This window comes from Salvelinus fontinalis, chromosome 13 (genome assembly GCF_029448725.1).
Source record: "Salvelinus fontinalis isolate EN_2023a chromosome 13, ASM2944872v1, whole genome shotgun sequence".
In the NCBI taxonomy this organism is placed as follows: domain Eukaryota; kingdom Metazoa; phylum Chordata; class Actinopteri; order Salmoniformes; family Salmonidae; genus Salvelinus; species Salvelinus fontinalis.
Genome location: NC_074677.1, coordinates 44185538 through 44307433, shown reverse-complemented (window position 1 = coordinate 44307433; position 121896 = coordinate 44185538). Strand labels below are relative to the sequence as shown.

Sequence of the window (121896 nt, the reverse complement as noted above, 5' to 3'; positions counted from 1 at the left end):
TATTATTTTTTGTTTCACAATAAAAAATATTTTGCATCTTCAAAGTGGTAGGCATGTGTAAGTTAAATGATACAAACCAACAAAATAGGAAAAATGCCAAGGGGGTGAATACTAATGCAAGCCACTGTAACTCCATATCAAACATTTTATATGTAATGAAAGTGTGTGAATGAATGTGTATTCAACTCAAGATATCCCTCTCAAGGCCACATGTCAAATGTATCATAATCTTGCTACAATAAAACAGTTTGAATGGCAAACCAGGTTTCCATCCAAAAGTTTAATTATTGTTCTTTGAATGTTCTCTTTTGCTTGTATGGAGGTAGTGGTGAACGTTCTGGGAACGTTCTCTGAAGGTTAACAAGTTAGGAGGTAAAGGTAATGACGTATGACGTAAAGGTAATGGCGGACTGAAGGGATTTATGTAGAGCACCTCAAGATAAAACATAATATTCGAAATATCTGCTAAATTAGACTAAAATATTAGCACTACTTAATCTGGTGAGTGATAACCTTCAATCTGGACAATAACACAAAACAAATCCTAAAACTAGAGACATTTATCGACAAATATTACGAAAACAGGCAACAACCAAACATGACGGAGAGTAAGACAGGGGAACCGATTACAAAACGAAAACGTGACGCTTCTACAGACACTGATGACTTAATATTCTCACCACCGGGAATGGTAAAGGTCGAAACCGATCTGTTAAAATCAATAAATGACAAACTGGGTATACTTGAATTAGTTAGTAAGGATATAAAAGAGTTGAAGGCAAGCCTAGAGATGAGTGATGAAAAAGCTGCGACATTGGAGAAGCAAACACACGCGCTAAAAGGGACAGTCAATAAGATTGAAACCGAAATGAATGGAATTAAAAAGGAGAACACCGTTCTGAAAGAAACCTTACTGGACATACAAACTAGATCCATGAGAGAGAATTTGGTACTTACAGGTATCCAAGAAAAAGAAGGAGAAGTTCCTGAATCTATAGTTAGAGAGTTCCTCCTTACAGAGCTTCAGATTCCACGCGAAGTTATCGACAAAATCCAACTTGAACGCGTTCACCGCTTCGGACAGAGAGGGCAGAGGTACGAACTCCCAATCGTTGCCAAATTTGCTTCATTTAAAGATAAAATAATGGTTAAAAGCCTGGGTAAAAGACTTGCTGGGACCAAAATTGGCATGAATGATCAGTTTCCGAAGGAAATTGCAGAACGGCGCAATGTTCTGTATCCAATTTTCAAAGAAAATAGATTAAAAGCGAAACGAGTAGCTCTCGTCGTTGATAAACTATATATTGATAACCAGTTGTTCAGAGACACAAAGACTACTCCATGGTTATTTAAAAAATTACAAAGTTCTCATAGACAGGGAAATAAACACAATTCAAGCCCGGTTACTGATTGTAACAATACAATAAAAAATATAGCTTTTCTATAAATCTTCACATATAACTAATTGAACACACAAGCACTAATTCAACATAGTGAAGATAAAAACTAAGTAAACAGAAGGCACAGTATGTGTGGATGGTATGGTTTGTGTTTATTTTTTATTTTATTTGTTATGTTTGGAAAGTTGAGTGAGTGAGTAGTGAAATGGTTGCATATCCCAGAGCCAATGTATTGCTGTGAGCCGGGTATGAGAGGGCTTTCAATGTTGTTCAGATGATGGTGTCACGCCCTGGCCTTAGTATTCTTTGTTTTCTTTATTATTTTAGTTAGGTCAGGGTGTGACATGGGGAATGTTTGTGTTTTGTTGGTTTTGGGTGTTTCTATGGTAAAGGGGTTGTTGGGTGTAGTATATGGGTTTGTGTTGAGTACATGTGTCTAGCGTTGTCTATGTATGTTTAGTTGTCTAGGAGAGTCTATGGTTGCCTGAATGAGTTCCCAATTAGAGACAGCTGATTTCGGTTGTCTCTGATTGGGAGCCTTATTTAGGGTAGCCATAGGCTTTCATTTTGTTGTGAGTAGTTGTCTATGTGATACGTTTGTAGCCTGTGTGTGCACATCGTTGTTTAGCTTCACGATCGTTTTCTTGTTTTGTTTAGTTCGTAAGTGTGTTTGTTTCGTTTGCCTTCTTCTTCAATAAAAAGGAGATGGCTTATTTTCCTAAAGCTGCGTTTTGGTCCGTCAATCCTCCACACGATCGTGACAGAACTACTCACCAATACAGGACCAAGCGGCATGGAAAGCGGCAACAGGACCCACCTACACAGGATTCGTGGACAAGGGAGGAGATACTGGATGGTAAGGGGCCGTGGGCACAACCGGGAGAATATCGCCTTCCTCGTGAAGAGCTGGAGGCAGCTAAAGCCGAGAGGAGGCGATATGAGGAGGCAGCACGGAGACAAGGCTGGAAGCCCGTGAGTACAACCCAAAAATTTCTTGGGGGGGGCCTTAAAGGGAGTGTGGCGAAGTCAGGTAGGAAACCTGCGCCTACTCCCTGTACTTACCGTGGAGAGCGAGAGTACGGGCAGACACCGTGTTACGCAGTAGAGCGCACGGTGTCTCCTGTACGCGTGCATAGCCCGGTTCGGTACATTTCAGCTCCACGTATCGGCCGGGCTAGACTGAGCGTTGAGCCGTATGTCATGAAGCCGGCCCAACGCATCTGGTCACCAGTGCGTCTCCTCGGGCCGGCGTACATGGCACCAGCCTTACGCATGGTGTCCCCGGTTCGCCTACATAGGCCGGTGCGGGTTATTCCACCTCCCCGCACTGGTCAGGCGACGGGGAGCATACAACCAGGTAAGGTTGGGCAGGCTCGGCGCTCAAGGGAGCCAGTACGCCTGCACGGTCCGGTATTTCCGGCGCCACCTCCCCGCTCCAACTCAGTACCACCAGTGCCTCCTCCACGCACTAGCTATATGGTGCGTGTCTCCAGCCCTTTACCACCAGTGCCTAAACCACGCACCAAGCCTCCTGTGTGTCCCCAGAGTCCTGTGCGTCCTGTTGCTGCTCCCCGCACTAGCCCTGAGATGCGTGTCCCCAGCCCGGTGCCACCAGTCCCGGCACCACGCACCAGGCCTACAGTGCGCCTCAGCCGGCAGGAGTCTGCCGTCTGCACAGCGATGCCTGAACTGCCCGTCTGCCAAGCGCCATCTGAGCCATCCGTCTCCCCAGCGCCATCTGAGCCATCCGTCTCCCCAGCGCCATCTGAGCCATCCGTCTCCCCAGCGCCATCTGAGCCATCCGTCTCCCCAGCGCCGTCTGAGCCATCCGTCTGCCATGAGCCTGCAAAGCCGCCCGTCTGCCATGAGCCTGCAAAGCCGCCCGTCTGCCATGAGCCTACAGAGCCGTCCGCCAGACAGGAGCCGCTAGAGTCGCCCGCCAGACAGGAGCCGCTAGAGCCGCCCGCCAGACAGGATCTGCCAGAGCCGCCCGCCAGACAGGATCTGCCAGAGCCGCCAACCAGGCAGGATCTGCCAGAGCCGCCAACCAGACAGGATCTGCCAGAGCCGCCAACCAGACAGGATCTGCCAGAGCCGCCAACCAGACAGGATCTGCCAGAGCCGTCAGCCAGCCATGAGCAGCCAGATCCGTCAGCCAGCCATGAGCAGCCAGATCCGTCAGCCAGCCATGAGCAGCCAGATCCGTCAGCTAGCCATGAGCAGCCAGATCCGTCAGCTAGCCATGAGCAGCCAGATCCGTCAGCTAGCCATGAGCAGCCAGATCCGTCAGCTAGCCATGAGCAGCCAGATACGTCAGCTAGCCATGAGCAGCCAGATCCGTCAGCCAGCCATGAGCAGCCAGATACGTCAGTCAGCCATGAGCAGCCAGATCCGTCAGTTAGCCATGAGCAGCCAGATCCGTCAGCTAGCCATGAGCAGCCAGATCCGTCAGCTAGCCATGAGCAGCCAGATCCGTCAGCTAGCCATGAGCAGCCAGATCCGTCAGCTAGCCATGAGCAGCCAGATCCGTCAGCTAGCTATGAGCAGCCAGATCCGTCAGCCAGCCATGAGCAGCCAGATCCGTCAGCCAGCCATGGGCCGTCCCTCAGTCCGGAGCTGCAGTCCCTCAGTCCGGAGCTGCAGTCCCTCAGTCCGGAGCTGCAGTCCCTCAGTCCGGAGCTGCCGTCCCTCAGTCCGGAGCTGCCGTTCCTCAGTCCGGAGCTGCCGTTCCTCAGTCCGGAGCTGCCGTTCCTCAGTCCGGAGCTGCCCCTTATCCTGGTGCTGCCCCTTATCCTGGTGCTGTCCCTTACCCTGGTACTGCCCCTTAGTTCGGAGCTGCCCCTGACCCTGGTACTGCCCCTTACCCTGGTACTGCCCCTTAGTTCGGAGCTGCCCCTTAGTCCGGAACTGCCCCTTAATGCAGTGGGGTTAATGTGGAGGGGGGTCATTTGGAGGAAGCTAAGGAGGCGGTTAGGGACTGTGGTGACGTTCTCTGATGGTTCTGAGAATGTTCTCTGAAGGTTACCAATGTTCCCTAAAGGTTCAAACTGATTTCTTTTTAATGTTCTTTGAACGTTCTCTTTTCATTTTATGAAGGTAGCGGGAATGTTCTCTGAACGTTGCCAATGTTCACTAAAGGTGTGCAGGGATAGTTTTCTTAATGTTCCTTGAACTTTTCTCATAAGGAGGCATGAAGTAAACAAAATATATTTAACATTTTACTTAGAATCCCAGGATTCCCAGGATTAGCCACTAGGTAGCCTAGTGGTTAGTGTTGGGCCAGCAACCGAAAGGTTGCTAGATCAAATCCCCAAGCTGACAAGGTAAAAATCTGTCATTCTTCCCCTGAACAAGGCAGTTAACACACTGTTCTTAGGCTGTCATTGTAAATAAGAATTTGTTCTTAACTGACTTGCCTAGTTAATTAAAAGATATTAACACTTCTTATATTTATTTTCGGCAATACCAATTACCCCACTGAAGACTTTTTAAAAATGACTTCATATCGGCAAATAAAACTCATAGAATAAAAAGTAACGTTTTAAGTCTTCCAAGACTTCAAAATAACTGATATTGCAGAAGAAGGAGAGAACGTTGGAACATCACCAACAAAATGACACTTAATCCAGTATAAACTAATGTATAAAAAAATCACTAATTCTACACCACGATGGTGGTGTCTAGAGCTGTGGCGTTCATGAAATTTCGTCATCCGGTAATAACTGTCGGTCTCATGGTAATTGACCGTTAATTAACACATTTGTAATCTCCTGGTATTCTGTGGCATTATTTTATAGTATGAATAATACCATTGAACAAAGCTGAATAAAATATAAAAGGACATTTTCTCTGTCACGGCCGACGAAAGAACTGGACCGCAGCGTGGTGTGCGTACATATTCCTTTTTATTAGAATGATGCCGACAAAACAATAAACAATACAGAAATGACCGTAAAGCTTAAGGGCTATAGTGCCACAAACAAAGACAACTTCCCACACAGAAAGGAGGGAAAAGGGCTACCTAAGTATGGTTCCCAATCAGAGATAACAACGGACGGCTGTCCCTGATTGAGAACCATACCCGGCCAAAACAAAGAAATACAAAAACATAGAAAATAGAACATAGAATGCCCACCCAAATCACACCCTGACCAAACCCAAAATAGAGACATAAAAAGCTCTCTAAAATCAGGGCGTGACATTCTCTGTCACGTTCCTGACCTGTTTTCCCTTGTATTGTATTTATTTAGTATGGTCAGGGCGTGAGTTGGGGTGGGTTGTCTATGTGTGTTTTTCTATGTTGGTATTTTGTGTTCGGCCTGGTATGATTCTCAATCAGAGGCAGCTGTCAATCGTTGTCCCTGATTGAGAATCATACTTAGGCAGCCGAGGTTTCACGTGTGGTTTGTGGGTGTTTGTTCCTGTGTTAGTGTTTCGCCACACGGGACTGTTACGGTATGTTCGTTTATTGTTTTGTATCGTGTATTGTTTTTGTGTTCATTAAATTCATTAAATGGAAATTTACCACTCTGCAAATTGGTCCTCCGATCCTTCTCGCCTCTCCTCGTCCGATGAGGAGGACGACTTACACTGCCGTTACAGAAACACCCACCACCAAAGGACCAAGCAGAGTGGGAAAGGACAGCAGCAGCAGCGGAGAAAGACACAAGACTCATGGACTTGGGAGGAGATCCTGGACGGAAAGGGACCCTGGGCAGAGCCAGAGGAGTGTCGCCGTCCTAAGGCAGAGTTGGAGGCAGCGAAGGCAGAGAGGCGCTGGTATGAGGAGGCAGCGCGGCGACGCGGTTGGAAGCCCGAAAGTCAGACCCAAATATTTCTTGGGGGGATGCACACGCGGAGTGTGGCTAAGCCGGGTAGGAGACCTGAGCCAACTCCCCGTGCTTACCGTGGAGTGAGAGGGCGTCGTACTGGTCAGACACCGTGTTATGCGGTGGAGCGCATGGTGTCCCCAGTACGCGTGCTTAGCCCAGTGCGGGCTATTCCACCTCGCCGCACTGGCCAGGCTAGGTTGGGCATCGAGCCGGGTGCCATGAAGCCGGCCCAACGCATGTGCGTCTCCTCGGGCCGGCGTACATGGCACCAGCCTTACAAATGGTGTCCCCGGTTCGCCAGCATAGTCCAGTGTGGGCTATGCTGTCCCGAGCCGTCAGAGCCGCCCGTCTGTCCCGAGCCGCTAGAGCCGTCCGTCAGTCAGGAGCCGCTAGAGCCGTCCGTCAGTCAGGAGCCGCTAGAGCCGTCCGTCAGTCAGGAGCTGCCAGAGCCGCCAGCCAGCCAGGAGCTGCCAGAGCCGCCAGCCAGCCAGGAGCTGCCAGAGCCGCCAGCCAGCCAGGAGCTGCCAGAGCCGCCAGCCAGCCAGGAGCTGCCAGAGCCGCCAGCCAGCCAGGAGCTGCCAGAGCCGCCAGCCAGCCAGGAGCTGCCAGAGCCGCCAGCCAGCCAGGAGCTGCCAGAGCCGCCAGCCAGCCAGGAGCTGCCAGAGCCGCCAGCCAGCCAGGAGCTGCCAGAGTCAGTCAGCCAGGACCTGCCAGAGCCGTCAGTCAGCCAGGACCTGCCAGAGCCGTCAGTCAGCCAGGACCTGCCAGAGCCGTCAGTCAGCCAGGACCTGCCAGAGCCGTCAGTCAGCCAGGACCTGCCAGAGCCGTCAGTCAGCCAGGACCTGCCAGAGCCGTCAGTCAGCCAGGACCTGCCAGAGCCGTCAGTCAGCCAGGACCTGCCAGAGCCGTCAGTCAGCCAGGACCTGCCAGAGCCGTCAGTCAGCCAGGACCTGCCAGAGCCAGCCAGCCAGGAGCTGCCAGAGCCAGCCAGCCAGGAGCTGCCAGAGCCAGTCAGCCAGGAGCTGCCAGAGCCAGCCAGCTAGGACCTGTCAGTCAGCCAGGACCTGCCAGAGCCAGCCAGCCAGGACCTGCCGGAGCTGTCAGAGCTGTCAGTCAGCCAGGACCTGCCAGAGCCAACCAGCCAGGACCTGCCGGAGCGGTCAGTCAGCCAGGACCTGCCGGAGCGGTCAGTCAGCCAGGACCTGCCGGAGCTGTCAGTCAGCCAGGACCTGCCGGAGCTGTCAGTCAGCCAGGACCTGCCGGAGCTGTCAGTCAGCCAGGATCTGCCAGAGCTGCCTGTCAAGCCGGCGATGCCGGAATTGCCTTTTACGCCGGCGCTGCCGGAGTCGTCTTTCACTCCGGTGCTGCCGGAGTATCCTGTCCATTCGGGACCCATGGCTAGGGTCCCCAGGCCAAGGTCAGCGGCGAGGATCGCCAGAGCCGCCAGCCAGTCAGGAGCTGCCAGAGCCGCCAGCCAGTCAGGAGCTGCCAGAGCCGCCAGCCAGTCAGGAGCTGCCAGAGCCGCCAGCCAGTCATGAGCCGCCTTCCAGTCATGAGCCGCCAGCCAGTCATGAGCCGCCTTCCAGTCATGAGCCGCCTTCCAGTCATGAGCCGCCTTCCAGTCATGAGCCGCCTTCCAGTCATGAGCCGCCTTCCAGTCATGAGCCGCCTTCCAGTCATGAGCCGCCTTCCAGTCATGAGCCGCCCTCCAGTCCGGAGCCGCCCCCCAGTCCGGAGCCGCCCCTCAGTCCGGAGCCGCCCCTCAGTCCGGAGCCGCCCCTCTGTCCGGAGCTACCTCTCTGTCCTGAGCTACCTCTCTGTCCTGAGCTACCTCTCTGTCCTGAGCTACCTCTCTGTCCTGAGCTACCTCTCTGTCCTGAGCTACCTCTCTGTCCTGAGCTATCTCCTCTATCTAGGGGGGGCCTTGGTGAAGGTTCCTAGACCAAGGTCGGGGGCGAGGGTCGCCACTCAAAGGACGCTAAGGAGGGGGACAAAGACAGTGGTAGAGTGGTGTCCTCGTCCTGCGCCGGAGCCACCACCGCGGACAGATGCCCACCCAGACCCTCCTCTTGAGTTTTAGGGGTGCGTTCGGAGTCCGCACCTCAGGAGGGGGGTACTGTAACGCCCTGACCAGAGTTCTTATGTGTTTTGCTTGTTTAGTGTTGGTCAGGACGTGAGCTGGGTGGGAATTCTATGTTGTGTGTCTAGTTTGTCTGTTTCTGTGTCCAGCCTAATATGGTTCTCAATCAGAGGCAGCTGTCAATCGTTGTCCCTGATTGAGAATCATATATAGGAGGCTTGTTTTGTGTTGGGATTTTGTGGGTGATTGTTTCCTGTCTCTGTGTTTGTGTTCTGCACCAGATAGGTCTGTCTCGGTTTTCACATTTGTTATTTTGTATTTTGTATAGTGTTCACGTATTCGTCTCTTTGTTTATTAAATATGTTGAACACTAGCCGCGCTGCATTTTGGTCCTCTCCTTCACCAATGGAAGAAGACCGTTACAGAAGCATCCACTTTGTGTTGGCGTAATGCACCCTAAACAAATCCATACCCTGTGCGGCCAGTGGCCGTTGTGTGTTTCTGCCTGAGTGCTGTGTTCTCCATCACGTGATCGGGTCTTTCTTACAGGCTACAAGTGAAGACAGACACATTGGGGACGCAACTGCGCGCGTCCTTATCTAATTCCGAGGTGCATAGTGAAGATATTGGAAGAATTGTCCACATTTACTTTTCATCAGCCAACAATATGTGTAGGCCTAACGAACAGCAAAAGCACTAGCCTATGTCAATCTATTATCCCCCATAGTGCAAAGGTCAATCAATCTATTCTATTATGTGCGAGAGATAAATATTCCAAACATGGGCTGGGACAGTTGTGGGATGCGGTAAATCCCAAATGAATACAACCAGTAGCATAAAAAAAACTATTTGACACAATGTGGCTGACACAACAGATCAGAACGTTTAGCTTAAAATGTTGATAAATTATTAGGCTATTTCTTCACATTATAAACACAGCAATGAGCACATGTTAGTAGGCGATAAGCGCAAATGTTCCACTAGCGGAAAACACCATTGTCAAAAGTGACCGCAAATGCAATTGTGACCCGATTCAGGAATCTAGGCGTATTGGTGCAAGTCACGATTTCACAGCAGAGCCATTTGAACATTTTTTTTTTTTTTTTAATCAAAATGCATTTTTTGGGGCAGAAATGCCTTCTCGAACATGTGAACTTTCATGTGCCTTAATAACAAACCTGTACGCCATCTGTAAATACAAATAAAACTGTTAAATTACGAGCCTGGTTGGTTTAGCCACAGAAAAGCTGGCAACCTTCCCACAACACATGATTGGCTTAGATAATGAGTGGACTGGACATGCCGAGTTTGGATTGGTCTGCCATATAGAGGGCTTCTGTCTATTTGAGCTGGTCAGTCTGTGTTGGTAATCCTGTCGAACGCTGCTTTTTTAATAATGTATTGTGTAGTGGAGCTGCATAAGTGTTGCTGTCCACTTTCTGGCGGATCAAGTTTTGAAATCAGTGGAATTAGAGTATGATAACTAAAGAGATGGAGAAAACACCTGTCTCTGGATTACATCGTCAAACTAAGGGCAACCGTGGTATGGCATTCCTAACAGGGAGACATGTCCATCATGCATGACGTATACAGGTAAGATAGTCTGCGTTAGCTAGCTAAAGTTACATGATCAGATATTACACATTTCTAATTTTGACAAAGTGGTTTCATTTCAAGCTAAAGTGTACTGTTAGCTAGCTAGCCAACGTTACCTGGCTGGCTCCCTAGCTGACGTTATTATTTGTTTCCCAGAGCCGTTTGCTTTTCTAGTTAGAGCCTAATGTTAGCTAGTTAACACTGGATCTGGTTGGTTAGCTCCCAGCACTGTGGCATTGTTGGCACTTTGTTCATTGTTGTTTAACTAGCTAACGTTAGCTGGCTGACTCGTTAGCTAACGTTACGTGACGTGTTAGATCTTAAACGTTGGTTACCTAGCTAGGTTCATTGTTTAGCTAGCTAGCTGTATGTCTTAAGCTAAAAGTAATCTTAACTAGCTAGATAATTTTAGCTGGCTGGATACCTAGCGGACGTTATTATTCGTTTCCCAGAGCTGTTTGCTCTTCTAGTTAGAGCCTAATGTTAGGCATTGTTGGAACTTTGTTCATTGTTGTTTAACTAGCTTACATTAGCTGGCTGGCTCGTTAGCTAACGTTACGTGAGGTGTGTACAACACCCGTTGAATATAGCCGGTGTCAGTACTCATCTCCAAAAAAGCGTAAGGAAATTGTTGTCAGCAGAGCTGGTTAGGCTGTTTTCATGTTATCCAGAGGTAAACAAATCATCGGTCAGAGCGTCAAGTGTGCGCTCCGAGAGCGAAACGAGATGGGTGGGGCTAAAGCTTATAGGGTGTGAACGATGCTGAATGGGTGTAGACAAAGAAGATTCTCAAAAGTGACTTTACAAGTTGATCAACTTTCAAAGCAGAATTACTTTCCCATTGTTCCTCAAATGCAGTGTATGATATATCATTTTGAAGCTCTGAGTCTCTACTTTTATCCAATGTAAAAAACACCATTTCACATTTTGCTACATAAGACCGAATCCAGGTGGTGCGTCACAATTATGCATGTAATGCTTTTATTATAAAGGTGCATTTTTATGGTGAAAATGATCTTCCCCAAACTTGAAACTCACACGCTGCTTATGTATGCCAGTTAGGCTCTACACCCCTTTTAAAATGGATTAATGTTCTTCATTTTAAGAAGTTATTTGGCCTCTTTAGTTGTGATACAAACCTTATTAAAATACATAGGCCTATGGGCTAGGCTACATGAGGTGTGTGACTAAGATTAGAAAAAGTCGCAAAAAGAAGGCATTGTTTCTTATGTTGGGCATCATTCACAACTGATAGGCTAATATTGTCACTCATCAGACTATTCTTGATTTTTTTCTTGTCTTTGGCTACTTTGAAGAATCTCAAATCTCAAATATATTTTGATTTGTTTAACACTCTTTTGGTTACTACATTATTCCATATATGTTATTTCATAGTTTTAATGTCTTCACTATTATTCTACAATGTAGAAAAAAATTAAGAAAAACCCTTGAATGAGTGGGTGTGTCCAAACCTTTGACTGGTGCTGTATACTAAATAATATACGTGTGAAATTTGTTTAGATAAGCGGACTAATAGCTGTAAGAGCAATCCATTTTCGTGAACAGGGTGTTGTACCTAATAAACTGTCCGGTGAGTGTCTATTGTAGTAGTGAAGTAAACCTGCTCACCTTAAACTAGTAAAAAACCTGACACAATGGAGCTGCGAATGAGACAAAGGACCGGAAACCGATGAATCACTTAGTAAATGTATTGTTTTCTCAGCACTTTCAATTCTGTGAAAGAACGTTCTGTGAAAGTTATTTTTCTAAGAACCAAAGGAGAACCTTTAGGGACGTTACAGGAGCGTTCTGTGCTAGCTGGGAATGACCATCATATCAAATTTGGAGTCATGCAATGACATGTGTGGGCCTCCTACTACGACTCGGGAAAGCATACAATTTGAGGCTACAGAGTGGTGAAAGTACAAAGTGATGAGCTTGATGCTCCTTTCCAATAAATATCGAGGGTCTTATGCTGGTGACATGATGATCGATGCTTGGCTGCTGTTTAATAAATAAAAATAATCTCACTCTTTTGTCCGTAGTAATCTCATCATGTAGGCTATACGCGTACTGTATTATGTGAGCTGTTGGCTAGTGTGAACGTGCCAATACCAGAGTGGGCACACTCACTACATAAGTCCATTTTCTTGGTAACAAAACCATCAGTAGAGTTGAAAATGCAATGGAAACCCATTTAACTTGTATTTTTATTCGGTACACAGGAATTTTACAGAAAAAGTATTTTGTATGTGCACTACGTTATTTGATGGAAACACATCGCTGGTGGGAAAATATGCTGTTTTTATACTGATTGTTAAATATTTGCATGAAAATCTGTCACCGATTAGATGGAAACCTAGTTACAGACAAGTTACCTCAATTGGCTGAAAGTAAATAAATACCTAGTATGCTCCTGTCCCTGTCTAGGTGTCTTCATGTTTATCATATGATGATATTAAATTACTACCAGAGGGAAACATAACACTACTGAGTAGAGGGAGTCCAGTTCATCCAGGCTGTATCACATCCGGCCATGATTGGGAGTCCCATAGGGCGGCGCACAATTAGTCCCGCTTCGTCCAGGTTTGGCCGGGGTAGGCCGGCATTATAAATAAGAATTTATTCTTAACTGACTTGCCTAGTTACATTTAAAAAAATCACACCAAGCCAAAATAGTGCTCAGGCGTAAACACAATGATCCTGTTGGTGGTGATAAAGGGGTGCTCTGTGGCATGTGGGGCTTTTGAGTCACACCCTTAGCTTTATTCAAGTCCATAATAAGAATCCGTTTGGCAGCAGTCTCTCATGACAGACACACAGTGCAGCTGGCCAGCACACACACAAAATGTAGTTCTGGGCTCCAAGCTTAGTTTGGCAGTGGTCCATTCTTCAACACTGGTGGGCACTGCAGGAGCTAGTGAGGCTCTGCTAGGCCCAATAGATTATCAGTTGGCAGAGAGAGTCAAAGTCAAATATCAATGGTTGACTGTGTGCCGTCATTGGTGGTGGTGCTGCCTTTCCTCTCCTTCCTCATCGCTCTGAGAGGACACGGAGTAGCCACACCCCTCCTCCTCCTGCTGCGACCTGTCTTCACAAACAGACAAACAGGACCGGTAGCAACACCAAGTCACACACTCGCAAATTAAACAAATTGCTTTGTTGAAGCCTCTGTAGAACTCAAAGGGACACATTCATTTTCAAATCAATTCAAATATATTTAAAAGGCCTTGACTGTCACGATCGTGTGGAGGATTGATGGACCAAAACGCAGCTTTAGGAAAATAAGCCATCTTCTTTTATTTTTAAAGATGACGAAAAATAAACACGAAACACTTAATACAAACTAACAAAACAACAAACGATCGTGAAGCTAATAAACGTCGTGCACATACAACAGGCTACAAACGTTCTGACATAGACAATTACCCACAACCAATGAGAGCCTATGGCTACCCTAAATAAGGCTCCCAATCAGAGACAACCGAAATCAGCTGTCTCTAATTGGGAACTCATTCAGGTAACCATAGACTCTCCTAGACAACTAAACATACATAGACAACACTAGACACATGTACTCCACACAAACCCATATACTATACCCAACAACCCCTTTACCATAAAAAACACCCAAAACCAACAAAACACAAACATTCCCCATGTCACACCCTGACCTAACTAAAATAATAAAGAAAACAAAGAATACTAAGGCCAGGGCGTGACATTGACACAAACTTACCACAAACATCATCAATTTCAAACACCGGTAGCCTACACAATAGTAATGACAAAATCGTCTCAAAACACTCTCACCTGTCCTTAGATCTCCTGATAGAGCAGAGGAGGTATTAGGACGAAGGCTCGTGATGACTGACAGTCCATCCACCTCCGATGATCCCTCCCCTTCCTCCATGTGATTGGTCTCGCTATCCTGCCCATGCCAATCACTAAGAGCCGTTTGAAAGCTCCTTGCCAGACAAGCGGTGATGTCTTTAGCTCTCTCAGCACTGGTGCACCAGAATACTCTGCACTGTAACTGCAGTTGCTGGCCTTGCTGCTTACAGATGTACAGGAACACATTGGGGTGCTTGGTGTCGGCCGCGCAGAACGCAATGTCTCTCAGATAGGTCTTAGCGAGCTGTCTCCCCGTGGCAATCTCCTTCACCTCTATGTAACGCCGCCGCAACACCAGAGCATGCTCCTTGCACCGTTTCTCAGGGGCCTCCGGGGCCCACTGCTGGAGCAGCAGGCCTATGGCCCCCTGGGCCTGCTCCAGATCCAGGGAGTAGATTTTCTCAGTGCCCAGGTAGAGCACCTTGTAGAGGGGATCCCCGTGGGAGAGGGTAGCGATGCGGTTGGGCTGGAGGTGGAACCGGCGGCGGAACACGGCGGGAGACTTCCTCAGAGCCTGGAGGAGCTGGAAGGAGGGGTTACTCTGAGACATGGCTAGAGGTCAAAAGTCAGGACCAGGGTGCGTTCAGACTTCAGAACCTTTGATTGTTGTTGTTCTCCCAGAATCCTCTGTTATTAATCCCGGTAGAAAGTTATTCACTCATTGCACCTGGGGGTAAAGAAATTAAGTTAGAAAAAAAATGAATTACTTGAGGGAAAAAGTTGTAGTTATTAGTAGCTTAAAGGGTCGGATTCCCGGATACAGATCAAGCTAAATCCTGGACCAAAAAGCAATTTCAATGGAGAGGGTTTTTAGGCTTTTGCTAAACATAATCTGTGTCTAGGAATCTGGCCCAAAATGTTCTTCCATTGTTTTATGAAAATACGATATCTTCAGTACATCATGTACTTCCTCCCTCTCTTTTCTTAACTTACATTAATGATGGCTTTTAATGTAAGTTCCACAGTTCAAACTGAGGAAATATCTATGGTGCTACACCTCCACACTTTGGGAGGCTTTGGCTGTATTCATGTTGTACATTTGATTATCTCAAACAAACATGAATGTACAGTATATTTATACAGTTGCACTATTTCAGCCATCTTTTAGCTCTATGTATTTACATCAGCAAAACTATGTGGAAATAGGTAAAGAATACGATCAATCTGGAAGTACAGTAGTTATTGCAATACAATTATCAACTTCTAGGGTTTTAAAAAGAAAACAATAACACTGCAAGAGGCTCAATATTGGGCAAGTAAAACTGGCATTTTTAAGTATATTTTCTTTATAACTGTGGGCCTATATACGGCTATTTGCCTTAACTTCATGCATTTTATATCATTTATTATAATTTATCCAAAACAGTAGAGTAATGGGCATACAGTCCCATTTCACGAGCTCATTCTCTGCTCCTAAGAGGTTTCTTTGCATGGTTCAAATTCGAAAACAACTCCCATGCTGCCGCCGCAACACAATCCTTATCTGGACTTTCTGGTGGTGTCCAGCAAGAGTGTTTACGTGTGATTGTAGAAGCCCAAAATTAGCAAAACAAGATCAATTTGCCTTATGTATAATGACTAAAGCCATATTGAAGTAAGAGGTGGAAGTGCTAAACAGTTGACTCTAATGTTTCACAAATTTATACAGATCTATTGGTTTATTTCAGCATTTCCCTTACTTTGTGTCGCACTCCTGTCACTTACCCTACAATGGTTAAAAAAGTAAAAAGAAAAGGTAGCCTACTTTCGATGTATCCGAAAGAATGTCATGAAGTCCATTAACTTTGCAATAATTCTTCACAGTAAAATATCTATTCTTGCCTGCATGTTTTTGTTGCGAAAGGGCTGCATCATTGCACCGTGAAGTCTCCTACAGTGGTAGATAAGTTATGTGAAGGGGCCACTTGATCGTGTGAGAGAGAAGGGGATAAGGGGGCGGGAGTTAAGGCAACTATTCAGACAACTTTACTTTTTCCACATTTTGTTATGTTACAGCCTTATTCTAACATGGATTAAATGGTTTATTTTCACCTCATCAATCTCCACAAAATATCCCATAACGACAAAGCAAAAACAGGTTTTAAAGACATTTTTTAAATTTTTAAAATTTTTTAAAAGTAAAAAGTAAAAACTCCCCAAATACAGGTGTGCCAAGCTTGTAGCATTATGCCCCAAAAGACTTGAGGCTGTAATTGCTGCCAAAGGCCCTTCAACAAAGTACTGAGTAAATGTGATATCTCAGTTTTTTATTATGTTTTTCTTGCAAAAATATTTCTTTAAAACGTGTTTTTGCTTTGTCGTTATGGGATATTGTGTGTAGATTGATGAGGGGAAAATAAACCATTTAATCCATATCAGAATAAGGCTGTAACATAACAAAATGTGGAAAAAGTAAAGTTGTCTGAATACTTTCCGAATGACTGTCGAAGTGCATTTAGTGAGAACCTATTTAATGGGAACCTATTTTAGAAACTCGTTATAAACATTATTACAGCCTTTGCTGATTTGGGGAAAACAGTAATTACATGCATACAGATACTATAGGTCAATTATAAAACTGATACCAGCAAGGGTCAGTGTGTATTATTCCCCATATATAAAAAAGAAGTAAATACTTCAGTTTTTTTGCACTACATAGAGGTTGCCTTACCTCCCGCCCCCTTATCCCCTTCTCTCTCACAAGATCAAGTGGCCCCTTCACACAACTTATCTACCGCTGTAGGAGACTTCACAGTACACTGATGCAGCCCTTTCGCACCAAAAACATGCAGGCAAGAATAGATATTTTACTGTGAAGAATTATTGCAAAGTTAATGGACTTCATGACATTCTTTCGGATACATCGAAAGTAGGCTACCTTTTCTTTTTACTTTTTTAACCATTGTAGGGTAAGTGACAGGAGTGTGACACAAAGTAAGGGAAATGCTGAAATAAACCAATAGATCTGTATAAATTTGTGAAACATTAGAGTCAACTGTTTAGCACTTCTACCTCTTACTTCAATATGGCTTTAGTCATTATACATAAGGCAAATTGATCTTGTTTTGCTAATTTTGGGCTTCTACAATCACACGTAAACACTCTTGCTGGACACCACCAGAAAGTCCAGATAAGGATTGTGTTGCGGCGGCAGCATGGGGGCTGTTTTCGAATTTGAACCATGCAAAGAAACCTCATAGGAGCAGAGAATGAGCTCGTGAAATGGGACTGTATGCCCATTACTCTACTGTTTTGGATAAATGATAATAAATGATATAAAATGCATGAAGTTAAGGCAAATAGCCGTATATAGGCCCACAGTTATAAAGAAAATATACTTAAAAATGCCAGTTTTACTTGCCCAATATTGAGCCTCTTGCAGTGTTATTGTTTTCTTTTTAAAACCCTAGAAGTTGATAATTGTATTGCAATAACTACTGTACTTCCAGATTGATCGTATTCTTTACCTATTTCCACATAGTTTTGCTGATGTAAATACATAGAGCTAAAAGATGGCTGAAATAGTGCAACTGTATAAATATACTGTACATTCATGTTTGTTTGAGATAATCAAATGTACAACATGAATACAGCCAAAGCCTCCCAAAGTGTGGAGGTGTAGCACCATAGATATTTCCTCAGTTTGAACTGTGGAACTTACATTAAAAGCCATCATTAATGTAAGTTAAGAAAAGAGAGGGAGGAAGTACATGATGTACTGAAGATATCGAATCTTCATTCTGCTAAAACATTGGAAGAACATTTTGGGCCAGATTTCTGGACACAGATTATGTTTAGCAAAAGCCTAAAAACCCTCTCCATTGAAATTGCTTTTTGGTCCAGGATTTAGCTTGATCTGTATCCGGGAATCCGACCCTTTAAGCTACTAATAACTACAACTTTTTCCCTCAAGTAATTCATTTTTTTTCTAACTTAATTTCTTCACCCCCAGGTGCAATGAGTGAATAACTTTCTACCGGGATTAATAACAGAGGATTCTGGGAGAACAACAACAATCAAAGGTTCTGAAGTCTGAACGCACCCTGGTCCTGACTTTTGACCTCTAGCCATGTCTCAGAGTAACCCCTCCTTCCAGCTCCTCCAGGCTCTGAGGAAGTCTCCCGCCGTGTTCCGCCGCCGGTTCCACCTCCAGCCCAACCGCATCGCTACCCTCTCCCACGGGGATCCCCTCTACAAGGTGCTCTACCTGGGCACTGAGAAAATCTACTCCCTCGATCTGGAGCAGGCCCAGGGGGCCATAGGCCTGCTGCTCCAGCAGTGGGCCCCAGAGGCCCCTGAGAAACGGTGCAAGGAGCATGCTCTGGTGTTGCGGCGGCGTTACATAGAGGTGAAGGAGATTGCCACGGGGAGACAGCTCGCTAAGACCTATCTGAGAGACATTGCGTTCTGCGCGGCTGACACCAAGCACCCCAATGTGTTCCTGTACATCTGTAAGCAGCAAGGCCAGCAACTGCAGTTACAGTGCAGGGTATTCTGGTGCACCAGTGCTGAGAGAGCTAAGGACATCACCGCTTGTCTGGCAAGGAGCTTTCAAACGGCTCTTAGTGATTGGGATGGGCAGGGAAGCGAGACCAATCACATGGAGGAAGGGGAGGGATCATCGGAGGTGGATGGACTGTCAGTCATCACGAGCCTTCATCCTAATACCTCCTCTGCTCTATCAGGAGATCTAAGGACAGGTGAGAGTGTTTTGAGACTATTTTGTCATTACTATTGTGTAGGCTACCGGTGTTTGAAATTGATGATGTTTGTGGCAAGTTTGTGTCAAGGCCTTTTAAATATATTTGAATTGATTTGAAAATGAATGTGTCCCTTTGAGTTCTACAGAGGCTTCAACAAAGCAATTTGTTTAATTTGCGAGTGTGTGACTTGGTGTTGCTACCGGTCCTGTTTGTCTGTTTGTGAAGACAGGTCGCAGGAGGAGGAGGAGGGGTGTGGCTACTCCGTGTCCTCTCAGAGCGATGAGAAAGGAGAGGACAGGCAGCACCACCACCAATGACGGCACACAGTCAACCATTGATATTTGACTTTGACTCTCTCTGCCAACTGATAATCTATTGGGCCTAGCAGAGCCTCACTAGCTCCTGCAGTGCCCACCAGTGTTGAAGAATGGACCACTGCCAAACTAAGCTTGGAGTGTGTATTTCTGTATTACCAAATGAGGAAAGACAAACTTCACACACCAGTCCGAGTTATACTTAAACTATATCTTTAATAACAAGAGCTTTGCATTAGCACTTGACTTTCAACGATTCGCCATTTCTAATGAACCGTTGAGTGTCAACACAATGGCTACTGAGATCTTTTATAGCAAAGATCCACCCCCCTTTGACATGACAAACCACAGATATTTAGGAACTGCTCACAAAGAAAGACTTTTACTTGTGAGAGGAGTATCCCATAGCCAGGTAGCATTCGCTATAAATTATCGTTCAGTTTGGTCCCTAAGACGAGGTTCTAATCTCGTTCCTGGTACTTCATACTACAAAAACACCAACTCATCCGATGGCATATATCAATTGTGAATCTATGATCGTATGCTATCCATTTGTTTTTTGTATGCTGTTCTTTGTATTCCATTTTAATATTTGATCATTAACCAATGATATTAGGCCACTCTTGGCCATGACTACAGACACCTGTGTGTCTTTTGACACTATATAAACGAGTCATCCCGCAGTGTTCGTGATTATACCCTGATGAAGACAGCTTGCCTGTCGAAACGTTGGATATTACATTTTTGCATCTGAGCTCTAGAGTGTGCGGCTCTCCTTTATTTTCAAGTTCATATATCAATTGTCAACTCTAGATACTCCCATTTCAAGTAAACCCCCTCTTGACCCCACTCCTGGACAAGTTCACTGAGGGGAGTGAGCCTCTAGGTCCTACACTATCCCAGGATAAGTGTAAGATCAGAGAGGACATACAATGTTTCCAGACACTGCCATACACCTCCACCCAATGGCAAAAGGAGGGAGTGACTGGCACACAGACATTGTGTAGACAAGTAATTGGTTCCCCATGAATCACGCCATCCCTTCACATGGTTTAAGAATAGGTAAAGACACATTCACATATGAAGACAATGTTCCATTCTGTCCTCTTCCCTTTCTGATATTCTGCATAGCACCAAGGACATGTGAAAGACAAGCCTGACCTCTCCCCTCTCTGGGCCCCAAGTGACTGAGCCCTAGCTGAGGGAAAAGTCCAACTGCCAACACTAGAGTCCAAAGGGATACATTCTAATGACAAGTATCTCACATAAGCATATTATGCAAATAAAACATATTAATTATCTGTTACCCAACTAATTCTGATTCATCCGCCACAGGAGCCCAGATTTACATTTTGTGTGTGTACTAACCAGCTGCACTGTGTGTCTGTCATGAGAGACTGCTGCCAAACCGATTCTTATTATGGACTTGAATAAAGCTAAGGGTGTGACTCAAAAGTCCCAAATGCCACAGAGCACCCCTTTATCACCACCAACAGGATCATTGTGTTTACGCCTGAGCACTATTTTGGCTTGGTGTGATTTTTTCAAATTTAACTAGGCAAGTCAGTTAAGAACAAATTCTTATTTACAATGCTGGCCTACCCCGGCCAAACCTGGACGAAGCGGGACTAATTGTGCGCCGCCCTATGGGACTCCCAATCATGGCCGGATGTGATACAGCCTGGATGAACTGGACTCCCTCTACTCAGTAGTGTTATGTTTCCCTCTGGTAGTAATTTAACATCATCATATGATAAACATGAAGACACCTAGACAGGGACAGGAGCATACTAGGTATTTATTTATTTTCAGCCTATTGAGGTAACTTGTCTGTAACTAGGTTTCCATCTAATCGGTGACAGATTTTCATGCAAATATTTAACAATCAGTATAAAAACAGCATATTTTCCCACCAGCGATGTGTTTCCATCAAATAACGTAGTGCACATACAAAATACTTTTTCTGTAAAATTCCTGTGTACCGAATAAAAATACAGGTTAAATGGGTTTCCATTGCATTTTCAACTCTACTGATGGTTTTGTTACCAAGAAAATGGAGTTATGTAGTGAGTGTGCCCACTCTGGTATTGGCACTTTCACACTAGCCAACAGCTCACATAATACAGTACGCGTATAGCCTACATGATGAGATTACTATGGACAAAAGAGTGAGATTATTTTTATTTATCAAACAGCAGCCAAGCATTGATCATCATGTCACCAGCATAAGACCCTCGATATTTATTGGAAAGGAGCATCAAGGGAATCATCAAGGGAATGGCAAGGGACCCTGGGCACAGCCGGGAGAGTATCACTGTCCGAAATAGGAGCTGGAGGCAGCTAGAGCGAAGCGGCGACACTACGAGGAGTTGGCTAGAGGCAAAGTGCACGAGAGGCAGCCACATAATATTTTGGGAGGGGAGCACACGGGGGATTGGCGGAGTCAGGTAGGAGACCTGAGCCAACTCCCCGTGCGAGAGAGTGACCGGGCAGGCACCGTGTTATGCGGTGAAGCGCACGGTGTCCCCAGTGCGCATGCATAGCCCGGTGCGCTACATCTCGCATCGGCCGGGATATAGTGGGCATCGAGCCAGGAGGGATGATGCCGGCTCAGCGCATCTGGCCTCCAGTGCGTCTCCTCGGCCCGGGTTATATGGCACCAGCCCTACACACGGTGTCCCCGGTTCGCCGGCACAGCCCAGTGCGGCCTGTTCCAACTCCCCGCATTTGCCGGGCTACAGGGGGTATCCAGCCAGGACGAGTTGTGCTAGCTCTGCGCTCGAGACCGCCAGTGCGCCTCCACGGCCCAGTGCATCCGGTGCCTCGGCCAAGGACAAGGCCTGCGTGTCTCCTCAGCCTGATGAGTCCTGTGCCTGTGCTAAGCCCTAGACCTCCTGCATGTCTCCCCAGCCTGGTGAGTCCTGTGCCTGCTGCCAGAGCCAGGCCTCCTGTGTGTCTCTCCACTCCAGTGATGATCCATGGCAAGAAGCCTCCAGTGGTGATCCATGGCACGAAGCCTCCAGTGGTGATCCATGGCACGAAGCCTCCAGTGATGATCCATGGTAAGAAGCCTCCAGTGATGATCCATGGCACGAAGCCTCCAGTGATGATCCATGGCAAGAAGCCTCCAGTGATGATCCATAGCAAGAAGCCTCCAGTGATGATCCATGGCACGAAGCCTCCAGTGATGATCCATGGCAAGAAGCCTCCAGTGATGATCCATGGCAAGAAGCCTCCAGTGATGATCCATGGCAAGAAGCTTCCAGTGATGATCCATGGCACGAAGCCTCCTGTGGTGATCCGTGGCACGAAGCCTCCAGTGATGAGCCGTGGCACGAAGCCTCCAGTGATGATCCGTAGTAAGAAGCCTCCAGTGATGATCCTTGGCACGAAGCCTCCAGTGAGGAGTTATGGCACGAGGTCTCCAACGAAGGCCGTCAGTCCGCAGCTTCCAGCGACGGTTCACGGTCCGGAGCTTCCAGCTACGGTTCACGGTCCGGAGCTTCCAGCGACGGTCCACAGTCCGGAGCTTCCTGCGACGGTCCACGGTCCGGAGCCTTCCACTGCGCCGATGTCCAGGCACAGTGTCCAGTCCCGCTCCATGGCCGGATCCGCGGTCTGAGCGGGTGCTACGTCCCGCACCGGAGCCGCCACCGATGCTAGTTGCCCACCCTAACCCTCCCCATCTAGTTTCAGGTTTTGCGGTCGGAGTCCGCACCTTTGGGGGGAGGGGGGTACTACTGTCACGCCCTGACCATAGAGAGCCCTCTGGGTTCTCTATGGTGTTTTAGGTCAGGGTGTGACTAGGGGGTTTCTAGGTATTATATTTCTATGTTGGTGTGTGTATATGGTTCCCAATTGGAGGCAGCTGATAATCGTTACCTCTAATTGGGGATCATACTTAGTGTGTCCTGTTTCCCACCGATGTGGGATATTTCTTTTGTGAGTGCCTATGTTCGCTACGTGTTTCACGATCGTTATATCTTTGTTGTTTTTGGAAGTTTCACTATTCTTAAAATATGGAACTCTACTCACGCTGCGCCTTGATCTAATTATTCATACGACGGTCGTGACAGCTTGAATCTTTCCAAAACGTGTTTTACAGTATACATTCTAAGTATAACATTTTAAATTGAACTTCCTTTACTTTGTTACTGATACAATATTTGTTAGCAATTTTCCATGCTTTCCCCCATTGTATATCACCATAGATATCTGACCAAAATAAACTTGCTGAGGGAATTGTAGTATCACAAACAATATTCCCAATCTGTTTATTACTACATTTATCTTTGATGTTAATATTGCCAATTAATATATTTTCATGTAAATCTATGTTACTTACATCATCCACAAAGGAATTTTAAAGAGACAACCCCCCTTGGAATCGCATCAAAAACAATTGCATATTCTTTCGGGGTTATTGTAATTTTAAACTTGTCAAGAAATTCCCCATATGAGAGTAGAAATCCATCCTTATTCAGTAACTGACCAACCAAAATAATTTTATTCTCAAACCAGTTATGAAAAAAAAGACTTATTTTTAAATCGTATATCTTTGTTCCATAAAAAGTATCTGTGGGGGAAAATTGTGTTTATACGCTAACATACAAGCTAAAATTGCCTGCTTATGGAATTTTGAAAATTTTACTGGGATTTTATCAATATCAAAATTACATCGAAGCAAAAATTCTAAACCACCAACAGAGTCAAATAAATACTTAGGGAAGACATTCCAAATACTGTTCTGGTTCTGGTTCTGATACTTCAGAATCCAATTTATTTTAAAGTATTTGTCACGCCCTGGCCTTAGTATTCTTTGTTTTCTTTATTATTTTAGTTAGGTCAGGGTGTGACATGGGGAATGTTTGTGTTTTGTTGGTTTTGGGTGTTTCTATGGTAAAGGGGTTGTTGGGTGTAGTATATGGGTTTGTGTTGAGTACATGTGTCTAGCGTTGTCTATGTATGTTTAGTTGTCTAGGAGAGTCTATGGTTACCTGAATGAGTTCCCAATTAGAGACAGCTGATTTCGGTTGTCTCTGATTGGGAGCCTTATTTAGGGTAGCCATAGGCTTTCATTTGTTGTGAGTAGTTGTCTATGTGATACGTTTGTAGCCAGTGTGTGCACATCGTTGTTTAGCTTCACGATCGTTTTCTTGTTTTGTTTAGTGTTTAAGTGTTTTTGTTTTGTTTGCCTTCTTCGTTAAATAAAAAGGAGATGGCTTATTTTCCTAAAGCTGCGTATTGGTCCGTCAATCCTCCACACGATCGTGACAGTATTATTTAGAGTATTGAAATCTAAAACTATATGATGCAAGTCTTGTTTCAATCTCTTAGCAAATACAAGGGCAAATAATTTCCCATTATTCAACAGGCTAATGGGTCTCCAGTTGTCTATATAAAGAGTATCCTTATTACGTTTGGGAATCAAAGTAATTACACCTTGCTTTAAGGAAACCGGTAACTCCCCTTTTTCTATTAATTCTTGAAACATAGCAAGAATGAAAGGAATCAATTTATCATTGAATGCTTTATAAAACTTGATTATTAAACCATAATTTCCAGGGGACCTATTCTCCTTATGTCACGCCCTAACCATAGAAAGCCCTCTGTGTTCTCTATGGTGTATAGGTCATAGCGTGACTAGGGGGGTTTCTAGTGGTTGTATGGTTCCCAATATGAGGTAGCTGGTAGCCTCTAATTGGGGATCATATTTAGGTAGCCCTTTTTCCCACCTGTGTTTGTGGGATATTGTTTTGTGTGAGTGCATTCAGCACCACGTAGTTCACGGTCGTTGTATGTTTATTGTTTTGTTTAAGTTTTCACTGCAAATAAAGATGTGGAACTCAACACACGCTGCGCCTTGGTCCGTCCATTTGTCGTTCGTCGTAGTGAGGAGACCAAGGCGCAGCTTGATATGAATACATACTTTTTTTCATTGGGAGTATTATTAATCATTCTTTTACATATGGAAGTCTTTTCGCCTGCCCATTTTTCTAAATTAAAGAAATATTTTGTATTTTTCTCTCCCTCTTCCATCCGTTTTCGTCTTGATCTTACAAACGCTGCCCGGGCCTTTTCCTCGTAGATACAGTCTAACTGCATTTACAATGATGATAGATTGTTCATTTTCCAGTAACCTTTGCTAACTTTTTGTTGTTGACAAACCATGCATATTTATCTTTATTGAGATCCCTTTGTGGTCTGTTAAAATTGATGGTTCAATCGAGCCTGTATCAACCTTGTCAGCCATATCTTCAGATATCAGCCAGAAATCAATTTTGGGATTGTATAGATACATCTTTGGTACTCCATGTAAACATAATTTTATCTGGGTTCTTATGTCTCCAAATATCTAGAACACCTAACCTTAAAGAATATATGTCTATCTCACAAACATAATTGCTATCCTTAGGAGGCCATCTATCTAGATTATCATGTAAAACTGTATTAAATCTCCACCCCATATTACTTTTGCCAATGAAAATGTAGACATAATTTTACTTATTTTCCTCTCAATGTCTCTAAATAAAATACAGTTACTTGATTTGTTATTGGAAGCATAAGTTTTTACAACAATGAATTGAACATGGTTGACATCTACAAATGGTATAATCCATCTCCCTGTATTATCTGCTTCATGACTCAATATATGACCCTTAAAGTTGCCTTTTAAAATAGCGACACCTGCTGACCGATTAGTACCAAATATCATTCCCCCATTGACACTTCCAAAACGCAGTATCTGTGGAACAGGCATGAGTTTCTTGAATGAAATAAAAGTCGGCACTCTTACCCTTACAATACAAAAATAAAGATTTCCTTTTCAAAATATTATGGATTCCCCTGACATTAATAGAAAAAACAGAAATGAACATTTACTATCACAGTGACTATTTGAGGAATATTAAACTTGTATACGTTCAAATGAATCAGGGTCTGACAAAAATTAAAGTTCTTACTAGTTACAAATATAAACAGTCCTTTGCACCACACAAGTGGTTGACCTAAATAATATATTTTAATACAATTGCAAATAACATTGTACCATAGATTGGTAAAAATGAATAACCATCAAGCTAACATTAAGTGTCAGTGTGAATTTCCCTGCCAAAAAAAAAATGTATGCATAAAATAAGTTTGGCTCACACAAACAATGCTCATTCCTCAGGAAGTTTTATCAGATGCAAATAAAACTCAGTCCTGCACACCACACTTGATAAGTCCAGCAGTGAACAAACTAGGCGTCAGCGTGATTTTCCCTTCCATTAACAAAAGCCTTAGCTCGCGCAAAGTATGCACTTTTCCCTTCCTTCCTTGCTCTCTCAATTATCGGCCACAGACGATTCCGAGCTTCTTTGTCAAATGCTGTCAGATCCTCCTTGAACCTCAGGTTGTTCTTCTTTATAAAGTCATTTTTCTTTGCACTTTTCCATGTCATATCCCTCGCTGTCCTGGAGATGAATCTCATCATCACTGGTCGTGGTGGCTGGTTGTTTAACCCATCTCTCAGCCTACCCAGGCGGTGCACTACATCCAGAGAACCTGCAACAACATTTCGCTCCTCCTCCGGGACTATTGCCCTGCAAATGTCCTTCTCTCTTGCTTTGATGTTCTCGTCAGATTTTTCTGTTATTCCATAAATTCGAAGATTCTATCTTCGACTTATACCGGTCATTCTCGTTTACCTTTGACTCCATTTTAGTGAGATTCTTCTCCTGCTTTGCAACTTGAATGTTCAATGTTCCGTTCTGCTGCTTCAGAGTTTTTACTTCCTCAGCACTGAAATCAATCGATTTCTTCAGGTTAAAGATACTGATAGTGTTCTTTTACACCAAATTCGTGATGTCATCTGCGCTCTCTTTGATTTTAGCCATGAGGATGCGGACGATGTTGTCCTGTAGCTGGCTCATTGATGGTTCACTTCTCAGCGTCTTTGGAAGTTGCTCCTTGGTTGGGGTATTCGGGTATGAATCGCATTCACCCCCCTTTTTTACACTGCAAGCATATGAGTGAGTTTCAACAATGCCTCTTTTCTCCTTGGAAGTTTCAACATCCATTATCTCCGCAACAGTTTGGTCATGTCCTGATTCCATGCTACTAGCTATGAAGACGTTAGCAGGCTAACTGAACTACACACGCTGACACTTTTCGATAGCTAGCTTGTTCGTTGGAAATCGTCAAAAATATATTTCAATGGCCCCCTTCGTTTTTTTGTTGTCAAATAATATATATATATTTTTTAAATGTACAAAGTAAAATATTAAAAGCATTAAAATTGGGATGTTTCCCAGGTATTCACACAACATACTCCACACTTGCAAAGTGAAAGTTTAGAGAAAAGTTCTGAAATTAAGTAGCAAACAGAAGAAAAGCAGAATTGAGTCCAATTATAATGCGAAAAATTTAATGTTCTATGGTTCAATTCCATTTCTGAATGTCTGAAGAATAATTAATATTGTTCCTCCACTTCCTTGTGGCAGGCGCAGCAGCACACTGCCCTCCAAAGACTGCAAAAAAATTGCCGGACTGCCCCTTTCCTTGCTCTGCATGGAACATCCAGTGTCACATCCTTGGTGACGTGTGGGGTGACATCCGGGATGACCACAGCAACATCCTCTGGAAAAGGAAAAAAGAGGGACAGAATGTAAGCAAATGCAAACCGTAGGTTCTAAACACTGGCCAGTTGAAAGGTTCTACTAAGATGTCATGACAAACGGCACCTGTCAGAGTGCTCTCTAAGTGTTACTCACCTGCTTGGATGTTAGCTGGCAGAGGGGCGAAGACGGCCATCGTGAGAGTCCTTCCTTCAGGTGTGACGTCAACTACCTCCAAGAGGGAAGAGATGGGCTTTGCCTCTGTGTAAGTGGTGATGTCTACAACCTCCAGGTGGAAAGAAGCCTGGTCTGCTTCTGTATTAGCGGTGATGTCCACATCCTCCAGGTGGGAAGAAGCCTGGTCTGCCTTTATGTTAGTGGTGATGTCCACAACCTCCAGGTGGGAAGAAGCCTGGTCTGCCTCTATGTTAGGGGTGATGTCCACAACGTCCAGGTGGGAGGATGCCGGGTCTGCGTCTGTGTTACGGGTGACAACAACAATCCTGATGAGATCTATTACTACAAGTCACCAAGATGTCATCAGAACAGGCATCTGTCAGAGTGCTCTCTATCATTGCTACTCACCTGCTTGGTTGTCAGCTGGTAGTGTGGTGGAGACGGCCACCGCGAGGACAGGGGGGACTGGTAGGGTGGCTGCAGGGGCCTGGAAGCACCCCTGCACCTCGTCAGCCACAAAGGCACAGACAGAGCTCATATAAAAAGGGCTCTGGAGGTCATCCATGGAGAAGGACCGACTGATTCTCCCGAGGATCGACCGCACAGAGTCAAAAGCAGCAGCCCGGGAGAAAGGGATGTGAGGGGAAGGGTCCTTTAACATGCAGGAGAGCTTCTCCTCTACGGCCGCCACCATGCCCACGGCCATCCCGCTTGTAAGGATTGGGTGCTCTGAATGGCCTTCCTCTGTCTGAAGCCACAGGGCCAATAGGAGCCTGGGCACCACCTCCACCACCACCTGAGATGGGCTGAGCAGGTTGCTACGGGGCTCATTGGACTGCTTGCCCAGAATGCTCCTCACAGCTCTCTCCACGATGCTGTGGACCTTAGGATCGCTGAAATCAACAAAAAGGAGAAGACAAAGCTAAACGATGTGCAATGTTCTCACATAGAACACTGTCTTAGTCTGTTTCTGCCTAGTTACAGATGTGTAGATAAATGGATCAAGTCATATGCAGGGCAGTACATGGAACTCACATGTCAGCTGGCGAGGTGGGGTGCATGGAGCGGCGGAGCTTGCAGATTGCCTCGTGCTCTATGTCCATCATTTTTAGGCAAGTGTTTACTTCCCAGGCCTGCAGTATGAAACAGGAAGTCCCATTAGTGTAATTTCACAACATATCTATCCTGCTGTGCTAACTAGTTGTTGAAAGGCTAGAAAAGAGCTCACTAACTTGTAGTATGTCTCTAAATCTCATTCTCTTACCAGCCGAGCGAGGTCGTTTCCCTCCTCCAGGGTTTCCTTCCACACCCTTCAAATAAAACACAGAGCAATTCAACTATCCTGGCTCCTGATTTTTCTGTTGTTTATTTTACCCACACCTCCTGGAGTGCTGCTGGTGGCAGGGAATGGCAGTGAAGGTGAGTGCTGACGTGGTACTCACCTCTCCCTAAGGGATTTTTTGCCCTGAGAGACCAGCCAGTTGCTCATGTGCTCCGTGGTGACATGGGGCGGGACCTGGCCTTGACTCTGGAGCAGCAGATAGTGGACCATGAGCTTCTTCTGCAAGATGAGGTAAGGTGTGAGACCGTGCCACGAAATACCATATCATGTGCTTTCAGAAGGGCCTCTCGCAACATTTCACAACTGCTCATGCCTGACAATTTGCAAGTGATATTAAGAACTCTTATGACCAACTTCTCTAAACTGTCTTGAAATACAACTCTCTTTCTGTTGTTTATGTTTTTGTGGGATGAATCTTACCTGTTTATTGTAATATGTTTCCTCCCAGCAGGCCTGCAGAGTCTGAAAATAAAGGCTGCTTCTACAGAATTCCTTTGAAGATAATGAAAATAATTATGCTTTGTTATGCACAGGCATTTACAGTATGCTAAAATTAATTTATCCTAAGATTACCTTTGTGGGACCATAAGTAAACTCCGGAATGCAGCAAACCCTATCCATGGTAAGATGGGGAAGAAATGCAGCGCTATAGATTTACGGGATGCTCTAGAGATTACAGGAATGACTTAAAGTCGTGAATGATCAATGACTGTGGAGTCGTCCAATATGCTGCACTTAGAAGTGAGTTGTAGGCGATGTTTGGCGCAAAATAGAATGTTTACATTCTATTGCCATGGAGAAATGGAATGTGTAGAACCTGTATAATTGGGTATGCTTCTATGTCTTTATTTCGTGAAAGATTAAGCTCTTTATTATGTCATAATGTGTATATCATCTACTGCATCTTGCCATCTTTATGTAATACATGTATCACTAGCCACTTTAAACTATGCCACTTTATGTTTATATACCCTACATTACTCATCTCATATGTATATACTGTACTCTATACCATCTACTGCATCTTGCCTATGCCGTTCTGTACCATCACTCATTCATATATCTTTATGTACATATTCTTTATCCCTTTACACTTGTGTGTATAAGGTAGTAGTTGTGGAATTGTTAGGTTAGATTACTTGTTGGTTATTAATGCATTGTCGGAACTAGAAGCACAAGCATTTCGCTACACTCGCATTAACATCTGCTAACCATGTGTTTGTGACAAATACAATTTGAATTGATTTGATATGAGGATGTAGGAGCCCGTCCCGATTCATGACGCGATTATCCAGGTGCATGTTGCTTAGACCTACTAATCCAACCTTGGTGTCACGTTCCTGACCTATTTCTGTTAGTTTGTTGTATGTGTTAGTTGGTCAGGACGTGAGTTTGGGTGGGCATTCTATGTTTTCTGTTTCTATGTTGGTTTAAGGGTTGCCTGGTATGGCTCTTAATTAGAGGCAGGTGTTTGGCGTTCCTCTAATTGAGAGTCATATTTAGGTAGGTTGTTTCACTGTGTTCGTTGTGGGTGGTTGTCTCCTGTGTCAGTGTTTGTCGCACCATACGGGACTGTTCGGTTTGTTTTGTACATCGTCATTTTGTGTAGTCTATTTTTCCCTGTTCGTGCGTTCTTCATGTTTATGTGAGTTCGTCATCCAGGTCTGTCTACACCGTTTGTTGTTTTGTTAGTTTATAGTCAAGTTCGTGTTTTCGTGTTTTCTTTAAATAAATTATGTGTTCACAACCCGCTGCGCCTTGGTTCCATCACTACTCCTCCTTTTCGGTTGAAGAGGAGGAGGACCACCGTTACACTTGGTTTACAAGTTAAATACATAGATTTGTATAGGCATATATAAACAATCGACCACATCCATTTAAAACAATGATTGTCAATTGAAAATGTGGTTGTTGTGTTATCCTGTTGTGAGTTCCAGTCCCCTTAAGCACATTATTCCAATATTTCCGAGCTCTGAATGAACACTTTTACAAAGATATTCGGTTAAAAATAAGAGTATGAATGACAATAAACGTATGACTTGGATTGTATGCATAACAGTGTAGTAAACAATATCGTTCAGCGTGGGAACTTTTGGTGTTTGGAAAGTATCCGTTATAAGTCTCCATGGCACGTATCACTTCGTTGTCTTGTTGGTAATAGTAAAAATGCATGACAGTCCGCATTGTAATGGTCTAACAGGTGTTTTTCATTTGGTTTCTCACATTAAACAGACATTTGAGAACGGAATTGCTTACAGTTGTACCTATGATGCACTAAAGCTGTACAGTGTAATTTCAATAGTCAGTTTCAATTATTTGCAGATGTATTCCCTATTATTTACATATCGAAAGATGTAACATTTGAAATGAATGTGGCAGAACAGTTTAGCATAGAGTTCCTGTGGGAGTCTTCTCCTTCAGTCTTTTTGCCTCCTAGGCCTCGTTTCTCATGACTTGGGATTTCCCCAGTGCCAACTCCACATGAGATGGCCGCTGTCTACTGTCATGTGGTGCTTAATGACAGATATTGCTCTGCCGATATAGCTGCTGTCCATGGTCCTGAAATATACAATCTTGGCTATTTGCATATGTACGACCGTCCAAACTTGACCCCCCACACATACACACACATTAATGCTAATTTCACACACACTTTATTCCAAGTGTGTTTGTGTTTGAATAAAGAGCCGAAGAATGAAATCAATGTGTGGATGTTGATTGGACAATGTATATGTGCTTTTAAATAAGGCAATGTTTATATGACCCCTTTCAAAGAGTTGCTCATTTATCACTTTCTTGCAGATATACAGTGCCCTCAGAAAGTGTTCATACCCCTTAACTTATTTCTCATTTTGTTTTCTTACAGCCTGAATTCCAAATTGATTAAATTATAGTTTTTTTATCATCTCACCCAGCTACAGACAATACCCCATAATGACAAAGTGAAAACATGTTTCAATTTTATTTTTCAAATGTATTGAAAATGAAATACAGAAATATCTCATTTACATAGTATTGACAATACATGTTAGAATCACCTTTGGCAGCTATTAAAGCTGTGAGTCTTTCTGGGTAAGTCTCCAAGAGCTTTGCACCCCTGGATTGTACCATATTTGCAATATCACACCTACACACCTACTTTGCAAACACACCTACTCATTTAAGGGTTTTAATTTACTTTTACAATTGTTTACATTTTAGAATAATAGTGAACACATCAAAACTATGAAATAGCACAATTGGAATCATGTAGTAAGCAAAAACGTGTATAACAAATCAAAATATATTTGAGATTTCAGATTCTTCGAAGTAGCCATCCTTTTCCTTGATGACCGCTTTGCACACTCTTGGCATTCTCTCAAACCTTTTCATGAGGTAGTCACCTGGAATGCATTTCAATTAACAGGTGTACCTTCTTAAAAGTTAATTTGTGGAATTTCTTTCCTTATTAAAGCGTTTGAGCCAATAGGTTGTGTTGTGACAAGGTAGGGATGGTTTACAGAAGATATTCCTATTTGGTAAAAGACCAAGTCCATATCATGCCAAGAACAGCTGAAAAAAGCAAAGAGAACCAACAGTCCATCATTACTTAAGACATGAAGGTCAGTCAATATGGAATATTTCAAGAACTTTGAACGTTTCTTCTAGTGCAGTCGCAAAAACCATGAAGCGCTATGATGAAACTGGGTCTCCTGAGGAAGACCCAGAGTTACCTCTGCTGCAGAGGATAAATTCAGTAGAGTTAACTGCACCTCAGATTGGAGCCCAAATGAATGCTTCACAGAGTTCAAGAAACACACACATCTCAACATGCACTGTTCAGAGGAGACTGCGTGAATCAGGCCTTCATGGTCGAATTGCTCCATTGAAACCACTACTAAAGGACATACACCAATAATAAGAATAGACTTGCTTGGGCCAAGAAACACGGGCAATAGACCTTAGACTGGTGTAAATCTGTCCTTTGGTCTGATGAGTCCAAATGTGAGATTACATGTGTGTAAAGAATCCAGGGTGTTTAGTTGGGTCTACTCTTCATTATAAAACTATTTGTTGAATGGTTTAAAATCCGTCAGAAGCTGCTTTCAATTCAGGGTAGCTTTGAAAAAGTCTTGACAGAGACAGAGCTTGTTTTGTCAAGGAAAGTGAAAAGGACTGAGGCAAAGTAAAATGGAAAATACATGGAAAGGAACATGGAAGAACCTCAAAGAATATTGCATTTTTGAGATCATGTAACATCAAACATAACATCAAAATGCATCTTATATTCCTGCCCTTAAAAAAACCCACATGATTTCAACTAACATTTTATGTGAAAACATGTTTTGGAACACAACGTGATCACGTTTTCACATAGTGTAGTTTAATGTAATCACATGTTGCTTTACATGTTATCACATTATTTTCACATAAGATTACATGAAAACATGCTCTTGGAAAACTTCCCATGTTCACATGTGAAATTCATGTGGTTTTGGCGTAAACACCCTGCAGTTCCACACTCAAGGTTCTTAATATTTCAATCCAAGATGGCGTAGCAGTCAGATGTCCTTTGTCCTCGTCTTGTCCCGTGTATATATATTTTATATATTTTTCTTCGCATATCTTTTTATATATATTTTTTTTTCTTCTTAAAAACTCAACTTCAAAACACTCTCCTGCAACCCACCTCACCAAATGTGGTGCGGATCTGTTTTTTTTCCTCAAAAGTATTATTCACCTCGTATCCGAAATCTACAACAGAAGCTAGCCAGAAGTTAGCCAGCTCACAAGCTAACGTTAGTAGTTCAGCTAACCACAGCTAGCGCTCATCAGCTATCCTTTAGCTCGGAAAACTATTGCCAGTTTTGTACAACGCGACTCAGACCAGAGCATACCAGACCTATTTTCTCACTATAACTATTTTGACAATTGGATTGGTCCCCTCTACCACACGGAACCCCACTAATCTACCGACGGAATTGCACGGTGTGGCTAAAAACAGACCTCCATCTTCTGCTAGCTTGCTACCCATGACTAGCTGTCTGAATCACGAAGCTAGCACCAGTTAGCAAACACAATTCTACAATTCACAACCTCTCTTTCGCCACCGCCATCCGGCTTGGATTCTCTGTCGACACGACCACGTCTGGTCTGCAGACGAATACCCCATCCGCTGTGCCCTCAACCGGCCTCCGTCTGAGCAGACCCCCTCCGTCTGAGCAGACCACCCCCCGGGCTACTAACTTTAAACGCCGCGGGCTAGCTTAGTGGAGGCCTCACTGCGCTATCTACGGCTGCCCCTTGGACACTATGATCACTCGGCTACATAGCTGATGCCTGCTTGACTGTCCATTAATTCACGGTACTCCATTCCGTTTATTTGTGTTTTATCTGTCGGCTCTGTGCTTTAACTCAGGATCTGTGTGTAGTTAATCCGACCCTCTCTGCCTGGTCGTCGCCATTTTTACCTGCTGTTGCTGTGTTAGCTGACTAGCTGCTGTTATCTCACCTGTTGTTTTAGCTAGCTCTCCCAATCAAGACCTGCAATCACTTTATGCCTTATTGTATGTCTCTCTCAAATATCAATATGCCTTGCATACTGTTGTTCAGGCTAGTTATCATTGTTTTGGTTTGCAATGGACCCCGTAGTTCCACTCTCCGTACCTCTGATACCTCCTTTGTCCCACCCCCCACACATGCGGTGACCTCACCCATTGAGACCAGCATGTCCAGAGATACAACCTCTCTTATCATCACCCAGTGCCTGGGCTTGCCTCCGCTGTACCCGTGCCCCACCATACCCTGGTCTGCACATTATGCCCAGAATCTATTCTACCACGCCCATAAATCTGCTCCTTTTATTCCTTGTCCCCAACGCTCTAGGCGACCAGTTTTGATAGCCTTTAGCCGCACCCTCATCCTACTACTCCTCTGTTCCTCGGGTGATGTGGAGGTAAACCCAGGCCCTGCATGTCCCCAGTCACCCTCATTTGTTGACTTCTGTGATCGAAAAAGCCTTGGCCTTATGCATGTCAACATCAGAAGCCTCCTCCCTAAGTTTGCCTTACTCACCGCTTTAGCACACTCTGCCAACCCTGATGTCCTTGCCGTTTCCGAATCCTGGATTAGGAAGGCCACCAAAAATTCTGAGATTTCCATACCCAACTATAACACTTTCCGTCAAGATAGAACTGCCAAAGGGGGAGGAGTTGCAATCTACTGCAGAGATAGCCTGCAAAGTTCTGTCATACTTTCCAGGTCTATGCCCAAACAGTTCGAACTTCTAATTTTAAAAATTAATCTCTCCAGAAATAAGTCTCTCACTGTTGCCGCCTGCTACCGAACCCCCTCAGCTCCCAGCTGTGCCCTGGACACCATCTGTGAATTGATCGCTCCCCATCTAGCTTCAGAGTTTGTTCTGTTAGGTGACCTAAACTGGGATATGCTTAACACCCCGGCAGTCCTACAATCTAAGCTTGATGCCCTCAATCTCACTCAAATCATCAAGGAACCCACCAGGTACAACCCTAAATCCGTAAACATGGGCACCCTAATAGACATTATCCTGACCAACTTGCCCTCCAAATACACCTCTGCTGTCTTCAATCAAGATCTCAGCGATCACTGCCTCATTGCCTGTATCCGCCACGGGTCCGCGGCCAAACGACCACCCCTCATCACTGTCAAACGCTCCCTAAAACACTTCTGCGAGCAGGCCTTTCTAATCGACCTGGCCCGGGTACCCTGGAAGGATATTGACCTCATCCCGTCAGTTGAGGATGCCTGGTCATTCTTTAAAAGTTACTTCCTCACCATATTAGACAAGCATGCTCCGTTCAAAAAATGCAGAACCAAGAACAGATATAGCCCTTGGTTCACTCCAGACCTGACTGCCCTCGACCAGCACAAAAACATCCTATGGCAAACTGCAATAGCATCAAAGAGCCGCCGCAATATGCAACTGTTCAGGGAAGTCAGGAACCAATACACGCAGTCAGTCAGGAAAGCAAAGGCCAGCTTTTTCAAGCAGAAATTTGCATCCTGTAGCTCTAACTCCAAAAAGTTCTGGGAGACTGTAAAGTCCATGGAAAACAAGAGCACCTCCTCCCAGCTGCCCACTTCACTGAGGCTAGGTAACACGGTCACCACTGATAAGTCCGTGATAATCGAAAACTTCAACAAATATTTCTCAATGGCTGGCCATGCCTTCCTCCTGGCGACTCCAACCTTGGCCAACAGACCCACTGGCTCCAGGTCATCTACAAGGCTATGCTAGGTAAAGTGCCGCCTTATCTCAGTTCACTGGTCACGATGGCTACACCCACCCGTAGCACGCGCTCCAGCAGGTGTATCTCACTGATCATCCCTAAAGCCAAAACCTCATTTGGACGCCTTTCCTTCCAGTTCTCTGCTGCCTGCGACTGGAACGAATTGCAAAAATCTCTGAAGTTGGAGACTTTTATCTCCCTCAACAACTTTAAAAATCTGCTATCCGAGCAGCTAACCGATCGCTGCAGCTGTACATAGTCCATCTGTAAACTACCCACCCAATTTACCTACCTCACCCCCCATACTGCTTTTATTTATTTACTTTTCTGCTCTTTTGCACACCAGTATCTCTTCTTGCACATGATCATCTGATGATTTATCACTCCAGTGTTAATCTGCTAAATTGTAATTACTCGATTTATTGCCTACCGCATGCCTTTTGCACACATTGTATATAGATTCTCTTTTTTTTCTACCATGTTATTGACTTGTTTATTGTTTACTCCATGTGTAACTCTGTGTTGTTGTCTGTTCACACTGCTATGCTTTATCTTGGCCAGGTCGCAGTTGCAAATGAGAACTTGTTCTCAACTAGCCTACCTGGTTAAATAAAGGTGAAATAAAATAAAACAATAAAAAATAATGCTTTCAAATGCACATGTACGATTGTGCATGTGTAATGGGTTGAAAACAAAGCCACTAAAAACAGACACCCATTTATTATACCCCCCCCCCCCCCCCCAATTTGTTTATGTATTTGTCTTAATTAATCTAAATTGTATTTTCTTCATACTTTAGCGTTAGCAGTCCATCCGGCCAATAGATGGCGGTATTGCACTGTTGTAGCAGGAGAAACAACAAGTTCTGCCAAGCGCTCACCATTCTGCAGAATAAGGATCAGAACTTTACAGAGGTAAACTGTGTCTGTTCTTTTTACTATTACAGGTATGTAACAGAACTTCCAAACGTTCAAATATATTCACGATATGTAAAAACATGCTATTTAACAACTTTGTCAAGATATTATCACGTTAGGAAAGGTTTTGTTTTGGCTTTGTGTCGAAATGAGTGAGAGAGGAACATGATTTACATTGATGCTAGCTGAGGTAAAAAACGATTTACGAGTCACAGAGACTATGTTTACTGAGTAGCTTACTTGTACTGGATTTTGTCTAGGATATTTTTTTATAAAGAATCCATTTGTTAGGGATTTCTGAGTTTGTTTTACATGTTATTGGTTTTGTGTAAAATTGTGCTCACTAGCTGGCCGAGCACGCTCAGTCTGGTGGACTTTTAGTGCATACAGTGAGAGAGACGATTTTCTATAGGTGCCACTATCTTAAAGCTGAATGTATTGTTGTCAGTTTTCTATCGAGGTAGCGGTATATAGAAAAACATTCAGTTATTTATGTTTTCATATATAGGTGTTTCTATTGTATGAATGTGAAATACAATGTGGTTTTCATGTGAAACCATACGCTAAGACAGGGTTATTTGTGGAACATTTTTGAATTCTGCTTTAGGTAAAGTGTATTTATGTTGTGTAATTTAAAGTGTGCACTTGTTTGATGTGAATATTTTCAAAGTACTGACAAGAAAATAGACAATTGAACAAGAGAAAAAAACATTCTTCAGAATAAAGAAAGCGGCAGAACTTTTCAGACGTAAACTTGTGTCCGTTCTTTTTACTATTGCAGGCCACCTCAGCTACACATGCACTCTGTCTGCAAACGCATCGACGCATGCACATACACATGGACAGACACACACTAATGTTCTCTCTCTTGTGTTTGTCAGCAGTTCATCGTGGCCCTGTCATTCGCCTCCTTCACCAAAGCTCAGTCAGGGACCTACATGAAGAGTGCCATCACTCAGAGAGACACTTTGACCTGTCCAGCTCTCTCATCGGACTCATAGACGGCAGCTTTGAGATGGGTATCAACAATAACATTAAGTTGCTTGAGAATTCATGTATTTAAAACCAGATACAGACTACAGTATGATCCATTTTTTTTGTGGTTCAATCAGAGTCTGCTCTCAATACTGTCCAGTTTTATAGTTGTTCCTAATAATTGATTGACTGGCGTTTGTCCATAACTCTACTGTCAAACCCCTAACATTGTTGTACGTGATGCTATGTTGTTGCAGCCTAGTATCCAAACTGATATGCCATTTTTAGTTTAAAAAAAAACTGTGTTTATCATTTGCAATTCCTGGCTACTGTAGTGTTGTGGTTTCTTGCAGGTAACCTGCTGTGGTCAGCCATTTTTGGGCGAAGCTGCACCGGCCCAGGCTCATTGCTATGGGCTGTTTCCTCATGGCTGTAGGATCCTTCCTCACAGGCCTGCCACACTTCTTCATGGGACGGTAAAACAACTGAAATACTGGTTAAACTTGTACTTGTAGAGATACTCCAATGCGGAGGATAGTTTTACTTTAGAAATAAAGAAATGTATCCAGTTGTTGATTAATCTCAGTTAACTTAGAACTAAAGTCTTGCGTAATTGGTCAGCTGCTTGATTATGTTTTGGGGTCATACATGTTATGTGAAGGGATTAAGAGATACTATAACTGTGACGTGGTAAGGTTGGAACCAGGTGCAGAGAAGAGACCAGAAGATGAAGCAGTGGTTCCAACCAGTGTCTGCACCCCTCAAAGGCCCATTTAACTGCCAAGAGCTCCCGGTTGCCTACATCGTAGTTGCCTTCCGCTGGTCGAGAACCGCTTGGAGAGAAAGGCGCATGGGTGCAGTTTCTTGTCCTCCTCGTTCGCTGTGAAAGGACCGCCCCAGCTCCGGTGTCCGAGGCGTCCACCTCTACCACAAAGGGACGAGTAGGATCAGGATGAACGAGGATGGGTCCGGAGGTGAAACGTCCCTTGAGCTCTATGAATGCCCTGTCAGCCTCGGGATTCCAGCAAAAACCTGCTTGAGTGAGGTGGGACAGGGCTGTATGTGTTCCGGAAGGGTTTTTGGGGAAGATCAGGATGTCGTCGAGGTAAACAAAGACGAACCGATTCAACATTTCCCTAAGAGTGTCATTGATCAATGCCTGAACGACTGCTGGTGAGTTAGATATTCCGAAGGTCATGACTAGATACTCAGTGACCACTGGGAGTGTTAAAGGCAGTTTTCCACTCATCTCCCTGATTCTCACCAGATTTTAAGCGTTGCGGAGGTCCAGTTTGGTGAAGAATTGGGCTCCTAGGGCCAACTCCAAGGCGGCGGACATCGTGTAGGGGGTAACGATTCTTGATCGTAATCCTTTTCAGCCCTCTGTAATCGATGCAAGGACTGAAGTTTGGGTCAGAGACAGAGAGACAAGGGATGCGTTTAGACAGGCAGCCCAATTATGATATTTGTTCCACTAATTGGTCTTTTGAACAATCACATTAGATATTTTCGCATCAGCTCTTTTTCAGAGCATATCTGATTGGTCAAAATACAAATTACTAAAAAAAATGACTGAATTGGGCTGCCTGTCTCAACGCAGCCATAGAAACCTGGACATGCTCCAACTGAAATGTTCCCTCCTGTCAGTAAGTAGTAGTAAGTAATTGCTGATTGACAGTAAAGTATTATTTTGATATATGGAAAAAATATGGTATGCAATTCCTATGTAGAGAAGCTTCTCTGGTACTTGTTCAATATGACTTCAACTTTTAAAGGGTACTCTTTTTTTCTTTCTTTCTTTATATATATATTTTTTAAATTAACAAATATCATCAAACAAAAGAGGAATAGTCACATGCAAACAAGCATAATAACAAACTATTTAAATTGCCAGGAATCCTAAACAAACAAATCATATCCATTAATAATACAACAAGTTTGAATTGCCTTTTTGTTTTTCATTTTAGTTAAAATGGTGCCATATTGTTTAAACTTATTTATAAAGTGAAAAAAGTTAGGTTTTGAATTAGACCATTTGCATTTGTGAATATGAAATGTACCTAGTATTATTAGCAGGTGAATTAAATATACTACATCTTTATTTACGTTAGAATTTCTGAAATAAATCATTATATCAAAACGGTATCAAAATTCGGTATGTCAATCCAAAACATTCTGCTATAAATACAGGTAAAAAACAAATGCAAAATGGTCTCCTCCATTCCACAGAAATTAGTTATATTCAATATTCAGCTTGTTTCACGCCCTGACCATAGAGAGCCCTCGGGGTTCTCTATGGTGTTTTAGGTCAGGGCGTGACTAGGGAAGTTTCTAGGTATTATATTTCTATGTTGGTGTGTGTGTATGGTTCCCAATTGGAGGCAGCTGAAAATCGTTACCTCTAATTGGGGATCATACTTAGTGTGTCCTTTTTCCCACCTGCGATGTGGGATATTGTTTGTGTGAGTGCCTATGTGCGCTATGTGTTTCACGATCGTTATAGCTTTGTTGTTTTTGGAAGTTTCACTATTAAAATGTGGAACTCTACTCACGCTGCACCTTGGTCTAATTATTCATACAACGGTCATGACAGAATATCCCACCATTACAGGACCGAGCCTTCCAGCGACAGTCCGGAGCCTTCCAGCGACGGTGTCCAGGCACGGCATCCAGTCCCGCTCGATGGCCGGAACCTTCCTCGGTGCCCAGTCCGGGTACGGCGTTCAGCCCCGCTCGATGACCGGAACCTTCCTCGGCGTCGGTGCCCAGTCCGGCTCCACGGCCGGATCCGCGATCTGAGCGGGAGCTACGTCCCGCACCGGAGCCGCCACCGACGCTAGTTGCCCACCCTAACCCTCCCCATCTAGTTTCAGGTTTTGCGGTCAGAGTCCGCACCTTTGGGGGGGGTACTGTCACGCCCTGACCATAGAGAGCCCTCAGGGTTCTCTATGGTGTATAGGTCATAGCGTGACTAGGGGGGTTTCTAGCGTTTGTATGGTTCAACACACTCTGCGCCTTGGTCCGTCCATTATCACGACCATGACACCTTAAGTCTGTTAATACAGTTTTTTATCTCAATTTCAGATAACTCATCACAAAAATCCCTGAAATCATTATCTATCTTCTTAGCAATGTTTGCTACATTGTCTAAGATCCATATTGGAAGTTGGCTGGGCTAATGTATACAGATTCTGATAAAACTGGGCAACATGCTGAGAGATTTCTTTTGGATTTTCATTGGGAGTATTATTAATCATTCTTTTACATATGGAAGTCTTTTCGCCTGCCCTTTTTTCTAAATTAAAGAAATATTTTGTATTTTTCTCTCCCTCTTCCATCCGTTTTCGTCTTGATCTTACAAACGCTGCCCGGGCCTTTTCCTCGTAGATACAGTCTAACTGCATTTGCAATGATGATAGATTGTTCATTTTCCAGTAACCTTTGCTAACTTTTTGTTGTTGACAAACCATGCATATTTATCTTTATTGAGATCCCTTTGTGGTCTGTTAAAATTGATGGTTCAATCGAGCCTGTATCAACCTTGTCAGCCATATCTTCAGATATCAGCCAGAAATCTATTTCGGGATTGTATAGATACATCTTTGGTACTCAATGTAAACATAATTTTACCAGGGTTCTTATGTCTCCAAATATCTAGAACACCTAACCTTAAGGAATATATGTCTATCTCACAAACATAATTGCTATCCTTAGGAGGCCATCTATCTAGATTATCATGTAAAACTGTATTAAATCTCCACCCCATATTACTTTTGCCAATGAAAATGTAGACATAATTTTACTTATTTTCCTCTCAATGTCTCTAAATAAAATACAGTTACTTGATTTGTTATTGGAAGCATAAGTTTTTACAACAATGAATGGAACATGGTTGACATACTACCAATAGTATAATCCATCTCCCTGTATTATCTGCTTCATGACTCAATATATGACCCTTAAAGTTGCCTTTTAAAAGAGCGACACCTGCTGACCGATTAGTACCAAATATCATTCCCCCATTGACACTTCCAAAACGCAGTATCTGTGGAACAGGCATGAGTTTCTTGAATGAAATAAAAGTCGTCACTCTTACCCTTACAATACAAAAATAAAGATTTCCTTTTCAAAATATTACGGATTCCCCTGGCATTAATAGAAAAAACATAAATGGACATTTACTATCACAGTGACTATATGAGGAATATTAAACTTGTATACGTTCAAATGAATCAGGGTCTGACAAAAATAAAAGTTCTTACTAGTTACAAATATAAACAGTCCTTTGCACCACGCAAGTGGTTGACCTAAATTATATATTTTAATACAATTGCAAATAACATTGTACCATAGATTGGTAAAAATGAATAACCATCAAGCTAAAATGAAGTGTCAGTGTGAATTTCCCTGCCATAAAAAAAATATATGCATAAAATAAGTTTGGCTCACACAAACAATGCTCATTCCTCAGGAAATATAAAGTTTTATCAGATGCAAATACAACTCAGTCCTTCACACCACACTTGATAAGTCCAGCAATCAACAAACTAGGCGTCAGCGTGAATTTCCCTTCCATTAACAAAAGCCTTAGCTTGCACAAAGTATGCACTTTTCCCTTCCTTCCTTGCTCTCTCAATTATCGGCCACAGACGATTCCGAGCTTCTTTGTCAAATGCTGTCAGATCCTCCTTGAACCTCAGGTTGTTCTTCTTTAAATAGATATTTTTCTTTGCACTTTTCCATGTCATATCCCTCGCTGTCCTGGAGATGAATCTCATGATCACTGGTCGTGGTGGCTGGTTGTTTTCCCCATCTCTCAGCCTACCCAGGCGGTGCACTACATCCAGAGAACCTGCAACAACATTTCGCTCCTCCTCCGGGACTATTGCCCTGCAAATGTCCTTCACTCTTGCTTTGATGTTCGAAGATTCCATCTTCGACTATACTGGTCATTCTCGTTTACCTTTGACTCCATTTCAGTGAGTTTCTTCTCCTGCTTTGCAACCTGAATGTTCAATGTTGCGTTCTGCTGCTTCAGAGTTTTTACTTCCTCAGCACTGAAATCAATCGATTTCTTCAGGTTAACGATACTAATAGTGTTCTTTTACACCAAATTCGTGATGTCATCTGCGCTCTCTTTGATTTTAGCCGTGAGGATGCGGACGATGTTGTCCTGTAGCTGGCTCATTGATGGTTCACTTCTCAGCGTCTTTGGAAGTTGCTCCTTGGTTGGGGTATTCGGGTATGCATCGCATTCACCCCCTTTTTTACACTGCAAGCATATGAGTGAGTTTCAACAATGCCTCTTTTCTCCTTGGAAGTTTCAACATCCATTATCTCAGCAACAGTTTGGTCATGTCCTGATTACATGCTACTAGCTATGAAGACGTTAGCAGGCTAACTTAACTACACCCGCTGACACGATAGCTAGCTTTCGATAGCTAGCTTGTTCGTTTGGAAATCGTCAAAAATATATTTCAATATATTTGAAATATAAATAGCTACATTGTATGGTTAGATATAATTTTTTGTGAAAAAAACCCTAATTGGAACTGCAGTCTAAAACTATAAACTTTGTGAGAAAACCCTAAAATTGTTCCTCAGCTAGAAATGTTACACCCTCTCATGTCGCCATCTTGAGCGCAACCGGGCACTTTTGTAAAATAGATGTTTAATGTCAATGTGACTCCCTGTTTAAATAAAAGTTAAATACAATTTAAAAAAACATCAAGACAAACACAGGATATGGGGTACACATGGTATCACATTATTACATACTAGGCCCTACTGCACCTGCATTCCAGCACCATTCCAGCATCTGGAATTGACTCAACATGTTTGAGGTGGGGGATCAATACATGTGGGGGAAGAGGTGGCTGTTGAATGTATGATTCTGATATGTACAGGTAAGTTCATTGTGTGTGTGGGGGGGGGGGGGCGTCCATGTTTGTGTCCGTACTCTGAGGTGTGTTTGAATATGAATGAGCAGCAGTGTTGTGATGTGTCCTATCCCATCCTTGCAGAGTGATCTTCCTTGGCCTCATCACATGTCTCAGTGGCTCCTCCTTAGGAGGGAGGGGGACACCACCACGGGACAGACCCCACATTCATCGCTAGAGATCAAACTTCAGACTCCCTCCAAAACCACTGAACCCCTCAACACACCGAAAGAGATTACGGTGCACACCCTTAGAGGGAGCCAGAACAGGATAACTCCCTCCAAACTCACAAAGACACAGAGGAGGAGGAACTATCCAACACCCAGGGAGAGAGAACGAGTGACCTCAGTCGAACACAGTCAGAAAGAGGAGGTGGAAGAGGCGTTAGATAGAGGAGGAGGTTACCCCAGAGGCCATTCCTCCTGTTCATGTGAGCAAGAAAGAGCAGAAGGCTTCTGATCAGCCAAATGGCAGGCAGAGGGAGAGGTCATAGTGATTCACACCCACAGAAAGACAACCCACACAACCTCTTGGTTGAGATGAACCACACAGAGGTAGAGGCAGAGGGCCTTCAGGGCTAGCCAGTCAGCCTGCCTGATCTGATCCTCAAGTCAATTGTATTTAAATTCATGTTCATTAAAGATTTTAATTCAAGAATTGAAAAGTCCCATATACTTAATGATCATTTTTCACTGTCTTCAACCCTCAAGAACCAGGGTGTCTGGGTCACCCTTTTACTGGGCAAACACAACTTGCATATCGTCATAGACTAGGCATTTTTTATTGTGAGCAAGAGTTGCGCTTTTTCCTTTTTTATGATGATTCATGTTTTTGGTTGCACCTCAACTCAAATTGGTTGAGCCCCCTTCGTTTTTTTGTTGTCAAATAATACCTTATTTTTTTAAATGTACAAAGTAAAATATTAAAAGCTTTAAAATTGGGATGTTTCCCAGGTATTTACACAACTTACTCCACACTTGCAAAGTGAAAGTTAATAGAAAAGTTCTGAAATTAAGTAGCAAACAGAAGAAAAGCAGAATTGAGTCCAATTATAATGCGAATAATTTAATGTTCTATGGTTCAATTCCATTTCTGAATGTCTGAAGAATAATTAATATTGTTCCTCCTCTTCCTTGTGGCAGGCGCAGCAGCACACTGCTCTCCAAAGAATGCAAAAAAATCGCCGGACTGCCCCTTTCCTTGCTCTGCATGGAACATCCAGTGTCACATCCTTGGTGACGTGTGGGGTGACATCCGGGATGACCACAGCAACATCCTCTGGAAAGGGAAAAAAGAGGGACAGAATGTAAACAAATGCAAACCGTAGGTTCTAAACACTGGCCAGTTGAAAGGTTCTACTAAGATGTCATGACAAACGGCACCTGTCAGAGTGCTCTCTAAGTGTTACTCACCTGTTTGGATGTTAGCTGGCAGAGGGGCGAAGACTGCCATCGTGAGAGTGCTTTCTTCAGATGAGACGTCCACAACCTCCAAGAGGGAAGCGATGGGCTCTGTGGTTGTGGTGATGTCCACAACCTCCAGGTGGGAAGAAGCCTGGTCTGCCTCTGTGTTAGGGGTAATTACCACAACCTCCAGGTGGGAAGAAGCCTGGTCTGCCTCTGTATTAGCAGTGATGTCCACAACCTCCAGGTGGGAAGAAGCCTGGTCTGCCTCTGTATTAGCGGTGATGTCCACAACCTCCAGGTGGGAAGAAGCCTGGTCTGCCTCTATGTTAGGGGTGATGTCCACAACGTCCAGGTGGGAAGAAGCCTGGTCTGCCTCTGTGTTAGGGGTAATTACCACAACCTCCAGGTGGGAAGATGCCGGGTCTGTCTCTATGTTAGGGGTGATGTCCACAACCTCCAGGTGGGAAGAAGCCTGGTCTGCCTCTGTGTTAGGGGTAATTACCACAACCTCCAGGTGGGAAGAAGCCTGGTCTGCCTCTGTATTAGCAGTGATGTCCACAACCTCCAGGTGGGAAGAAGCCTGGTCTGCCTCTGTATTAGCGGTGATGTCCACAACCTCCAGGTGGGAAGAAGCCTGGTCTGCCTCTATGTTAGGGGTGATGTCCACAACGTCCAGGTGGGAAGAAGCCTGGTCTGCCTCTGTGTTAGGGGTAATTACCACAACCTCCAGGTGGGAAGAAGCCTGGTCTGCCTTTATGTTAGTGGTGATGTCCACAACCACCAGGTGGGAAGAAGCCTGGTCTGCCTCTATGTTAGGGGTGATGTCCACAACCTCCAGGTGGGAGGAAGCCGGGTCTGCCTCTGTATTAGCGGTGATGTCCACAACCTCCAGGTGGAAAGAAGCCTGGTCTGCCTCTGTGTTAGCAGTGATGTCCACAACCTCCAGGTGGAAAGAAGCCTGGTCTGCCTCTGTATTAGAGGTGATGTCCACAACCTCCAGGTGGGAAGAAGCCTGGTCTGCCTCTGTATTAGCGGTGATGTCCACAACCTCCAGGTGGAAAGAAGCCTGGTCTGCCTCTGTGTTAGCAGTGATGTCCACAACCTCCAGGTGGAAAGAAGCCTGGTCTGCCTCTGTATTAGCGGTGATGTCCACAACCTCCAGGTGGGAAGAAGCCTGGTCTGCCTTTATGTTAGTGGTGATGTCCACAACCTCCAGGTGGGAAGAAGCCTGGTCTGCCTCTATGTTAGGGTTGATGTCCATAGCGTCCAGGTGGGAGGAAGCCGGGTCTGCGTCTGTGTTATGAGTGACAACAACAATCCTGATGAGTTCTATTACTACAAGTCACCAAGATGTCATCAGAACAGGCATCTGTCAGAGTGCTCTCTATCATTGCTACTCACCTGCTTGGATGTCAGCTGGTAGTGTGGTGGAGACGGCCACCGCGAGGACAGGGGGGACTGGTAGGGTGGCTGCAGGGGGCTGGAAGCAGCTCTGCACCTCGTCCGCCACAAAGGCACAGACAGAGCTCATATAAAAAGGGCTCTGGAGGTCATCCGTGGAGAAGGACTGACTGATTCTCCCGAGGATCGACCGCACAGAGTCAAAAGCAGCAGCCCGGGAGAAAGGGATGTGAGGGGAAGGGTCCTTTAACATGCAGGAGAGCTTCTCCACTACGGCTGCCACCATGCCCACGGCCATCCCGCTTATAAGGATTAGTTGCTCTGAATGGCCTTCCTCTGTCTGAAGCCACAGGGCCAATAGGAGTCTGGGCACCACCTCCACCACCACCTGAGATGGGCTGAGCAGGTTGCTACGGGGCTCATTGGACTGCTCGCCCAGAATGCTCCTCACAGCTCTCTCCACGATGCTGTGGACCTTAGGATCGCTGAAATCAACAAAAAGGAGAAGACAAAGCTAAACGATGTGCAATGTTCTCACATAGAACACTGTCTTAGTCTGTTTCTGCGTAGTTACAGATGTGTAGATAAATGGATCAAGTCATATGCAGGGCAGTACATGGAACTCACATGTCAGCTGGCGAGGTGGGGTGCATGGAGCGGCGGAGCTTGCAGATTGCCTCGTGCTCTATGTCCATCATTTTTAGGCAAGTGTTTACTTCCCAGGCCTGCAGTATGAAACAGGAAGTTCCATTAGTGTAATTTCACAACAGATCTATCCTGCTGTAAAGAGCTCACTAACTTGTAGTATGTCTCTAACTCTCATTCTCTTACCAGCCGAGCGAGGTCGTTTCCCTCCTCCAGTGTTTCCTTCCACACCCTTCAAATAAAACACAGAGCAATTCAACTATCCAGGCTCCTGATTTTTCTGTTGTTTATTTTACCCACACCTCCTGTAGTGCTGCTGGTGGCAGGGAATGGCAGTGAGGGTGAGTGCTGACGTGGTACTCACCTCTCCCTAAGGGATTTTTTGCCCTGAGTCACCAGCCAGTTGCTCATGTGCTCCGTGGTCATATGGGGCGGGACCTGGCCTTTACTCTGGAGCAGCAGATAGTGGACCATGAGCTTCTTCTGCAAGATGAGGTAAGGTGTGAGACCGTGCCACGAAATACCATATCATGTGCTTTCAGAAGGGCCTCTCGCAACATTTCACAACTGCTCATGCCTGACAATTTGCAAGTGATATTAAGAACTCTTATGACCAACTTCTCAAAACTGTCTTGAAATACAACTCTCTTTCTGTTGTTTATGTTTTTGTGGGATGAATCTTACCTGTTTATTGTAATATGTTTCCTCCCAGCAGGCCTGCAGAGTCTGAAAATAAAGGCTGCTTCTACAGAATTCCTTTGAAGATAATGAAAATAATTATGCTTTGTTATGCACATTATGCACAGGCATTTACAGTATGCAAAAATTAATTTCTCCTAAGATTACCTTTGTGGGACCATAAGTGAACTCCGGAATGCACCAAACCCTATCCATGGTAAGATGGGGAAGAAATGCAGCGCTATAGATATACGCGACGCTCTAGAGATAACAGGAATGACTTAAAGTCGTGAATGATCAATGACTGTGGAGTCGTCCAATATGCTGGACTTAGAATTGAGTTGTAGGCGATGTTTGGCGCAAAATAGAATGTTTACATTCTATTGCCATGGAGAAATGGAATGTGTAGAACCTGCATAATTGGGTATGCTTCTATGTCTTTATTTCGTGAAAGATTAAGCTCTTTATTATGTCATAATGTGTATATCATCTACTGCATCTTTATGTAATACATGTATCGCTAGCCACTTTAAACTATGCCACTTTATGTTTATATACCCCACATTACTCATCTCATATGTATATACTGTACTCTATACCATCTACTGCATCTTGCCTATGCCGTTCTGTACCATCACTCATTCATATATCTTTATGTACATATTCTTTATCCCTTTACACTTGTGTGTATAAGGTAGTAGTTGTGGAATTGTTAGGTTAGATTACTTGTTGGTTATTACTGCATTGTCGGAACTAGAAGCACAAGCATTTCGCTACACTCGCATAAACATCTGCTAACCATGTGTATGTGACAAATACAATTTGATTTGATATGAGGACGTAGGAGCCCGTCCCGATTCATGACGCGATTATCCAGGTGCATGTTGCTTAGACCTACTAATCCAACCTTGGTTTACAAGTTAAATACATAGATTTGTATAGGCATATATAAACAATCGACCACATCCATTTAAAACAATGATTGTCAATTGAAAATGTGGTTGTTGTGTTATCCTGTTGTGAGTTCCAGTCCCCTTAAGCACATTATTCCAATATTTCCGAGCTCTGAATTGACACAATGAACACTTTTACAAAGATATTCGGTTAAAAATAAGAGTATGAATGACAATAAACGTATGACTTGGATTGTATGCATAACAGTGTAGTAAACAATATCGCTCAGCGTGGGAACTTTGGTGTTTGGAAAGTATCCGTTATAAGTCTCCATGGCACGTATCACTTCGTTGTCTTGTTGGTAATAGTAAAAATGCATGACAGTCCGCATTGTAATGGTCTAACAGGTGTTTTTCATTTTGTTTCTCACATTAAACAGACATTTGAGAACGTTATTGCTTACAGTTGTACCTATGATGCACAGACACACTAAAGCTGTACAGTGTAATTTCAATAGTCAGTTTCAATTATTTGCAGATGTATTCCCTATTATTTACAAATCGAAATATGTAACATTTGAAATGAATGTGGCAGAACAGTTTAGCATAGAGTTCCTGTGGGAGTCTTCTCCTTCAGTCTTTTTGCCTCCTAGGCCTCGTTTCTCATTACATGGGATTTCCCCAGTGCCAACTTCACATGAGATGGCCGCTGTTTACTGTCATGTGGTGCTGAATGACAGATATTGCTCTGCCGATATCGCTGCTGTCCATGGTCCTGAAATATACAATCTTGGCTATTTGCATATGTACAACCGTCCAAACTTGACCCCCCCACACATACACACACATTAATGCTAATTTCACACACATTTTATTCCAAGTGTGATTGTGTTTGAATAAAGAGCCGAAGAATGAAATCAATGTGTGGATGTTAATTGGACAATGTAAATGTGCTTTTAAATAAGGCAATGTTTATATGACCCCTTTCAAAGAGTTGCTCATTTATCACTTTCTTGCAGATATACAGTTCCTTCAGAAAGTGTTCATACCCCTTAACTTATTCCAAATTTTGTTTTCTTACAGCCTGAATTCCAAATGGATTAAATTATAGTTTTTTTATCATCTCACCCAGCTACAGACAATACCCCATAATGACAAAGTGAAAACATGTTTCAATTTTATTTTTCAAATGTATTGAAAATGAAATACAGAAATATCTCATTTACATAAGTATTGACAATACATGTTAAAATCACCTTTGGCAGCGATTTAAAGCTGAGAGTCTTTCTGGGTAAGTCTCCAAGAGCTTTGCACCCCTGGATTGTACCATATTTGCAATATCACACCTACACACCTACTTTGCAAACACACCTACTCATTTAAGGGTTTTAATTTACTTTTACAATTGTTTAGAATAATAGTGAACACATCAAAACTATGAAATAGCACAATTGGAATCATGTAGTAAGCAAAAATGTGTATTACAAATCAAAATATATTTGAGATTTGAGATTCTTCGAAGTAGCCATCCTTTTCCTTGATGACCGCTTTGCACACTCTTGGCATTCTCTCAAACCTTTTCATGAGGTAGTCACCTGGAATGCATTTCAATTAACAGGTGTACCTTCTTAAAAGTTAATTTGTGGAATTTCTTTCCTTATTAAAGCGTTTTAGCCAATAGGATGTGTTGTGACAAGGTAGGGATGGTTTACAGAAGATATTCCTATTTGGTAAAAGACCAAGTCCATATAATGCCAAGAACAGCTGAAAAAAGCAAAGAGAACCAACAGTCCATCATTACTTAAGACATGAAGGTCAGTCAATATGGAATATTTCAAGAACTTTGAACGTTTCTTCTAGTGCAGTCGCAAAAACCATGAAGCGCTTTATGAAACTGGCTCTCATGAGAAAGACCCAGAGTTACCTTTGCTGCAGAGGATAAGTTCATTAGAGTTAACTGCACCTCAGATTGGAGCCCAAATAAATGCTTCACAGAGTTCAAGAAACACACACATCTCAACATGCACTGTTCAGAGGAGACTGCGTGAATCAGGCCTTCATGGTCCAATTGCTCCATTGAAACCACTACTAAAGGACATACACCAACAATACGAATAGACTGGCTTGGGCCAAGAAACACGAGCAATAGACCTTAGACTGGTGTAAATCTGTCCTTTGGTCTGATGAGTCCAAATGTGAGATTTTTGGCTTTGAATGTGTGTGTAAAGAATCCAGGGTGTTTAGTTGGGTCTACTCTTCATTATAAAACTATTTGCTAAATGGTTTAAAATCCGTCAGAAGCTGCTTTCAATTCAGGGTAGCTCTGTAAAAGTCTTGACGGAGACAGAGCTCGTTTTGTCAAGAAAAGTGAAAAGGACTGAGGCAAAGTAAAATGGAAAATACATGGAAAGGAACATGGAAGAACCTCAAAGAACATTGCATTTTTGAGATCATGTAACATCAAACATAACATCAAAATGCATCTTATATTCCTGCCCTTAAAGAAAAACCACATGATTTCAACTAACATTTTATGTGAAAACATGTTTTGGAACACAACGTGATCACGTTTTCACATATGTAGTTTAATGTTGCTTTACATGTTATCACATTATTTTCACATAAGATTACATGAAAACATGCTCTTGGAAAACTTCCCATGTTCACATGTGAAATTCATGTGGTTTTGGCGTAAACGCCCTGCAGTTCCACACTCAAGGTTCTTAATAATGCTTTCAAATGCACATGTACGATTGTGCATGTGTAATGGGTTGAAAACAAAGTCACTAAAAACAGACACGCTTTTATTATACCCCCCCCCCCCCCCCAATTTGTTTATGTATTTGTCTTAATTAATCTAAATTGTATTTTCTTCATACTTTAGCGTTAGCAGTCCATCAGGCCAATAGATGGCGCTGTTGCACTGTTGTAGCAAGAGAAACAGCAAGTTCTGGCCAAGCGCTCACCATTCTGCAGAATAAGTATCAGAACTTTACAGAGGTAAACTGTGTCTGTTCTTTTTACTATTACAGGTATGTAACAGAACTTCCAAACGTTCAAATATATTCACAATATGTAAAAACATGCTATTTAACAACTTTGTCAAGATATTATCACGTTAGGAAAGGTTTTGTTTTGGCTTTGTGTCGAAATGAGTGAGAGAGGAACATGATTTACATTGAGTGAGAGTATATGTTAGCTTGATGCTAGCTGAGGTAAAAAACGATTTACGAGTCACAGAGACTATGTTCACTGAGTAGCTTACTTGTACTGGATTTTGTCTAGGATATCTTTTTATAAAGAATCCATTTGTTAGGGATTTCTGAGTTCGTTTTACATGTTATTGGTTTTGTGTCAAATTGTGCTCACTAGCTGGCCGAGCACGCTCAGTCTGGTGGACTTTTAGTGCATACAGTGAGAGAGACGATTTTCTATAGGTGCCACTATCTTAAAGCTGAATGTATTGTTGTCAGTTTTCTATAGAGGTAGCGGTATATAGAAAAACATTCAGTTATTTACGTTTTCATATATAGTTGTTTCTATTGTATGAATGTGAAATACAATGTGGTTTTCATGTGAAACCATACGCTAAGACAGTTATTTGTGGAACATTTTGGAATTCTGCTTTAGGTAAAGTGCATTTATGTTGTGTATTTTAAAGTGTGCACTTGTTTGATGTGAATATTTTCAAAGTACTGACAAGAAAATAGACAATTGAACAAGAGAAAAAAACATTCTTCAGAATAAAGAAAGCGGCAGAACTTTGCAGACGTAAACTTGTGTCCGTTCTTTTTACTATTGCAGGCCACCTCAGCTACTCATGCACTCTGTCTGCACACGTATCGACGCATAAACATACACTAATGTTCTCTCTCTTGTGTTTGTCAGCAGTTCATCGTGGCCCTGTTATTCGCCTCCTTCACCAAAGCTCAGTCAGGGACCTACATGAAGAGTGCCATCACTCAGAGATACACTTTGACCTGTCCAGTTCTCTCATCGGACTCATAGACGGCAGCTTTGAGATGGGTATCAACAATAACATTGAGTTGCTTGAGAATTCATGTATTTAAAACCAGATACAAACTACAGTATGATAAAAAAAAATTGTGGTTCAATCAGTCTGCTCTCAATACTGTCCAGTTTTATAGTTTTTCCTATTAATTGATTGACTGGCGATTGTCCATAACTCTACTGTCAAACCCCTAACATTGTTGTATGTGATGCTATGTTGTTGCAGCCTAGTATCCAAACTGATATGCCATTTTTAGTTTTTTTTAAAACTGTGTTTATAATTTGCGATTCCTGGCTACTGTAGTGTTGTGGTTTCTTGCAGGTAACCTGCTGTGGTCAGCCATTTTTGGGCGAAGCTGCACCGCCCAGGCTCATTGCTATGGGCTGTTTCCTCATGGCTGTAGGATCCTTCCTCACAGAACTGCCACACTTCTTCATGGGACGGTAAAACAACTGAAATACTGGTTAAACTTGTACTTGTAGAGATACTCCAATGCGGAGGATAGTTTTACTTTAGAAATAAAGAAATGTATCCAGTTGTTGATTAATCTCAGTTAACTTAGAACTAAAGTCTTGCGTAATTGGTCAGCTGCTTGATTATGTTTTGGGGCCATACATGTTAAGAGAAGGGATTAAGAGATGCTATAACTGTGACGTGGTAAGGTTGGACCCAGGTGCAGAGAAGAGACCAGAAGATGAAGCAGTGGTTCCAACCAGTGTCTCCACTCCTCAAGGGCCCACTTAACTGCCAAGAGCTCCCGGTTGCCTACGTGGTAGTTGCCTTCCGCTGGTTGAGAACCGCTTGGAGAGAAAGGTGCATGGGTGCAGTGTCTTATCCTCCTCGTTCGCTGTGAAAGGACCGCCCCAGCTCCGGTGTCCGAGGCGTCCACCTCTACCACAAAGGGACGAGTCGGATCAGGATGAACGAGGAAGGGTCCGGAGGTGAAACGTCCCTTGAGCTCTATGAATGCCCTGTCAGCCTCGGGATTCCAGCAAAAACCTGCTTGAGTGAGGTGGGACAGGGCTGTATGTGTTCCGGAAGGGTTTTTGGGGAAGATCAGGATGTCGTCGAGGTAAACAAAGACGAACCGATTCAACATTTCCCTAAGAGTGTCATTGATCAATGCTTGAAAGACTGCTGGTGAGTTAGATATTCCAAAGGTCATGACTAGATACTCAGTGATCACTAGGGGGTGTTAAAGGCAGTTTTCCACTCATCTCCCTGATTCTCACCAGATTTTAAGCGTTGCGGAGGTCCAGTTTGGTGAAGAATTGGGCTCCTAGGGCCAACTCCAAGTTTGGGTCAGAGACAGAGAGACAAGGGATGCGTTTAGACAGGCAGCCCAACTATGATATTTTTTCCACTAATTTGTCTTTTGAACAATCACATTAGATATTTTCGCATCAGCTCTTTTTCAGAGCATATCTGATTTGTCAAAATACAAATTACAATTGGGCTGAATTGGGCTGCCTGTCTCAACGCAGCCATAGAAACCTGAACATGCTCCAACTGAAATGTTCCCTCCTGTCAGTACTGATGTTGAATGGCATTAAATACACTTTTTTTGTTCTCTCCCATCCCCAGTAGGTTTGTTGAACATGAGTGGAAATGAAACTCCAGCACACTGTTAGCACTAAAGACGTGTGAGTATAACTTTTCCAGGTGAGTTGAACCTGCCTGTGGGTGCGGTGGGGATATTCCTGGGAGTTCTACTGATGAAGAGGTATAAGCTTGGCGTTGTGTCTGGAGCCTAGCTGTCTTTCGTCCTCTCCTTCATGGCCTGCCTCCTCCTCCCTCTGCAGTCTGGCACTAAGTGTGACAACGTTCAGGTGGCTGGTCTGACCGTGTCCTACAACGAGTAAATATGACATCTGATTGGTTGGCAGGTGGGTGGGTGGTTTGATAAAAACAAAAGTTTTGATCAGTGGAATATGAGGGAGAGTTAGACCAAAACACACATGGGCTTGTGCCGGGGCTCCCTCTTGTGGGAATATACAGTATGGTTGTTACTGAGCTAGGATTCCTGGCTGTTTTGTCATAGGCACAGTGACAATGTCAATGATAGTTCAGCAACAATTATTTAAACATCATTATTATCAACCATTTCCTCTGTCCCCTGGTATATGATGGTAGCCTGTTGTCAGAGTGTAACAGACTGCTCCTTCTTGGCTGGGGAGTGGGACCCTGTGTGTTCAGACAATGGCATCACCTACACCTCCCCCTGCCTTGCAGGCTGCTCCAGCTTTACAGGTTACGGCAAGAACACTGTACCAATATTATTAATGTACTGAGTGTACAAAACATTCACAGGGATGCTGGCCCATGTTGACTCCAATGCCTCCCACAGTTGTGTCAAATTGGCTGTATGTCTTTTGAGTGGTGGACCATTCTTGATACACACGGGAAACTGTTGAGCGTAAAAAGCGTTGCAGTTCTTGACACAAACTGGTATCCCTAGCACCTACTACCATGCCCCGTTGAAAGGCACGTAAATATTTTGTCTTGCCCATTCACCCTCTGAATGGCACACATACACAATCCATGTCTCAATTGTCTCAAGCCTTACAATATATATATATTTTTTACCTTTCTCCTCCTCTTTATCTACACTGATTTAACTAGTGACATCCATAAGGGATTATAGCTTTAACCTGGATTCATCTGGTCAGCATATGTCATGGAAAGAGCAGGTGTTAATATTTTATACACTCAGTGTAACTCATTGACACGGAAATAAGTTATTTTCAACCATTAACTGGGTCCTTGCTGTGGCCTTATCTAAGTAAGTAATTGCTGATTGACAATAAAGTATTATTTTGATATATGGAAAAAATATGGTATGCAATTCTTATGTAGAGAAGCTTCTCTCTGGTAGTTGTTCAATATGACTTCAACTTTTACAGGGAACTCTTATTCTTTTTAATTAACAAATATCATCAAACAAAAGAGGAATAGTCACATTCAAACAAGCGTAATAACAAACTTTTTACATTGCCAGGAATCCTAAACAAACAAAGCAACAAGTTTTAATTGCCTTTTTGTTTTTCATTTTAGTTAGTGGTGCCATATTGTTTAAACGTATTTATAAAGTGAAAAAAGTTAGGTTTTGAATTAGACCATTTGCATTTGTGAATATGAAATGTACCTAGTATTATTAGCAGTTGAATTAAATATACTACATCTTTATCTATGACAGAATTTCTGAAATAAATCATTATCAAAACCATTAAATAGTACAATCGGTCCAATTTCTTTTGTAACAAAATTCTGTATGTCAATCCAAAACATTCTGCTATAAATACAGGTAAAAAAACAAATGCAAAATGGTATCCTTCTCCATTCCACAGAAATCACAGTTATTTTCAATATTCTGCTTGAATCTTTCCAAAACATGTTTCACAGGTTAATTTCTATGTAACATTTTAAATTAAACTTCCTTTACTTTGTTACTGATACAATATTTGTTAGCAATTTTCCATGCTTTCCCCCATTTGTATATCACCATAGATATCTGACAAAAATAATCTTGCTGAGGGAATTGTAGTATCACAAACAATATTCCTAATCTGTTTATTACTACATTTATCTTTGTTGATATTGCCAATGAATATATTTTCATGTAAATCTGTTACTTACATCAACCACAGAGGAATTTAAAAGATATACAACCCCCTTGGAATCGCATCAAAAACAATTGCATATTCTTTCGGGGTTATTGGAATTTTAAACTTATCAAGATATTCCCCATATGAGAGAAGATATCCATCCTTATTCAGTAACTGACCAACCAAAATAATTTCATTCACAAACCAGCCATGAAAAAAAAGAGACTTATTTTTAAATCGTATATCTTTGTTGTTCCATAAAAAGTATCTGTGAGTGGAAAAATTGTGTTTATACGCTAACATACAAGCTAAAATTGCCTGCTTATGGAATTTGGCCAACTTTCCTGGGATTTTATCAACATCAAAATTACATTGAAGCAAAAATTCTAAACCACCAACAGTCAAATAAATACTTAGTGAAGACATTCCAAATACGTTTCTGGTTCTTAACTTCTCTAGGGTATGGGGCAGCATTTTCACATTTGGATGAAAAGCATACCCAAATTCAACTGCCAGTTACTCATCGCCAGGAGATAAGATATGCACATTATTAGTAGATTTGGATAGAAAACACTCTGAAGTTTCATGTCTGTGAGTATAACATAACTTATTTAGCAGGCGAAACCCCGAGGACAAACCATTCAGATTTTTTTTTTTTTGAGGTCACTGTCTTTTCAATGAGTTTTCATTGGGGAACCAGATTTCTAAGCAACTTGCTTGCAGTTCCTACGACTTCCACTGGATGTCAACAGTCGTGAGAAATATGTTGAGGTTATTCCTTTGTGTAATGAAGAAATACGGCCATCTTGAAGTCGAGGCACTCCTGGTGTCCTAGACATGCGTTTCAATCAAACAGAAGGCATGCTACATATCGTTTTAATCCTGTATATGTGTTCAATCATCCGTCTTCAATTTTATCAATTATTAACGTAAAAAAATACCTAAAGTTGTATTACATAAGTAGTTTGACATTTTTTGGCAAAGTTTAAAGGTAACCTTTGATATATTTTGTCATCATGTTTGAGCAAGTTGGAACCGGTGTTTTTCTGGATCAAACGCGCCAAATAAATTGACATTTTGGACATATATCGACGAAATTAATCGAACAAAAGGACCATTTGTGATGTTTATGGGACATATTGGAGTGCCAACAACAGAAGCTCGTCAAAGGTAAGGCATGAATTATATTTTTATTCTGCGTTTTGTGTCGCTCCTGCAGGGTTGAAATGTTTTCTCTCTTTTGTTTACAATGGTGCTATGCTCAGATAATAGCATCGTATGCTTTCGCTGAAAAGCCTATTTGAATTCTGACATGTTGGCTGGATTCACAACCAGTGTAGCTTTAATTTGATATCTTTCATGTGTGATTTAATGAAAGTTTGATTTTATAGTAATTTTCATAGTCATTCATTTTAATGTGGCGCTATGCATTTTCTCAGGCTTTTCAAACTCAGATTTTTGGATATAAATATGAACTTTACCGAACATAAAATACATGTATTGTGTAACATGAAGTCCTATGAGTGTCATCTGATGAAGATTATCAAAGGTTATGATTAATTTTATCTCTATTTCTGCTTTTTGTTAATGCTCTCTTTAGCTGGAAACATGGCTATCTTTTTCTGTGACTTGGCTCATACCTTACATAATGGTTTGGTGTGCTTTCGTCGTAAAACCTTTTTGAAATCGGACACTTTGGCTGGATTTACAACAAGTGTAGCTTTAAAATGGTGTAAAATACTTGTATGTTTGAGGAATTTAAATTATGGGATTTCTGTTGTTTTGAATATGGCGCCCTGCAGTATCACTGGCTGTTGATGAGGTGGGACGCTAACGTCCCACATACCCTAGAGATGTTAACATACTTCAGAATCCAATTTATTTTAAAAGTATTATTTAGAGCACATGTGTCAAACTCAAGGCCCGCGGGCCAGATGTGGCCCGCCATGTCATTTTATGTGGCCCGCGAGAGCTTAAAAGTTTTGAGTGTCTAAAAATAAATACCCAAAAAATAAATTAAGAGCGTGCTTTGACCAAAAACTACATTCCCACAATGCCTTTCGACTACGCTAGCCACGGCAGTGTCCATGCCAACGAGTGGAATTGAGATATAAATAATGATCCCAAAATGTCCAGAAAGAGAAAAGTTGATGCAGACGGAAGACTGTTTCAAGAAAGATGGGAAGGCGAATACTTGTTTGTGCTTCAAGGAGAAAGACCGGTATGTCTTTTGTGTTACGAGGCGGTGTCGGTTATCAAAGAGTACAATCTGCGTCGACATTTTGACACCAAACACGGAGCTAAGTACGCTAAAGCTAGCCTTCAAGAAAAGCAACAAATTGCCCAAGAATTAAAAGGCAAACTGCGGTCGCAGCAGAGTTTGTTCATGAAATCCACAGCCAAAAACGAGGCCGCGGTGAAAGCTAGCTTCATTGTGGCTGAAGAAATCGCCCACGCTTCCAAGTCTTTTTCAGAGGGAGCGTTTTTGAAGCAGTGCATGCTGAAGGTCTGTGAGCAGGTGTGTCCCGACCAGTTACAGACTTTTAAAAATGTCAGTTTATCAAGAAACACCATCGCCGACCGAGTGAAGGAACTAGCAGAAAATCTTACAACACAGCTGGCCGAGGAGACACGCAGCTACACAGCTTTTTCATTAGCTGTTGATGAAAGCACAGATAACACGGACACAGCGCAGTTATCAATTTTTATTAGAGGCGTAAAGTCGGACCTCTCTATCACTGAGGAGCTGTTGGATGTGGCTGCAATGCATGGGACCACGACGGGACAGAACATTTTTGATGCGGTAGAGAAGTCCGTAAGTAAAAATGCATTGCAGTGGGAAACCTTGGTAGGATTAACTACAGACGGTGCACCGGCAATGTGTGGAGGAAAAGTGGGCTTGGTTGGACTAATGAAGGGGAAAATGCAAAAAATGAACTGTCACACGCCTTTGATAACGTATCATTGCATTATCCATCAAGAAGCTTTGTGTGGGAAGGTGCTGGGGATGGAGGACATTGTGACCACAGTCATGAAAACTGAACTTCATTCGGGCGCGTGGCCTGAATCACCGTCAGTTCCAGCAGTTTTTGCTGGAGATGGGCTCGGAACACGGGGATGTGCTGTACCATACAGAAGTGCGGTGGCTGAGTAGGAGCAAAGTCCTCAAGCGATTTTTCGAGCTCAGGATAGACATTGCTCTTTTTATGCAGAGTAAAGGAAAACTCATGTCTGAACTATCAGATCCAAAGTGGATGTGTGACTTTGCTGTGTTGTGTGACATAACCGACCATCTCGCCCAGCTGAATCAGAAGCTGCAGGGATGCAAACAAGTCATCACGCAGATGTCCGACACGATCACGGCTTTCCAGCGTAAATTGGACTTATGGATGTGGCAAGTGAAACAGGACAATCTTGTTCACTTTCCTGTTTGTCAGAGCATGTCAGCCTCATTTCCTGAGACTTTTTCATGTGCTCAGTTGGCTACCAAACTGAGCTGGTTAAAGACTGAGTTTGATCGGCGCTTCTCTGACTTCAGAGCACAACAGTCTGGCTTTGACATCTTTGCCAATCCTTTCACCACCGATGTCTGCACTGCACCCCAACACCTTCAGATGGAGCTAATTGAGCTTCAAAGCGACAGTGGCCTGAGAGCAAAGTTTCAGGATGCTACAATCCACAACTACTTTTACCGTCTGCTGCCTCCTGGTTTGATGCCACAGCTTCGACTTCATGCTGCCCGTGTTCTGTCCATGTTTGGGAGCACCTATCTGTGCGAACCGTTTTTTTCCAAAATGAATCTGAACAAAAACAAGCACAGATCACGCCTCACGGGTGACAACCTCCATGCTGTTCTACGCATTGCCTCAGCACAGGACCTAAAACCAGACATTGACACACTGGTAACGGGAAAACGGTGCCAGACATCTGGTCAGAAAACACACAGGCAAGCATTTTTTTTAAACTTAATTAAAATATAATAAAATGTAATTCAACCAAGGAGAAGAACAGTTAAACTGTGTGCAATTTAATGATTGTGCTTGCATTTTGTTTTGTGTTTATCATTTTCAGAACATGATCAATCGATAGTAGAGAGAGAATCCACTTGGTGTGTTCAAGGACAGGCAGCATCTCCTCATCAAAGACTAACCGAAAAACTTGACCAATATAGTTGTGAACTGAGTCAACCTTTATTTTGGTATTTTTAGTTGATTACATATTATTTATGTGTAGCTGCTGTAGTAATTATTTAATGTTTGCAGGTTTATGTGTGTATGCAGACAAATTGTTGTCATCAAACCATCAGTTGGGTGCAAGGCTGTGTGCAGCCTTTTTTTTGTAAAATGCTACATGTGTCATACATGTTCTTTGCAGCTCAGTTTTATGTTATTTTTCTTTATTCACTTGGACAGTTTGATCCTTCATTAATGGAGTTATGTGGGTTTTCATAAGCTGACAAAATTTTAAAGGATTTATGTTAGAGCTACAAGCAAACATATATTTTCTATGCAACTGTAATTGTCACTTGAATAAGTTATAATAAATAATGAGTTATTTAACATTAAGGAGGAGTTACATTTATTTTACATTACATTCGATTACATTTATAAGTTACATCTGGCCCTTTGAGGACAGCCATTATGCTGATGTGGCCCTCGGTGAAAATGAGTTTGACACCCCTGATTTAGAGTATTGAAATCTAAAACCTCAAGACCTCCTTGTTCTTTGGTATTGGTGAGAATATATTTTCGTAGATAGTGAGGCTTGTTCCTCCAAATAAAATTGTAACGAATCTTATCTAAGTCCTTTACAATTTCAGGTCTAACACGGGTCCTCGGGCGGCCAAGTGGCTGCGTGCGCACCCCGAGGTTGAAGTTGCCCGAGTCGGTTTAGATCACATGCACCTGTACGAGGATGTCAGGCAGGCAGGAAGTCCGGCGCCTGTAGTGGGCTTCCCGGTAGTGGTCTGGGAGGGAGTGCAGGCGCGAGGCCTGAAAAACAGGCTCAAGGACCTGCATAGCTTGGCGCGATCCCCCACCTGTCCAAGACCATCTTGTGACAGGGAGGAGACCGTGCGCCATGCCTTTTGGAACTGTGCCTTTGCCGGAGTAGTATGGGCTAGGGCACGGGTGTTGTTAGGAAGGGTAAGAGAGGATTTTGTTTTGACGTGGGCAAGGTTAGAGAGAGGTGTAGGGAGAGCGAGAGGGACGGATAGGGATAGGTTTCTGCTCTGGCTTCTCATGAGTCTCTTTAAACTGGGGCTGTGGGAAGCCAGGCAGAACATGGTAAAGACAGGGAGAGATTGAGGGGTTGAGGGGATAGTTAGGAGGGTGGAAGGAGATTTGAGAGGGAGGATGAAGAGGGAGGCGTGGGGGGAAGTGGGGGCAGCATGCTGATTGGGAGAGGTGGAAGGGGGGTTTAGGGCTGGGATTAATTTAGATATTTTACGGGGATAGATTGGGGACGTGGAGATAGGGAAAGGTATTGTTTAGGTATGAGGGAAGATGCTCCCTTTAGGAGGGAAGATGCTCCCCTGAGTTTTGTTTTGAGGATTTATTTTTGTGTTGTAATTTAAAAATGCCTAAATTTGATTTTGATTGTAATATATGGTTTTGTATTGAACGGCATTGAAAGTAATACATAATTTATTCCCCCAAAAAATCTGTTCTTATCAGTTTAATATCTCATACGTCCCCCATTAGGGGACTACATATTAAATTGATTCCTCCTCAGGGAGGACCCGAAGGGGCTGGGCGGCTACCTTCATCCTCCAGCTATGTTCTCCCTGGGGGCTGACAGGGGGACATTATTTTATGCACGTCAGCCACCGTTTTGCAGGCGCTGTATGGCCTACGGCCATATCCTATCCACGTGCAGCACAAGAGAGTGCATATTTTGTGGATCTGGGGAGCACGAGGCTAAGGACTGTGATGAACCTAAGGCGTGCCACGGGTGTAGCTAGTCAGCACACCTGTGACGGGGATGCCCGGCTCGTCAGAGGTCATACGCATCTGGAGCTGGGGGATGGGGGATGGGGGAGGGGGAGGAGGCTCAGACCAAGACCCGACCACAGGCCCAGAGGTGACGGCCTCACAGGAGGAGGAAATACCGGCAGCAGGAGGAGAGGGGGACGGAGATGGTACGGGAGCAGGAGAACCGGGAGGAGAGGAGGGAAAGGAGGTTGGAAGAAGCAAGGAAGTGGAGGAGCCAGAAAGAGCAGCAGAGGAGGAAGAGGTGGGGGAGAATGAGACGGCGGAAGGACCAGTAGAAGAGGGGGTGTGGGGGGACAGCATAGTGTCGAGCGCTCTCGTGGAAGAGATGAGGGGAATGGTGGAGGAGCTGGCGAGGAGGGGGGGTGGTGTCTCCCTGCTACCGACAACGCCTAAGAGGAAGGGGTGCTCGACAGACAGCGAGAGGTGGGAGAAGGTGGCCAAGCGAGCGATGGGGGTGGGAGAACCCTCTGTGTCCTCGCTGGTTTCCCCAGCCCCTCAACTCCTGGTGGATTTCGATACACCAAACAAGGCTGATTAGGGGTCGCAGTTCCTGATTGGGTACATGGGCTCCCCTGTTCTCTACCCAACCAGCTACGGGGCTGGGGAAGTGGAGAAATGTGGGGGTCAACCCAGGATGCAGGGCACTTGAGGCTACACTCTCGCATTCTGAAACACAGGCTGGCGAGGGCGTGTCCCATCAACCCACATCAGAGAGGATTTGTTTCCTCACCTGGATGTTTAGACAATGTGATGATCTTGGGAGGATTAATCAAGCTGAGTAGGACGAGGGGTGAGATGTTGGCCGTGGTGTTGGTTGATTGCGCGCGTGCATTTGACTCGGTTAGTCATTTGCACATCTTGGAGGTACTCAGGCAGAGAGGACTTGATGAACATATCGTAGGTGACTCGTACACCGATGTAACGACTGTGATAAGTCAACAAGGAGCTGTCCCCTCCTGTTGACATGAGGGTAGGGGTTAAACAGGGAGATCCAATGTCTCTGCTGTCGTTCAATCTGGCCCTGGACCCAATGATTGATACCCTCGAATGCTACGGCTTGGGGTACAAACTGGGCGATCGTAAGATCGCAACCTTGGCCTTTGCTGATGATCTAGTCTTGGTGAGCGGTTCTTGGGAGGGCATGGCGCACAATATCCTGTTTCGGGAAGAATTTTGCCAACTGATTGGGCTGAGATTTCAGACCAGAAAGTGCCACGGTTTTCGATCAACCTCTGTAATCCTTGGATAATGGGTGACGAAGAGCTACACATGGTCGGGCCAGAGGAGTTGGTTGCATACCTGGGCTTGAGGGTGAGTCCGTGGTATGGCATTATGGAGCCAGATCCTGTTGAACGACTCCGTAACAGAATTAGATTGATCGGGTGGTCACCACTGAAGCCTTCACAGAAGGTGAGGATGTTGAATGTCTACGCAATTCCAAGGATGGTATATCAGGCGGATCATGGCTGGCTGGGGCCGAAAGTCCTGAATGTACTCGATGGGATGATCAGGAAATCGGTGAAAGTGTGGCTTCACCTTCCGCCGTGTACCTGTGACAGGCTGCTTTACTCGAGATGCCAGGATGGGGGGCTGGGCATAGTAATGCTAGCTTGTGAAATCCCATCCATCATAAGGGTCTACCGTTTGTGGCATTCTGAGGATGCCATTACGCAGTAAGTTACCCGCAGGACATTTGAAACGAAGGAGTATTACCCGCAGAACATTTGAAACGAAGGAGTACCTCGGGATGTGGCTGAGAGCCGTTGGGGATGAGGGAAGTTTGCCTCACCTTGAGGTGCTGGTAGAGGGAGCTGCCGGGAGTACAGACCCTGCCAACTCGGTGAGGCCAAAATGCTCAGTCACACCGGACTGGAGGCAAGTAGAATTCCTAAGATGGCAGAACCTGACATCGCAAGGAATTGGAGTACTCGCGTTTGGTAGAGACAGAAACAGCAATCACTGGTTGGGAAATTCAGCAGCGGTGCGATTCAAACAACCCCACTATATTGCAGGTCTCTAATTAATGGCAAATGTATATCCAACTTGCGAGGCGTTGTCTAGGGGCAGGAAAGACTTACCTAAAGTCTGCCGCCACTGTCTATCAGAAACTGAATCTTGCACGCACATTCTCGGACAGTGTCCTGCAGTAAAGGATTGTCGCATCAAGCGAAATCACAAACTGTGTGACCTGTTGGCAAGTGAAGCCGAAAGCGCCGGATGGAACGTCATCAAAGAAATGTGTTGCAAGACCCGTGCCGGGGAATTGCGGCGCCCAAACCTGGTGTTCGTGAAAAATGGTAACACTGGGCGATTTGGTTTTATATGTTGAATTCGCTTACTTTAATAAAGTTTAGAACAATGTTAGTGGTCTTCAGTTGAAAAACCTCACATACTGGAGCTCCTGAACCTGACAGTTTGTTATGAATATACTTTACTTGTCTAAAATGTGATCCACTGTAACAACTTATCCTTGCATTCAGAATGTACCAACATATCTTTCAAATTTGTGTTTTGCTGATATGTTGATATTACTCTGAATTGTTGGAGAACCTCCTCATCCCCCTTTTGCATGCTGGAAATGACCTTTCACTACAGAGTTAAACTTCATAGAAGACTGAATATGTGGCGACAAAAAGGATAACATTAACATCATTACTGGTCCCCTCATATACAGGTTCGGTCCCAAACATAGTGTCCACCTCTACTCGTATGGTGCGGAGGAAACATTTGGAATTCCTTCTAGGCCTAAGAGCCTTCAAGAAAATTCCTATAGGCCCCTTCACATGATTTTCCTGTGTACAAATCCTGTGAAATCTGATAAGCTGCGACTTTATCAATCCTCTGTATGTGTGTTTTGGATGAAAGCTAGATTTGTGTAAGAGGGCATGGGTGTCTGTAGGTTTGAAATAAACCATTGTTGCTAATTGTTTCATGTTATCATTACCCTCTACAAAAAAACTGTCCAAAAAATCTATTCGTTCCGGCTGAACATTATGTTTAATCGTAATTGATGGATATGTATTCGAAATCTGCACAAATTCAATAAATTCTGAGAGGGAATGTGTCCATAACCCAAATGTGTCATCTAAATATCGTAGATACAAGATTTATGCATTTAGAGAAGACTGATTGTTCCCTTTTGGCCATATAAATATTGGCATATGACGGGGCAAACTTCTTCCCCATAGCTGTGCCATGAATTTGAAGAAAGATTATTAGAGTTGAATTTAAAGTAATTTCTTGTTACGCTAAGCCTCATCTGATCTGTGTCTGGACATCTATGATAAAAAAAATAAAAATAAAAATTGCTCTAAGACCCAAGTTGGTGTCAATGTTGGCATACAAAGAGTCAATATCAATTGAGTAAAAACGTGTGATGACCCTCCCACCCTGTCTGCCGTATTCTCTCTCTCTTTGCTCTTGTTTCCTTATTAGGATGCCGGTGGGCGGAGTTGGGAGGGTCGTCAGCTACATGGAAAACACCTGGGCCCTCTGTGTCATAGGATAAATACACCACTTCCCCATTCATGGAAGAGACTCTCTCCATGCAGACACCTTTACAGATGTCCGTTGGTCTGTGAGTATCTGTGCTTTGTTTTTGGGTGAGGAAAATTTTCAATTTACTTTTTTTTTTCTCCCAAGTGGCTTCTGTGAGAGAGAGCTTTTTTTCGTGGGAGAGTGTCTTTCTTTTGTGTAGAATGGCACGCAACTCCGCAACCAAAATGCCAGGTATTGGATTAGCGAATACGGTGCGGTTCGCTTAGAGGAACAAGGAGATGGAACCTTTTGGGAGGGAGACTTTTGGAAGAAAGATTTTGATTGGGACCATGAAGGTGGAGGTGAAAGATGTTCTGTGCCTCCAAGCGAATCCAATGGAGGAGGCCTACGATGTGACTCCTCCAATGGAGGAGGCCTACGAGGAAAAACACGAAGAAATGCTGAAGAGGGCAAGAGAGGTGGGAAAGGAAAAGCCGTTGGGCCATTATGAGGTGACCAGCCTGGCTAAAAACTATTTCAGGGTGGTCACCGTGAATATGTATAACCCCCATGTAAAGGATGAAGAGGTGAGGGCCTTTCTGGGGAGGTACATGGACAATATCTCCTCAGCGAGGCTCCTCAGGGACTCCCTGGGCGTCTGGAACGGGAGGAGAGGGTTCCAGGCTTTGCTCAGGGAGGACCCAAAGGGTGTGGGTGGCTACCTCCATCCTCCTGCGACATTCTCCCTGGGGGCTGACAGAGGAACATTATATTATGCCCGTCAGCCTCCTTTTTGCAGGCGGTGTGGCCTACGGTCATGTCTTGGCCTTGGCCTGTGCAGTACAAGGAGGGTGGGTATAATTTGAGGAACGTTCCAACAGGAATCCGTTCCAAAAACTTTGTAAATATCAAGGTTGCCAACAAACAACGCATAGTCGTATAACAGTAGAATGACATACCGGGTAGGGAGTGAGCTATTTAATTACGTTTTTCACTCACCACGTTTATTCGGAAAAATGTCTCTCTTCGTTCTGGTAGCCTTCACCATTTCTCGTTCGTTGGTTTAGTTATTATTTCCGGTGTTCCTGTATTTGCCGGTGAACTCTGTTGCGCCTCAATTAGGGAATCACTGTGGTTGAAATGTAACTAATGACCGCAAGCGCCAGTATTTTATTAGCTAGGTGGCTTGTACACAATTGTTACCGATGATACTGTATATACCTACCCTTACTACAGAAACATGCATTTTGCCAAGTTCTCTCTGTGTTAATCCTGTTTCCCAAATATAGCAGGTAACTTGTGTCTGTCGATGTTGTTGAGTTCATCTTGCCTAGTTAAATAAAGATTAAATTAATTAGAACATTTTAAAATATATACTTTGACCTATTTCAGGTAACCCCAAGATGCTTGATTCACTACAGCTGCTTTTGAAGAACTTTCCAGTCGTTTTTGCTTTACATTGCGACTTTTGAATGTCTGTTTATTGGACATATATATTATTGTCTAATAAAAAAGAGCAACGTATGTAAAGCATCCTATCTGTTTTAAGTGTGTGTGTTTTAAGTGTGTGTATCTGTTATAGTATGTGTGTGTAGTGTAGGTCCTCTTGATGTCCACTAGGAGTCAGCACAGCTTCAATAATGTCACACCAGGTTCACAACATGTTTTCATGTGTAACAAATCTTATTGTCACATGCGCCGAATACTACATGTGTAGACCTTGCAGTGAAATGCTGAAATGAAGCCCTTAACCAACAATTTAGTTGTAAGAAAAATAAGAAGTAAAAGTAATAAAGATCAGCAGTAAAATAAAAACAGCGAGCCTATATACATGGGGTACCGGTACAGAGTCAATGTGTCGGGGCCCCGGTTAGTTGAGGTAATTGAGGTGTTCCTTTCAAGTCCAGTGGTGTAAATTACTTAACAAATGTATTTAAACTACTCCACTACATTATGTTTATATCTTTTTTTTGTATCTGTACTTTTACTCTTTCTGTTTCTTTACAACATTACATTTTACTTCACCACATTTCTAAAGAAAATAATATATTTTTTTACTCCATACAGTTTCCCTGGCACCCAAAAGTACTTTTTGCATTTTGAATGCTAAGCCGGACAGGAAAATGGTCCAATTCACACACTTATCAAGAGAACATCCCTACTGCCTCTGATCTAGCAGACTCACTAAACACATGCTTCGTTTGTAAATTATGTCTGAGTGTTCCCATGGCTATTTCTTAACTAAAAATACAAGAGGATTGTGCTGTCTGGTTGGCTTAATATATGGAAGGTCAAATCATTTATACATTTACCACTAATACTTAAGTATCTTTTAGCAATGACATTTACTAAGTATTTTACTGGGTGACTTTTACTTGAGACATTTTCTATTAACATATCTTTACTTTTACTCAAGTATGACAATTGGGTACTTTTTGAACCACTGTTCAAGACGTTTAGGACCCAATATCCAACATTCACTTGGTGGCTTGAAGTAGGAGTGCTGAACTAGTATCTGTTTAGCATTTGTGAGTAGAAGCATCACAGCCGGTGTAGTAGGATTCAATCTTAGTCCTGTATTGACGCTTCAGGAGGTGTCTGACTTTTCTTGAATGGGCCAGCCAAAACCCTGACTTGAACCCAATCTAACATCTCTGGAGAGACCTGAAAATAGCTGTGCAGGAACGTTCTCCATCGAAATTGACAGAGCTTGAGGATCTACAGAGAAGAATGGGAGAAATTCCCCAAATACAGGTGTGGCAAGCTTGTAGCATCAGACACAAGGCTGTAATCACTGCCAAAGCTGTTTCAACAAAGTATTGAGTAAAGGGTCTGAATACCTATGTAAATTTAATCACATTTTGATTTAATAAATTGGAAATAATTTCTAAATATCACACCCTGATCTGTTTCACCTTTCTTGTGATTGTCCCCCCCCCTCCAGGTGTCACTTATTATCCCTAGTGTGTATATATATATATATATATATATATATATATATATATTGTCTTGTATGCATTTCAAGGTAACCAGCATTTTCCCTTACTCCTTTTTCTATTCTGTTTTGCTAGTCCTCACGTTTTCTGGACTCCGTACCCGCCTGCCTGCCCTTACCTCAAGCCTGCCTGCCACTCTGTACCTCCTGGACTCTGAACTGGTTGACATTTTGCCTTTCCACGACCATTTTCTTGCCTAGCGCTTTTGGATTGTTTAATAAATATCAAGACTCAAACCATCTCTCTCCCATGTCTGCATCTAGGTCTCGCCTTGCTTTTATACTAAACCTGCTTTTGCTTTTACATTGTTCGCTATTGTGTGTATATTGGTGAGAAAACCAATGTCATCAATTGTAGAAGGCTGTAACGTAAATAAATGTCAAACAAGTCAAGGGGTCTGAATACTTCCCGAAGCACAGTAAAAATATAAGTCACCTTGTACCAAATATTTTTTTTACCAAATAGTTAAATTCAGAAATGGTAGGTTGAGACTAATACAGTCAGGATAGTATAACTTATCCCATCATCCAACACAGTCTCACATTCAATTCGCGCATATATGTACAAAATGTATTTCAGCAAATTTTGTGCGTTTTCGTCTGGCTTAATTCGTGAGAAAAGACACGAATTGACGTGCTTCTTAATTCGTGCGAAAAGACACAAATTTAACCAGTAGGCTACACAAGCCGTTGCAACAACCATATAGACGCGATAATTAGTATTTCATTTTTGCTCTTAATGGCTAATTCAACATCATGAATATACAGAAATGTTGTCTTTGTTTAACCATGTTTTAAAATGTGTCGTTGTATGCCTATATGTACTGTTTTAGACTTGCTGAACAGAATTTGAGAAAAGACGCACATTTACGTGCGACTTAATTCGTGAGAAATATTGTTTTATTAATGCCAATGCTGTTTTCTGTGCTTGATTTTACTTAATACTTTGGATATGGGTGCACTTGTAATCAGAACGCCTTTTCGTCATGTATGCAACCATACACGATTTTCTTCATAACCCATTTCATATTTCGTGGAGCCTAAATTACACCATTTTCTTCATAATGCATGTATTACATGTTAATGTAAAATAATGAATTATGTTGACTTACACTTATGGCCTTTCCATACCTTAAGGGAACATTTTAGCACTCTCCATATGGTTAGTGAGAAACGCCACATTGCAAATGTACGGTTCCTTACTAGACGACCTGCAAGGTTTCTAAAATTCGCGGACGGCGTCGGGCCGTGTGCGGGGGAGATCTTTCAGGAAGTCATCAAACGAAATCTCTCGGACGTTCGGTTTCCGTTTTATAAAAATAACAAATTTTGGTCATTTTTCCGCAGTCTCGGAAATTCCCACCAGAGGGAAAATAAATAATATTGCAAATGCACAAGCACATTGCAACTGAAAATATTTCGAAGACGTAATGGACAGTTGGCCCCGAACAAGATGGCGTCGAGGCCTCAACACTTTTTGAGTTATGGCCATTTTTCTGGGATTAAAAGTCAAAAACGCAGTAGGGTGCTAATTTGACCGCTTCACGTCAAAGTACATAAGCATACGGTGTCAGGAAAAAAATTACCAGACATTTATCTATCGTAATTTAAGAGAAATCGTACATCGACAAATTGGTAATGTTCACAAAAAGGAGTAAAAAAAAAAAAGTTACAGATCCAGTTGCAGTGTGTTCAGACGAACATTTTTTAAGTGGGTCTCGAAGCTCTGCCAGAATTCTGTGATTTTATGAAATAACACACACTCATTTAACCCTCTGTAAATAAGTCAGTTCTTAACATAAAGACTTAAAACTCAATATTATACACTGCTCAAAAAAATAAAGGGAACACTTAAAAAACACAATGTAACTCCAAGTCAATCACACTTCTGTGAAATCAAACTGTCCACTTAGGAAGCAACACTGATTGACAATACATTTCACATGCTGTTGTGCAAATGGAATAGACAAAAGGTGGAAATTATAGGCAATTAGCAAGACACCCCCCAAAACAGGAGTGATTCTGCAGGTGGTGACCACAGACCACTTCTCAGTTCCTATGCTTCCTGGCTGATGTTTTGGTCACTTTTGAATGCTGGCGGTGCTCTCACTCTAGTGGTAGCATGAGACGGAGTCTACAACCCACACAAGTGGCTCAGGTAGTGCAGTTCATCCAGGATGGCACATCAATGCGAACTGTGGCAAAAAGGTTTGCTGTGTCTGTCAGCGTAGTGTCCAGAGCATGCAGGCGCTACCAGGAGACAGGCCAGTACATCAGGAGACGTGGAGGAGGCCGTAGGAGGGCAACAACCCAGCAGCAGGACCGCTACCTCCGACTTTGTGCAAGGAGGTGCACTGCCAGCGCCCTGCAAAATGACCTCCAGCAGGCCACAAATGTGCATGTGTCAGCATATGGTCTCACAAGGGGTCTGAGGATCTCATCTCGGTACCTAATGGCAGTCAGGCTACCTCTGGCGAGCACATGTTTAAAAAAGTCAGATCTTTCCAAAACTTTAAATATGTGAATCGGTCAACCCTCATGAATTGTAAATCAGTAATTTCTCTAAACAGATGTCAAAGAAAAGCTCTCTCTCATACACACACACACACACGATGGAGTGAAAAAGTATGGTGCTTAAAGACACACAGAGCTTTAAATGCTTTTAGGGGGGATCCAGACTTCCATACCCGCTCTGGGAGCGCTATACTACCGCCCCAAATCAATGGGTGCTGGCCTGAGTGATTTATGGAGGTTTTCAATAAATATTTTTTCAAAAAATATTCTGTTTTTTTCTTCTGGAAAATATTTTATGTTTTTTCTTCTCGAGTCAATGGCCTGAGTGATTTATGGAGGTTTTCAATAAATATTCTAAGTCCCAAACTTTTCGTGCACCTGGTATTTTTTTTGGGTTACCAGGCGTCATTTTTCAAAACGGTTGAAATTGCTTTTAGGGGCCATCCAGAGTGTCACATGACCGGATGAGGTAACTATTCTTGTTCTTCTTGTAGCTTTCCGGTGTTTTGCTGCTCGACGCAGGTATTGCACTTGATTTATCGTTATCGTAACCGTAGGTGCAGCCAAGTGGAAATATGAAAGCTTTCTAGCTATTTCGCACTGATGGTAATTTGAACACAAGAACGTTTCTAGTGAAAAGGTGCTTACACTCAGAGCCATGTATTTACACTCAGCCACCCTAGCCTTATTACGGGTTAACGTTTTGGTAATTTTGGTTGGGCAACAAAATGTAAGACTACAATGACTGCATACGTTGCCCCAAATGTTATACGAAAAAAAAATGTTTTGTTATTGATGGACAATGGCAAGACTGCCATTGTATTTTCAGTTACATTCGGGTCAATAAAAATGGTTTACATGTTTATTTTTTAAGAAATACATGGAACTACAACCGAATAAAACACCATTAACCATCATGCATTGCTTACATTCATTCTATACTGAAAAGTCTGTTCAGAAAAATCGAAAACAGTACATATAGGCATAAAACCACAATGTTTTAATAGGGATTAAAAAAAGACAACATATATATATATAACCTCTTATGGTTATATGGTTAAAAAAAATACAAAATATCTATATATTCATAACGTAAAATAAATAAATACAGGCGATCGTGTCTATGGTTGTTGCAACGGCTTGTGTGTCGCCTACTGGTTAAATTCGTGTCTTTTCGCACGAATTAAGTAGCACAGAAATTAGTGTATTTTCAAACGAATTGAACCACCCCAAAAATGCACAAAAACGCACGAAATCTGCTGAAATACATTTTGTACATATATGCGCGAATTGAATGTGAGGCTGGGCTGCATCATCATCAAGACATTTAGTACAGTCTTCCAATACATTAATCATGAGTCAATTACTTTATACCATTATTGTAATTAAGGCTTTTTAATGCCACTGATGGTAAACACAAACTTGGTGTCCAAATTCCTTTTCATCAATATAATAGTTAACGTTCTGTAGAAGTTGCAGAAAGGAAAATACCTACTGTAGCTATGTAGGCTTTCTGCTGGCTACCAATTGTCACAACAAAAAAACATAGCTTGTTTTTTTAAATCGAAATTAAACTAGCATGTGCATTTCTCTGAGAACCTAGAGGTTAATTTCAGTCAGTTAACTGAAAACAAACCCCCCCTCAAAAAAAACTAAAATCCACTATCATTCGCTTATGCCAGCTTAACCATAACCCATCTATACAGTTCAGTATTGCAATATTATGACATTATCGGGGTACTGTTACTTTAATTACATTTTACTATATAAAAAAAAAACTACAAGTAAAAGTATATAATTGACAAAGTACTGAGTAAAAATAGTTTTAAATATCCAACATGCCTTTGATATTTTGTCAATTTTTCTGTTACCTTAATGTTTTCACACATTACCTTTTCCTTTCAATTTAAGGGAGAAGTAGCGAATGTACTGTAGGAAGAAATTTAATTGGCTGCAACAAAGGCACATCTGTGTGGGCAAAAAAAAAAATTCCCCTAATTTCTATCAGCATGTCAAATGCACAACCAGAGTGAAACAAATTCCAGACTACCTTTACTCCACACACAGAGACGCATACAAAGCTCTCCCTACACTTGGCAAATCTTACCAAAATTATCAGGTGTGAAGGTAAGACCCAGATGCAGACCATGTCGAAGAAACAATAGTTTAATACTCAAACAGGGGCAAGCAATAGTAACTTAAGTTAACTCTACCTACATGAACATACTACCTCAACTAACCGGTGCCCCCGCACATTGACTCTGTACCGGCACCCCCCTGTATATATTGTTATTTTTTAATGCTGCTCTTTAATTACTTGTTACTTTTATCTATTATTCTTATGTATTTTTTTTAAAACTGCACAGTTGGTTAGGGGCCGTAATTAAGCATTTCACTGTAAGGTCTATCTATACCTGTTGTATTCAGCGCATGTGACTAATACAATTTGATTTGACAGTACAAGGCAGGCAGCGGTCAGTAACCAGAGGTGTGGCAACGGTACTGGACGGCAGGCAGGCTCAGGTTTTGGGTCAGGTTTTTGGTAGGCAGAGGTCAGAAACAGGAGACAAAGAACTGTGACATATGAGTTTAACTCTGGAAACATTAATGGTGGGATATATATACGAAGAGTACGGAGAAGAAGATGAACAGCAGAGGACCTAATAATCTTGGAGATGGGAAATGGGCCAATAACCTGGGGGGAGAGTTTGGGAGATCCACCCGGAGTGGCAGATCCCGGTTGGACAACCATACCTTCTGCCCTAGCCGATACTGGGGAGCTGGGGTCCGATAGCGATCCTCTTGTCTTCGATACCTTGAGGGGGTATTGAGGGCCAATCGGGCTCTCCTCCAGGTAAAACTACAGCTGCGGACAAACCTCTCGGCAGAAGGTATGCCAACTTCTTCATCCTGCTCGGGGAAGAGCGGAGGCTGATACCCCACGACACACTTGAACGGAGATAGGCCCGTGGCAGAGCAGGGTAGGGTGTTGCGGGCGTACTCGACCCACAACAGCTGCTGGCTCCAGGTGGTGGGGTTGGCCGAGACCAGGCAGTGCAGAGTAGTCTCTAGATCCTGGTTTGCTCGCTCCGACTTGCCATTGGACTGGGGGTGGAACACAGAGGACAGGCTGGCCAATGACACAATGAGGGTACAGAATGCCTTCCAGACCCGGGATGAGAACTGAGGCCTCCGGTCGGAGACCAGGTCCACCGGCAGTCCATGGATCCGGAAGACGTGCTACACCATGGGCTGGCCCGTCTCCTTGGCCAAGGGGAGTTTGGGGAGAGGAATGAAGTGTGCGGCTTTGGAAAACCGGTCGACCAGTCAGGATGGCAGTGTTGCCCTCAGACGGGATATGTTGGACCAGGGGTTGTGGGGGTGACAGGCTAGCCTGGAGGAATTGGCCCACTCAAGACCGCGGAGCCGAAAGCGTTAGACACGAACATCTGGTTTTTGACCCCCCCCCAGGTTTTGGCTAGGACCTGTTCCCCTATACCCCAGCTGAGTGGCGTCGCCAGGCAAGAGGTAGGAAGGATTGTCTTGGGCTCCGGGGTGGTAGCAGTGGGGTTATAGCGGTGAGAAAAAACATTCTGCTTGACGTTCTTAGACCCCGGCCGGTAGAAGGGGGAAAAGTTGAACTGGGTAAACAGCCCCCATTCCTCTTGCGTGGAGTGGAGATACTATAGATTTTTGTGGTCTGTACACACAATGAACAGATGCTCCGCACCTTCAAGCCAGTGCCTCCATTGCCATAATTCCTCTGTGGCGTTGAGGCGGTGGGAGAATGCGGTGCAGGGATGCAACTTCCAATCCAGGGCAGAACGTTGCGACAGAACAGTCCCCACTCCGAAGCATTAGCATCCACCACAAACTGACAGGAAGGGTCCGGATCAACCAAGATCAGAGCTGTGGTGAAGCGCTATTTCAGGTCCCGGAATGCCCGGTCAGCGGCCGGCAAGGATGCTGTAATCCCAGATAAAGTGGCGATAAAAGTTGGATAAACACCAGGAGGTGTTGGTGGAGTGGTGGAGCGATGGAAATCGCTCCAGAAGGCGCTGGAGATCCTGCTGGACATGGAGCATGCAACAGCAAAATGAATTCATCAAACAGTGTGCTTAAGCATCAGACAAGCTCAGTGCATATTTAGTGGGTTTCTTCAAACACATAGGGTGTGTGTCTATATATGGAAAAATACATTTCAACATTTAGACCAATCGATTGGTGGAAAGAACAGGAAGACTTAGTCAACCCAGATTTTTTCCCGTTGGGGACATCCCTAAAATATACCATCTACTGAAGTTGTAAATCATTTACACCTCCGGACATTATATAGATTTGACACAGTATTAACCCAATAGTAGCCTTGGTGTGCAGGTTTTCAATTGTGGCAGGGTGGGCATATCCATTGTAAGGCAGGATTCTCCATGTGTCGATGGTAAATGCTGTTGGATACCCCAGCACAGGAGGTGTGGTACCAACTGGGGCATGTGGAGCACTCCCTCTGTGAAAGTACAAGTCAATTAGGCCATTGATTCCATTATATGATGTCACAGCTGAAAGGATAGTTCCGCAATCCACCATTTTGATTTGTTTAACTAGCCACTGCCATTCGATTCTAGATGAAATCATTGACCGACAATCCATTCAAGAGATGATTTAGCCATTAATGTGACGAAGAGGGGAAATTGACAGTTAGGTGAAGAAATTACAATTAGCATTTGTTGGCAGTGACTTGTTAAAAAAGATTGAAGTCACTACCTGCTTTAAATGTAATAAAACGTTTAAATGAGTGAAATTACTTATCCATCCCTTTAAGGTTATGAACATATATTTACTACAAAACTCAACACCCCCTTAGACGACAGTAAAAGAAAGACCACAGCAATTGCTGTGTACAATTATTCTCACCCAGTCTCCCCCCTCATCTGTTGCACAGAAACTGCAGTAGAGTTTCCTGTCAAGTTCTGAAAGAAAAAAGGAAACATGTCAGCTATATAACATATTGCCTTAGGATAATATGCTATATACAGTTATTGCCAAATATATGGGCACCCTTACAATTTTCTGAAATAAATTAGTTATTTCTTCTAAAAGATACAAAAATGTTTACGTGGATTTGAGAAGTTTAGTTGGCCTTTGCCTCTTTCAGCAGTGGGGTCTTTGTTTACCAACAACCAAATAATTTACAAGAAAATGACAACCTCCCTACAATCAAACATGGGGAGGTTATGTTAGGTTATAGACTAATGAGGAATTATAATGTATTCGGTCAGCTACTTTGACATCCATGTAGGCTGAAACTACAACAAAATGTTGCCAAGCTCAAACATGTCAGGTAAAACAATAGTGCTATCCAACATTATTAATAGTCTATTAAAGTGGGGCCAGGACAATGTAGCAACAGTAAATTAGATAATGCAGCAGTGACTTGGTCTTGACTGCTGGCCTGAATCACCTTATTTCCCATCACACGGTACTGACACAAGGAGCAGTGTATGATGTAGACTAGGCTACAAGTCTTCAACTTTACATTGTCAGATTGTAAAAAAGTGATAGACAATCTTACCTTTGTCCAGGATCTCTTTCGACACCTCCATTCTGGCACCACCGATGTTAACATGCATTGGGACAGTTGGGTCACTTAGTGCCTTCTCCCTCTGCATTAACTCTCTGGCCATCTAGGTAGTACATAAAGGACAGACAATGGGATAAATATGTCTACCTTCTATAGGGCCATTGGGAATTATAAGATTGTGTGAAAGCAGGCCTCCAACTGCCTTGTCATCATCTGATTCATTGTGTTAATCTTACACTTTGGAAAACCTTTGTTGCTGTAATCATGAAATCAAGGCAGCACACTGGTGATGATTTGATGATATTACACCAACATTTAATTTAGTGTTTGTCACATAGCAACCAAGTTCTCTATTGACCTGGGTCATATTCATTAGTGTACACCATAGCACATTGGTTAGCAACAGAAAAAAAACAGTTTCTTCTTGAACACATGCACATGGGTCCCTTCCCATTTCAGACCATTTTCTTAGGCGTGCACATGACAGGTGGGACATTTATACTAACTTGTTATGCTAATCTAATCCTTTCAATGGAATGACTTTGGCTAAACCCTCAAAGATCTGTTAATGTGAACATTGGGTGCATTTGCTTTTGACCCACTTTTGGGTGGCCTACCATTAAGGGTTATGCACAGATTTCTAAGATAACAAATTTGCCTACTGATTTATCCTGGGAACTATTTAGCATATGAACTCACCAGCAGCACATAAACTCCACAATTGTAGCCGTCGCTCTGCTTGGTGTGTGGTATTGTTGTCGCCTGCCAGGGAACATTGCTGAACACAGATTCTGTCCCAGTTCTGCGGGTTCGTTCGTCAAACCAGTATCTGTTTGGGGAGGAAAACACTGTTTCCTACATAGCCCATGACATTCTCTCACTGTTATACTTCCAAAAACATTCATACACCTGCATAACACATGAATGGCTGCTCATGAATGAAAATGGGATGCCTTAACTGAAATCAATAATGCTTTATAATTGTGTTCATACCATACAACATTCATAACATGAACACATAGGCTAATTAGGTCAATATGCAACGGACCATAAATGTTAAAGTAGTCTCAACATGGACAACTCAATTTAACTTGTATGGCGGATATTGGAGAAATGGTCAAACAATAGTTTTGCCTGACCATACAATAGATGTACTTAGTGGTGGAATAGTACTGGGGTGGAGAAATCAGAATTAGCTAAGTAACATAGATAATTAAGATGCCTTATCTGCAGAACATGCTTATATAATTGAACTGTTGAACTCGTCATTAGAATATCTTCTTTCCGACTCTGGTGTTGGCAGCTGCACTGCCTCCATCATATGGGCCTCAGTCACCTTTGGCCCAGAGAGGGGAGAAGTCAGGCTTGTCTTTCACATGTCCCCGTTGCAATGCAGAATATCAGCAAGGAATATGGCAAAGGAGGTAAGAAGGAAACATTGCTTCCATATATGAACATCCTTCACTCATGCTGCCAAACATACCCTTGTAACACTCACCATCCTACCGATCATCGACTTTGGCGATGTCATTTACATAATAGCCTCCAACACTCTACTCAACAAATAGGATATAGTCAATCACCGTGCCATCTGTTTTATCACCAAAGAACCATATACTACCCATCACTGCGACCTGTATACCCTTGTTGGCTGGCCCTCGCATCATACTCGTTGCCAAACCCACTGGCTCCAGGTCATCTAAAAGTCTCTGCTAGGTAAAGCCCTGACTTATCTCAGCTCACTGGTCACCATAGCAGCACCCACAGCGCGCACTCCAGCAGGTCAATCTCACTGGTCACTCCCAAAGCCAGTTATTCCTTTGACCGCGTTTCCTTACAGTTCTCTGCTGCCAATGACAGGAACGTACTGCAAAAAAAAAAAAAAAATAAATAAAAAAAAAAAAAATAAATCACTGATGCTGGAGACTCTTATCTCCCTCACTAACTTTAAGCACCAGCTGTCAGAGCAGCTCACAGATCACTGCACCTGTACATAGCCCATCCCCATACTGTATTTATTTATCTTGCTCCTTTGCACCCCAGTATCTCTACTTGCACATCTACCATTCCAGTGTTTAATTGCTATATTGTAATTACTTTGCCACCATGGCCTATTTATTGCCTTACCTCCCTTATCCTACCTCATTTGCACACTGTATATAGACTTTTTCTACAGTATGTTTTTTTATTCCATGTGTAACTGTTGTTTTGTGTGTGGAACTGCTTTGATTTCTCTTGGCCAGGTCGCAGTTGCAACACTTCTCAGCTAGCATACCTGGTTAAATAAAGGTAAAATAAATACAATTATTAAAATGATATTTTTACCATCTTAATCTTTTATTTTTATTGGCCTTTCTGAGATATGGCATTTTCTTTCCAACTCTGCCTAGAAGGCCAGCATCCCGGAGTCCCCTCTTCACTGTTGAGACTGGTGTTTTGCGGGTACTATTTAATGAAGCTGCAAGCTGAGGACTTGTGAGGCGTCTAGTTTGAGAAACAATGTACTTGTCCTCTTGCTCAGTTGTGCACCGGGGCCTCCCACTCCTCTTTCTATTCTGGTTAGAGACAGTTTGCGCTGTTCTGCGAAGGGAGTAGTACACAGCGTTGGACGAGATCTTCAGTTTGTCAATTTTTCGCATGGAATAGCCTTCATTTCTCAGAACAAGAATAGACTGAGGAGTTTCTGTAGAAAGTGCTTTGTTTCTGGGCATTTTCTACCTGTAATCGAACCCACAAAGGCTAATGCTCCTGATACTCAATTAGTCTAAAGGAGGACAGTTTTATAGCTTCTTTAATCAAATAGCCTTTTAAAATTATAAACTTGTATTAGGTAACACAAAGTGCCATTGGAACACAGGAGTGATGGTTGCTGATAAAGAGCCTCTAGATATTTCATATAAAATATGCTGTTTCCAAAAGTTATTTACAACATTAACAATGTATTTCTGATAAATGTTATTTTAAATGGACAATTATTTTCTTTAAAAATCAATGACATTTATGTGACCCCAAACTTTGGAACGGTAGTGTAGTTTAAGTATAACTCACACTTGTGTGATAAGTGTGTCTCTCCTCATTTGATAGTATTTAGAATTTCCACCACAGTATCCAATTGTCATATTTGAGTAAAAGTAAAGAACTTCATATAAAAATGACTGAAGTAAAAGTGAAAGTCACCCAGTAAAATACCACTTGAGTAAAAGTCGAAAAGTGTTTGATACTTAAGTACATTTAAAACCTAAGGCAAATTTAATTGGTCAAATATACTTAAAAAACGTAAAAGTTCAAGGATAAATCATTTCGATTTCCTTATGTCAGCAAACCAGAAAGCAAGATTTTCTAGTTTGTTTGAATTTACAGAGCAAGAAGCACACGCCAACACTCAGACATAATTTACAAACACAGCATGTGTGTAGTGAGTCCGCCAGATGAGAGGCAGTAGGGATGTTTGAATGGGACAATTTATGTCCTGCTAAGCATTCAAAATGTAACGAGTAGTTTTGGTGTCAGGGAAAATGTATGGAGTAAAATTGACATATCTTTAGGAATGTAGTAAAGTAAAAGGGGTAAAAAAAATATCAATATCAATAGCAATGTAATGTACAGATACCCCTAAAACTATTTTTACACCACTAGATTGACCATACCTGATGTGCTTCACCAGGTTCTCGCTCATATGGCTCTCTGTGTTAGGGGAACCAGTAGGGTCCAGGACAATGGCAGAGTGGGTCCTGCGATTGACATACTAAACAAACACAAGCGGTAATTCCAAGTCAGTATATCAAAATGGCCTCAAACATAACATATTCAAGAATAGTACTGTGTAATCTCTAACTAAAATGGTAAATCTTGTGGAGCTTACCAAGAGTATCCAGTGGTAGTTTCCCACGTTGCAAACTCCAATCAAGCAACTGTGCTGCTCCAGACTGGTCTACAGGAATAGGAGTGAAGATACATTTATACGGTGTGGCAGGCAATATTTTGTCAGGAAGGTGGCAGTACTCCCTACATTGACCCGTCTAGCCTCTTATTTAGAAACATGACACAAAAGCAACTCTGCCGACATGCCTTTACCTTTGACAAAGTGTTCTTGCGCATCGCCACCTTATCCCCATGCAAGATTATCCCTGCAACAAAGTGATCCACAATAAAAACGTCCCCCTCCACTTGAAGGTCAACCCTCTTCAGTTGGAGGCAGAAGTCAATTACCTAAAGCAGAATGGCATATGGTTGGTCAAAGTTAACATGATGCCCAGGCAATACAGTCAGCTCAGGCAACAAATCTAATTGTACTTTATACCAACTGCACGCATGGAAATTTCATACAATTCAACCATAACATGTGGGGGACGTTAACATACCTCCCCACTAAGCCACTCATTGGGCTTCAACGTCAGGAAGTCATGGAGGTGCAGGATGGCAACGGATCCCTCCAACAAAATCCTTGCGGTTGCCCTGTCCACTCCATCCGACGACATTGCCCACAGTTGCTTCACCTATACAAACAGATTTTGGCCCTCAAATGGGGTCCAAACTGCCTGACTGTACAGATGCAATCAACGTGCAGTAGGAAAACATGCAGAATATAACAAAAACAGTCACATTCCACTTACTCTATTCTCCAATTTGTCATCCCTGCTGGGGTGTTTCTTAGACAGAGACTGTTGGAATTGGTCACCCTATTGAATAATGGTTACAGTTCAGTTTGGGACAGATCTGCATTTTGTGTTCACGGATATACATTAAACCCATGAGGATCACATGGCTTAGTAAAATGGTTACCATTTTAACATACCCAAATAAGAAATGTAACTAAATAGCAACACATAAGACCGACCTGTTGATGAACTGTCGATTGCTCTTCCTGGTGTTTGGTGCCCGTCTGGACATGCTCCTTGGTGGCACACTTATGGCCAGAGCGTTTTGCGGCCAGATGCCTTGTCCTCAGCTTTATTGGCATAGGACTGTCCACACTTCCGCCAATGGCCAGTACAGCTGCCAGTCGGTGGACACACCTCTGGGCACTGTCAGATGCAGAGCAGGAGCACGTCTCCGTTGGCAACAGAGTAACCATATTCTGCTTGTCTGAGAAGCCCTGGTAGAGGAACGATTTGGTGCTTTGCACCAGGAGGATTCGTCACAATCATCCTGGCTAAGGCCTCCGCTCCAGTTTCTGCCATGACAACCTCGTCCTGTGCCACACAGAACTGGATGCCTTCAGCAAAAGATACCATGTCTTCCTCTGACATGTGGTAGGGGAAACTGGTGGTGGGCATTCGCCTGGAAAATTGCTCATGGCACTCAGGGGTCAGGTGGAAATTCCCTAGATTACAGTAGGCCCGCAGCACCTCCCTCAAGGCATTGGTTTGGAGTTGGTAGAGTAGATAAACCAATTTATCTACTCTGACCTTCTTCCATCCAACCAATGCCTTGAGGACAGCATTGAAGCTCTCTGAGCAGTTAGTAATTCCATCTGACTGGATGCCCAAGCTGTTGAGCACATATTGTGCGCTCTTGTCCATGGCATCAGAGAGCGACTGATGGAAATAAGCCTTGAAATCAGGGCTCCAGTGAAGGCACACACTCTCCAGTGTGCATTCGTAGTCACTCCTTGTTTTTGCTGCCAAGAGCTCTTTGATGGCCTGCTGCTAATCGGCCACAGCTTCAGCACCCTCTGACCCCATCTTGTGCTTCACATTGTTGGAGATGTGGTTCCAGCAATTAACAATCCTGGCTTGCGGCAGCACAGACTGAATTGCTCCTTCAATAGCCGCCTCACGGTCTGTGCAGAAGATTGCTGTGGATAGTTGGGGAAGGAGTGAAAGGATGGTGCGAAAGAACTGTTTGTGGTTTTCCATGTGCCGGGTGGTGTGAATGAGGAATGCCAGGGGAAGGATAGGTGCCTCTTGAAACGCAACATGACGGAAAACAAGGGGTGAAACATAAAAAACCCCGAGGTCAAAAGTGGTGTCATAGTGAAAAATGTGCTCCTTGGTGTTTGCTTTTAATAACTGCCTTGGCCTCTTCAACCATTTCTGGTGCTGCCACCACCAGAAGGGTTGCGGGTCGAGTCTCCATATGGGTGATAAATCCGGGGAGAATGTCACCCATCATATGTGTTGCCACCAACTCGTTCCGGTCCAAAACAGTGACATCCCTTGCTCGACGAATTGTGTTTTCCACTTGTGCCAAGTTGCGAGGTTGGTAGACTGGCATGAATGAAGCATTTGGGGGTGGTGGTGGGTTATTGGTCATGTCTGAGTATACTTTACCAGGTGTTTCAGTCTTTCGCCGGCATATTTCATCCATAATTGAGGTAGCCGATCGGATGAAATCCCTTGCTTGCTGCTGTTGGCTGTTGCCGTGGGGGACATTGGAGGGTGCCTCCTCACCAAAGTAGTGAATTAGCACAGGAGAATCAGGCTGGTGAAGCAACTCATACTCCTTTTTTTTTAACCCTGGTGCTTCCTTTCCTGCATAGTACCGCACCCTTAGTTTTGGTAAACGGCGAGGAAGGCTGTGGGATCCCTTCTGAATCCATCTTTTTTGGTCCGCCTTCCAGTCCTCAGATGACAAGGAACTACCTGCGAACAGAAAAATGTCTCCAGGCTTGGGGTGGAGTGGTGGAAGGTGGGATACCTTAGCAGGATCAACCGTTTCAATCATTTCAGCTGCTTGTGCTGGTGTTAAAGGCAGCTGCCGCGTGGTGTATACTTGCTGTGGTAGTGATTGGAAGACCTGGGGTGGTGATGGGGCAATCTGGGAGACGGAGTGGGCTTGTGCATTGGCCATCCTTCCCTTACGTCGTAGAGTTGACGGCGATAGCTGAGGGTGTTAGACCTTTCCAGTTCAATTACTATCACAGAAAATATTCCATTTTCCTGATGGTAGCTCGCTGCTGTAACTTCCTCTGGTGAGAGGCCTAGCCTTTCAACAACTGAGGCAACGTCATCAAAAGTTGGGGCCCTCTTTCTCTTTGGCATTCTGACAAGGAAAATGACATTGGTATAACTATTGATATTAAGACAGTTAACTAACTATATGGAATGTTATATGGAAAAATATCCCTAGTGCTTCAAATAGTTTACCAAGCCAGACTGGAGTACATTCAGAATGAAATTGAGACCCGTTACATTCTACATAAATTACATCATTTTTATTTAAAATCTGCATGCAGAATTTTACATTAAAGGTAAACGATTTAAAGTGAATTCTATCATTTGATCAAATTAACCATATCCCCCCTGTAATCAGTGATAATTTCTAAATACATGACTTGCCAACTCATGTCTAATCAATGATTACTTCCAGGGAGGATGGAATTACGCTATCATTCATAACCAGTGGGCTGCAGGTATAAGGGACATAAGCAGTAGCTAGGGGACCACCTATCATTATTATTAGGATGTATTAACTAAAGAATTCAGTCACTTACTATTGTATTAGAATAGTAAAATACACAAGGTGAAATTGAGATTTGGTTATGAATCAGCAGTTGGTTATCTAATAAAAATTTGTAACATACACAGTAATACCTAACAAAAAATGTTTGTTTGTAGCTCCCACAATGCAGCAATACCTAACAATAGAAAACAATCTTAAAAAAGTATATAATAAATATCATAAGTTGTGTAAGTCACTGAGTCACATGTCAGCTACAAACATTTAGATAGGTAAGTTAGTCTAGCCAGTTAAACTTCAAGTAATAATGCCCCAATAATGCCCCAATACGGATTTTGTTAAGTCACTCTCACTCAGATATGGTTAACAAACATAAGTCTTGGTAAATGTGTAAAATTTAAGGAAATTCCCTGCAATACTGCTCCACGGCAAAATGAGTCTAATTGCATGAAATGTTTTATAAATGTTTATTTCTCTCCACAGTCAGGGAGGGGCCTAAAATGTTTTGCCAGTGAGGTGGGGGCGCACCCCAACAAAATCTCAGTTAGGGCCCCCAAAAGGCATGTTAAGATCCAAATGAACATCAGAACATGGACAGAGGGGGACCTGGGACTTCATCCACAAATCATCTCAGAGTCAGTGTTGATCTAGGATGTGTCTAATCTTATTCTTGTTGTAAACTGCAAAACTGATCCGAGAGGAACACATCTACTCTGAGACAGTTGATACGTAAGGTCCCAGGTTAGATTGAATGTTGACACTTGACCCCTGGGGTTGAGTGGGGTTATATGGGTATCAAACTTCATGCTAATGAATTTACCTGGAGCAGGAGTGATGAGTTATTGCTGATGCGGATGACGCAGAGGCTCAAGTGTTTCCACTGTACGAGATATCTGTGAAATGGTACAGACAGTATACAGGTCAGAGGTAAAAAGTATATTATATGCAAATAAGACGATTGGGATGTTGAGCTGACAATAGTGGCTTGCTCAATCTTTACATATATGCCTCCTTTCTTCCTCCCTAAAAGTAATCACTGATTATAAATAACCTCAAGGGTTAAACCCATGTAGTGCAGCTGTAACGGGCTTCTTCCATCTCTTCATCCGAAGAGGAGTAGCAAGGATTGGACCAAAGTGCAGCGCGGCTAGTGTTAAACATGTTTAATTAAGAACAAGTGAAACACCACAAACAACATACAAAATAACAACTGTGCAAAACCGATACAGACCTATCTGGTGCAGACCACAAACACAGAGACAGGTAACACACACCCACAAAATCCTAACACAAAACAAGCCTCCTATATATGAGTCTCAATCATAGACAACGACTACCATCTGTCTCTGATTGAGAACCCACACTAGGCTGACATAGAAACAGACAAACTAGACACACAACATAGAATTCCCACCCAGCTCACGTCCTGACCAACTAAACACATACAAAACAACAGAAAACAGGTCAGGAACGTGACAGCAGCACTTGGTTTGACCTGCCCAATCCTGTCTAAGCAGTGATAGCTTTATTGAGGGAGGAAGGAGTTGGGCAGTAATTAGTACCAAATATCTCAGTTCTCCCAAAGTGCACCCATTCAATTCTCAGTATGTAGAGGAAATATGGTGCAAAGTCATTTTAGGCCATGCATGTGCAAATCTAAATGCGTTTACACATATGGCAAATAATATTATGTGCGCCCTTCAGGAGAAGTGAGTGTTTGATGTCATTAAACTGAATTGAAATCATGATCATTAGTTATTTGTTACACAGACATCCTACCAAACATGTACAAATATTTACAGGCCACTCAAAACGACAAATTAATAAAGACTACAAACGAAATGCTTCACCCACATATTAAACATATTCAACGTATGTCTACATGAACAACTAGTGATATACAGATAATATATGCTATTTCAGTTGTCATTGATTGGCATTTCCCCTCATCCCAATTCACATGTTATGTCTACATCGTGTACAACCATTCCATCTAACTGCATAATAGGCCTGCCAACATTGGACAAGTGCTGGAGAAAAAACAGTCACATGCTAGATCAAACAGTGAAATACCAAAGTTTGGCGGGATGTCATCTAGAATGTGGAAATTTAAGGCCATATGCAAGGGGTCAAAGGTCACAATTGGCCAGAATGGGAAGTATCATCAATAACCAGACACTGGATGCATTATTAGTATATTTATTTACCACAAATTGTCAGATATAGTTTTAGTAGTTCATGAATGTCTTTGGACAGGAAAGTTGTGGTTAGCTAATGGGCCACTTTCAACAAAAAGGAGAAGGTTAGTTGTTTGTATAAAAGCTAAAAATTACAAAATGTTTTCTGATAGGGTATCCTACATCAAAGGAGAATTGTCCTTAGTGGTGCTGCAGACCACCAAGGTAACAGAAAACCCACTTTCAAAATTTACATTTCCATAACTGTACAGGCAAAAGATTATTAGGGTAATTCATGCATGTTTGTCTGATAAAGCATTCAGTCATTCTGGTAAATTAAAGGGTATTTCACCTGCATGTGTTACATTCTGGGCCTAAAGATAAGAAATTGGACCGTTGACCCATTGATCATTCTAAAATCCAGATGACCTCCACCCATATGGTGTTCATCACCCTATCATTTCATACAGCATGGATGACTGACTGCAAAAATTAAGGGAAATGACACTGAAATATAATTTGGTGAAATGTTTTCATTACACTACTTTTGAAATGTAAAGAAAAGTCTTACATTTTAGATTGGAAGGTCACATCCTTTCACTTCAATTAGACGGCATGTGTATGTTAAAATTATATTTACAGGATTTTTGGCATGTCATGTGTAAAATGTAATGCTACAACAAATAAATCTTACCAGTCACAACGGTGTCAATGAATTGTTGGAGTCACGTTCCAGATTGCAGATGATTTTTAAGGCAAATGGAGACTGATTAGATTAACCTTGATTTATAAATAACTACTTAATATTATTTGTAGCTCAGTAATTCAGTCACAGTTCACCCTTGATCGATCACAGTCTTTATGCTCTAGAACACAGCAAAGGAGTCAATCTATGATTACGAGCACCTAGACTACACACACCTGTGTAGCATTGACTGCACTTCTTGCACTAATGTGTGGTCAATTAGACATTAATGACAAGAAATGACTAGACACCTTGTAAATACTTGACTTAACCCTTGTGTATTCTTAACATTCTGTTTACTCCCCTTGTCCCAAGGGTCAAAAATGACCCGCATTCACTGAACCACTCAAATAAAGCAATAAAGTCCAAATCTATTTTGAATGAATAAACAACCTGTCATTCATCAAACTTTGTGAATATCTGGGTTTTCCAGAAAAACTGTATTTAGTCAGTGGACACCACTCGTTTTTATTACAACACACCTGTCATTATTGTTTTCTTTACTAAAGTAGAGGTTTATTATTATTATTATTAAGGTATTGCAAAGGTATAAACAACATTTTTTTCAAGAGAGAGCACTTGTGTAGCCTAAGACAGTAGCAGAAATGTGCAGAAAGTAGTTTTGAAATAATTTTATTGAAGGGAACAATAACAGTCTTGAGCTTTTTTGAAAAAGTTGTGATATGTTCTGATATACAAGTACAATGAGGAAGTCTTCTCTAGTCTTCTCCCATTTTTTTTACCATTGTCCTCACCTGCAAGGTGTATAAACAACAAGAATAAATAAGAATAAAATAAGATAATAGATACAAATCAAAAATGTGATGTCCATAAATCAATCAACTCTAATTAGCACATGTAGGACAGTATGCAAGTGTGTGTGCGTGGACTTTGCAGATGTATTTCTCACATGTGCAGCACATAGCATTTGTTTTACAGCTGTTCTTTGGGGGGCAGAATTGGCATCTCCTCCTCTTGCCTGCCCCATCTGCAGCCTCAGGTGGATCAGGACAAGATTCAGCCCCCTAAACAGCTTTTTCAAGCACTGCAGAGGCTGCTGTGAGGTGGAGGCGCTCCCTTCTTTGAATGTGTGGGGTTACAAGTGCCTTTCCTAGCTGCTCCAAGAACACCTTCATGTTGTTTATTTTATCAGGTATCCAGGTATGGTTGATCTTGTTCAATATCCCGAAGGCATTGGTTTTGGAAGATGACCAGAGGCCAGCGGGCAGTCATCCTCCCACAGCTGTAAGTTCCAATCACCTTGTCCAGGTTGTCTACGCCTCCTTTGTTGTGGTTGTAGTCCAGGATGATGGCTTGCTTCCTGTCCTCACGATCACTGATCTCAGCCGTTTTGTCTCCTCAGGAGGAGCACATTCTTGTTCCTCTTTGGCAGTGCGTATCTGGTAGCAGGGAAGTATCTGGTAGCAGGGAAGTCAGACGCAGGAGAGCAGAACTCGGTAATAGCCAGAGCAGTTTAATAAAAAAACGTAACGGCATTAAAATTAACAAAGACATATGGGTAATATAACCCGTGGTGCACCAGAACACAAGTGCACAAGCACTTACAATAAACAATTACCGACAAGGACATGGGGGATACAGAGGGTTTTAAATATAACATGTAATTTGGGAATAAAAACCAGGTGTGTGTAAAACAAGACAAAACAAATGGAACATGAAAAATGGATCGGCGATGGCTATAAGAACGGTGACGTCGACCGCTGAACACCACCCGAACAAGGAGAGGCACCGACTTCGGCAGAAGTCGTGACAGTGGTGGTAAGGGTGAAGGCAAACTTTGATGAGAAGGCCTCTTCCCCCCTTGTTGCGAGGAGTGCAAGGGGGAGCTAAGGCTTGTTCTTTCTAACTGTGCCAACCATGGTAATCTTCCTCTTCAGGAGCTGCTGGCTGAGTTCATAAGAGGTAAAGAAATTGTAACACGTGACATTGTGCCCCCTCAGTCCATCTGTCACATCAAGCACAAGCCGCATCCCCTGGTTCTTCTCCGGGCCTCCACTGGTCAGCTTCCCTGTGTAGACTCGACCCCGCCCTGTGCAACTGGGTACTGGACTTCCTGATGGGCTGCACCCAGGTGGTGAGGGTAGGTAACAACATCTCCACTCCGCTGATCCTCAACACTGGGGCCCCGCAAGGGTGCGTTCTGAGCCCTCTCCTGTACTCCCTGTTCACCCATGACTGCGTGGCCATGCACGCCTCCAACTCAATCATCAAGTTTGCAGACGACACTACAGTGGTAGGCTTGATTACCAACAACGACGAGCCTACAGGGAGGAGGTGAGGGCCCTCGGAGTGTGGTGTCAGGAAAATAACCTCACACTCAACGTGAACAAAACAAAGGAGATGATCGTGGACTTCAGGAAACAGCAGAAGGAGCACCCCCCTATCCACATCGACGGGACAGTAATGGAGAGGGTAGTAAGTTTTAAGTTCCTCGGCGTACACATCACGGACAAACTGAATTGGTCCACCCACACAGACAGTGTGGTAAAGAAGGCGCAGCAGCGCCTTTTCAACCTCAGGAGGCTGAAGAAAATCGGCTTGTCACCAAAAGCACTCACAAACTTTTACAGATGCACAATCGAGAGCATCCTGTCGGGCTGTATCGCCGCTTGGTACGGCAACTGCTCCGCCCACAACCGTAAGGCTCTCCAGAGTGTAGTGAGGTCTGCACAATGCATCACCGGGGACAAACTACCTGCCCTCCAGGACACCTACACCACCCGATGTCACAGGAAGGCCATAAAGATCATCAAGGACAACAACCACCCGAGCCACTGCCTGTTCACCCCGCTATCATCCAGAAGGCGAGGTCAGTACAGGTGCATCAAAGCAGGGACCAAGAGACTGAAAAACAGCTTCTATCTCAAGGCCATCAGACCGTTAAACAGCCACCACTAACATTGAGTGGCTGCTGCCAACATACTGACTCAACTCCAGCCACTTCAAGAATGTAAAAAATGATGAAAAAATGTATCACTAGCCACTTTAAACAATGCCACTTTATATAATGTTTACATACCCTACATTACTCATCTCATATGTATATACTGTACTCTATATCATCTACTGCATCTTGCCATCTTGATGTAATGTATCACTAGCCACTTTAAACAATGCCACTTCATATAATGTTTACATACCCTACATTACTCATCTCATATGTATATACTGTACTCTATACCATCTACTACATCTTGCCATCTTGATGTAATACATGTATCACTAGCCACTTTAAACAATGCCACTTTTATATGTTTACATACCCTACATTACTCATCTCATATGCATATACTGTATTCTATACCATCTACTGCATCTTGCCTATGCCGTTCGGCCATCGCTCATCCATATATTTTTATGTACATATTCTTCATTCCTTTACACTTGTGTGTATAAGGTAGTTGTTGTGGAATTGTTAGGTTAGATTACTCGTTGGTTATTACAGCATTGTCTGAACTACAAGCACAAGCATTTCGCTACACTCGCATTAACATCTGCATGTGACAAATTAAAATGGATTTGATATAATTTGATTGGGAATTGATTTGATCTTCCAAGCGTAGCTGGATTGTGCGTAACAGGCCACCCATATCATGATGCAATACTTTGCTGTCTTGCTCGTCATATACTGCCGAAAAGGACAGCAACCTTTTGACAAAAGAAATCAGTAATTAGTATCAGCATCACAGAAAACAATCGCATAAATCAATGATATTATAGCAATACATAATACAATTAACAGTGAAAATCACTTACGTTACAGATATGAAAATACAAATGTACTTCTGAATGGAACCAGTTGCTCATCCACTGTTACTTCAGGCCCAGGGTTGTAGAGGTATGGCAGACGCTTCTCACCCACTTCTCCCAGACCTCTCTTCTTGCCGCCAGATTGTCTCTCACACGTCTTGCAGGTCTTGACTCACGGTTATCAAATTGTACTATTATTGAGAAATTGTGAAAAACATTCAATGGCATCGTGACACGGACAATCGCCCTTCCACTCTCTGCATCCTAAATGCTGCCATCCTGCCCTGGTTGTCATATGGTGACAAGGACCATGTTATTTTGCTGTTTTTTGAAAAGAAATGATCTCTTTCACCTTTGGGGATTTCTTCTTCATCTGAAGATGATGCATTGTACTCTGGGTTGTATTATTCCCCATCTTCTTCTTCAGATACCTCTTCCTCTTCTAAATCATCGTTCTCTTGTTCCTCCTGGACAATTGAAAAAAACAGATCTACGACCTGTTGGGGACTGAAACGTGAACTCATGGCTTCAGCCAAGAGAGAACTGGGGGGACTGTCATCTGCAGCACCTTTATAGCCTTTGACTGCAAACCCCACAACTAAACAATGGATGGTTTTGTTGCAGACCAATAGATTGAGTCCATTTTGTCTGAAATAGTTTTTATTTTGTCTGTGACTCATGTGTGGGGTTGTGGAGGGGAGATGTTGCAAATTTACCAGAAAGTTATAGTTTTGTCGGAATCAGTAGCACACATAATCTCTATTTCTCCTTGTGTGTCTGTCTGTGTGTGTGTGCGTGTGAGAGAGAGAGAGTCTTTGGGGTTTTGTGTTGTGTGAATGATTGTATAAATGCCGTGTAAAAAAATGACCTTAAGACAATCTTTGTACCCTGGTGGTGTACAGTTTTAATGGGAATATCAACAAAGGCGATGTTTCACTTTTTCTAATGTTGGGGTCACTCTAGGAAAAGTAATCAAATATCAGGTTGAAAAAATATTATTTTGAGGGTTTTCTCTGCTGATGAACACAGTGGTGGGTAATTTTATACTCTTAAGACATCACAAGGGTTAAGAGGCAGGGATGGGGTGAATTCCATTTCACTCATCAATTCAGGAAGTACAATGAAATTCCAATTGCCAACCTCTTGAATGCTTTCAAAAAGGATGATTTTTTTAATAGGATTTTGAATTTGGTTTATTTTCTGAATTGGATGGAGTCACTGGCTTACTGGTGCTCTTTCATGCCGTCCCTAGGAGGGGTGCGTCACTTGAGTGGGTTGAGTCACTGACGTGATTTTCCTGTCTGGGTTGGTGCCCCCCCTTGGGTTGTGCCGTGGCAGAGATCTTTGTGGGCTTTACTCTGCCTTGTCTCAGGATGGTAAGTTGGTGGTTGAAGATATCCCTCTAGTGGTGTGGGGGCTGTGCTTTGGCAAAGTGGGTGGGGTTATATCCTTCCTGTTTGGCCCTGTCCGGGGGTATCATCGGATGGGGCCACAGTGTCTCCTGACCCCTCCTGTCTCAGCCTCCAGTATTTATGCTGCAGTAGTTTATGTGTCGGGGGGCTAGGGTCAGTTTGTTATATCTGGAGTACTTCTCCTGTCTTGTCCTGTGTGTCCTGTGTGAATTTAAGTATGCTCTCTCTAATTCTCTCTTTCTTTCTCTCTCTCGGAGGACCTGAGCCCTATGACCATGCCTCAGGACTACCTGGCATAATGACTCCTTGCTGTCCCCAGTCCACCTGGCCGTGCTGCTGCTCCAGTTTCAACTGTTCTGCCTGAGGCTATGGAACCCTGACCTGTTCACCGGACGTGCTACCTGTCCCAGACTTGCTGTTTTCAACTCTCTAGAGACCGCAGGAGCGGTAGAGATACTCTTAATGATCGGCCATGAAAAGCCAACTGACATTTACTCCTGAGGTGCTGACTTGCTGCACCCTCGACAACTACTGTGATTATTATTATTTGACCATGCTGGTCATTTATGAACATTTGAACATCTTGGCCATGTTCTGTTATAATCTCCACCCGGCACAGCCAGAAGAGGACTGGCCACCCCTCATAGCCTGGTTCCTCTCCAGGTTTCTTCCTAGGTTTTGAACGTTCTAGGGAGTTTTTCCTAGCCACCGTGCTTCTACACCTGCATTGCTTGCTGTTTGGGGTTTTAGGCTGGGTTTCTGTACAGCACTTTGAGATATCAGCTGATGTAAGAAGTGCTATATAAATACATTTGATTTGATTTGATTTAAAATGGTATTGAACGCAACCTGGCAAAAATATAATCCTTGTCTGCAAAAGCCAACTTTTACCTGGGGGCATGCTTTGTAGACCATTCAAAGGCGTTCCGATACCTTGTCCCCAAGACAAAACCCACATGTTATGATAGCTTATAGACAGTAGTATGCAAATTTATGGACAAAGTTCCAATATTAAGATGATGGTATAACATTTCTAGGGTCTATTTGCTGGTAATTGGAAACACGTCCCTTTCGAATTTCGTCCCCCATTCCTAAACACATCCATCCTATAGTGTAGGTTTTGAAGATTCATAATCTATGCTTGTAGTCATCAGAAGAAGATTGAGGAACGGTTGGTGGCTCCAAGAAGCACATGTGGGAAGAACATGTGGGCATGAAAGAGCTAACTTGAGGTGTGTTGGGCGGGTAGAGGCTAGTTCCCATCAAATAGCAAGAGATGAAGTGACACCTTGTGTAGAATGTCCTTTAATAGAGTTGTGATAACATATTATGTCGTGGAGTAACAATATAATCAGTCTGCAAAAGCCAACTTTTACCTGGGGGCATTCTTTGTAGACCATTCAAAGGTGTTCCGATACCTTGTCCCCAAGACAAAACCCACATGTTATGATAGCTTATAGACAGTAGTAGGCAAATGAAGGGACAAAGTGACAATATTAAGATGATGGTATAACATTTCTAGGGTCTATTTGCTGGTAATTGGAAACACGTCCCTTTCGAATTTCGTCCCCCATTCCTAAACACATCCATCCTATAGAGAAGGTTTTGAAGATTCATAATCTATGTTTGTAATCATCAGAAGAAGATTGAGGAACGGTTGGTTGACCCAAGAAGTACAAGCCCCCACACCATTCTCCAACCTCTGAAATGTTGTCTTTGATGTGTGTATTTTCAAATACCCCTTGACATTTAGTCTCTGTCTGTCGGGTAGAGTAGTGGTTATGGTGTTTGCTCCCCAAACCAGAGCTTGAGAGGTCAAATCCAGGAAGAGTAATTTTTAGACAGCCATTTTTGATGTTGCCTTTTGTGGGCATGAAAGAGCTAACTTGAGGTGTGTAGGGGGGTAGAGGCTAGTTACCATCAAATAGTAAGAAATGAAGTGACACCTTGTGTAGAATGTCCTTTAATATAGTTGTGGTAAAGTATCAGTGATAAAAGTATAAATTATTTGACCTTCCATATTATTAAAAACCAGACAGCACAACTTTCTTGTTTGTTTATTTAAGTAATAGCCATGGGAACATTCCAACAGTCAGACATAATTTACAAACAAATCATGTGTTTAGTAAGTCCGCTAGATCAGATGCAGTAGCAATGACCAGGGATGTTCTCTTGATAAGTGTGTGATTTGGACCATTTTCCTGTCTGGCTTAGCATTCGAAATGAAACAAGTACTTTTGGGTGCCAGGGAAACTGTACGGAGTAAAAAATACTTTATTTTCTTTAGAAATGTAGTGAAGTAAAATCAAAAGTTGTAAACAAACAGAAAGAGTAAAAGTACAGATACAAAAAAACACAGATATAAACGGAATGTAGTGGAGTACTTTAAATACATTTTTGTTAAGTAATTTACACCACTGGACTTGAAAGGAACACCTCAATTACCTCGACTAACCGGGGCCCCAACACATTGACTCTGTACCGGTACCCCATGTATATAGCCTCGCTATTTTTATTTTACTGCTGCTCTTTATTTATTTGTAACTTTTATTTCTTACTCAACCAACAATTTCCTTTTTAGAAAAATATGTGTTAAGGGTTTGTAAGTCAGCATTTCACTATAAGGTCTACATATGTAGTATTCTGCCCATGTGACAAATACAATTTGATTTGTTACACATAAAAACATGTTGTGAACCTGGTGTGACATTATTGAAGCTGTGCTGACTCCTAGTGGACATCAAGAGGACTTACACTACACACACATATACACACACACACTATAACAGATACACACACTTAAAACACACACACTTAAAACAGATAGGATGCTTTACATACGTTGCTCTTTTTTATTAGACACTAATATATATGTCCAATAAACAGACGTTCAAAAGTCGCAATGTAAAGCAAAAACGACTGGAAAGTTCTTCAAAAGCAGCTGTAGTGAATCAAGCATCTTGGGGTTACCTGAAATAGGTCAAAGTATATATTTGAAATGTTCTAATTAATTTAATCTTTATTTAACTAGGCAAGATGAACTAAACAACATCGACAGACACAAGTTACCTGCTATGTCTGGGAAACAGGATTAACGCCGACAGAACTTGGCAAAATACAATGCATATTTCTGTACTACGAGTAGGTATATACAGTATCATCGGTAACAATTGTGTACAAGCCACCTAGCTAATAAAATACTGGGGCTTGCGGTCATTTGTTACATTTCAACCACAGCGATTCCCCAACTGAGGCGCAACAGAGTTCACCGGGGAATGCAGGAACACCGGAAATAATAACTAAACCAACGAACGAGAAATGGCGGAGGCTACCAGAACGAAGAGAGACATTTTTTCCGAGTTAAAAACGTAATTACAGAGCTCACTCCCAACCCGGTATGTCATTCTACTGTTATACGACTGTATGCGTTGTTTGTTGGCAACCTTGATATTTACGGAGTTTTTGGAACGGATTCCTGTTGGAACGTTCCACAAATTATACCCACCCGTACAAGGAAGTGTAGATTCTGTGGGTCGGGTGAGCACGAGGCCAAGGACTGCGACGAGCCCAAGGCGTGCCACGGGTGTGGTTCATCAGCGCACCTGTGGCGGGATTGCCCGGCTCGTCAGAGGTTGTACGCGTCTGCAGCTGGAGGGGGGGAGCAGGGGATGGGGGAAGAAGAGGGGTCCCGGATACCGGATCGTGCCCAGAAGGAAAGACAACAAGGAAGGAGGAGGAGGCGAAAGAGGCACGAGAGAAAAGGGCGACAAGGACGGAGCAGAAGGAGACAACGGAGTGGAGAGGCAGGAGAAGGTGACAGAGGAGAGAAAGAAGGTGGAGAACAGCGTGGCATTATGAGGATGCAGTGTCCCCTTTTTTCTGCAGTGAGCCAAGGGAAGTGGAGGAGCTGGGTGGTGGACAACCCAGGATGCAGGGCACTCAGAGGCCCGCATCCTGGTTTGGCGAGATGGAGGAGGACGGGGGGGCGTCGGGAGAGGAGAAGACGTCCCTGCCGGATGAGATGGAGCAGGGGAGCATCGGGTGAGCCTCCTGTTTTTTTGTTGGTTTGGGGTTTAGTGTTTAGTTGTGTTATTTATTGTTATAATATAACCTTATGTTACATTTGTGTACTTTAAATGTAAGGGGTTTAAGGGATTTTGTTAAGAGGAGGGCGGTTTTTTAGAGGGGGTTGGTTTTGATGTTTGTTTTTTACAGGAGGTTCACCTGAGGGATGGAGGGGATGTTGAAAGGTTTAGGAGGGAGTGGGATAAGGGGGAGTCTTTTTGGAGTGTAGTTGGGGTTCACTCAACAGGGGTGGGGATTTTGTTTGGGAATAGGGAGGTAAAAGTAGAGGGCACTTTTGTTGTGATGCAGGGGAGGGTTTTGGGGGTAGATGTCACATATAGGTTATTGGGGTGTATGGGCCACAGGTGGCGGAAGACAGGAAGGAGATGGTGGACTGTCTGGCGCCCCTGTGTGTAACAAATAGGCACTTGGTGATAGGAGGGGATTTTAATATAGATTTAGGGGTAGGAGGGGATAGCAGTGCAGGCGCCATCACCGGGCTAATGGCTTGCCATGGTCTGGTTGATGGTGGCCTGCACACTACTCCGGCAATGGGCGGTCCTACATGGCGCAACTCCAGGGGGGTTGCGCGGAGGCTGGACTACATTTTTGTATCCAGGTCTTTGGGTCAGATGTCTGGGCGGCTGTTGCCTGTTTTCTTTTCGGACCACGACGGGGTGTTCCTGCAGGTGGGGCCGCCAGTCTGCCTCTTCGGTAGGGGGTACTGGAAGTTAGACCGGGATGTACTGGAGGAGCAAGCTTTTGTCAAGGACGTTATAGTGGTGTTTCGGGAGCTTGAAGGCCTCCGGCCCATGTGAGGGGGTGTTAGAGTGGTGGGATATAGTAAAGGTAAGGATTAGGGCTTTTATTATAGGATATTGCAAGAGGAAAAAAAGGGAGGAAAGGAGGGAGGTGGATCGTATCCAAAGGTTAATCGAACTCGAGTACGAGGCAGGCAATCTCGGCGGGTCGATTGACTGGGAGAGATCCACAGCCCTGAAGGCGCAGCTCAGGGAGTTGCAGGAGCAGAAGGCTCGAGCTTTCCTGGAGCGTGCACATAGTGGCTTTTTAGAACACAACGAGACTTGTTCTGCCATGTTTAAGTAAGTTAGGAGCAGACAGAGTAGGAAGGTAATGTACGGGGTTAGGGAAGAAAATGGGAGTGTAGTGACTAAACCAGAGGAAATGGTCAGGGTGACAACTGACCATTTCCGAGGTTTATTTAAAGAAAGGGATATAGATGTAGAGCAGGGAGATGTGTTTTTTGAACACCTGTCCCGGCGATTGAAGCGATGGAGGCTCAGATCTCCCTCGAAGAGGTTGAGAGCGCCCTCAGGAGGATGGGAAAAGGGTAGGTGCCTGGGATGGATGGGCTACCGGCAGAGTTTTATCTCAAGTTTTGGGGTATACATGGACAGGTGGTACTCGAAGTCTTGAAGGCCATCTTCGAGACGGGTGTACCGGGGGGATCAATGGTAGTTGGTGTGCTGTCACTTCTTTACAAGAAGGGGGACGCAACAGACCTTGGCAACTGGCGGCCATTGACCATGCTGTGTGTAGATTACAAGCTGCTTGCAAAGGTCTTAGCGGACCGTTTGCGCACAGCCCTTCCCTACATCATCCACGAGGATCAGACGTGCGGGGTAGAGGGACGCTCTATTAGATGGAACCTACAGTTGATCAGGGACTCATCGCATGGGTTGAAGATAGAGGTCTGCCTTTAATGGTAGCAGCGCTTGATCAGGCGAAAGCTTTTGATCGCGTGAATAGATCTTTTCTATTCAGGGTGTTAGGTAGGTTAGGATTTGGGGAAAAGTTTATAGGATGGATCCGTACTTTATATGTCGGAGCGGGGTGCCGAGTTAGCGTAAACGATCACATGGGGGATGTTTTTGACCTCTCGTCTAGGGTCAGGCAGGGGTGCCCGCTCTCGGCTCTCCTCTTCGTTCTGTACATGGAGCCTCTGGGGGCTGCCATTAGGGCAGACACAGGGGTGGAGGGCTTGTTGATCCCTGGAAGCTGTGGTTTGCGCGTCAAGTTGACGTAGTACGCTGATGACACTTCCTTGCTGCTTTGCAAGGACTCGTGCCTGACAAGGTCCCTTGCCATAATTGGGGATTTCACCCAAACGTCGGGAGCGGTTCTTAACCACAGTAAGTCTTCCGTCAAGTTTTTCGGAAGATGGCGTGGTAGGACGGATGTGCCCGGGGGGTTATCTCTAACGGGGCCCTGAGGATTCTCGGGGTCCATTTTGAGACCTCCGGCTCAGCGACACTGAACTGGAACATGGGTATCGCAGTGGTACGGAGGAAGCTAGCGACGTGGAGGGCTAGGTCTTTGTCCTTTAAGGTCCTGGTTCTCAAGGTGGATGTATTGCCGTCTCCTTTGTATTTGGCGTACATCTACCCATTGCCGGCTTGTCTGAGGAGGCCTCTAGTGAGGCTTGTGTTTCAGTTCATGTGGGGTGGCAGGTACGAATGGGTCGCCAGGGCACGCATGCTCTGTCCCATCAAGGAGGGAGGTAGGGGGGTACCACATCTCCCCCTCAAGCTGGATGCGCTGTTTGTTTCGTTCTTGTTGACGGAGCTTGCTCATCCAGTGATACACCCGTCCGGTTATCTCCTGCGGGTGTTCTTCTCGTATCAGGCGAAGCGTAATGGTGTGGTCTAACACGGATCCTTGGGCGGCCAAGTGGCTGCGCACCCTGAGGTTGAAGTTGCCCGAGTAGGTTTAGATCACAGGCACCTGTACGAGGAGGTCAGCCAGGCAGGGAGTCCGGTGCCTGTAGTGGGCATCTCGGCGGTGGTCTGGGAGGGAGTGCAGGCGCGGGGCCTGGACAACAGGCTCAAGGACCTGAATTGGTTGAGCCTCCACAAGTGCTTGCCGGTGCATTCCATCATGCACCGGCATAGCTTGGCGCGATCCCCCACCTGTCCAAGACCATCTTGTGGCAGGGAGGAGACCGTGTGCCATGCCTTTTGGGACTGTGCCTTTGCCAGAGTAGTTTAAGCTAGGGCACGGGTGTTAGGTAGGGTAAGAGGTGATTATGTGTTAACGTGGGCAAGATTAGAGAGAGGTGTAGGGAGAGCGAGGGGGACGGATAGGGATAGATTTCTGCTCTGGCTTCTCATGAGTCTCTTTAAGCGGGGGCTGTGGGAAGCCAGGCAGAACTTGGTCAAGATGGGGAAGTGGAAGGGATAGTGAGGAGGGTGGAAGGAGATTTGAGGGAGGAGAGGAAGTGGGGGCAGCATGCTGCTCGGGAGAGGTGGAAGGGGGTTTAGGACTGGAGGTAATTTATATGTCATTAGAGGATAAATTAGGTACGAGGAGATAGGGAAAGGTATTGGTTAGGTATGACGGGGAGGGAAGATGCTCCCCTGAGTTTTTGGTTTGGGGTTTTCGTTATGTGAATTAAATTAAAAGAACATAATTTGAGTTTGAAAATTATGAGTTTGTATAAATGACTGGTATTGAAAGTAATAAGTAAAAAGTAATTTAATTTTTTTTTTTTTTTTTTTTTTTAAATCTTGGTTTTTGGTTGTTTGCTTTAGCACCTTTCAACACCCTGCATTATCACATTCATGCATGCAAAACACTCACTTACACTACTGATTACTGATTACACACACCATTGTACTTAGTTAAATAAATATATTTTGTTATTCCTTATCTCCACGTTGTCTCCCTTTTTGTTACGGGCTTTGAGCCGGTTCGTGACAAACGCTTATTGAGGCACACAAATTCTCTCAGTATTGTCACAAATTCATACGTGTCTTTAATAAAGCTTGGATGTTTCCGTGACAGGATTTATAAAATGATCTAAGTACTCAGCTATTCTATAAGATTCAGAGCCACAATCAGCCTACTACATGCTACCTGTACGGATCTGTGTTTATTGTGCTATAATTGAATATTAGCAACTGTTGGTCTGGGTTCCTGTGTGTGTGCTGGAAGTAACATTTTGCCCCAGATAAGTGTGCTGAGAAGCAGTGGTTAACCTTGAGCGAGAACAGTATGCTTTCTATGCAGGTGCCAATACTTCAAACAATTTTACAGAACTGTCTGGCCCCACTCCTCAGGGTATTGGAGCGTAATCTACACAGCAACAGCGCCGGACACCAAGGAGGGCCAAGAGGCTGGGACCAGCCTGAGTGCCAGGCTGAGCAAGTTTAAACCACGCTCAGCCTCTACTGTGATAGACGTAGTTCCAACCCGTCTGTTGGCCTATCACAGTATAAGAACAGCTGTTTACTTACATCCTGCCAGTTTTCTGTTCTACCCTGCGAGGTTTTACAGTGAACCCGTATATACGAAAATTGTATTAACCATTTATCGCTTGAGTTTAATAAAAATACTTAAAGTATATTCGGTGACTGAATCACATTTTGTCCTGATACCAGATTTGAATTCCTGCAAATCCTTAATATACCTCAGAGGGGATTGTCCAAGTCTCAGGAGTTTTATGGATTTTAGGTAGTAAATAAAGTTGTCTAGGGCGTGGGCTGTCTTGTGCATATAAATAAAATAGTTGTTTGTCAGTAATGTAGTAATGTAGCCTCATTAGTCTTGAGTCTCATGCTGCAGTGCATGAGTCAGTGGTCTATAATGTTAACCTTTCTGCGCACAGATCCCGATTACGGGATCATTTCCCTAAACAACCGCTGAATTGCAGGGCGCCAAATTCAAAAATATTACTAAAAATATTTATAATCATGCAATCACAAGTGAAATATACCAAAACACAGTTTAGCTTGTTAATTCACCTATCGTGTCAGATTTTGAAAATATGCTTTACAGAGAAAGAAATCCAAGCTTTTGAGTGTATCAATCAATGCTACAACAGCTAGCCCCATATTAGCATGGTCACAAGTCAGAAAAGCAATAAAATGAATTGCTTACCTTTAATCTTCGGATGTTTGCATTCACGAGACTCCCAGTTACACAAGAAATGTTCTTTTTGTTTGATAAATATTACTTTTATAACAAAAAAACGCCATTTGGGTTGAGCGTTATGTTGAGAACTACAGCCTCGTTCCGTTCGGCGAAAATTCCAAAAAGTATCCGTAATGGTCGTAGAAACATGTCAAATGTTTTTTATAATCCTCAGGTTGTTTTTAACAAACATAATCGATAATATTTCAACCGGATCGTAACCTATTCAATAAGAGAGAAAAGCAAAATGGAGAGCTCCCTCCCCTCTGACGCAGGAACTATTCAGAGGACACCTGACTACTTTTGAAAAATCTTGTTCATTTTTCAAAACAAATGCCTGAAACTGTCTAAAGCCTGGTCACAGCCTGAGGTAGCCATTGGAAAAGGAATCTGGTTGATACCCGTTTAAATGGAAGAAAGACTGGCCAGGAAACACAGATTCTTAAAAAAAATATATATCGCTTTCGGGTTATATTTTCTCAGGTTTTCACCTGCAGTATCAGTTTGTTTTGACTGTTTTGGAAACTTTGGAGTGTTTTCTATCCTAATCTGTAAATTATATGCATATTCTACGATCTGGACCTGAGAAATAGTCGGTTTACCTTGGGAACGTTATTGAGGCACACAAATTCTCTCAGTATTGTCACAAATTCATACGTGTCTTTAATAAAGCTTGGATGTTTCCGTGACAGGATTTATAAAATGATCTAAGTACTCAGCTATTCTATAAGATTCAGAGCCACAATCAGCCTACTACATGCTACCTGTACGGAAACACAGATTCTTAAAAAAAATATATATCGCTTTCGGGTTATAATATCTGGACCTGAGAAATAGTCGGTTTACCTTGGGAACGTTATTTTTTTTTAAATTATAAAATAAATCTGACCCCTAGCGTCAAGAAGTAAAAAATTACTCTATTGACTTTTAGCATCTGAGGTACTGAGTTTTATCCATTAACCATTTTTTTGTATCCTTTATCCGCTGGTTTTATAACTGTTAGAATTCTTGGTTAATGACTTTAAAGCTTTACCTGTTTTGTAAGATTATCTGTCTCTGCTACATGCAACCTACATTTATTAAAAGTGGAGTCCTTTTGAATTAAAGTCTGCATTGTATGAGACACTGACTGTAGCTTACGTTCCCAATGGGATGGACTAATAAATGCTCATCTTTGATTATCAGTATTATAATAAAAATGATCAACTAGTTTTAATTTCCTATGATAAGTCCTGAGCTCCATGCTATCGATCTTAGCGGGTGTAGGGATAAACATGAGGCCCTCCTTCAGAAGTTGCTGTTCTGCCACTAAGTCTAAATGTAACTGATAAGTTAAGGACATTTGAGTCTTGGGGAGTAACACTGGTACACTCTTGCCCTGTTAATAGTTGAATTGGTCTCCAATGTACTGGATCGTACTGCACTGTGTGGAATCTAAGTTTGCTCAGACCCAAATGTTCCGTACAATTTTTCTGAAAATGCTGGGAGATCACCTGAAAAATGTATGATGGGAAAATAAACTTAAGCTGTTCTATTCAGTAGCAGTTGTAACCATTTGACTGCAGTGGTATACTGCTGATTCAGACCATTAACAAGACCCACTGATAGAATAACATTCTGTGTGTCCAGCTGTGGCTCCAGCTTGCCTATCACTCCTGCAATATGTCTGAAAGTTGCTCCAGGGAAACTATCTATCTGTATGTTAGTGTCAGTGAAAACTAGGAATGTGATCAAGGTTGGAATACCCAATGAAAACCACAGGCTTTGTTATAGCAATACTCCAATAATTTATTTATTTCAGTGCTAGAATGATATGTGGGTTAGAGAACTTTTTCCCTTTTTGTGGATTCAGATATTGGTTCATTCCAAGATCCAGTGTCCTTTGAGTTTTCCATGGCTACTGTATTCTGGTGGTTGTCTGGCTATGAACCTGTAGCAGAGTTAGATAAGACCATGTTATCCACCAGAACAGCTACATTACTCAATGGTAGCTGTAAACTATTTCCATTGTTCCATCTCAGATGCTTCTACTGTTAGAACTGAGTTGGAGGGCTCTCTACCTGGGATGGTCAAGGCTGGGGATTTAAACACAGCCAAATTGTGTCTTGGCTGCTGAAGTTGGGGGTTTAGTACCACTGTGCTCTTCTTTGTTATTGGGGTAAGTCTCAGGCTAGTCCTTCTGCTCTTAGCAGGACCTCACTTCTGATGGGTGAGACAAGTGCCCAACATCAGGGGAGATCATTTTTTAAAATAGGTGACCTAATCAAGGTACCAGCTCTGCGAGGGGAAGTAGGCCCAGCATTAACTTCCACCTCAACCTCCCTTCTCTGTTTACCTCCAGCAAACCCTGTGGTGTTGCTGTTGGTAGTCAGGCTGGGGTGTATCTGTTCAAATCAAATGTATTTATATAGCCCTTCTTACATCAGCTGATATCTCAAAGTGCTGTACAGAAACCCAGTCTAAAACCCCAAACAGCAAGCAATGAAGGTGTAGAAGCACGGCGGCTAGGAAAAACTCCCTAGAAAGGCCAAAACCTAGGAAGAAACCTAGAGAGGAACCAGGCTATGAGGGGTGGCCAGTCCTCTTCTGGCTGTGCCGGGTGGAGATTATATATTCTGTAACCCTGTAGATCTGTTGGTTTACAGGGTTACAGAGGGCCTGGTATTCCTTACCGAAGTGTTGCTAGGGCCCCCTGGAGTGTTCCTGCATGTTTCAGAGTCATTGTGAGCCTGAGCTCCCATTAGGACCCTGCCAGTAGATGGCTTGCTGGTCACTGCAGCAGCATAGCTGGATGGAGCCTGAGGGGAAGGTATCAGATTAGTAGAAGTGTGGGTCAATTGGTTTTTCCAGCATGTTTTTTAGAGTAACTACTGAGGAAGGCGTACATTTGTGTTTGTATCTGGCCTCTGCCCACATCACAGCCTTATGAAAAGCTTTTGGTTGCAGGTTAAAGCATTCTGAATGGATAAAGCAATGACCCCATCATAATGCTCCCTCAAAATGGGCATATTATTCTCCATCCACTTACTTGTGTTAAGTTTTACCTTTGCCAGAGTCTGTGGGATAGGAGAAGAGGGTTTGATAAAGGCCGTCAATTTGTTCACCTGTCTGACCATGCCTGCTGGGAAAGAATAAATAACTGCAGAACAATTTAACATTTCTGAGTGATGAATTGCTTGAAGGGCCTTAAAATATCCCTTTGTGAGGGTTAGGAATATGCCTAAATTCTCCAGTGGACTCATTTAGATTAAATAACCTTGAAACGGTTATGTAGTGGCACTGCCATGGTAGAGGTGCACAATTGGAACTGGCCGGGTATTCCTATTTAAAGGATCAAATCATAACAATTAAACCCACCCCCCCACCCCAAAATATAGAATTGGAACCAATCAACAAAGAAATAAATCAAAGTAACAAACAATTTAAAAAAAATAACAAATTAGCCCTGTTTTAGAAAATAATAATCAAAGCCCAATGTAAAAAGGATCATGGGGAATGGAGGTCAACACAACTCATTTTCTCTTGCAATCTAGTGGTTGTTCCAGGACTGGCAATGCAGCCTTATGCAGGCTTTGGGCCTTCAAAAATGCTGAATACAAACAAGCAATCGATACGGAATTCTCACTGTAGATTCAGTTGACACTCCATAAAAAATTGCCTAAAAAAGCACTCTACGCTATGAGAAAAACACTACACTCTAAGGTGATCACTTTTTTATAATTCAATCGTGATGATGATTCATCGTCAAGGCACTCCAAACTTTAAAGTCTGGTTTTGGGGTGGAAAAAATGGGAATACTCACCACACCCAGAGAATAGATATTTCATACGGACAAAGGCTCTTCAATACCAATTCAAACGAAGGCCCAAAGGTCCATGTGCTTGGCTTTGTTTGTAGGAAAAATGTCCCTGTGGAACAAGGAGATGGAACAGGATTCCTCTTTCTCACTTTCGTTTGAGGGTAAAAAAAAAGGGGGGTCATTAAAATTTAGGGAAAGATCATGAGGTTTTGCGCAATTCGTGCTTCTTCAGAGGAAATAGGGGTTGGAGTTAGGGTTAGTCGAAATGGCTGATTAAGGTCCTGTCGACATGTTGCCATTGGCAGATTGATTTGAGACTGCATGAACTGTGGTAAACGCAAACTTACGAGGCTGGATCGTCATCTACGCTCGGTTCACAAACTTAACACTATGAGCCAGACGTACAAAGACGCTATGCGGGTGCCTTTGTCTACCGAGGTGTCAGATAATACAGCCCCAGCAGCCACCCTGTCTTCCGGTGACGAGACCAACCTTCCCCCTGGGCAACTTTCAGATATGGCCGACAGCAAACTCCAGGGACGGACGCAACCGACGTTCCCCCCGGGAAACGTTCATGTACGGCCGACCGTGAACTTCCATGGATGGACGAGAGCAACCTTCCAGGGACGGACGAGAGCGACATTGAGGCTGACAGAGACTACTCCAGATCGCACATTCTTTTGTAATATACGGATTACCTTTTGGGGAGCCATCCTACAAGTAGACGTAAAGACAATACTCGATCGAACAGTCTCGAGGCTCAAGGAGTTCTTAACTAAAATGACAGGGACAAGCCCAGATGTAGGTTTAAAATCTTTGGAGTACTACAAACGAATCCACGAGTGGTTCGGCACTGTGCAGGACAGGGGGTTGCATGAAGACACGCTGAAAATCTACCGTGCCGATGTGAGACAATTTATCAAGTTTTTCTTAGAATATAGGTCAACTCCTTTTCGAGCCAGTGGGATGAGAGATAGAAAAACATTACTAGCACTATCCAAGATGGATCGGAATTTCCTGATGGAGCTGGCCGCACAGCAGGCACACTTTCGCATTAAATGCTGGGATTCCATCCTGAAGCCCAGCTGCAGGAATTTAGATTAAAAAAGCAGCATATGTTTTGAGCTATCTTTTCAGGTCGCCTGGAGCATTGAGGTCAGATGTCATCCATTTTGTAGCACTGATATGTGGCCGTTTCAATGGATCACGTAGGGGGCCACTCCTGTCCTTCAGTGAGTGAGAATTTCTTGAAATAGCCTCAAAAGGAAACAGGTACCAGCTGTGTGTATATCAGCACAAAACTAATTTTGCTGTCGGCGAATCAAGACTTGTCTTATCCAAAGAGGAATTAACCTGGCTCGAGCACTTTTACAAAATCTACCCCACATTAAATGGTTATCGGAACTCGGAACCAGCCATGGGCAAGGAACTGCCTAGGCCTTGGGGGTTACACTCTGCCAAATCTTTCAAGAATATGACATAGGTTCTAATGTGGCATTTGGCACTCTGCTGTGTTTGAGTTCCACATTGAACTACGAAAAAGTGAGTGCTAAAGACAGGGGAATTATAAGTGGACACATGCTACATTCCCTGGACACTCATAATAGACATTATAACTTTCTAATCAAGCTTTGATGTTGATAGAAGAATTGATTGGTGTTAAATAAAGTATAATTGTAATGCAGATTTTTTTGGTGTACTCTATTTATTGGATATCCAGGCCTACACTACCTGCCCCCCTGCCCTGATCTCTCACTGGGCCTAAGAGGTCAGCTTCCTCCATGGACCACCAGACAACAAGACCACTTGGCCTACACTACCTGCCCCTCTGCCTTGACCTCTCACTGGGCCGAAGAGGTTAGCTTCCTCCATGGAGCACCAGACATCCAGCCCTCTTGGCCTACACTCCCTACCCACCTGCCTTGACCTCTCACTAGGCCTAAGAGGTTAGATTCCTCCATGAAGCACCAGACATCCAGGCTTCTTGGCCTATGCCCTAAAAATATAAGCTAAAAATAGGCAGACAGCCGTCTTCCAGGATGTCACAAAATAACGTTTTCAGGACACTCGGTTTCAGAGATATGGCAAATGGACACTTCATCACCAAATGGACATGGCCGTTTCTCATAAGACGAAACTGGATGAGCGGAGGGGCGTCCAAATAAATGTTTTGCCAAGCAAGAAGATGGCGTTGAGGCCACAACGCTCTTTGTGTTAACTTCTCTAGGGTAGGGGGCAGCATTCGGAATTTTGGATGAAATGCATGCCCAAATTAACTTTTTATGGCTGCAGGGGCAGTATTGAGTAGCTCTGATTAAAGGTGCCCATTTCAAACGACCTCGTACTCAATTCCTGCTCGTACAATATGCATATTATTATTACTCTCTAGTTTCTATAACCGTTGGAATTATGTCTCTGAGTGAAACAGAACTCATTCTACAGCACTTTCCCTGACATGGAGTGAGATTTCAGAAATCTTGGCCTCTGCTCCCAGGTCAGTTTTTAGGTCCCTGTGAATGCTATGAGGATACAAACACTGCCTACGCCTTCCTCTAGATGTCAGTAAGTGGTGACAATTTGAATGGAGTCGATTGCACAATCTGGGACTGTATAAAACACCATGTCTTTTCTTCCCTGCGCTTGGCGCACGATGGACGTCGGACTGGCCTTTTTCCAAGCTGTTGTTTAGCCAGTAATATATCGCCGGTCATGTTTTTACTCGTTATAGGTGTTAAAAACATCATAAGGTAGTTAATTTAAACCGTTTTATAGCAATTTATATCCGTTTAATGTGATTTTCTGCCATTTCTGTGTGACGCACTTCCAAGAACTGGGCACTTTTCTAGTACATGCTGAACGTTAGTGGCCATTTCGACGGGACAAGAGGACATCTTTCGACCAAAAGACGATTAGACCGGAGAAAGGATTCATTGCCTAAGATTCTGATGGCAGTTCAGCTAAAAGTAAGAACTATTTATGATGATAAATCGTTGTTCTGTCGAAAAATGTTAAACGCATATGCCGCCATTTTCTTTGGGGTAGCTTTGCTTTGGCACACCCTGTATTGCACAGTAAGGATAATTAAAAAAATGTAATTCAGCGATTGCATTAAGAACTAAATTGTCTTTCAATCGCTGTCCACCCTGTATTTTTTTGTCAACTTTATGAGTATTTATTCATTAGACTAGATCACTGTCCAATATGGCGCCCGACATTTTCTGACCAGCTTGGCTACTTTTCTCATTGTAAAACCACGATTTTTGTGGCTAAATATGCACATTTTCGAACAGACTCTATATGTATGTTGTAATATGATGTTACAGGAGTGTCATCTGAAAAAATCTGAGAAGGTTAGTGAAAAAATGTATATATTTTGGTGGTGATAACGTCATCGCTATTTTTGCCGTGAATCAATGCTGGGGTAATGTTTGCACATATGGTATGCTAATATAACGATATATTGTGTTTTCGCTGTAAAACACTTAGACAATCTGAAATATTGTCTGGATTTACAAGATCTATGTCTTTCAATTACTGTACGCTGTGTATTTTTAAGAAATGTTTTATGATGAGTAATTAGGTAATACACGTTGGTCTCTATAATTGCTCTGGCTGCTTCGGTGCTATTTTTGACGGTAGCTCTGATGGTAGCTGCAATGTAAAACTGATTTATACCTCAAATATGCATATTTTTCGAACAAAACATAGATTTATTGTGTAACATGTTATAAGACTGTCATCTGTTTCTTGGTTAGTTTGGTTGGTTCTTGGTTAGTTAGGTTGGCATGCTACTTGTACTTACTTTGTGCATGATACTTGTGCTGTGAAAAATGTCTGTCCTTCTTTGTATTTGGTGGTGAGCTAACATAAATATATATTGTGTTTTCCCTGTAAAACATTTAAAAAATCGGACATGTTGGCTGGATTCACACGATGTGTATCTTTCATTAGCTGTATTGGACTTGTTAATGTGTGAAAGTTAACCTGTCTAGGATGAGGGTGCCGCTAGCGGCACTCCCCCCCCACCCCCACTGAAAAACCAGTGCCGCGAAATTCAATTTTTTTTTTTTTTTTTAAATATTTAACTTTCACACATTAAAGTCCAATACAGCTAATGAAAGACACAGATCTTGTGAATCCAGCCAACATGTCCGATTTTTAAAATGTTTTACAGGGAAGACACAATATGTAAAGATGTACATCTATTACCTAAAAACACATTAGCATAATCCACCATCTTTTATTTGTCCACCAACACCAGTAGCTATCACCAATTCGGCTAAACTAAGATATTTATAGCCCCTAACCAAGAAAAAAACTCATCAGATGACAGTCTGATAACATATTTATGGTATGGGATAGGTTTTGTTAGAAAAAAGTGCATATTTCAGGTAGATGGCATAGGTTACAATTGCACCCACCGTCACCAATGGACTAGAAAAACTACATTGAGCAACGTGTTTACCTACTTACTAATCATCAAACATTTCGTAAAAATACACAGCATACACGAATCGAAAGACACAGATCCTGTGAATACAGACAATATTTCAGATTTTCTAAGTGTCTTACAGCGAAAACACAATAAATCGTTATATTAGCATAGCACATAGCACATAGCAGCCCAGCATTGATTCTAGCCAAAGTGAGCGATAAAAGTCAACATCGCCAAAATATATTAATTTTTTCACTAACCTTCTCAGAATTCTTCAGATGACACTCCTGTAACATCATATTACACAATCCATATAGAGTTTGATCGAAAATGTTTATATTTAGCCACCAAAATCATGGTTAGACAATGTGAAATGTAGACCAGCTGGTGAGAAAATGTCCGTGCGCCACTTAGACAGTGATCTACTCTTATACATAAATACTCATAAACGTGACTAAAAAATATAGGGTGGACAGGGATTGATAGACAATTTAATTCTTAATACAATCGCGGAATTACATTTTTTAATTTATCCTTACTTTTCAATACAGTTTGCGCCAAGCGAAGCTACGTCAAAAAACATGGCGTCCTAAGCCACTAATATTTTTCGACAGAAACACGATTTATCATAATAAAAATGTCCTACTTTGAGCTGTTCTTCCATCAGTATCTTGGGCAAAGGATCCTTTCTTGGGAGTAATCGTCTTTTGGTGGAAAGCTGTCCTCTTGCCATGTGGAAATGCCAACTGCGTTCGGGATGAACTGGAAGCGTGCCCAGCTATTCACAGCGTTTCCGAAATAAATGTCCCAAAATCGCACTAAACGGATATAAATTGCTATAAAACGCTTTAAATTAACTACCTTATGATGTTTTTAACTCCTATAACGAGTAAAAACATGACCGGAGAAATATAACAGGCTAAACTAACGCTTGGAAAAATAGCAGGTCGATGTCCTCCACGCGCATTACGCAGCTGCAAAGGAGCTCCTACCTACAGGGTTTTTTAATTTGTAGTGCCTGTGAACGCGCAATCGACCCCGTTCAAATCGTCATCACGTAAAGGCATCCAGGGGAAGACGTAAGCAGTGTCCGTATACTCATAGCAATAACTGTGACCTTTTAACTGACTTGAGATCAGGGGCCAAAATTTCTGAAATCTGACTCCATGTCAGGGAAATTGCTGTAGAATGGGCTCTGTTCCACTTAGAGACAAAATTTCAACTCCTATAGAAACTATAGACTGTTTTCTATCCAATAATAATAATAATATGCATATTGTACGATCAAGGATTTTGTGGGAAGCCGTTTCAAAAATTACACGATTAGCATAAATAGTCACAACAGCGCCCCCATCCTCAACAGGTTAAATATTTCGAAAAAATATTTTTTGAATTTCGCGCTCTGCCTTTTCAGTGGAATGTGGGAGGAGTTCCGCTAGCGGAACCCCAGTCCCAGACAGGATATGCCTATTATGGACATAACAAAATCGCATAAAATAAGACAAATCTGCTATGGTTCTTTAGTAATGGAAAATTGACTGCTGAGTTTACTGTTTAACTGGTATTACACTTTAGCACGTGGGGCGCACTTATTGGTTTCACCTCGTTAGTCAGTATGTGTTACACCTTTGCTGGTTTGCCATCTCGTTAGTGGGAAGGTGTTTCACCTGTGCTGGCCCAGGTGATATTTAACAGTGGCTGGCCCAGTGCACCAGTTGGTCTTGAGAGATGTGGAGGGTCAACACCTGTAGTTGGCTCTCCCTATTTGATTTAGAGAAAAACATTCCTTTGTCTGATCTTCCCTGTTTTTAATTTGTTCAGCTTTTTGGTTTGCTTTCTGTCTACGTTTTTGGTGTGGGATTGTCTCTTGGAGAAAATTTAGCGTGTGCTCAGTTGTTTCTAGTCAGCTTTCAGTGGACACCCCCATGAGTGACTTTCAGAACCCCTCCTGTTTTGGATGTTGTCAGTGACTCTTTGTTAGTTCCCCCTTCTGTTCTTGCTGGGGAACGTAGCAAAATGAGGGCTCGTCGGGGATCTAGTTTCCCATGAGTATAGTAGTCGCTCTAATCACCTACTCTGATGCGCTGCTGCGCCCAGATATTCAAAACACACTTTGTGGTAGAGTTTCTGTCACTTGAAAATGAAGGAGAGCCGCACACTATAGGAGCTCAGATGCAAACATTGAATTACCAACGTTTGGACAGCCAATCTGTCTTCATCAGGGTATAATCACAAACACTGCGGGATGACTCGTTTATATAGTGTCAAGACACACAGGTGTCTGTAATCATGGCCAAGAGTGTCCGAATATCATTGGTTAATTCTCAAATATTAAAATGACATACAAAGGACAGCATACAAAAAACAAATGGATAGCATACGATCATAGATTCATTTTAGACTATATAAGCTTACAAACAATTACAATGGCTTCAGATCAAAGTCTACGTTGAGACCGAAGGGAGCAAGGGTCTTTAAGTTAAAGATCCAGGCAGCCTCTCGTTTTAACAATAAATTATCAAGGTCACCCCCTCTCCTAGAAAAAGCAGGTCGATGTTTTGGCCTGCCTCCAAAAAGTGGGCCGCAACTGGGTAATTCAAGTCTTTGCACCTAATGGTGCTACGATGCACGTACTTTTAATTCGCGCTTTGTTTTACCCACATCATTTTTACCACAAGGACAAGTTATAAGATAAATAACTGCCTTAGTGGAGCACGTAATAACACCTTTGATTGGGATCGATTTCCCTGTTTGTGGGTGTTTAAAGGATCTGCATTTATAAGTGCCATTGCATTGAGCTCAGCCATTACACTTGTAATTTCCATCTAGTAGGGGTGCAAATAGAGGTTCAGGAATATCTTGGGGGTAAATCAGAGTGTACCAATTGGTCTGAGATTTCTGCCCCGCGAGAATACGACCAGGGGAAGGTCCGAAAACACATTACGAGACAATCATCGGATTTTAGAATGTGCCAATGTTTGTGAACGATACCCTTAATTTGTTCAGAGTGCTTTGAATAGCGGGTTTCAGAAACGCCTTGTCGATTCACTCCGACACTCAGAAGGTTAGGTTAGGGTACTGTACAATCGTGGCCAAAAGTTTTGAATGACACAAATATTAATTTTCACAAAGTTTGCTGCTTCAGTGTCACCATGGAATACTGAAGTATAATTACAAGCATTTCATAAGTGTCAAAAGACTTTTATTGACAATTACATGAAGTTGATTCAAAGAGTCTATTTGCAGTGTTGACCCTTCTTTTTCAAGACCTCTGCAATCTGCCCTGGCATGCTGTCAATTAACTCCTGGGCCACATCCTGACTGATGGCAGCCCATTCTTGCATAATCAATGCTTGGAGTTTGTCAGAATTTGTGGGTTTTTGTTTGTCCACCCGTTCTCAATGGGATTAAGGTCTGTGGAGTTTCCTGGCCATGGACCCAAACTATCAATGTTTTGTTCCCCGAGCCACTTATCAATTTTTCCTTATGGCAAGGTGCTCCATCATGCTGGAAAAGGCATTGTTCGTCACCAAACTGTTCCTGGATGGTTGGGAGGATGTGTTGGTACCATTCTTTGTTCATGGCTGTGTTCTTAGGCAAAATTGTGAGTGAGCCCACTCCCATGGCTGAGAAGCAACCCCCCACATGAATGGGCACAGGATGCTTTACTGTTGGCATGACACAGGACTGATGGTAGCACTCACCTTGTCTTCTCCGGACAAGCTTTTTTCTAGATGCCCCAAACAATCGGAAAGGGCAAATTACTTTACCCCAGTCCTCGGCAGTCCAATCCCTGTGCCTTTTGCAGAATATCAGTCTGTCCCTTTGTGGCCTGCTGGAGGTCATTTTGCAGGGCGCTGGCAGTGCACCTCCTTGCACAAAGGCGGAGGTAGCGGTCCTGCTGCTGGGTTGTTGCCCTCCTACGGCCTCCTCCACGTCTCCTGATGTACTGGCCTGTCTCCTGGTAGCGCCTGCATGCTCTGGACACTACGCTGACAGACACAGCAAACCTTTTTGCCACAGTTCGCATTGATTTGCCATCCTGGATGAACTGCACTACCTGAGCCACTTGTGTGGGTTGTAGACTCCGTCTCATGCTACCACTAGAGTGAGAACACCGCCAGCATTCAAAAGTGACCAAAACATCAGCCAGGAAGCATAGGAACTGAGAAGTGGTCTGTGGTCACCACCTGCAGAATCACTACTGTTTTGGGGGGTGTCTTGCTAATTGCCTATAATTTCCACCTTTTGTCTATTCCATTTGCACAACAGCATGTGAAATTTATTGTCAATCAGTGTTGCTTCCCAAGTGGACAGTTTGATTTCACAGAAGTGTGATTGACTTGGAGTTACATTGTGTTGTTTAAGTGTTCCCTTTATTTTTTTGAGCAGTGTATATTTGTCATTCTCAACTTTTGGCCACGACTGTACACTCAACATCCGTAGATGTCAAGCTAGCACAGATCACCGTACATATAACCATCCCTTCAAAATGCTAAAATATAACTGACACAAAGTAAAAACAGGAACATATAGACAATAAAACATATTTTAAAAGGAGAGGTGGGGGGTTATATTCTAAATATTTGTTATAGTTGTAGGTTTAGGGAAAGACATCTTGATCTCCCTAGAGGTTAGGCATGGGAACTAAGGCTCAGGCCTCAGGAATGGTTAAGGTTATGTATGGGTGCCAGAGAGGTTAGGGCTCAGGCCTCAGGAGTGGTTAGGGTTAGGCATGGGGGTCGGTTAGGGCTCAGAGGTTAGGTTTAGGGCTCAGGCTTCGGGGGTGGTTAGGGTTAGAATAGTTCCAGACAACAGTCCTGATTGGGGCCCCCAAGCCCAAATGCCTATTGGACAAACTTTATTTGGGTAAAATATCTATTCTCTATCAGTTTCTTCTTCTTCTGGCTTGAAAGTACTAGGATGTCCTTTAAGTTTTTATTACTCCTTTTAGGTTCTAAATAAACAAGAGAAACTCACGGACGACTAGGAAAAGCTTCGACCAAGTTTATTCACTCACTGGGTCAAACTGCTGAAAAGACAAAGACATGTTTCCACCAGCACAAGTATTTATACTTCTTTAGGTGGAGGCTTCTCTAAACACTACATCAGGAAGTTAAGTGTGTAATAAAACTGTTCCTTCTCCCTTCATGTGTCCTGACCTGACTAATCCACAGCTAGCCAACCTTATCGGTGACCACAACCAAGTGATTGCATTTTCCCTTACTTAGTAACTTTCCAGACCCATACTTCTTATCCAACCTCCATTTACCCCACATGTAATCATTAACTTATAGTATAGCAAGTATTTCAAACTAGATCCCAACACTCCTATAGGCTGATATTACCGTGAAATCTCTGAAAGCTTCACAATCATTCTGGGCGTGTTTAGTTCAGCGTTGAGCCCTACCAGAGCCTGAGAATAAGTCCCCACAGGGTGGTTATCCCTCTACCTTGTATGCTCCATGGGTCTGGAAGGTCTGATTTATATCAGCCTTGTTCTCTCGCAGGAACTGCCTAGAGTAGCCCCTGGGCCTTAAGGCCGAGAAGAGTATTCTTGCGGCCTCTATATCCCCAGGGATACTACAGATTCTGTGGAAACATATTTGATCAACCCTCTGTGTTTTGGATTGAAACTACATTTGTGAAGGAGAGCGTGTCTGTCCGTTTCCTTAAAAAAAAATTGATTGCCAATTGTTTGGTTTTTCCTTCCTTTTGAACGAAAAATACTTGTATCTAGAAATTCCAATTTATCATATTGAAATTTGTGTAATGGTGATAGCTAAGTGATGTGAATTCCCTGAACTCAGTGGTAAGGTGGTAAGTCTTACATTTGAGGAAAGCAGTCTCTTCCCAAAAACTCATGTACAAATTTGCAAAACTTAGGGTGAATTTTTCCCCTATGATATCTGGAGATAATACCTCCCATTGAACTCAGTTGTTTCTGGTGAGGTTCAACTCCAACAAATCCAGGATAACCCTATCCGGTCGACTGGGGTCAGGATATCTCTGAAATGCATTTAACTGCCTGTGGAACTAATTTGGTATCAATGTTTGTGTGCAGAGACTTAAGAGCACTTCCTGGTATCTTTAAACCCTTCAGCCTGTTTTCAAAGTATCCTTACCATAGCTGGGGCGTTTCTGAGACAGAGGATTGATATAAAAATCTATATATATTCAGCAACAGAATACGATTGAGCCACAATCACTTACTATGGGATCTCCCCACAAGGAATGCGGGAGGGAACCGTCCATGTCTCAGGAGATTTATGGATTTTAGGCAGTAAGTAAAACTGCCCAGGTCTTGGTCTATCTTTTTGGGCCAGATTCTCCATCTGTTTATCCGTAATATACTTATCCTTGTACAGTTTACCATCTCCCGGATTCATCTTTGTGTTTCCGGTTGAGTGGATCAACGAGACAATGTTTGACATTATCTAATAGTCTATTAGCATTAAGAAGATATTGTACTTTATCCATTATAACAATCTGAGACTCCTTATCTGCTGGTTTAATCACAATATTCTGAGTGCTGCTCCATGTTTTTAGAGCTTGACTCTGTTGCTTTGTAAGGTTAAACTTATTTACAGGTATGGGTCTAAAATTGTAAAATGAATCCACATCCCTACGTATAAGGGCCTGTATAGGTTCTGATAGACTCAACTTAGGTTCCCAATGCGAGTGGTTTCTAAATAGTGTATGGGGAAAATCTATTTCATAAATCAAAATGGTCTAATCATTTCAATCTTCTATGATAGATGTGTAGGTCCCTCTGGAGCTCCCCGCGGTCCGGTCTACCCATTTAGGAGTTGGTATGAAAGTCAATCTGTCACGATCGTCTTGCGGTGAGAGAGAGGACCAAAACGCAGCGTGTGAAAAATACATTCTCTTTTATTAGAGAAGAGTGAAAACACGAAACGAACACTTATAACAAAACTAAACAAAACAACAAACGTGAAGCTACAAACGTAAGTGCAAGACAAAAGCTACAAACGTTCTACATAGACAATTACCCACAACCCAATGCCTATGGCTGCCTTAAATATGGCTCTCAATCAGAGACAATGAACCACAGCTGCCTCTAATTGAGAACCAATCTAGGCAGCCATAGACATAAAAACACCTAGACAAGGCACTGACCCATTTAACATACAAACCCCTAGACAATCCAAAAACACATACATTCCCCATGTCACACCCTGACCTAACTAAAATAAAGAAAACAAAGAATACTAAGGCCAGGGCGTGACAATCCTCTTTGTAGAACCTCACTCTAAGCTTGGTTGAGCCTGAAGGAGGAAGAGGTTTTTAAATGTTAGAATGTTGAGGAGTTGATAAGAACATTACATGTTTAATTGTTCTAGACAGTATTTTATAATGTCAGAGGCAGTATCCCTACTCCAGTGAACCGGATCCCGGGGGTCTGTGCAAAACCTTAAGGTCATAAAATATATATTTTTTAAAAACCTCTCCCCTACGGTGGACCGGCCCCGTGCTGCTTGCCCAGGCTGGAGACCGCAGTCGCAGCAGCCCATGGTAGTGGCAGCTCTGAGTTAGGTTTCCTCTTGGTGTGGCCATAGTGGTGGTCGCCCTTTGTCTCGAGCTGCGCCGTGGAGGAGGGTGGTGGTGGTGGTTTTGAGCCCCTCGCCATGTGTGAAGCGCTGTGTAAAACTCAAATGAAAAGGGAGAGAAAATGAGAAATTAATAAAAAAGTAGCCAAAAGGAGACCTTTCCAACACCAAGGTGGAACTAGCCTTCCTTACTGCAACACCACGGGTCTAGAAAGGCCCCAGCTATGATGCGTTTCTGCCATTTGGATGCTATACCATGGGGCAGAAAGGAGTATGGCCGAGTCGTCCAATCAGGTGAGCTCCCTTTTGTTCTCTGGGTGGGAGGCCAACGTCAACTGGAGATCAGGTGATTATGGCGTGCCATTAGTAAATGGAGAGCAGGCCCTGTAAGTGTTCTTTTGGGTCCGACTCACGTTGTTGGTTAGCGACAGGTCCAGGAGGTGTTGGAGGCAGTTGTCCCCCTCCATGGGGTTCTAACCAGCCATAGGGGAAGCTTTTGTGAGGACTTTTGCCACCTCACCATACTTACGAAGTTGGGCTCCTTGATCTCCATTTTCCCATTGACCTGTCTGTATATAATGGTTGAGAGCAATGTTCTCCTGCTGTGTTCTTTTGGTTCCGACTCACCTTGTGAGGTAGCGACAGACCCCAGGAGTTTGAGGCAGTTGTTCCCCTCTTTCGGGTTCCAACAGACCTAAGGGCAGCCTCTGTGACGTGTTCCACGACCTCTCTATGTCCTCGAAGCTGGGTGTCTTGTCCTCCGTTTAGTGAGTGGTCCATTGAGATTCCTCTAACCACTCCAGTACACCACCTCTGTAGGGTAGAGTTGTGTTGAGGTGATGATTCCGTCCCTTGTAGTAACACCCGTTGTTCCACACCATTGTAGTATTCTTGCCGCATGGTGTGAAGGTTTCTTCTTGTGTACTCTTGGAGTGAAGGTCTTAAGAGTTGTTGAATGATGCTGGGGCTGACAGTGTCCGAGCCACAGGATGCACAAGACTCAGGCATCTGGCCAGGTAAGATTAGGGTATGGATCCACAAGGTCGATCTGGAGCCTTCGTGCTTTACAGAGACCGGGGGGCACTCCGCTTGCCGTGCATTTAACTCCTCTTGTGGTCTTATCCTTGTTATTTAGATCATATCCCACAGTGTAAAAGGTTTACTGCAGTCCTTCATTACGCCACCAGTAAGTAAATATATCTTTAGTCCCGTTTTCTGTGAATCAAAGACTATTAAAATCACCCTTCCCTCTCAGATGTTCCCTTACAAGTATTCCAGTTAGATACGGTCTAAATATACTTCTTATATTTCCAACAGGGTATTAATATTTGACTTTTCCGGTCTGATGTAACTGATTGGGTTAGGAAAATCACAATTGTGATTTCTGTCCAATTGGACACCAGATGGAGCCAATATTCAGGTAAATTAATATACACTGCTCAAAAAAATAAAGGGAACACTTAAACAACACAATGTAACTCCAAGTCAATCACACTTCTGTGAAATCAAACTGTCCACTTAGGAAGCAATACTGACAATTAACATGCAACACTGACAGTTTAACATGCTGTTGTGCAAATTATAGGCAATTAGCAAGACACCCCCAATAAAGGAGTGATTCTGCAGGTGGTGACCACAGACCACTTCTCAGTTCCTTGCTTCCTGGCTGATGTTTTGGTCACTTTTGAATGCTGGCGGTGCTCTCACTCGTGGTAGCATGAGACGGAGGCAAATCAATGCGAGCTGTGGCAAGAAGGTTTGCTGTGTCTGTCAGCGTGGTGTCCAGAGCATGCAGGCGCTACCAGGAGACAGGCCAGTACATCAGGAGACGTGGAGGAGGCCGTAGGAGGGCAACAACCCAGCAGCAGGACCGCTACCTCCGACTTTGTGCAAGGAGGTGCACTGCCAGAGCCCTGCAAAATGACCTCCAGCAGGCCACAAATGTGCATGTGTCTGCTCTGTTCCCTTTATTGTTTTGAGCAGTGTATTTCATTCAGTCCTAAAGCATTTAATGGAATTCAATAGTCTTTCTGCTCTTTGCCATTGAGCTTTCGACCACTTTGTTAGACTCTAAGCCCAATAGTTGTACATTTTCTACTACATGGGCCATGAAATGGCTATACTATACAGTATTTCGATCACCTTTATTGATGGGATATATATATATATACATATGTTTTAATCTAAATTTGAGTTTCACCAATATTATTTTGGGCAGAGACTGCACTTAAATGCATATATCATGTTAACAGAATCTAATACCATACCATATGGTGGAAATTACAATTATAATACTTTTATGCAACAGAATAGAGGGTTCTAATAACTGTCGATTGTGTATGGTGAACTGAAAGTGGGCCTCTGGGATGTCACACTGACAGAAGATTAACGATGTCTTTGGGGATACCGCATTCCAGAGCATGAGTTCTGTTCTATACTGTACCACGAGACATGGCTCCAGTATGGAGTTGGGGGCCAGACACACTGAAAACTGTTGTTACAGCAAATAATGTCTGCTGTGAATAAGTATCTTTTATACAAATCTTAACCTTGTGACCCATTCCATATATCTGTTGTGTGTTATGTAGACTGAAGGAGGATGGACTTCGCTATAAAATGCTGTGGCTCCTACCAGCTCGTTGAGTTCTCAGTGATAACCTCCAGGGATGGTTACCGACCAGCTCCATTACTGCTGTAATTAAATAAAGTTTGTTTTGAAGAAATCTAAAAGTCTCTCCTTTTGATTACAATAATTCTACCACACATCGGAACACCCAAACCCGAATGCTTGTTCCTCAAATATTTTGTATAGGTGAGATGCATATCTTGAAGATTATTATTTTTTGGTCATTCTGGAATGTACAAGGATATCCAGAGTCTTGTTCCTCCTGTTTGCCAATATTACCCTGAAATTCTCAAAATCCACATTGTTCTTGAGCTTTTTAGAAATTTGATTTAATATTGGAGCTGAAACCCACCAGTGGCCAAGAGTCAGTGGCCACAAACACTCTGTCACGTTCGTTGTATTGAGGAGACCACGGCACAGCGTGATATGAATATTTTCTTCTTTTAATGAAGAACACTAAACAAACTAAAATAGTAACAAAAACGACCGTGAAGCTATATAGAACGAGTGCTGACACAGGCAACTACACATAGACAAGAACCCACAAAACCAAAATGGCAACCTAAATAGGATCCCCAATCAGAGACAACGATAAACAGCTGCCTCTGATTGGGAACCAATTCAGGCCACCATAGACCTACCTAGACTTACAAAACCCCAGACAAGACTAAAACAAGCATACCCATCCTCGTCACACCCTGACCTGACCAAAATAATAAAGATAACTAAGGTCAGGGCGTGACACACTCCTAATTTTCTCACACGGCTGAGCCACCGTTCTGTGCCTAATAACTTGTCAGCACTACATACACCAATTAAGCAACAATATGGTATGCCAGCTGAGGAACAGCCCATGCGGTCCTCCATTTTTTTTTTTACTATAATATGGTAAAATGTAACCAACTGCTCCTCGTTGACATAGTGGTGAGTATCCCCGCCTGTCACGTGGGAGATTAGGGAGGAAAGACTGCTTTTTAAGGCGTACGATATCGCTAAGTCTACAGCTTGAATTCCAAGCGGATTTTCTGCTAATGCTTTCTGATACGATTTCCAGTCTGGGGTAATTTCAGTCTTGCAAGATATTGGTGTTTCAGTGGTAGATTTGTCGCTAAGTCCACATAGCAGAAAATACGCTTGGAATTTAAGCTAATGCTTTCTAACTATTGTGTAGCTTGTGATTAGCATAGTGCAAAACAGATTACATGTATGTGTTCGTGAGTTTTCAGCTTTCCAAAGATGGGTCATAATAGTTTCTCGCTCAAACCATACCGTCTTGGGAGAAGGGTAATGGTTAGGGTTAGCACACAACCCTCCTGATTTTTTTCACACGGCCGACCCACCATTCTGTGCATAACTTGTCAGCGCTATATCCACCAATTAGGTAACAATTTGGTATGCCAGCTGAGGGAAGAGCCCTTATAGACCTTCATATTTTCTTTACTATAATAGGGTAAATTGTAACCACCTGCTCTTCGTTAGTATAGTGGTGAGTATCCCTGCCTGTCTCGCAGATTTGGGGATATTTGACATGTATGCAAACCCCAGCGGTAGAAATCTGTTGGATTGCCAGGCTATCCAGAAATCTCTGGTAATGGTAGATTTCTCAACTACCTCTTGAAGTCTGTGTGCTTCGTTTACAGTTTGGACATTTACGCATTCTCAGTAGACTTATCAATCCATTGTGAGGTGATTTACTTTGCAAGGCTTTAGTTCTAGAATGGGTAACGAACACCCAACTAGTCAGTGACAACGACAATGTCCTGGGATTTC

The 121896-nt window shown here is 43.1% G+C and overlaps 3 protein-coding genes and 1 long non-coding RNA gene across 9 annotated transcripts; 3 read left to right on the top strand and 1 right to left on the bottom strand.

The window, feature by feature from the left end:
• Nucleotides 1-12104: 12104 nt before the first annotated feature.
• Nucleotides 12105-15683, bottom strand: LOC129868765 (protein FAM43B-like). Of its 5 annotated transcripts, none has more exons than XM_055942984.1 (3): nt 15507-15683; nt 13722-14469; nt 12105-12999 (listed from the first exon to the last, which is right to left on the bottom strand). In XM_055942984.1, the coding sequence occupies exons 2-3, from the start codon at nt 14350-14352 to the stop codon at nt 12908-12910; spliced, it is 723 nt and encodes a 240-aa protein (XP_055798959.1). In that variant the 5' UTR covers nt 14353-14469; nt 15507-15683; the 3' UTR covers nt 12105-12907. The 5 variants fall into 5 exon arrangements, with proteins under 5 accessions (XP_055798959.1, XP_055798958.1, XP_055798956.1 ...); XM_055942983.1 differs by having other exon boundaries at nt 12105-12995; XM_055942981.1 differs by having other exon boundaries at nt 12908-14469; nt 15482-15683.
• Nucleotides 15684-16503: 820 nt separating this feature from the next.
• On the top strand, nt 16504-19558 carry LOC129868764 (protein FAM43B-like). 2 transcript variants are annotated; one of them, XM_055942979.1, is made up of 3 exons: nt 16504-16650; nt 17734-18481; nt 18710-19558. In XM_055942979.1, exons 2-3 carry the CDS (start codon nt 17851-17853, stop codon nt 18799-18801), a joined length of 723 nt encoding a protein of 240 aa, XP_055798954.1. In that variant the 5' UTR covers nt 16504-16650; nt 17734-17850; the 3' UTR covers nt 18802-19558. The 2 variants fall into 2 exon arrangements, with proteins under 2 accessions (XP_055798954.1, XP_055798953.1); XM_055942978.1 differs by having other exon boundaries at nt 16504-16690.
• Nucleotides 19559-36966: 17408 nt separating this feature from the next.
• Nucleotides 36967-42288, top strand: LOC129868763 (uncharacterized). The gene is made up of 3 exons (XR_008761811.1): nt 36967-37110; nt 37963-38532; nt 38752-42288. It is a non-coding gene; the product is annotated as an uncharacterized LOC129868763 (long non-coding RNA).
• A 9715-nt stretch (nt 42289-52003) lies between these two features.
• Nucleotides 52004-61200, top strand: LOC129868762 (general transcription factor II-I repeat domain-containing protein 2-like). Its single transcript, XM_055942976.1, has 2 exons — nt 52004-52050; nt 52907-61200. The coding sequence occupies exon 2, from the start codon at nt 58764-58766 to the stop codon at nt 59787-59789; it is 1026 nt and encodes a 341-aa protein (XP_055798951.1). The 5' UTR covers nt 52004-52050; nt 52907-58763; the 3' UTR covers nt 59790-61200.
• The last annotated feature ends 60696 nt before the right edge of the window (nt 61201-121896 follow it).

Coding starts and splice junctions, on each gene's coding strand:
- LOC129868765 (XM_055942981.1), bottom strand. CDS start 14,352: ATGTCTCAGAGTAACCCCTCCTTCCAGCTCCTCCAGGCTCTGAGGAAG.
- LOC129868764 (XM_055942979.1), top strand. CDS start 17,851: ATGTCTCAGAGTAACCCCTCCTTCCAGCTCCTCCAGGCTCTGAGGAAG. Junction 18,482..18,709: donor ATCAGGAGATCTAAGGACAG/GTGAGAGTGTTT, acceptor CTGTTTGTGAAG/ACAGGTCGCAGGAGGAGGAG.
- LOC129868762 (XM_055942976.1), top strand. CDS start 58,764: ATGTCCAGAAAGAGAAAAGTTGATGCAGACGGAAGACTGTTTCAAGAA.